The following is a 129,061-nucleotide window of genomic DNA, read 5'->3' on the forward strand; positions in this document are numbered from 1 at the left end:
GAGCCAATGATGGAGCCTGCAACTGAGGTACGTGCCCTTTGACCGGAATCGAACCCACAATCCTTCAGTCTGTGGGCCAATGCTCTAACTGCTGGCTAGTGTCAATATTTGAAGTTTAAGGGTATGGTTTGTTATCTGGTAAGATTAGCCCCAATTGCCCCATACTGCATTTTCTGCCCAAGTATACGTACTGTCTATTCTTACCTTTTTTCCCCACTTAAACTTTAGAAAAATCCCTATTTAGAAAAATATATTTTAAATGGGATCATGTTAAATTCACAAACTATTTAAAATGATATGTTTGTGTTACAGACTTTTATTCAAGGAACATACATAATAAAGAGGGAATATGCAAATTGACCATCACTACACAACAAAGATGGTGGCGCCCACAGCGGAGGCAGGGGTTTCCGTAACACAAGATGGCTGCACCCATAGCAGAGGCCGAGTTCCCATAATGAGGCTTAACAAGCAATCAGCATGAACTTGAGGCTGGGCCCTCCCGCCCCTGTGGGGCTTGATAGGGAACCTCAGGCCACGCCGCCCGCTCTGGCACCAGGCCAGGGGATCTCAGGCCATGCCCCCAACCCTAGCGCCAGGCCAGGGGACCTGAGGCCACATCCCCTTCCCAGCAGGGCTTGACGGGGGACCTCAAGGTGCACCCCACACCCTGGTGCTGGGCCGGGGGACCTCAGGCCACACACCCCTGCCCCGGTGCCAGGCCGAGGGACCTGAGGCAATGCCCCCTGCCTGGTGGGGCTTGACAGGGAACCTCAGGCCACAACCCCTGCCCAGCGGGGCTTGACGGGGAACCTGAGGCTGCAGCCCCCTCCCACTGGGACCTGACGGGGGACCTGAGGATGCGCCCCACATCCAGCAGGGCTTGACGGGGGACCTCAAGGCATGCCCCCTGCCTGGTGGGGCTTGACGGGGGACTCAGGCCCCATCCCCCACCTGGCGGGGCTTGACGAGGGACCTCAAGGCACGCCCCCCGCCCCAGCCCAGGCTGGGGGACCTGAGACTGCACCCCCCTGCCCAGCAGGACTTGACAAGGGTGGGACAGCTGGGTCTGGATCTATCCCAATGGGGGAGGGGGGGACGCCTGGCCGGGTCTAGGTCTCGTGCAATTTTGAGGCACATGTGGGTGGGTAGGGTCTTGACTCTGGGTCCTATGGTGCGCCCCAGACTCTGACAGGAGGAAGATTTTCATATACATTTTACTAATTTTCTTTCATCTCTGACACTATTATTATAGAGAAAGGGCAAATGCTCTAACTGCTGGCTAGTGTCAATATTTGAAGTTTAAGGTTTGTAGCAACCCTGTGTTGAACAAGTCTATTGCTGTCATTTTTCCAATAGGCTCAGATGATGATTAGCATTTTTAGCAATATTAAGTATTTTAAAATTATGGTATATACATTTTTTAGATATAACTTAATAGACTATAGTGCAAATATAATGTTTATATGCCCCGGGAAACCAAAAAATTCTTGTGACTCACTTTATTGTGATATTTGCTTTATTGTGGTGTTCTGTAAAAGAACCCACAGCATCTCTGAGGTATGCCTGTACTTACACAAACCTAGATGATACAGCTTACTGAAAACACCTATGCTATGTAATATACCCTATTGCTCCTAGGCTACAAACCTGTACAGCATACTGTAGGCAATTGTAACACAATGGTATTTGTTTATCTAAACACTAGAGGCCTGGTGCACGACTTTCATGCACTGGGCCACTAGTATAGTATAATTTCTTTCATTGACTGAGGTTTTTTCTGTGCCTTTCAGTTGTGTATTAAACTTATTTTTTCATTTATTGCCGATTATTCTTAAGCATTTAACCGTACTGCAAGGTTTTATTTGTATATATGAAGTTTATTTACACAAATTTTATACCCATTATCTTACTTTCTCCCTTTATTTAAAACCAATGTACGAAAATTTGTGCAAGAGTAGGCCTTCCTTCCCCTGGCCACCAGTACTGGCTTCCATCTGGCACCCGGGATCCAGGCTTCCCTCCTCTGGCCATCGGCAGGCACCCGGGACCCGGGCTGGCTTCCCTCTGGCCCCAGCTTCGTCAGGAAAATGTCTGGTCTAATTAGCATATTACCCTCTTATTATTACAGAAGATTATGTTAGCCCTGGCCCAGTTTCTTAGAGGGTTCTCTGGTTGGCCCAGTTTATGGGTTCATCCCTCTTTAGGGCACATAAAAGAATCAACCAATGAGGCCTGGCCAGGATAGCTCAGTTGGTTAGAGAGTCCTCTCCATATGCCAAAATTGCCCATTCAATCTTCCGGTCAGGGCACATACAAGAATCAACCAATGAGTACATAAGTAAGTAGAACAACAAACCAACGTTTCTCTTTCTCCCTCTCTCTAAAATCAATTTAAAGAATAGGTTAAAAGTAACTTCAATAAAATATTTGGAGACAGCATCTTTGCAGTTAGAAAAGTAATTTTTATACCTAACAAAATTTATCTGGCCTGGAGGTAATTGGAAGGGTCTCCTTGAGGGACTCAAACTTACATTCCTTGATCTCTGTAGGCCATGTTTTTTTTCTTCTAAGAATGGGAATAACACTGCCTAATTTACTTCTTTTCTATGCAGTGGTTGACACTATCCTTCAAACTTTAAAGTTGTTTCTTAGTCCAGGACTTCACAAATTTGTTTGTCCCCTTAGACCCTAGACTTACATCACTTAAACTTACCCCTTCAACAGGACTCGAAAAGAACCCATAAAATTGAAAGGCTATGTCTCCAGTCTGAAGTCTAAGCAAGAGCAAGCACCCCATTTAAAAAACAAGTTCCTTGGGATTGGCTTTCTGTTTTATTATTTTACTAGAGGCCCGGTGCATGAAATTTGTATACGGGGGTGGGGTGGGGGGGTGTTTCTCAGCCCAGCCTGCACCCTCTCAAATCTGGGACCCCTCGAGTGATGTCTGACTGCCCGTTTAGGCTCGATCCAGATAGGATTGGGCCTAAATGGGCAGTCGGACATCCCTCTCACAATCCAGGACTGCTGGCTCCCAACTGCTCACCTGTCTGCCTTCCTGATTGCCCCTAACCGCTTCTGCCTGCCAACCTGATCACCCCTAAACACTCCCCTGCAGCCTGTTTGCCCCTAACTGCCTTCCCCTGCAGGCCTGGTTACCCCTAACTGCCCACCCCTGCAGGCCTGGTCACCCCTAACTGCCCTTCCCTGCAGGCCCGGTCGCTTCCAACTTCCCTCCTCTGCTGGTCTGGTCACCCCCTAACTGCCCTCCCCTGCAGGCTTAATCGCCCCCAACTGTCCTCCCTTGCAGGCCTGGTCCCTCCCAATTGCCCTCCCCTGCTGGCCTGATCGCCCACAACAGCCCTCCTTTGCAGACCTGGTCCCTCCCAACTGCCCTCCCCTGCTGACCATCTTGTGGTGACCATCTTGTGTCCACATGGGGGCAGCCATCTTGTTTGTTGGAGTGACAGTCAATTTGCATATTATCCTTTTATTATATAGGATTAGATAGGATAGAGGCCTGGTGCATGGGTGGGGGCTGGCTGATTTGCCCTGAAGGGTGTCCCGGATCAGGGTGGAGGTTCCCTTGGGATGTGGAGGGGCCTGGGCAAGGGGTCTGTGGTGGTTTGCAGGCTGGCCATGCCCCCCGGTGACCCAAGCAGAGGCCCTGGTGTCTGGGATTTACTTATCTTCTATAATTGAAACTTTGTAGCCTTGAGCGGATGCCTGGGCCCCCCAGGGCAGGAGGAAAGCTTGGCTTCCTCCATTGACAGGGGTAACCCAAGCCTCCTGCTCTCTCTGTGGCTGTAGCCATCTTGGTTGGATTAATTTGCATACTGGTTCCTGACTGGCTGGTGGGTGTGGCTTGTGGGTGTAGCAGAGGTAGTCAATTTGCATATTACTCTTTCATTAGATAGGATTTGTCTTTTTGTTTTTTTAATGTATTTTATTGCTTTTTTACAGAGAGGAAGGGAGAGGGATAGAGTTAGAAACATCGATGAGAAACATCGATCAGCTGCCTCCTGCACACCTCCTACTGGGGATGTGCCCGCAACCAAGGTACATGCCTTTGACTGAAATTGAACCTGGGACCTTTCAGTCCACAAGCTAACACTCTATCCACTGAGCCAAACCGGTTAGGGCAGGATTTGTCTTTATTTTTATTGTTGACTGCACATGTTCCCATTTTCCTCTCCTTTGCCTCCTCCACCCAGCCTCTGGCTTTCTTTTTAAAGAAAACAACAGTTTTTATTTCTATTCTATACAGATGCTTCAGGTTTTACACGCTTTAAATCATTTATTCGCACCTCCTCCCTCTGTTCTCAGTGGTTGAGCACAGACCTATGAACCAGGAGGTCATGGCTGGATTCCTCTCAGGGCACAAGACCAGGTGGTGCCTGGATCTGCAGTAGGGGGCGTGCAGGAGGCAGCCAATCAATGAATCTGTCTGGATGTTTCTATCTAAAATCTATAAAAATATATTAAATAATTTATTAGCTCAATTATATAACCTTTCTCCCATCAAATTAAAAAATAAAATCACTGTGATATATACAGTGATACTTATTTAAACTTTCAATTACACACACCCACACAAAATTCTGAATCCAGTTTCTCCCTCTCTACGACGCCCAACCAACTAACTCTCTCTCTCACTTTTTTCTAGCAAAGCCTGCCTCACCCCTGGCTATTCTCCTCAGGCCAAGACATTTCATACAAGTCAGCTCAGAATGCCAGCCTCTTTCGCAATTTCGGAAACTCCTCCTCTTTGGCCTTCCCCATCCCGTTTCTCGTTTAGCAATCCCTCCTTACCAGCCTCCCCAATCCTTTTGCAGGTTCCTAGTCTGCCTCTCCTTCATCTCCCGGGTCGGGCTCTGGGACTCAGAAACCTAGGTCCCACAGCTCCTCTGCAGGGAAGAACCCCAAGCCAAAGTGACTTCGGAACAACGGCCAAAACAGCGGCTCGGGAAACCTGGGCACTCCTGGGGCGCAGCGGCACGCCCAGAAAAGTCCGGGGCGCAGCTGGAGCAGGCTGAGAAGAATCGGGGTGAATTTCAAACGGCGCAGCCACCGCGTTTCCAGCCCCAGCTCCATTTCCCAGAAGGGCCGCGGCGCGCGGTCTAATCTTTCCTTGGAAACTAGTTTCTCTTCCCGAGCCTTCCCCGCCGCTGGCTGGTCCGGCGGAGGAGGGAACGAAGCCCGTGGAACGCGTCGGAGTGGCCTTCTTCAGGAGCCACGGCCGTTAGGACACCGGGCTCCCCGGAGGAAGCCTCCGGTGCGCCGTGGGATGAGGGGCGCAGTCCTTTCGGCTGGGACGCAGTTAGGCTCGGACAGAAACCCTCACGTTCAGGAGCCATCTTGCCCGCCCCAGGTGGGTCTCTGACTGCATTGCCCAGAGGACTCCTCAGCGTAACGGGATTCTCGCGTTAATTCAGCCTCTAAGTCACGCGCCGGCGGGACCCCGGGGTCTACTCCAGCCGCCGCTGCCGTTGTGTGGAGGGGCTCTGCTGCTTCCCGAGCTCCGAAGGCCTGAGGTGAGGACACCGGAGAGGGCGGGCCGGAGCCCAGGCTTTGCACCCGGGGGGGTCAGATTTAAAGGGTGTGATTTCGTCAATCTCTGTGGAGACTGACCGTGTGGGTGTGACTTGCTGTAACCGGGGGCAGCGCAGTCCGGGGAGCCTGCGACTGCTGGTGTGACGGGACGGTACCCCGTGCGTGCGTGCGTGCGTGTGTGTGTGCGTGCGTGTGTGTGTGTGCGTGCATGTGTGTGTGTGCGTGGTTGGAGCCACGTGCAGCTTTGTATGTGCAGGTGTGGAGAGCTTTTGGCTCGGGGGATGTGATAGCGTTTGTCCCCGTCGGGGTGTGTGACTGTGTGACCCCGTGCTGTGGAGAGTGCACGTGAGGGTCCCTGTGAACACTTCGTGGTTTTATCTGTGTTTAGTGTGACTGTGACTCTGCGACCAAGTACAGGTACACGGTGCTTGTGACCGCCTGAAGCCCTGGGTGTGCGGCCCTGTTGCTTTGATTGTGGGTTACTTCTAGCTTTATGTTCCCATAGTGGTTATGTGATTTGCGAGACTGGATAAATGTATGAGGTTTTTTTTTTTTTTGGTGTTTTTTTTTTCATTTATTTATACCTCTCTAAGCATTATACTGTAATTTTCCCTGGTTTTTAAATTTTATGTGAATGCTCTCCTTTATCTTTTATTTTTGCTTATTTGCACAACTATGTTTTTTGAGAATTTTCCATATTAGATATAATAGTGGTTCCTTTTAAAAAAAATACGTATTTATTGATTTTAGAGAGGAAGGGATAGAGATAGAGATAGAAACATCGATGAGAGAGAAAAAACATTGATTGGCTGCCTCCTTCCTCCCTTTCCGCCCCCCCCACCCCCCCACCCCCCCACCCCCCCATTGAGCCTGAAACCCCAGCATGTGCGTGACAAGGAACCTGTGATCTCTAGGTTCATAGGTTGATGCTCAACTACTGAGCCACACCAGCTGGGCTATTTCTCATCCTTTCTAGTATTGATGGATTTGAGTTATTTCTAGTCTGTTTTACTTTATAAGCAATGCTGTGCAAACATTCTTTTATATAAGGTATGTAAAAGTGCATGAGTTTATCTACCAATGGAATTACTGGGCTGTATGATATCTTCCACTTTACTAAATAATGCTAAATATTTACCAAAGTGGGTGCACAAATTTATATTTGCACAGCAATGTTTGAAGCATTTCATTGTTCTGTATCCCTACCAAAATGTGGTTCTGATAGTTTTTTTTTACATAGTCCTATTTTCTTTTTTAAAATATTATTGTTGAAAGATTTATATATTTTCTCCTTTTTCCCCATTGACCCCTTCAACTCCACCCCCCACCCCCGTTCTGATAGTTTTTAAAACATTTTTATGAGATATGGGGTATATTATAGTAAATGCACAAAGTTAAGTATACAGCTATATAACAACTTCTTGCCCAGAAGGTTCCTTCAAGCCCCTTCCCAGTTATTTTTCTCCCAGAATCACTAATCAGAAACCTATCCCCATTAGTTAATTTTACCGATTCTTGAACTTTATATTTAAATAGAATTATATAGCATGTACTTTTTTATGCCTGGCTTCTTTTGTTCCGCATTATGCCTGAGATTCATCCATGGTATTGAATATAATTGTACTTAGTGCTCATTACATTTGGGGATATAGCATTGCAGTTTAGTAATTAATTATATTGTTGATGGACATTTGGTAGTTTCCAGGTTTGGGCTATTACAAATTAGTTGGTGGTGGGTACCTGGTTTTTCCTATTAAAATTACTATTTTCCCTTTTTAATTAATACCTTGTGGGAAGATGCTTTGAGACTATGCAAAAATAATATTTCTCATCATACTTTCACCCAATAAATTTAACATTCATTGGTAATTCTTGTCTGTAATGATTATTACTGTGATGTTTTCCTACTGGCGATTTTCTCTATCCATCAGCTCTTCTACATTCATTAATTTAAATTCTATAAGGCCTGGCCGGCCGGCATGGCTCAGTAGTTGAGCGTCAACCTCTGAACTAGATCACGGTTCAATTCCTGGTCAGGGCACATGCCCGGGTTGTGGGCTCAATCCCCAGTGGGGGGCATGCAGGAGGCAACCAGTCAATGATTCTCTCTCATCTCATTGATGTTTCTATCTCTCTCCCTCTCCTTTCCTCTCTGAAATAAATAAAAATATATTAAAAATAAATTCTATTGTAAAGAAGAACTGTTCTTTATTCCTCGTGTGTTTATTTGATTATTTATTTATGGACTCATGGTTATTTTATTCTTTGAGTATTAATTCAATATTATTATATATTTTATTGCTAAATTGTTCCAGATTTGGCCATTAAAAACTCCACATTGACTTCTGTGTCCTTTCAACATGCCATTTTTTTTAGTGCTTTCTTACTTTCTGGCACCAAGATGTTCCAGGCTTATCTTGTATTTTTCCCTCCTCCAGCCCTGGCATCAGCAATTTTCCAAGGAGCCCTGGTATATTTTATTGCAGAATGAATTTATAAACCAAGCTCTGGGCACTAGGTTTGCTCATTGCTACCTTGGTGTAATTGATCTAGTTTTTGTCAGTGGACAAAACTAGAATATACACATCTATATCTCTCTACCTACCTATTAATTTGTATACATTAAAAAAGCCACTAATTTATACTTTCAGTGCCAACCCAGTACCACAGGATTCTGTCAAGAACTGCGAAGTGTCTGAGATTTTACCCTACCTGTATGTTAACAAGTTAGCTTGCCCCAGCTTCACAGTTGCTGGTAGAAGATGTGAGACTTTAAGGTCAGAAATGAAAGACAGTTTATTGCTTATAGCAAAAGGCAAAGTATCAACATTGCCTTGCATTGGTTCGCTTGCACCCATTGGGTGATGTAAATACACAGATATTTGTGTGCTCCCATGAATTTAGGGACCCTGAATCTTATGTAATAGGCAATAAGCATGCCTTCCCTTTGCTCTGAAGAGTGAATATCTCTGTCTTTCAAGGCTATTCACTACATAAACATCTTGGAGAAATAGTACAGCATAGTAGCTCTAGTACTTCTAATGGCAAGATGTGCAGAAACATGTAACACCCAAGGAGAATTGTTTCTCATCAAGTTTGGCCATTTCCTTATTTGTAACTCCTTTCTCCAACAATGAGAAACCTGATTCTAGTGTCATTTTTTCCTTTTTACTCATACTCTAGAATATGTGTAAAGTAGTTTCAGAATTGCTAACTCATATTAGAAAAACCACAAAATTACCCCGGCCTTGTGGCTATGTGGTTGACATCGACCTATGAACTAGGAAGTCATGGTTCTATTCCGGGTCAGAGCAGGATTGGTTGTAGGATTAACCCCAAGTAGGGAGCATGTAGGAAGCAGGCGATCAATAATTCTCTTTCATCATTGATGTTTCTATCTTCCCCTCCCTTCTTCTGTGAAATCAATAAAAAAATACATTTTTTAAAAAACAACAAATTTACTAACTACAATAAAGTATTTCTGTGCAATTTTTCTTTAACCTTACAGTATATGATCAAAAACTGTTTCCAATTTTATTCTTTTCTTTGCCTTCCTCTTCAGTGTAGTTTTTTTAACTCATTTTTTATATGTTTAGCTTTTTGTGTGTACACTTTGGGTTCGCCCACATCCTGGTTGATTGTTGCATGTCACAGTATTTTGAGTATGAAAAAATGTGGTTCCTGTCTACTCCCTATAAATAATCAATCTCATTAGTTTCTGCTTTGTCCTTATGCTTTTTATTTTGCACAAATGAATAGGAACATGTATTCTTTCAAATGACCTCTTTTTTGCAATTGACCTGAAGATTATTATGATAAGTAAAATAAGCCACTCAGAGAAAGACAAATACCATATGATCTCACTTATATGTGGAATCTAATGAACAAAATAAACTGAGGAACAAAATAGAAACAGAGGTATGGATACCTCTGGAATAGACTGATAGCTGTCAGAGGGGAGAGGGAGGGATGAAAGAAGGTGAAGGGATTAGCCAAAGAACATATAGTACATGCGTAACCCATAGACACAGACCACAGTGATGGCCAGAGGAAAGGAGGAGCAGGGGCTGGGGGTGGGGGGGGGGGGGAGAGAAGAGGGAATGGGGATATTTGTAATAGTCTCAACAATAAAAATAAAATAGAAAAAATAGCATACTGTTTTGAACACTGCTTATTTCACTTAATGATATACTGTATACTGGATATTACTCCATCACAATTCAAAGAGATATTCATAGCTTTTGTTTATATAGTTGCATAATAAATATTTCAGTATATAGATTTATCATAGTTTATTCAACCACTCTCTTTTTTTTGTAAAATTAATTTTTTTTCACTTTTTTAAAAAATAAGTCTTTATAGTTCAGATTATTACAGTTGTTCCTTTTTTTCCCCCCATAGCTCGCCTACACCCAGTTTCCACACCCCCAATGCCCTTCCCCTCCTTCCCCCATTGTCCTCATCCATAGGTGTACGATTTTTGTCCAGTCTCTCCCCACACCCCCACACCCCCTTCCCCCACAATAATTATCAGTCCACTCCCTTTCTATGCCCCTGATTCTATTATATTCACCAATTTATTCTCTTTGTCAGATATTTTTTCACTTGATTTTTAGATTCACTTGATTGTTGATAAGTATTTATTTGTTGTCACTTTGATTGTTGATAGGTATGTATTTGTTGTCACTTTGTTGTTCATAATTTTTATCTTGACCTTTTTCTTCTTCTTCCTCTTCTTAAAGAATACCTTTCAGCATTTCATATAATACTGGTTTGGCAGTGATGAACTCCTTTAGCTTTTTCTTGTCTGTGAAGCTCTTTATCAGACCTTCAATTCTAAATGATAGCTTTGCTGGGTAGAGTAATCTTGTTGTAGGTTCTTGCTATTCATCACTTTGAATATTTCTTGCCACTCCCATCTGGCCTGCATAGTTTCTGTTGAGAAATTAGCTGACAGTCGTATGGGTACTTTCTTGTAGGTAACTAACTGTTTTTCTCTTGATGCTTTTAATATTCTTTCTTTGTGTTTTTTATTTTTCAATGTCTCCCCATTCACAATAGGGTAATATTAAAAGGAGCGCTTTCACATTTTAAGGAAGAGATGTATGGATCATTTTGGTTTTAATTTCTTGGAATATATATGCACCTGGGGGAATATAGTGAGTAGCCATTAAATAATTGATAACATGTTGCTACTTCCTGGGTATTTAGTTTTACTTGAAATTGTTGATGAATTATTTAATGATCAAGGAGCTTTGTGCAGAAAGGAATGCTCTCTGCCCTTTATCCCATAGAGGGAATATGCAAATTGACCATCACACCGCCACAAAGATGGCAGCGCCCACAGTGGAGGCGGGGGTTTCCATAACACAAGATGGCTGAGCCCACAGCAGAGGCTGAGTTCCCATAACGAGCCTTAATCGAGCAATCAGCAGGGACCTGAGGCTGCACCCCTCCCGCCCCTGTGGGGTTTGACAGGGGACCTCAGACCATGCCCCCCACCCTGGCGCCAGGCTGGGGACCTCAGGCTACACCCCATACCCAGCAGGGCTTCACGGGGACCTCAAGGTGGCCCCCCTGCCCCAGGGCTGGGCCAGGGAACCTCAGGCCATGCCCCCCGCCCAGCAGGGCTTGACGGGGTACCTGAGGCTGTGTCCCCCCTCCCATTGGGGCTTGACAGGGTACCTGAGGCTGAAACCCGTGCCCAGTGGGGCTTGACGGGGAACCACAAGGTGTGCCATCGGCCCGGCAGGGCTTGGTGGGGGACCTCAGGCCGCGCTCCCCACTCGGCAGGGCTTGACAGGGAATCTCAGGCCACGTCCCCCACCTGGCGGGGCTTGACGGGGGACCTCAAGGCACACCCCCCGCCCTGGCCTGGGCTGGGGGACCTCAGGCCATGCCACCCGCCCCAGCACTGGACCAGGGGACCTGATGCTGTGCCCCCCTCCCCTGCCTGGCAGGGCTTGACAAGGGTGAGACCGGCCGGGTCTGGATCTAGCCTAATGGGGGCGGGGGGCCGGCCAGGTCTGGGTCTCGTGTGATTTTGAGGCGCACGTGGGTGGATGGGGACTTGACTCTGGGTCCCATGGTACACACCAGACTCTTGACAGGAGGAAGATTTTCATACACATTTTACTAATTTTCTTTCATCTCTGACATTTCTATTATAGAGAAAGGACAAATAGCAATATTAAAATATTTCCTCTAATTAATCCTCGTTTAATGTGCACAAATTGTGTGCACCGGGCCACTAGTACCTTTATAATGCTCAGTTTATTTTCCTATATCTAATAAGCAAAAAAGTTTTTTTCTTAAAAGTTTAAACACAAAGAAGTTACTCTTCCTAAATAATTTAGCCTTCTATTTGTAAAACTATTCTTTTCTAACAATATATTTGATTGATTTCAGAGTGGGAGAGAGGGGGATAGAAACATAAATGATGAGAGAGAATCATTGACTGGTTGCCTCCTGCACTGGGGATCGAGCCTGCAACCCCAGCAGGTGCCCTGACTGGGAATGGAACTGTAACCTCCTGGTTTATATGTCGACACTCAACCAACGTGCCACACTGATCTGGCTAGTATAACTATTCTTTTAGACATTTTAAACATGTTAAGTACATAAAATGTATGTGATTTTAAAAATTATTACTTCATGTAATGTCAAAAGCTATTCTAAAGCATCAGTTATATAGTCAATTTCTACATAATTTCTATACTTGTAATTCTTTCTTATTGCTATGCTAATTTTAACATCTTGCTAAAGTTTCAATAATATTGCTTTGTTTGCTTTTCTGGTTTTTAGTTATCTTAAGGCAAGACTTAAGGCAGAATTAGAGGATCTGATTTATCAATCAATTGTTTCTTGCTCAAGATTTGGGACCTGATTGTATAATCCAGGATCATTGAAACCTGGTTTGACCAATGTATATCCAAACCAAAATAATTGTAATCAACTTTTATGAATTAATCATTCAAAATTATATGTTGGTAAAATTATATGTACAATGAATGATATGTACAACATTGTTATAATGAAAGACTGGAAATAACCCAAATTATCAGCAGCAGCAGATTGGTTAAGAAAAATATATCCATTTAATGATGTATAATTTAGCTAAGAGAATTATGCAACTCTGTATGTAATAGTTGGGATCCAATCCAAAATACACTAAATTAAATAGCAAATATGTATAACAGTATGTGCAATATGCTACAATTTATGTAAAAAAAAATTACATCTTTGGGTGTAGATATACATATATTCTCCAAGCCATATCAGATTGTTCAAATCTATCCTGGTCTAGTCAAAAGCCTGAGGTTTCAGGAGTTGGGGATAATGAAATACTTTCCTGTTCTTCTCATTAATACAAGTGTTTGTGTGGAGTGAACAGAGGGGCAATGATCATTTTTGGAGCTATAAGGCAAGTAAGATCTTATGTAGCTTCTTTTGCTTCCCCCAGCTGTGTCTTTTTCCAAAAGAGGAGGAGTTCAGAGGACAACTGGTCCTTTTCTGCAAATATCAAAGCCATGGCTCAGGTGAGATGCTATGTGGGTTTTTTGTTTGTTTGTTTGTTTGTGTGGGGTTTTTTGTTTTGTTTTGTTTGCTCAAATGGAGCCATTTTTATCCCTAGTATATGTAAACATTTGCTTTCCTCATCATGATGTTTTCTGATGGTTTAAAAACAAAACCAAAGAACTTCCATACAGTTTAGTTATAAGCAATTACAAATTCTCTTACCTTTGCTTTGAAGAAAAAGGTCTCTAATAAGCCAATTCAAATATTTTTTCTGTTTGTGGAGATAGTTATAGAAAAAAGAAGTGTTTCAATAATCATTTTTGGAAAAAAGAAAAGAATTTCTGGTTAAAGATCTTTCTTTACACTCTTAGCTTGCAGATAACTGTTAGAGGGTCAAGTGGTTGGATAACAAGTTTCTCTGAAAAGGTGTCAATCAGGCTAAAACTTACCAGGAATTCATTAAGAAGCATTATTTGTTTGCACAAAGAGATTGTGAATTACAAAATGAAAAATGGTCTGACTGAGACCAAGTTTGGAAAATAAAATTTTGCACTGGTTAACATAGTCCCTCTTCAGGAAACTGACGCCAATTTTCTCCTAAACAGCCCAGTGGCCCTACCTACACACAACCAGTTCTTCCTTATTTTTTTAATTTTTATTTTTTAAAATACATTTTTATTGATTTCAGAGAGGAAGGGAGAGGGAAAGATAGAAAGAAACATCATTGATGATAGAGAATTATTGATTGGCTGCCTCTTGCACGCCCCCCACTGGGGCTCAAGCCTGCAACCCAGGCACATGCCCTTGTCTAGAATCGAACCCAGGGGTTCTATAGTCTGTAGGCCAACACTCTATTCATTGAGCCAAACCAGCTAGGGCCATCCTTGTTTTAAACAATGTTTACAGATTCATTTTGTAAGTACTTCAGTATCTTCTATCTTAGACATATACCAGAAATCTAGATTAGTTTGTTAATGAATCTAATTTTCATAGTGATTTGATAGGATGAAATAATTAAGGACACCTCAAAGGGGAAAGTCCCGAACATTTCCGCAGACCTAGGTTTTCCAATGAGAAAATATGTGGAATAAGCGTTTCTTTGATTTCAGTCTTAATAATGGAATGTTCTCCTCCATCTGTTTTGTGTAGCTCAGGAATAAAGGGAATTTCCAGTTGAACAATGGGTGTGGTTATAAGTAAGATTGGTCTAATGTTGGGAAGATCTCTAAAGATCACCTGTAGCCTCAATATCTGAAAGCAAAAGAAAAGTTATCATTTATATCCATACTAGAGGCCTGTAAATTCGTGCACGGGGGTGGGGGGGGGAGGAAGTGTCCCTCAGCCCAGCATGCACCCTCTCCAATCTGGGGCCCCTCCAGGGATGTCCAGCTTCCCATTTAGGCCTGATCTTGGTAGGATCGGGCCTAAACGGGCACTCTGACATTCCTCTCACAATCCAGGACTGCTGGCTCCCAACAGCTCACCTGTCTGCCTTGCTGATTGTCCCTAACTACTCCCCTGCCAGCCTGATTGATGCCTAACTGCTCCCCTGCCAGCCTGATTGCCCCTAACTGCCTTCCCCTCCCCTGCAGGCCTGGTCACCCCCAACTGCTCTCCCCTGCAGTCCTGGGTTCCCCCAATTGCCTTTCCCTGCAGGCCTGGTCGCCCCCACCTTCCCTCCTCTGCCAGTCTGGTCACCCCTAACTGCCTTCCCCTGCAGGCTTGATCGCCCCCAACTGCCCTCCCTTGCAGGCCTGGTCCCTCCCAATTGTCCTCCCCTGCTGGCCTGATCGCCCACAACTGCCCTTCCTTGCAGACCTGGTCCCTCCCTCCTGGCCATCTTGTGGTGGCCATCTTGTGTCCACCTGGGGGCAGCCATCTTGTATGTTGGAGTAATGGTCAATTTGCATATAATTCTTTTATTAGATAGGATAATAGAATATTATTCAGTGAAAAACATGCTTATGAAGAGAATTTTTTGTAACAAGGAATAGCTCTTATTATATAACTATAGGCCTGGTGCATGAAATTCATGCATGGGGGGTGTGTCCCTCAGCCCAGCCTGCACCCTCTCCAATCTGGGACCCCTCGAAGGATGTTCTATTGCTGGTTTGCAGGGATCGGGCCTAAACTGGCAGTCAGACATCTCTCTTGCAATCCAGGACTGCTGGCTCCTAACTGCTCACCTGCCTGCCTGATTGCCCCTAACCACTCTGCCTGCTGGCCTGCTTGCTCCCAACTGACCCCTGCCGCCAGCCTGCTCGCCCCCAACTGCCCCCCCTGCTGGCCTGCTCACCCCCACCTCCCCTCCCCACTGGCCTGTTTGCCCCCAACTGTCCCCTGCTGGCCTGCTCACTCCAAACTGCCCCCCCACTGTCCTGATCACCTCCAACTGACCCCCACTGAGGGCCTGCTTGCCCCCAACTGGCCCCCCTGATGGTCTGCTTAACCCCAACAGCCCCACCGCCCACCAGCCTCATCACCCACAACTGCCATCCCATCCTGGCCTGATCACCCACAACTGCCCTCCCCTCTTGGCCTCTAACCGCCTCTACCTCGGCCCCACCACCATGGCTTTGTCCAGAAGAATGTCTGGAAGGTCTCCCAGTCTAATTAGCATATTACCCTCTTATTATTATAGATAGAGGCCTGGTGCACGGGTAGTGGCTGGCTGGTTTGCCCTGAAGGGTGTCCTGGATCAGGATGGGGGTCCCGCTGGGGTGCCTGCCAGCCTGGACGAGGGGCTGAGGGACGTTTTCAGGCTGGCCACAGCCCCTTCAGGTTGGGGGGGGGGGTCCCTCTGGGGTGCCTGGCCAGCCTGGGTGAGGGGCTGATGGCCGTTTTCAGGCTGGCCATGCCCCCAGGCAACCCAAGCTCCCAGCCCCTCCTTTTTTTTTTCTTTCAGCGCCTCCTTGAGCGGAGGCCAGGGCCTGCTAGAAGCAGGTATCTGAGATTTATTTATCTTTTATAATTGAATCTTTGTAGCCTTGAGTGGGGGCCGGGGCGGGCGGCAAGTTTGGCTTCCTCCTTCACCAGGGTTAACCCAAGCCTCCTGCTTGCTCGAGCTCCGTGGCCGTCACCATGTTTGTTGGGTTAATTTGCATACTCACTCCTGATTGGCTGGTGGGTGTAGTGGAGTGATGGTTAATTTGCATGTTTCTCTTTTATTAGTGTAGATTACTAGAGGCCCAGTGCATGAAATTCGTGCACTGGAGTGGGTGTCCCTCAGCCCAACTGGCACCCTCTCCAATCTGGGACCTCTTGGGGGGTGTCCGACTGCCAGTTAAGGCCTGATCCCTCTCACAGTTCGGGACTGCTGGCTCCCAACCACTCTCCTGCCTGCCTGCCTGTTTGCCCCTAACTGCTTCTGCCTGCCAGCCAGCCTGATCACCCCCTAACCACTCCCCTTTCAGCCTGATCGACGCCTAACTGCTCCCCTTTCAGCCTGATCGCCCTCAACTGCCCTCCCCTGCTGGCCCGATTGCCCCCAACTGCCCTCCCCTGCAGGCCTGGTCCCCCCCCCAACTGCCTTCACCTGCAGGCCGGCCCCCCCCCCCCTCACTACCCTCCCATGGCGGCCATCTTGTGACCACCTGGGGGCAGCCATGTTGTGTGAGTGATGGTTAGTTTGCGTATTACCTTTTTATTATATAGGATTGACTATATTATCTATACTGTATTTTACATCACCATGGCTTTTGTAATTGCCAATTTGTACTTCTTAATCCCTTCATCTTTTTCACTTAGTCCCCCAACTTCCTTTCCCCTTCAACTCTTGAATATGGTTGAATTGCTATTTTTTTATGAATCCATTTTACTCATTATCTCTTAACTTACTGCAGAGTGGAAGGGACATTGTATTCCCATATTGCTCCCTTAATTTCCTCTGATTTTGTAATTAATTATATTACAATTTTTCATTACATCAATAGTGTATGGGATATTAGTCTGTAAATATCACTCACTGCTGAGCTAGCTCAGCTTTATTCTATTACAACTTTTTATTTTTCCTGAGGTTAATTTTTTTCTCACATTTGCTTAATTATCCATGTATTTAAATTTTTATTTTTTTATTTTTGTTGATTTTAGAGAGGAAAGGAGAAAAGAGAAACATCAATGATGAAAGAGAACCATTGATTGGCTGCCCCCTGCACATCCCCCACTGGAGATTGAGCCCACAACCTGGGCATGTGCCCTTGGCCAGAATTGAACCATGGACACTTCAGTCTGCAGGCCAACATTCTATCCACTGAGCCAAAACAGCTAGGACTATAAATGTATTTTTATCCACTGTCTCCAAAATCACTGTCACATGCTAATTAATATGTTTTTCATTTGATCAAACACATCATTCCTTTTGAATGTGGAGACTTTCATCTCCATTTCCTTTTTAATCCTGCTCCTATCTAGTCTGGTTACTCTCTAGGCCTGCTGCAGTTTCCTCAAGACTTCCCTTTTTTCTTCTGTTTCCTGGGATTTCCTTCAATGTTTTCCTGTGCTAATTTACCTATTTTCTTGAATCTTATGTCTTCCTCTTTTTTGGTTTACTTCCCCATTTTGGTGGAGTACATCATCTGATAGTTTCCTAAGAAATTGTGCTTGTGTCCTTTTATGTCTAGGAATGTTGTTTTTTTCAGCCCTTACACTAGAATAGTTCTATTATAGAATTATTGGTCAGAATTCCTTTTTTCCATAAGAATATTGAAGACTTTTTATTTTATTTTTAACAGAGGCCCGGTGCATGAAATTCGTGCATGGGTAAGGTCCCTAGGCCTGGCCAGTGATCAGGGCTGATTGGGACCTTCCTTCCGGCTGCTGGCTAGGACCTTCCTTCATTCTGTTCTGCCCCCTTGTGGTCAGCGCATGTCATTGCAAGGGATCAAACTCCCAGTCTCCTGGTCGAACTCCCAAGAGGACACTTTGCATATTCGGTTTTTAAATATATATAGATAGTGTTGTAAAGAACCCATTGCCTCTCTGATTCTTGATGTCTTTTATATGATCTATTCTTCTCTGGATGCTTTTAATGTCTTCTCTTTCTCCCTTCTTCTGAAATTTTACTTTTAGCATTTGGAAAAAGAGGAGAGAAAAAGAAGCACATTTGTATTGTATGACGAGTATTGTGTTAGGCATTTGTACATACCAATTCATTTAATCAGGAAACTTCTCTTAGTTGACCGTACCTTCTCAGACTTATGTAGAGAGTGGAAGTATCCCAGTATACTCAGGCAGTTTTGTCTGGAGGAAACATAATGACATGGAAACTCATTGGTTAAGTCATGCTTATTTGTTTACAATCCTCTACTTGCATCCTAGACATTCACCCCTTCTCTATATGCTTGCTATTTTTCACTTCTACCTTTATTTATTTTCTTCTCTTGCCTTCACAAAAACATTTTTTAAGTTAATCAAGTCATATGCATGATTGTTGTTCTAGGAGTCAGTGATGTTCAGTGATGTGTCCATAAACTTCTCTCAGGAAGAGTGGGAATGCCTGAATGATGATCAGAGAGATTTATACAGAGATGTGATGTTGGAGAATTACAACAACCTGATTTCAGTGGGTAAGGACTTCTGTCCATATTAACTCAGATTCTGCCCTCAGAAAGTCTGCTTCCTCCAGGGTGAAATATTTACCTACCTTTCAAGTAACCAGTTAGATTTCTAATCCAGTTCCTAGAGGAATGTTTTTATTTTTATTTTAAATATGTTTTCATTGCTTTCAGAGAGGAAGAGAGAGAGAAACATCAATGATGAGAAAGAATCATTAACTGTCTGCCTCCCACATGCCCCACACTGGGGACCGAGCCCACAACCCGGGCATATGCCTGGACTGGGAATTGAACCATGACCTCCTGGTTCAAAGGTCAATGCTCAACCACTGAGCCACTCTGGCCAGGGTCTTTAACTCTTTCTTAATGAAGGAACTGGATTTGAATTCTGGGACATTCTTATAAACATGTCTCATTACTTCTTTTATAAGCAGGACATTCTATTTCTAAACCAGATGTGATCTCCTTCTTGGAGCAGGGGAAGGAACCCTGGTTGGTTGACAGAGAAATAACAGGAAGCCAATATCCAGGTAAGTGAGGCATGAAAGTAATGACCCAGTTATTCAATAGAGAGGCTACACCTTTGAGATGCTCTCTGGGAAGTTTCCCATAAAAGCTTTAAGCCTGTTATGCAGAAGTAAGCCTTTTCAGCATGACTTTTAAGTGACCTTACCTTTTCCCTTTCTTAACACATTGCCTGTTCTTTTCCTCTTATACTTCTCTCCTAATTTTAACCAGCTGTTGACCTCTTCTACCTTCTCTAATGATATTCCTTCCTATCCATATTTGGATCTAGTTTCTTATCATCTCCTCATTCTCTTTTTCTTAGCCTTAAAAAAAGCATCCCTGTTTCCTGAAATATATTCCTTTCTACATTGCCAAAGACTTATTTTCTGTAGAATTTTTTAGATATAGTAGTTCCTATACTCTTTGATTCAGTCATACTTTTAATGAACATTTATTGATTTTCTAATTTACTCTTGTAGGTGCTGAAGATAATTAAAAAAGGAATAAGAAGTTATAAAATGTATAACTTAGTAAGGGTACTAAAACATGTTTACATGTGACTTCTACAAAGTAGAACCACCATAAGAGCGGTTAAAAAGGGAGCTCAGCAGAAAGTGAGGATTAAAAATGTAGAAGAGTTGATACACATACAAGTCATAGAAGGATGTATTTTTTTTAAGTTTTTCCATATTTTTTGTAATGTTTTTATTGATTTTTTTCTCTTTTTTTTTTTTAGAGAGAGAGGAAGGGAGTGGGATTGAGACATGGAAACATTGATGAGAGAGAAACATCATCCATCAGCTGCCTGCCTCCTGCACGCCCCCTACTAGGGATCAAGCCTGCAACCTAGGCATGTGCCCTGACTGGGAAATGAACCCATGACCTCTTGGTCAATATTCAACCACTGAGCCACACTGGCTGGGCCATAGAAGGAGATTTAAGCATACATGTCATTGACTTTAAATAGAATATTGCAAATAAAGGGTTTGTGCCTCCATTGAGAACTTGGAGCTGGCAAAGATAAAGAGTTTTGATATGAAGGAGGAAAACAGGACAGCACATCATCAGTATATGTTTATCGAGAACTATTCTTAACTCTGATGTTAACAGTAGTGAATAGAACATGAAAAAACTTTATTCTCAGAGCTTACCCTCCAATGAAGGGATAGATACACAATAAATAAATATATATCAGGTACTAAAAAGAAAAGTGGAGAAAGGGGGTAGAGGGTGCTATTTTATGTGACATGATAAAATAAACATTTTCCATTAAGGTGACATTTATGTGGAGACCTGAAAAAGTACAGCAGTACTTCTGGTGTATTTTGAATCTAAGGACTCATCTTTTTTTGGTGATGGGAAGTCCTTGGCAGTCATCTCTTCAAATATTACCTTGCTATCGTTTCCTCTTTTCTCTCTAAAGCTCCTGTTAAATGGACATTAGAACATCTGGATCATCTGTAATGTTTTTAACTCTTCATCTATTTTTATATTTATACTGTTTTAACATAGAATTTAATGGCTTGATTTGTGTTGATTCACTAGTATAATTGTTAGCTATGAGCTTTTGGCTCTTCAACCTTCCCCATTAAGTTTTTTACTTAAAAAAATAGTATAATTATTTGTAAAATGTACTTATATATACAATGGGGTATAATAACACAATTAACATAAAATTATAAGATAACATGTAAATCTCTAGATATAATTTCTGGCTCTTGACATACATACTTATTCAGCTTTACTAGGTAAAACCAAGCTATTTTTCAAGTGTTTGTATCACTTTCTCTCCCTATAATTGATATTATAAGATTTTTTTTCATTTTCTTAGCAATTTGATGAGTATAAAATCTTATTTAACTATGTTAAATGATTTGTAGGAATTTCTTATATATTTTGTAGATACTAATTTTTGGTCAGTAATATGTTTTATAGATATATTTTCCAGTTGTAGCTTCTTTATTTACTTTCTTTATTATATCTTTTGATTAATAGTAATTCCCTGTGTTAGTATGCTTAAATTACATATTTAGTAGTTTAATTATATATAGTTTATTTAAAAATTCTACTTTTTGCCAAAACCGGTTTGGCTCAGTGGATAGAGCGTCGGCCTGTGGACTGAAAGGTCCCAGGTTCGATTCCGGTCAAAGGCATGTACCTTGGTTGCGGGTACATCCCCGGTAGGGGGTGTGCAGGAGGCAGCTGGTCGATGTTTCTCTCTCATCGATGTTTCTAGCTTTCTATCCCTCTCCCTTCCTCTCTGTAAAAAATCAATAAAATATATTTAAAAAATAAATAAATAAATAAAAATTCTTTTTTCTTGTATGCATCACATCTTCGGGGGTCATAAGAAACCTTTCCTGCCCAGCCAGCATGGTTCAGTGGTTGAGTGTTAAACTTAAAAAAAAATAAAAGAAAAGAAAGAAAGAAAAAGAAACCTTTCCCTAGCCCAATTTTGCCGTTTTTTGTTTTGGCTTGGGTATTAAAGTCCGGTTAATGTAACTAGAATTGATTTTTATGAAAGGTATGAAATAGAGATCAGTTGTAATTGTTTCCCATATAGAAAGCAAATTATTCCTCAATCAATAAAAGTCTGTTTTCCACTGATCCACAATGTTTCTTCTATCATATATTAAAAGTTTGTTTACATAGTTCTCTCTTATTCTATTGGCTTTTTATCTATTTCCGTCCTAATTATTTTTGCTTTTAATTTTTTAAATATGTTTTTATTTATTTCAGAGAGAAAGGGAGAGGGAAAGGGAGATAGAAACATTAATGATGAGAGAGAATCATTAATTGGCTGCCTCCTGCACTCCCCACACTGGGGATCGAGCCTGCAAGTCAGGCATGTGCCCTGACCGGGAATCGAACCATGGCCTCCTGGTCCCCTGGCCCACAGATTGATGCCCAACCACTGAACCACGTTGGCCAGGCTACTCTTGCTTTTATAAAACATTCTGATCTCTGTAGCATAGATCCCTCTACCTTTTTCTTCAGAAGTATGTATTATACTTTTCTTTCTGGTCTTCTATATATACTTTAAAATTACATATTACATTAAAGTTTCATTTAAAGTGTTGAAATTTTAAAACATCCACTCATGATAAAATTTCTCTAAAAAGGGGGGGTACAGGGAATATACCTCAACATAATAAAAGCCATATATGGCAAGCCAACAGCTAACATTATACTCAATAGCAAAAGCTGAAAGCTTTTTCTCTAAGATTAAGAACAAGACAAATATTCTGCCAGTTTTATTTAACATAGTACTGGAAGTCTTAGCCAGAGCAATTAGGCAAGAAAAAGAAATGAAAGACATTCACTTTGAAAAGAAAGAAGTAAAACTGTTTCTATTGGCTGATGGCATGATATTGTATATAGAAAACCCTAAAGATCCCTGCCAAAAGCACACCAAATTGTGAAAAGTAATAAATGAGTTCAACAAAATAGCAAGATACAAAATCAATATTCAAAAATCAGTTGTGTTTCTATACAATTACAATGAACACTCAGAGAAATTTCAAAACAATTTCATTTTCAATTGCACCAAAAATAATAAAAAATCTAGGAATAAATATAACTACTGAAAACTATAAGACACTGATGAAATGAAGAAGAAGACACAAAGAAATGGAAAGATCCCATGCTCATGGATTGGAAGAATCAGTATTGTTAAAATGTCCATACTACCCAAAGCAATCTACAGATTCAGTGCAATCCCTATCAGAATTCCAATGGCAACTTTGATAGAAATAGGAACAATCCTGCCCTCACTGGTTTGCTCAGTGGTTAGAGTATCAGCCCATGGACTGAAGGGTTGCAGGTTTGATTCTAATCAAGGGCACATACCTTATTTGCAGGCTTGATCCCCAGCTCTGGTGGGGGCATGTGCGGGAGGCAATCCATGTATCACATCATTGCTTCTCTTTCTGTCTCTCCCCCTCCCTTCTACTCTCTAAAAATCCATGGAAAAATATTCTTGAGTAAGGATTAACAACAACAACAAAAATAATAGAAACAATCCTAAAATTTATATGGAACCTCAAAAGACCCTGAATAGCCAAAGCAGTTTTGAGAAAGAAGGAGGCATCTGGGGGTATCTTACTTCCTGATTTTAAGTTAGAGTGGACTTTTGACAATGGGTTTGTACTGTGTGGGTCCACTTAAACATTTAAGTGCACCCATGCAGTTCAAACCCACATTGTTCAAGGTTCAACAGTATTTCTGAACCATGGTTGGGAATTCACGTAGATAAAGGTTGACTTAAATACGTTGCAGATTTTTAACTTTTTTGGTGGTCAGCATCCCTAACCCCTGTGTTGTTCAGGAGTCATCTGTATATTACAAAACTATAGTAATGGCATAAGAACACACACAGATTAAAAGGAGCCAAGAATATAAAATGGGGAAAGGACAGTTTCCTTAATAAGTGGTATTGGGAAAACTTGACTAACATGCAAAATAATGAAACTGGACTACTATCTTCCATCATAGAAAATGGACTCAAAATGGATTAGATGCTTGAACAAAAGACCTGAAACCATAAAACTCCTAAAAGAAAACATAGGTGTGGGCTCTTGACAGCCTTGACAGCCTGGTGCCGGAGCAGACAGGCACCCAGCTCCCCCGCTTTTGATGGTCCGCGGCGGGACATGAGCTCGCTGCCCCAGAGGCCCCTTCTGTGCCACAGCACAGCCATGGCGCAGACGCTGAGCTCGCGCAGCCTCTGGCGATGCAAGCTCAGCATCCCGCTGGCCCAATCGGCTACCCCGGCCACCCCGAGTCCCGCCCCCTGTGCCTCCCGCTGGCCCAATTGTGGGCGTAGCAGAGTGATGGTAATTTACATATTACCATTTTATTAGGTAGGATAACTTTCCTTCCCCAGGACTCTGTCACTCTTTTTTTTTTTTTGGTCACCCTTTCTGAGGATTTTTTAAAAATTGTAGTTTTAGTGGTGATTGACTTTTCATTATGGAATTTGAAGATAATAGCTTACTTAACACCTTTCTTCATCTTTCAAATATAATTTTATCACAGTTTTAAAATTAAATCATTATTTAGTTCACTTAATGACTAGGTAAATGGTTTTCATTGCTCAACTTTGTTAATTTTCATGCTGTTAATCCTTATCTTCATTGAGAAGTCCTTAGCTTTCTCATCTGTTATTAACCTAACTCTTCTGACACATTAGATAACTGGTGTATTTTTAAACTGAGACATCCCTAGAATGCTCTGTTTGTCTGCCCCAGTTAAGAATGTTACATAGCTGTCATTTTAGAATTTCCCTTCATTATCATTCTATGAATTTCCTTAGCATCATCCTATTGATTCCCTTTACCATTCTCCTTTGAATTCCTTTTGACTCTCTTCTGTATTTTTTTAATATATCTTGACTGCTGGATCTCATACCTTCTTTTTTGGTTTATTCCCTCATTATATTAAAGCACATCTTCCAAAAGCAACCAAGGAAAGTATGCAAGAGAAGTAAATAGAAAATGTATTTTGTGAATCGTTCCATGTCTGAAAATGTTTTCATTTCACTCCCATTTTTTATTGATACTTTGACTGGAGATATAAGTTTACATTGAAAAACTTGCCCTTCAAAATTTTGATGGCAAAAAATAATAAAAATAAAAATTTATATGACATTGTTCCATGGATTTCTAAACTTTTCTAGCATCTAGTGTTTTTGAGAAGTCCAAAACCTACTTAAGTTTTTAGTCCTTTTATGTGACTTGTTTAATCTCTTTGAGTAGAAGCTTTGAGAATTTATTCTGTATTTATGATGTTCTAATATTTCATGTTGAGATATCATGCTGTTGATTTCATTTGGCTTGGCACACACGGAAACATTTTATTCTAGAAACTTTAAAAATATATATTTTTCATTGATTTTAGAGAGGAAGGGAGAGGGAAAGAGATAGGAACATCAATGATGAGAGAGAATCATCATTGCCTCCTGCACGTCCCACACTGGGAATCAAGCCTATAACCCAGGCATTTGCCCTGACTAGAAATCAAACCATGACCTCCTGGCCTACAGATTGACGCTCAAGCACTGAACCATGCTGGCCAGGCTCTAGAAACGTTAAATAATTGACATTTTCTTGATCAGTTGTTCCATCCTTTTCTCAGTTCTCTCTGTTTCAAGCTTTGATACTTTTTACACTGAGTGGCCAGATTATTATGCTGGCCACTCAGCGTGTGTGTGTGTGTGTGTGTGTGTGTGTGTGTGTGTGTGTACATATATATATTAGAGACCCGGTGCATAAATTTGTCATGGGTGGAGTCCGGCCAGCCTGGCCAGGGGGAGGGGACATGGGCGGTTGGCTGGCCTGCCTGCTGGTTGAACTCTTGGTTCATATTAGCCTTTTATATAGGATAATAGAGGCCCGGTGCACAAAATTCATGCACGGAGGGGGGGTGTCCCTCAGCCCAGCCTGCACCCCCTCCAATCCAGGACTGCTGGCTCCCAACTGCTCGCCTGCCTGCCTTCCTGATTGCTCCTAACTGCTTCTGCCTGCCAGCCTGATCACCCCCTAACCATTCCGCTGCCAGCCTGATTGATGCCTAACTGCTCCCCTGCCAGCCTATTTGCCCCCAACTTTCCTCCTCTGCCAACCTGGTCACCCCTAACTGCCCTCCCCTGCAGGGTTGATCACCTCCAACTGCCCTCCCTTGCAGGCCTGGTCCCTCCCAACTGCCCTCCCCTGCTGGCCATCTTGTGGTGGCCATCTTGTGTCCACATAGGGGCAGGATCTTTGACCACATGGGGGCAGCCATATTGTGTGTTGGAGTGATGGTCAATCTGCATATTACTCTTTTATTAGATAGGATACACTGAGTGGCCAGATTATTATGCATTCAGAGATCATAATAATCTGGACACTCAGTGTATATCCAGTGCCTGGTACCATTTCTGATACATAGGAAGAGCTCATTAAATTTTTATATGTTTGAACACTGATAATTCAAATCTTAAATTTCTTATCTTAGCCCTGGAATTTTTTTCCATCTCTCTTTTTATGTTGTACTTTCTGTGGGATTTTATTAAGTTCTAATCCTTGAATTTTTATAAAAAACATTTTTCTTCTTTGAATATTTATTTTTTTGACACATTTTTCTTATAGGATTGTTATACTGTATTTTCCCCCCCTAGAAACATTCTTCTTATGAATTAAAAAAAATTCTCTATTGTTTCTCTTTCCTGAGTTCTTTTTTCCTCTTTATTTATTTTAATCTCTCATGTTTAAGATGTTTCTGAAATAGCTAGTAGACTCAAGGCTATCTGCATATAAAACATTGTGGCATTAAGCTGATTAGAGCTTGTTGTTGTCTAAGGTTGTGTAGATTTATTGGAAGTGACCTGCCTAGAGTCATTTATTGGTTTAGACCACTTATCAGGTCTTTTCTCTTGGGCTGGCTTTCTCCAGAATGAAATCCTCTACTTTCTTTCGGGGAATTACAGTAAAACCTCAATATAACAGACTAATTTAAGAGAGGGCATTTCCGTTAAAACCAAAAATCCATTATATAATAAAGTAGGTTTTCTGAATGTGTATGTTAAAAAAAATTGACAAATTAGTTTACCTGTTTTATATAGGCATGTTTGTGTAATTAAAATTAAATATGCATGAAAAGTTTAATTTCACAGAAAAGTTTTCTATGAGTATTACTGTGATTTTAAATTTATACTGAATAGGTCTAGTAAATGAGTACATTCACCAATCACTGAGAATAAACAAACCTACATGGCTAGGGCGTGGCTTAGCACACATTAGAACATCAACCAGCTTGCATTAAAACTGCTACAGATACCCAGCTAGTGTGGCTAATGGATTGAGCATCATCCCATGGACCAAGAGGTCCTGGGTTTGATTCCTGGTCAGGGCACATGCCCGGGTTTTGGGCTCGATCCCCACTAGGGGGTGTGCAGGAGGCAGCTAATCAATGTGTCTCTCTCATTGATGTTTCTGTCTCTCCCTCTCACTTCCTCTCTGAAATCAATAAAAAATATATATATTTTTAAAAACCTGTTACAGAAAGTCACACCACATAACAGAACCAATTAACAATTACTGCTCATGATACAATGTGATTGCATGCTAATCATTCACTGAACATTGTTTATTTATGAGTGGTGACTCTTGGATGTGAATATGTAGCCTAAGTTATAGATATGTAATATTTATTTAAGTTGGCAAAATTGCTACGATTTTTTCCAATGTAATGGCCAACACAGATCTAACCAAGGGCTAGCAAACTTTTTCTTAATGGGTCAGATTGACGAGTAGGTCACAGTTTGATTCCTTTTCAGGACTCATACCTGAGTTGTGGGCTCCATTCCAAAGAGGGGGCATGCAGGAGGCAGCCAGCCAGTGATTCTCTATCATTACTGATGTTTCTCTTTCTCCCTCTCCCTTCCTCTCTCTGAAATCAATAAAACCATATTTTAAAAAATAAAGGTTCAGATTGTAAGTATTCGGGTTGTAGACAAGGTGGTCTCTGTTGCAACTACTCACTTCTGCCATTGTAGCTTAAAAAGTAGCCATATACATTATATAAATAAATAAATAACTCTGGCTATGTTCCAATAAAACTTTACTTATAAAAATTGTTGCAGTGCTGCAGGTTTAGTTCGCCTACCCCTTAGAATTTTTCCTTTGACATGTTAATCTAATCCTGTCAACTGTACTTAAGTATGAATATTTCCCATACTTTATACTTTATGCTGTGTAATACTCTTACACTGTGTGTATACAGAGCATGTGTATTAGTGTGTGTGTGTGTGTGTGTGTGTGTGTGTGTGTGATTAGAGTCATCTTATAACAAAGGAGAGAAGACTAAGTTATGTGTATATTTAGCAAGCTCCCCTTTGTAATTCCTACCTATGGCAATGCTTGCAAACCAATGGCCTACTTTCTGCCTTCATCTTACTATGTGATCTCTTTTCACTCTTCTAGTCCATTTTTTAAAAATATGATTTAATTCTTCCATTTTAATTGAAGTTTTATTTCTCCCAAACAAGAAAACTGTGAGTGATTGCTTTCATATTTTCTTTCAGTCCTGGGATCAAGATGTGAAACCAAGAAATTATTTCTGAAGAAGGAAATTAATGAAATAGAATCAGCCCAGTGGGAGATAATGGGAAGACTTACAAGACATGACCTTCAGTGCTCTACTTTCAGAGATAATTGGGAATGTAATGACCAGTTTGAGAAACAACATGGCTCTCAGGAGGGAAATTTTAATCAACCAATATATACCCATGAAAGCATGCCCACTTTTAATCAGCATCCATCCTTTATATTACAGCAAATCATTCATAATAAAGAGAAATACTGTGCCACTAAAGAATATAGGAAAACCTTTAGACATGACTCACAGCTTACTACACATCATATTATTCATACCATTGAGAAACCCTATGAATGTAAAGAATGTGGAAAGGCCTTCAGACATCCCTCAAGACTCCGCCATCATCAGAAAATTTATACTGGCAAGAAACCCTTTGAATGTCAAGAATGTGGAAAAACCTTTATTTATGGCTCAGACCTTACTCGACATCAGAGAATTCACACTGGTGAGAAGCCCTATGCATGTAAAGAATGTGGGAAGGCCTTTAGTAGTGGCTCAAACTTCACTAGACATCAGAGAATTCACACTGGTGAGAAGCCCTATGAATGTAAAGAATGTGGGAAGGCCTTTAGTAGTGGCTCAAACTTTACTCAACATCAGAGAATTCACACAGGGGAGAAACCCTATGAATGTAAGGAATGTGGCAATGCCTTCAGTCAGAGTTCACAACTTATTAAACATCAGAGAATCCATACAGGTGAGAAACCCTATGAATGTAAGGAATGTGAAAAGGCTTTTCGTTCTGGTTCAGACCTTACTCGACACCAGAGAATTCATACTGGTGAGAAACCCTATGAATGTAAGATATGTGGGAAAGCCTATTCTCAGAGTTCACAACTTATTATTCATCAGAGAATTCATACTGGTGAGAAACCCTATGAATATAGGGAATGTGGAAAGACCTTTAATTATGGCTCACAACTTATTCAACATCAAAATTTGTACTGGTGAAAAACAACAGAATATATGAATTGTGTGAAGGCTTTTAATTATAGCTCAAAACTATTCAACATCAGAGAATTAATCTTGATAATAATCCTTCTAAATAGGGCAATGTATAAACATGTTATTTGTTGACTACAGCTTATTTATCCCAAGAAAAATGAAGGAAAACATCCCTAAGTAGAATATATTTTGGAAGCTCTTTAATAAAATTTGTATTTCTCTTGACATCAGATAATTCAACCTAGCATGTATTGAAAATGACAGAGCTTTTGACACCTTTATAACCTTAAACATCAGAGATTTGTGCTGAAATGTAATCCTGTGATTTTCATATTCCTCCCTAATTTGTCTATAGTTATTATATTCTTGATCTTAATTCATCTTAAATTTATATGACTGTAAAGTCCGTCTGTTTACGTCATGGTTTGTAAAATACCTTTATTTTTAAAATACCTTTAATAGCAGAGAAGTGGCCTCTTTATTTTTGAAGATGACTTACATTTTGCTTTTTACAAAATTTAGGCTTTCTTATTGTAAAAACATCCATGAACAATTTTGCATTTAGTAAATAGAGATCCTTTAATGGCTTCCTGGTGTTTCCTTGTGTTGCTCTAATGCCATTTTATTAAGCCCCTATTGATAGACATTATCATTTCTTCCAGAGTTTTTGCCATCATACACAGTGCCCTGATGGACATTATCCCTTGGTATATATTTTTATCATATCTTTTATTTAATTGCAGAAATAATGCATGAATATATTTTCCTTATAAAGATTTAGTCCTAGCTCATTTGGCCCAGTAGATAGAGCATTGGCCTGTGGACTGAAGAGTCTCAGGTTCAATTCTGGACAAGGGCACATGCCCAAGTTTTGGGCTCGATCCTTGGTTGGGGGCGTGCAAGAGGTAGCCAATCAATGATTCCTTCTCATCATTGATGTTTCTATCTCTCCCTCTCTCTGAAATCAATAAAAAATATTTTAAAAAAGATTTAAACATTACAAATAAGAACCTTCACCACTATCCTTATACCCATTTTTCTTCCCAAAGGATAGTTGTTATCTGTTTAGTATTTATCCTTCCTGAGGACTTTTCTATTTTATACATGTATATCTCCATAGAAATTATAAAATGGGGGTAATTGTAATACCTACCTCATAATTTTGTGTAAGGGTCAAATAAGACAAAGTGTTTAAAAGAATGCATGTCATAAATACTGACGTTAGTCATTGTTATGCTCATTGTTGTCATTAGTATTATTTGTTGAAAGGCAACTATTTCTGAAGACCTTACTCAACATCGGGCAAGATATGTAATTGAAGTTGAGAGTAATGAATTAAGAAAATTTTCTATCATTTACTTCTTAGGGAACATAAAATAATCTTGGGATTTGGTGGGGAAAGTAGTGTGTGTAATGTGCAGGGAGGACCTTATTCAGACAGGTATCCTTTTAACTACTTACAATATCTAATATTAAAATAGTGTTGTAATGTACCCATGAATCACACAAGGACGCCTCAAGAAGTCGAATCAAGGAACCACAATTCATAAGCCGGCGACTATGAGGGGGCAAATGCTCTCCAAATCTCGTAGTGCTCCCTTGGCCAAAACATCAGACTTATATAGGCAAGTATCACAAAGTTATTGATTACATCTCAAGGTTTGGAATGAGGAACCTGGTTTGCAAAAAGCAGTTACATAAGCTAAATTGAGCAAGTTATCTACAAAGATTAATTTTAGTTTTGGGTCTTGGAACCACTCAGTCAACAGAAATTCATTATCTGGAGCCACTGAGGCAATTCAGACTAATTGTGTTGTCCTGGACTCCAGATGCAGAGGAATGTGTTTTGAAAGACCAGTAAGATCACAATCAATGGGATATTCAAACCACAATCAATGGAGTATTCAATTGAATGGGATAACATATAAGTTCAGAAAATCAAAATAACTTTTGTATTATTTTAGCAAGCAAATAATTACAGAAGCCAAATCAGCAGGGTTAAAATATTAAACAGCAATTTTTACCCAAGCATGGTTGCTACCATGCTTCAATAGGATATAGACAAAACACTTCTGAAGAAAAAGTATGAAAAAACAAACAGCATTAAGTTTGAAAAAAAGGACTAACTATATATGCATATAGGTAGAGACACATTAGAGTTACTGATTTAAAATGCTGTACTGAATACTATGCTGCTTTCTAATACATTTGAAAAACCTAAACAAAATTATTTTGTAGGAAAATAAAAATTACCAGTGTTGACTCAGAAAATCAGAACTCTTGGAAGATTCTCTTACAAACACAGGAAAATGGAAATTTTATCTGAATACAGTAGCTATTAATTGACAAAGCACCAAACCCAATTTTTTTTTTCCAGGCAAAACGTTACCAAGTGGTCAAGGAATTGTTATATAGAAGTAGACATGTCATAAAAACGTTAACAATCTTGATATTAGAAGTGCATTAGAAGGATACAAAAAGGAAGCCTCATTTTCCAGTATCACCCATGAAGTTGTTGCATGCAATCTAAAGAAATTAGCAAACTGTGTATCAAAAGAATAACAAATGAACCTGATTGGGACAATAGTTAAGAAGGATGCCCAATGACCAGTTCCAGCTAATAAATGCTGTGAGGAAAATCAGGCCCCATTGGCCAGCTCTTCTGACTTCAAGAGCACCCAGATCTACATATTTTTAAGTGTGTGCTGGCTCTTGATTTTTAAATGGCAGCTCAGATTTAAAATAAACCATGGAACCAACAAAGATATACCAGTATAAACTCTGCAAGTGGTCCATGGGTTACTTTTCTGGGCACTAGAGCAGTGAGTGTGCTAAAGGCTTGAAAGAGGAGCTTTTAAATGCCTTGCCACCAAGGAAATATAAGGGGGGAGTACAACTAAGATAATTTACCTGGAATTTCTTAGATGTGAACAGTGGTTAAAAATACTGTTCAGATAAAGTAGCTAACCTCTGAGTGTAAATTCTTTTTAAAAAACTGCATCAGCCTCAATATTTTCCACATTTTAAAAATTTATTCTATGTCAGTTACATAGAATATACACTCATGTGCCACTTAACTGACAGGGATGTGTTCTTAGAAATATATTGTTAGATAATTTTATTGTTATGCAAATATAAGTTCTACTTACACAAACCTGAATGGTATTCCATACCCCACATCTGGCTACATGGCATACCACTGTTGTATATATACAGTCAGTTGTTGACTGAAACATCATTATTTTATGTTTTATATACCTTTTCTAAGTTATATATGTATACACACACAACTGAAAAAACAACAACAAAGAGATAAACTCTCAAGAGAAAAAATAGCCAGACCATCACAATTTTGCACTAGCAACAAATGTGTCACTGGAATTATGTATTGTGTTGTAGACCAAGGATCAGCAAACTTTCCATAAAGGGCCAGATAGTATACATTTTAGCTGTTGTGGACCATTGAAATGAGAAATATCCCATATGTTAGTTTTGTTTAGATTTAACCTAGTGTTTTGAGTTGGACCTATCTTTCCTGTGCCTCAATTTTCATGCTCATCAAGCAGTTTCCTACATTGTATGGATATCATTCTGTGAAAGGAAAACCACATACCCAAAGTTATAAGTCTGTCCTTTCATTCCCTGCTACCTCTTTCCTTAGATACCATATTAAAGGGTTTATCTGTTTTAATATTGAGTTACTTTATTTGCAGACATTTCTTAAAATCAATTTGAGAAAAGTGGAGAAAAATATCTGCAAATGGGAGAATTATTAGACACTACTTTGTTCTAAAGTTTTACATTACTACCAAAATGAGAATTTTGACATGAAATTTCATATTCTTTGTTAGTATATTTTAAGTCATTTATTAAGTTCCTCATCTAAAATTACAGAGGTAATGCTTTTGCACCCAAACCAATGAAATAATGACAATAAAATTTAAAAAATAAATATCTCCATCCTCTCCATTCTTCACCCTCTTTCCCTCTGTGCATTTCCTTTGAATAATGTCTAAACCTTGTGTATATCCCCCATATATTTCTTTGAACTTAAACATTAACAAGCAAATTACTTTAATATATTTTTGCAAAAATTGATATGTTATACATTTATCTATAATTTACTTTTTTAACATTCACCTATATATTTTGGATTTTCCTTCAAGGCAATTGATGATTTGATGATTACAGTATATTTCACAGTATGCTTGTACCTATTCTATTCCCCAATTATGATATTTCAGTTTGCTTCCTGTTTGTAATTTAAAAGTAGTGCTGCAATAAACGTTCTTATATTTTTGTCTTTTTTATTTTTATAAAATAAGTCTCCCAAACCATTTCTAGAGTTTTCTGTTTCATAGGAAGGCCTTGCTTATAGAAAATTTTAGAGGGCAAGTGGATAAAGGAAAAGTGTAGTTTTTCATGTGTGCTTATGTGGGTGTGTATACACACATATAGACTTAACATTTTAATCCATCTGGAATTAATTATTCTATATGGTCTGACACAGGACCATATACAGCTTTATATTCATAAATAAAGTCAATTATCTCAGAACCAATTATTAAACTATTCATCTTCTGAATTAAAATATTATTTATCATATATTAAATGCTCATCTTCAGACCTAGTTCTGTGCTCTTTTTTCCAGCAATCTTTGAATTACAATATTCAGTAACATTATTTGGAAATAAAGAGCTATGTTATTAATATACAGATTTGTAAATAAAAACAAATGTGTCTTCATTAGAATTTTAAAATTATTTTACCCACTTCCAATAAAAGACTCCTTGGGATTATATTTTGACTATTACTCATTTTATTTTATTTTTGTTTGTTTTTTTGTCCTTTTAAAAAAATCTTTATTATTCAGATTATTACAGTTGTTCCTCTTTTTTCCCCCATAGCTCCCCTCCACCCAGTTCCCACCCCACTCCACCCCATGCCCTTACCCCACCCCCCACTGTCCTCATCCATAGGTGTATGATTTTTGTCCAGTCTCTTCCCGCACCCCTCACTCCCCTTTCCCCCCGTAGGATTATAGGTCCACGCCCTTTCTATGCCCCTGACTCTATTATATTCACCAGTTTATTCTGTTTCTCAGATTTTTAATTCACTTGATTTTTAGGTTCACTTGTTGATAGATATGTATTTGTTGTTCATAATTTTTTTCTTTACCTTTTTCTTCTTCTTCCTCTACTTAAAGAATACCTTTCAGCATTTCATATAATACTGGTTTGGCGGTGATGAACTCCTTTAGCTTTTTCTTATCTGAGAAGCTCTTTATCTGACCTTCCATTCTGAATGATAGCTTTGCTGGGTAGAGTAATCTTGGTTGTAGGTTACTGCTATTCATCACTTTGAATATTTCCTGCCACTCCCGTCTGGCCTGCATAGTTTCTGTTGAAAAATCAGCTAAAGTTGTATGGGTGCTCCCTTGTAGGTAACTAACTGTTTTTCTCTTGCTGCTTTTAATATTCTCTTTGTCTTTTGCTCTTGGCATTTTAATTATGATGTGTCTTGGTGTGGTCCTCTTTGGATTCCTCTTGTTTGGAGTTCTCTGCACTTCCTGGAATTGTAAGTCTATTTTTTTCACCAGGTGGGGGAAGTTTTCAGTCATTATTTCTTCAAATAGGTTTTCAGCATCTTGCTCTCTCTCTTCTTCTGACATCCCCATAATTCAGATGTGGTACACTTGAAGCGGTCCCAGAGGCTCCTTACACTATCTTCATATTTTTGGATATCTTCATATCGTTTTTCCTTTTGCTTTTCCGGTTGGGTGTTTTTTGCTTCTTTGTATTTCAAATCTTTGACTTGATTCTTGCAGTCCTCTAGTCTGCTGTTGGAGCTCTGTATATTATTTTTTATTTCAGTCAGTGTATGTTTAATTTCTAGTTGGTCCTTTTTCATATCCTTGAGGGTCTCACTAAATTTATTGGCCTTTTCTAGAAAATTCTTGAAAAACCTTATAAAGGTTTTGAACTCTATATCCAGTCATTTGCTTTCCTCCATTTCTTTCATTTGTGACCTCTTTGTTTGTCTCTGCATTTTGGCCGCTTCCCTGAGTTAATAGAGAAGCTTTGTGTGCTAGGTGTCCTATAGGGCCCAGTGGCTCAGCCTCCCCAGTTACCTAAGGTGGACACTCGGTGCACCCTTTGTGGGCTGTGTGTACACTCTTGTTGTAGTTAAGCCTTGATTATTGTTGGTATCACTGGGAGGAATTGACCTCCAGGCCAGTTGGCTGTGAGGATCAGCTGTGTCTACAATGGGAGAACTTCTGTGCTGGAGACACCCTTATGAGACAAGACTTGCTTCAGTGGGGCTTTGGTGCTCACTGAGTCTGCCCCCTGAGTGTGTCCCTTATGGATCTGAGGAGTTGTAATCTGGATGGTCCTATTCTGACCCCTGGGTACACTGGCTCTTGGAACTCCAAGGAGGTGCTAATTTAGTCTCTGCCTGAGGCCACCTAGCAGGAGCTACAGAGAGATCTGCAGATTCCTCTTCTTTGTTTGGGTTTTGGAGGTGCACAGATGAGGCCCAGCTGTGAAGCAATGCAAGTTGCTGTGGGGCCTTGAGCCTTCTTTTGGATGTTCTGCGTCTCAATGATTCAGCTGCAGTTTGTTAGGTAAGTTTAGAATTCAAAGGACCAGGCCATTCATATACAAAAGCCTCTGTGCTCAGCTTGGATGGGGCAGAGTCTCAGGGCGGAGCAAACAACAATGGCTTTGTGGGGCAGGATCTCAGGGCAGAGCAAACAGCAATGGCTTCCCGTCAGCCCTGCCCTAAGAGGCCCCTGAGTCTCAGTGTCCCATGGTGACCACTGCAAGCACCTCTGAGAGAAAGCCGTCCTCGAGTTTTGCCTGCTGCCAGACAGTCCAGTTTCTCCCTGTATGAGTCTGGGTCCCCAGAGTCTTGCCTGGAACTGGAATTCAGAGCATTTGGGAGCTTTTGTCTCCCTCCCGATTGAGAAAGCCAGCTGCGTAATCTGTTGCCAGCCCTCTCCACATGCACGGCTCCGTATCTCTGCACTTCTGCAGCTCCTGTGAGTCTCAGTGTGCTTTTCTCTTTCCTTCTAGTTGTAGAATTTACACTCAGCCAGCCTTCCTGTGGTTCTGGATGATGTCTGTTTTGTCTTTTAGTTGTAGTTTTGAAATTGTTGTGCAAGGCAGCAGTTCAGGTGTTTACCTATGCTGCCATCTTGGCTTCTCCTTGCTTTCTCACTATTTCAATTGCTTTATAACAATACTAGAGGCCTCGTGCACAAAATTCATGCATGGGGGGACAGGTCCCCCTGCCCAGCCTGGACCCTCTCCAATCCAGGGCCCCTCAGGAGATATCCGACTACCAGTTTAGGCCCGATCCCCAGGATGGGTCCTAAACTGGCAGTTCGACATCCCTCTCACAATCCGGGACAACAGGCTCCTAACTGCTCACCTGCCTGCCTGCCTGATAACCCCTAACTGCCCCCCCCCCCCCCCGCTGTCCCATTCACTCCCAATTACCCCCCCCCCCCAGCCTGGTCACCTCTAACTGTCCCCACACTGGCATGGTCGCCCCTTACTGCCCCCTCTGCCAGCCTGGTTGTCCCCCACTGACCTGGTCACCCCTCACTGCCCCGCCCCCCGGCCTGGTCACCACCATCTGCCCCCCCTGCTGGCCTGATCGCCCCACACAGCCTGTTTGGTCATCCATATGGTTGTTTTGGTTGCGACGATCACTTAGGCTTTTATATATATAGATACCACTGAGCCTCAATCTATGTTTTGGTTTGCAAACTGTCTTTTAGGTATGTACACAATAAACTTTTACTAATTAATACTTCAGTGACTTCTGTTATTTTTGAACATTTGACATATGCCTACCCTGGTATTATTCATCTTCTAAAAATTTCTCTGCCTAATTTAAAAGGATTTATTTTAACTGACACCTTTGAGATATTTCTTCTTCTTTAAGTTGGTATGTTTATTAGCAATACATGTTTCTTTTATTAACTGCCTATTCATATCCTTTTAACATTGCTATGTTCAACTGGTTTGTATTGCTTTCTTTCATTGCATTAAATAATATATGAATACATTGTGTAAAGATACAAATAAATATAGTTGCACTTTCAAATAGTCTATGAAGTAACTAAGAGAATGCCTTGACCTGGCAGTCCTAAAGAGCACTTCACACTCAGAAGCCTACTCATGGCAGTAATAATGATGGAGAGTGTGACATTGTGATTTATAATAAAAACTAGAGGTCCGATGCACGAAATTCGTGCATGGTGCTCAGCCCTCGCAGCCTTGGGTGGCCCTCACAACCCGGCTTCATCCAGAAGGTCGTCCGGATGGTCATTCTGCTGTTCTATCTTATTAGCATATTAGCTCTTTATTATATAGGACTAGAGGCCTGGTGCATGAAATTCGTGCACAGAGGGGGGTGTCCCTCAGCCCAGCCTGTACCCTATCCAATCTGGGACCCCTCAAGGGATGTCCAGTGGGATCGGGCCTAAAAGGGCAGTCAGACATCCCTCTCACAATCCAGGACTGCTGGTCCCAACTGCTCGCCTGCCTGCCTTCCTGATTGCCCCTAACCGCTTCTGCCTGCCAGCCTGATCACCCCCTAACCACTCCACTGCCAGCCTGATTGATGCCTAACTGCTCCCCTGCCTGCCTGTTTGCCCCCAACTTCCCTCCTCTGCCGTCCTGGTCACCCCTAACTGCCCTCCCCTGCAGGGTTGATCGCCTCCAACTGCCCTCCCTTGCAGGCCTGGTGCCTCCCAACCGCCCTTCCCTGCTGGCCATCTTTTGGTGGCCATCTTGTGTCCACATGGGGGCAGGATCTTTGACCACATGGGGCAGCCATATTGTGTGTTGGAGTGGTGGTCAGGATAGAGGCCTGGTGCAGGGGTGGGGGCCAGCTGGTTTGCCCTTAAGGGTGTCCCGGATCAGGATGGGGGTTCCCTTGGAGCGTGGGGCAGCCTGAGCAAGGGGCCTGTGGTGGTTTGCAGGCCAGCCACACCCCCTGGCGACCCAAGTGGAGGCCCTGGTATCTGGGGTTTATTTACCTTCTACAATTGAAACTTTGTAGCCTGGAGCGGAGCCAAGCCTTCTGCTTGCTGCATGGCAGCAGCCATTTCCGTTGGGGTTAATTCACCTTCTATAATTGAAACTTTGTAGCCTGGAGTGGAGGCCTAGGCCAGCCAGGGCAGGTGGAAAGCTTGGCTTCCTCCGTTGCCGGGGGCAACCCTGGCCTGCTCTCTCCAGCTCCTTGGCTGCCACCATTTCTGTTTGGATTTGTTTACCTTCTATAATTGAAACTTTGTAGCTTGAGTGGAAGCTTAGGCCTGCAAGGGCAGGCGGAAAGCTTGGCTTCTTCCATTGCCTAGGAAACCTTGCTCTCTGTGGCTGTAGCCATCTTGGTTGGGGTTATTTGCATATCTGCTCCTGATTGGATGGTGGGTGTGGCTTGTGGGCATGGCTTGTGGTGTAGCGGAATTAAGGTCAATTTGCATATTACTCTTTTATTAGGTAGGATTATATTTGGTCTTCCCTACTATTTCTGACACAGAGTTTCTAAAACCCTTGGAATTTCCTATGATGAGAGTGATCATGGTTTCTCATGCTATCTTAATGAGATGACTACTGGAACACTTAAGGATGGGGGCTGGTTGCCAGGAAAATCAACCATGTGATTAGAAGGTTGGCACTTTCAGTCCCAACTGACTGACCTTCAGAGAGGAGAGAAGAGCAGAAGGTTGGTTCAATTGCTAATGACCAATGATTTGGCCAATCATGCCTAAGAAATGAAACCTTCATAAAAACCCAAAAGGATAAGGCTCCGAGAGCTTCTGGGTTGGTGAATATGTGGAGATTCAGAGAGAGTGGCATATTGGAGAGGGCATGGAGCTTTCCCCATGCCTTTCCCTATGCATTTCTTCCATGTGGCTCTTTCTAAGTTATATGCTATATAATAAAAGCCTAATATGCAAATTGGCCATCACTCCAACACACAAGATTGCTGCCCCCATGTGGTCAAAGATGGCCACCTCCATGTGGACACAAGTTGGCCTCCACAAGATGGCCAGCAGGGGAGGGCAGTTGTGGGTGATCAGGCCAGCAGGGGAGGGCAGTTGGGAAGGACCAGGCCTGCAAGGGAGGGCAGTTGGGGGCGATCAGGCCTGCAGGGGAGGGCAATTAGGGGTGACCGGGACGGCAGAGGAGGGCAGTTGGGGGGGACCAGGCCTACAGGGAAGAGCAGTTGGGGGGACCAGGCCTGCAGGGGAAGGCAGTTAGGGGTGACCAGGCCAGCAGGGGAGGGCAGTTTGGGGCAATTGGGCTGGCAGGGGAGCAGTTAGGCATCAATCAGGCTGGCAGGGGAGTGGTTAGGGGTGATCAGGCTGTCAGGCAGAAGCGGTTAGGGGCAATCAGGCAGGCAGGCAGAGTGGTTAGGGGCAAAATCAGGTAGGCAGACGGCCCCTTGCAGGGCTGGCCCCGCCCCCCATCAAAGAAAGAGGGAGGCCCAGGACAGCCCAGCCATTGCACCCCACGGAAGGCCACAGGTGGCAGGGGAGGGGGAGCAGCGCTGCACAGATGGCAAGCAGTAGCAGTGGCGGGGGTGGGCCCAGTTGCCTGCAGCCCACGGAAGGAAAGTCCCAATAGGCCCTGATCTCAGGCTAGGCCTAGGGACCTTATCTGAGGGGTCCTGGATTGTGAGAGTGTGCAGGCCGGGCTGAGGGACCCCCCGAGTGCACAAATTTTCATGCACCGGGCCTCTATAATAATAAAAGTGTAATATGCAAATTGACTAAATGACTAAACAATAGAATGACCGTCCAGACGACCTTTCAGATGACCACATTATGATACCCACTGGTGCCAGGCCAGCCAAGGAGGGTGTGATGTGATTGGTCGAAGGCCTGGCCATCGCCCCATCATCACCCTGCAAAGGGAGGCCCAGGACACTGGCCAGTGGGGCGATTGATCAATTGGGGGGCTCCATGATGGCCCTAAAGAGGGAAGCCCAGGCCACCGACCAGTGGGCTGCGGTGGTGGGCGGGGCCTCCCTCTGTTGGGCGCAATCAATCGCATGATTGCCCTGCAGAGGGAGGCCTAGACCACTGGCCAGTGGGGTGATCAATTGGGGGGGCTCCACAATTGCCCCAAAGAGGGAGACCCAGGCTACCCCGCGGTGGTGCTGTGGTGGGTGGGTGGGACCTACCCCTTTGGGGCAATTGATTGCAGGGCTCCCAGACTGTGAGAGGGCACAGGCCAGACTGGGGAACACCCCCACCCCCAAAGTGGGCCTCTAGTGTGTAAATAAGAAGTCAGGGCTCCTAGGGTTCTGGGGTTCCACAGAACATGGCTAACTGTTCTCTCATTCTCCAGCCACTGTAATTTTAATTTAGAACACGGAGCCTGCAATTTGGATATGCGCCCTGACCAGGAATAAAAACCATAGACCTTTTTTTTAGATCCTCACCAGAGGATATTTTCCCATTGATTTATTTTTTATTTTTTATTTTTTAGAGAGAGAAAATGTAAAGGAGGGAATGGGGGGTGGGGGAGAGAGAGAGAGAGAGAGAGAGAGAGAGAGAGAGAGAGAGAGAGAGAGAGAGAGAGAAACATTGATGTTGCCTCCCAAACACACCCTGATCTGGGCTGGGGATGGAGCCTGCAACCAAGGTACGTGCTCTTTACCAGGAATGGTACAGGGATCCTTGGGTCCACAGGCTGATACTCTAACCACTGAGAAAATCGGTGAGGGCCAAAATTGTCAACCTTTTGATGCATGGGATGAGGCTCGACCAACTAAGCCAAGGTCCTGTTGTTTCTTTTTGTTGTTGCTGTTAATCTTCACATGAGGATACTTTTTCCATTGGTTTTTAGAGAGAGTGGGAGGGAAGATGGGAGGAGGGGAGAGGGAGCAAGGGAGAGAGAAACATCAATTCATTGATTGTTTGCCTCCCATACACGCCTCGACCGGACCAGAGATCAAATCTACAACCAGGTACATGCCTTTGGCCAGGCATCAAACTGCTGACGGTCTGGTGCATGGTCTAATGCTCTAATACTTTCTTTTCTTTTCTTTTTTCCTTCCTTCCTTCCTTCCTTCCTTCCTTCCTTCCTTCCTTCCTTCCTTCCTTCCTTCCTTCCTTCCTTCCTTCCTCACTCTTGCTTCTCTAAAGCCCACAAGCCACCTTTTTAAAAACATTTTATTTTATTTCCCTAACTGGTTTGGCTCAGTGGATAGAGCCCCAGCCTGCAGACTGAAGGGTCCCAGGTTTGATTCTGGTCAGGGGTACATGCCCGGGTTGCAGGCTGGAGCCCCAGTAGGGGGCATGCAAGAAGCAGCCTATCAATGATTCTCTCTCATCATTGATGTTTCTATCTCTCCCTCTCCCTTCCTCTCTGAAGTCAATAAAAAATATTATTTTATTGATGTTAGAGGGCGAGGAAGGGAGAGGGACAGAGAAGAAGCATCAATTGGTTGCCTCCTGTACACGCCCAGGTATCAAACCCACAACCTGCATATGTGCCCTGACCGGGAATTGAACCACAACCCTTCAGTGTGTGGGATGACACTCCAACCCATGGAGTCCCACTGGCCAGGGCTGTTGTTTCTTTTTAACAAATGTTTCTGTGAATTGTGTGACCTGCTCTAGCAAATCAATCAAAACCAGAGAGGGATTTGTTGGAACCTCCAATCTACAGCTGGTTTGTCAAAAGCACAGCAACTGGCATGTAACGGTGAAGTGTGTGTGTTGGGTGGGGGCCCTCTTATAGGACTGATTCCTTAACCTGTGGGATTGGACACTATCTCCAGGTAGATAGTGTTAGAATTGAATTGAATTGTATGATAACAAGTTAGTGTCTGAGAATTGCTTGTTGGTGTGTAGAAACCCTGCTCCCCAAAGAATATGGGAATTGTGTGCAGAACCCTTTAATAAGTAAATAGAGGTTTAGTTCAGGCAATCTGTATCTAAGGAATGACCGATGCAGCAGCACCCTCCCTCCCTGAACAGGGAATCAGCAACCACATAGACTTAAGCCAGCACTCCAGGAGTAATGCACTTGAGGATGCACACAAGCTACCAGCACTGCTTCCATAATTAGAATTCATTTGCCCAGCTATTTACCAGGTTTGGAAAAGCTATTTCCCAGGCACATTGTTTCCACCAATGAGAGTGGCACTGTGAGTGTCAAGAATTTAGAAAGAAGCAGAAGACCTGGTCATTAGCAGGCAAGTCAAACATGAAACACTGGAAGAAATTAGATGGAGACTGACTTCAAAGAAAACTCAGTATTGCCTTATAAATTGTGTTATTTTATTGCACCCTGGCTAGCCTTCATGCCATGAAGATATAGCCATTCAAACAATGTCACTCTTACTGAACTCCAGGTGATAGCTGGCATGAGAGGAGATAATAGAAATGACGTTGAACTTAAAGGAAAACACCATACTGTACAAAATCCTCATCAAAATAAAATATAATACTAAGTGCGCCAAAACCGGTTTGGCTCTGTGGATAGAGCATCGGTCTGTGGACTGAAAGGTCCCAGGTTTGATTCCGGTCAAGGGCATGTACCTTGGTTGCGGGCACATCCCCGGTAGGGGGCGTGCAGGAGGCAGCTGGTCGATGTCTCTCTCTCATCGATGTTTCTAGCTTTCTATCCTTCTCCCTTCCTCTCTGTAAAAAATCAATAAAATATATTTTTAAAAAAAAAAATATATATATATATATAATATTAAGTGTATTTGAAGCAGAGTTCACAAAGCTGTATAAAATCAAACTAAATAGCTGGCATTCCATAAAAAAAGAGCTTTCCTTTTTTATTCCCTTTTCTCTTATTTATGGATTTTTATTTATTTAATGGGTTTTAATCAATTTCATAAATTACTGATGACAGAGGGAAAATAATTACTTCAAGTAGTTTTTAAACACTCTAATTGTATAATTAGAAGGGATCTACTCTAAAATAGGGACTGGCAAACTTTTTCTGTGAAGGACCAGATAATAAATATAGTCAAACCTCATAATTTGTGGATTTCCATATTTATAGACTTACCCACTTGCTAACATTTATTTGTAATCTCAAAGTCAATACTCACAGCACTTTTGTGGTCATTCATGGAGTGATGAAAAATGAGTCCCCTGACCCACATTTCTCAGCTGAACTCAAACAAGCAACCCTCTGCCTTATTTAGGCTCTTATAGTATAAACAAGTGTCTTTTTTCAGTGTATTTAGTACCACATTTTCTCACTTCTGTGCCTTTTATTGGTGATTCTGCTGTTTATTTTTTATTTTTAAATATATTTTATTGATTTTTTTACAGAGAGGAAGGGAGAGGGAGGGATAGAGAGTTAGAAACATCGATGAGAGAGAAACATCAATCAGCTGCCTCCTGCACACCCTCTACTGGGGATGTGCCTGCAAGCAAGATACATGCCCTTGACCAGAATCGAACCTGGGACCCTTCAGTCCACAGGCCGATGCTCTATCCACTGAGTCAAACTGGTTAGGGCACGTCTTCTGTTTAAAATGCCCCAAGCATAGAGGTAAATTGCTCCTAAGCACAAGAAGGCTGTGATGTGCCTTACAGAGAAAATATGTTAGGTAAGCTTCATTCAGGCATGAATTATAGTGCTGTTGGTCATGAGTTCAATGTTAAAGAAATAAAAAAATCTATGAGAAGAGTGTGTAAAAGAAACACACAAAACAGGTTATGTATTGATTGATGAAAATGTTGTGACCAGATGCTTGCAGGAAACTAACTCTGTGTTTCCCTAAGAGCAATGGCTCACTACTTCAGTGTTTACAACAACTTTATAAAATACTAGAGGCCTAGAGCACGGATTCGTGCACTGGTGGGGTCCCTTGGCCTGGCCTATGGGGATCGGGCCGAAACTGGCTCTGCGACATTCCCTGAGGGTCCCGGATTGCGAGAGGGCACAGGCCAGGCCAAGGGACCCCACTGGGGGCTGGGGAGTGTGAGAATGAACCAGCAAGCTTTTCTGTCAAAGAAAGGAGTTCACTGCCATCTTAGGTCCCTCCATTTTGATATGACCTTCAGGCTCTCAGGGCGCTGCCATCTTAGGCTCTGCCTTACCTTCCCCTTCCTCTGAATTAGCCAATCACACAATAATGTGAATCTGAGCTCTGAACCCTGACCAATCAGGTCAGAGTTCAGAGTGAGGGGCAGGGCAGACCCCACGTCAGGAAATACAATCCAAATGGACTTCCCATTCAGTATGCTTTTGCCCATGATTTGCAGCTGGCAGGAGCACCCTTCTGCGCAGAAGTAAATTTGCCTTGACGATCCATTTTTGAGTGTTTGTCTCATTCCTGCGACATCATTGAGAGCATTTCTAACAGGAGGAACCCAGGGAGGGTTCCAGGGCATGTCTGGCCATCCTCATCCAGTCCTGATCTGCCCGACCCTACCGGTTGGAGTGTCTGCCCCTAGTGGTCAGTGCATGTCATAGCAACTGGTCGAAAGGTAGAATGGTGGGAGGGATAATTAGCATATTAGGCATATATATATATATATATATATATATATATATATACACACATATACATACACACACACACACACACACACACACACACACACATACACTGAGTGGCCAGATTATTATGATCTCTGAATGCATAATAATCTGGCCACTCAGTGTGTATATGTGTGTGTGTGTGTGTGTGTGTGTGTGTGTGTGTGTGTGTCCTATCTAATAAAAGGGTAATATGCAAATTGACCGTCACTCCAACACAATATGGCTGCCCCGTGTGGTCAAAGATGGCTGCCCCATGTGGACACAAGATGGCCACCACAAGATGGCCAGCAGGGGAGGGCAGTTGTGGGTGATCAGGCCAGCAGGGGAGGGCAGTTGGAAGGGACCAGGCCTACAGGGGAGGGCAGTTGGGGGGAACCAGGCCTGCAAGGGAGGGCAGTTGTGGGGGGGGACCAGGCCTACAGGGTAGAGCAGTTAGGGGCAATCAGGCCTGCAGGGGAGGGCAGTTGGGGAGGACCAGGCCAGCAGGGGAGGGCAGTTAAGGGTGACCGGGCCAGCAGGGGAGGGCAGTTAGGGGCAACCAGGCCTGCAGGGGAGGGCAGTTGGGGGGAACCAGGCCTGCAGGGAGGGCAGTTGGGGGTGACCAGGCCAGCAGGGGAGGGCAGTTAGGGGCAACCAGGTTGACAAGGGAGGGCAGTTAGGGGCAATCGGGCCAACAGGGGAGCAGTTAGGCATCGATCAGGCTGGCAGGGGAGTGGTTGGGGGTGATCAGGCTGGCAGGCTGAAGCAGTTAGGGGCAATCAGGCAGGCAAGTGGTTGGGAGCCAGCAGTCCTGGATTGTAAGAGGGATGTCCGACTGCCCGGTGGGATCGGGCCTAAATGGGCAGTTGGGCATCCCTTGAGGGGTCCCAGATTGGAGACAGTGCAGGCTGGGCTGAGGGACACACACACACCCCCGTGCACAAATTTCGTGCACCGGGCCTCTAATATGTATATATTGGAGGCCGGGTGCATGAATTCGTGCATGGGTAGGGTCCGGCCAGCCTGGCCAGGGGGAGGGGACATGGGCGGTTGGCTGGCCTGCCTGCTGGTCAAACTACTGGTCGAGGGGACAATTTGCATATTAGCCTTTTATTATATAGGATATACACTGAGTGGCCAGATTATTATGCGTTCAGAGATCATAATAATCTGGCCCTCAGTGTGTGTGTGTGTGTGTGTGTGTGTGTGTGTATTAAAAAAAAAAAACACAACAACTTAGTTTAGGGCTTCTTAAATCTTCCCAACAAAATCCCCTTAATACTAAGAAAGAGGGAACACTCACTCATGGGAATCTGGGGCAGAAAAAAATCAAATCAAGTACTGCATAGCAGGAATTCCCTTTGAAAACTTATTTTTAAAGTTATGCTTATTCACATTCTTCCCCATGATGAACCTATGATTAAATGTAAAACAAATACATAATTATCCAGAAATATCAGCCTCTTCCCCCCCGCCCCCCCCCCCCCCACACACACACACACACACTAAATCCATCAGTGAAGTTTATGCTTCTAGATGCAACATTCTTTTCTCTATTTGTGGAGAGTGAGGCTCTGGGTCACATCCACCATCCAGATAGCCATCCTGCCACAGTTCTGCAAGATTACATCAAAAGCGCACATACTCGCCACACAATCAGGTGGGCTGTGTCTCAGACACACACACACACACACACACACACACACACACACACACACACACACACACACACACACACACACACCTTGGTCTGCGGAGGAAAACAAATCTACCAAAACGGCGCCACATAAATGTTCAGAGTCAGTCACACGTTCACCAAAACACAATCCCCTGTGCTCAATCCCATTATCTCAGGGGCCCTCCGGCCCCCACCCCAGCATTCGGTTCTACACCGGCCCCCACACAATTTCAGTCATGAAATCTTCACAAACCGCATTCCGATCCCGCTGTCGCAACCTCTCAAACACATACCAGCTACATCTGTGGGAAAAAAATCGTACCCAGAACCACCGCAAAGACACACACAGCGCCGGCCTGATCACTCACAGAACTAACTCCTCCGCCGGCCCCACCACGCGCTCTCCCCCCTGGAAGGAGCCTGCGGCAACTTGGGAAAGAGCCAGGACCCCCGCCCCCGCCCGGGCGCGCAGGGATCTCCGCTCACGTAACCCACCCCCTGGGGCTGGTCACGCCTGCGCATTTGGTGCTGAGCACAAGTTCCCAGCAACCCCTGCGTGCGGCCTCCGGTGCCTCGGGGCTGTCCCTCCCTCGCGTCTAGAGGGCATCCCAGGGAAAACGGTTCGGAGCCCAGGTGAGCCGTCCCGGCGGGAGCGTCCGCTCTGGCCCTCCGTGGGGAAGGCGCTGCCGCCCGCGGAGGAGGGTCGGAAAGGCGTGACCTCACCGCAGAGCGTTGGGAGCTCCGCACGCTCGGCCGAGTGTGCGTGAGAACCGCGGCGACGTAACTGTGTGTGTGTGTGTGGGGGGGGGGGGGGCGCGGGGCCAGGTGCGGCACCAGGACGGTGTGCGGTAGTGAGTCCGCAACTAGTGGGCGATGGTGTTTGTGTGGCTGAATTGGGTGAAGTTTCTGGTGTGACGGACGGAGATGGCCGTGGACGGTGTGACTGCAGATCCTTAAAGTCAAATCTGAATCCCTGCCCTCGAGCTGCACAAGACCAGGTGCAGAGACATTGCCCCAGTCAGATCCCTGAGCGCCGTGGAAAGATTTCCAGCTGAAAGACCCGATCTTGGGGTCGGGATGTTGGACGTGAACGTGTCCCTCAGGCTGACCCTGGGCGTGATCCCACTGCACTTCATCCCCAGGAGCGCGCGTGCGCGTGCACACACTCCCACACTTACAGCTCTGAGCGTCCACCTGCAGGTTTGAGAACCACGGAGTTCCCTCCAGGAAACTGCTGTGAAGTTTCCATCCCTGGCCTGGCCTTTCTCTGAAGTGTCAACAGTACCCGCCCGCTGGCTTCCCTCTGAATTTGTGTGGACGGTGGGGGCCGGTGTGGTGGTGACTTGCCCTGACTTAGCCAGACTGGGCTGGGATCCAAGAAGATTAAGATTACCTACTTCCCCAGTCCTATCAATTCTAAGAAAAGGGCATCTGAGGAGATAGAGGAGGAATGAATGTCTATTGCCCATTTAAAATTCAAGGCAAGGCTATTGGGTATTTCCTCTTGTTCTGTAAAATGTGTTTTTGTTAGGACATGGGGATATTTACTTCCTTCTTAAATGTCCATTGAATTGATACCTATGCTCCCTCCCTAGTGCCTATAATATGCACATATTCATTTGGCAGATAATTGCCATTAATTTTCTTTTTATAACTCTTTGTAAAACTCTTAGAACAGTGCCTGATATTTCATAAGTACACAAAAAACATTTGCCATTTGTTGTTATGTGATCATTTGGGGCAGTTCCCTATCCACTCCAATAGATCAGGAAAAATGAAAATACCAAGCTAAATTTGTTGGACATTTTCTAGTTTTTTAAAAAATGAGATGCTCAAATGGTCTAGAACAGGAATTTTTAACCAGAGATAATTTGATATGTGTGTGTGTGTGTGTGTCCTGCCATACAGGATCACACTACCTACAAGTGTTGTTACCAGCATTCTTCACTCTGCAATAAGTAGTAAACATTTTCATCTTTCCAATTAAAGACCTACACCATCATTTTTAAGTGGCAAGTTTTTTCACCTAATGGATGCTTTATGAATAATGTTTGTCAACAGTTTTGCATGTTTGTGTACATGTACAGGGTGTCCCCCAAAAATGTATACACACTTTAACAGCTGATAGCTCAATTTTGAAAATAAAGTGTATTGTAATGAACACTGCCTTTATAATTACTCAAAGTGTATATACATTTTTGGGGGACACCCTATATAATTATTTTCTTCAATCCCCAAAATAGAGTTTCTGAGTCAGAGAGTTTGCATGGTTTAAATATTTCTTGTACATGCTTTTAAATTTACATCCTTGTAGGTTAGAATGTTAATTTCACCACAAACTTGCTGATATGAGTATCAATTCTCTTAAAGTGATATTTAATATCTTTTGGTGATTTGATGTATTCCTACTTTTTAGGGAGTCATACATGCTCATCTTTCTCTAATTGGAACTAGCAATTCTGAGGCAAGAGCTACCATTGAATGAGAACTGATTTTGTGCTTAGAAAAATAAACTTTGCTAACTGAATTTCTACAAGTGATTTTACTTCTTCTAGTGTGAATTTTCTGATCCACTGCATAGATAGGATAATTATTATATTGCATAGTAATCCTGAGGATAGCTAATGTATATAAAAAAAAACAATCACACGAAAGTCTTGATAAATAGATAGCTATTATCTACCTGCTGGGAGCATGAATCCATAACTTTTTTACCTTTGTTGTAAGAAAGAGTTGAAGTCATTCAGGAAAGCAATGTGGATGCTTCTGATTGAAAATATTGAGGAGTCTAGAAGATTCTGGAAGTTCTGGCAGCAGGCAGTCAAGGCTGCCAGTACAGCAGTTTGATAGTGGTAATGACTGCCAGGGTTGGTCCTTATGAATGTCTCTGTACCAAATGAATCCAAGCAGTCCTGTAAGGCTTTGAAAGAGATTCTGCTTTAGAGGAAGTGGCCCTTTATCAGCCCTGGAATTTATGACTAGGGATTAGATTAGTCCAGACTCCCTCAAATCTCCCTGTGTGTACAGTATGTGTGTTTGTGTTGGGGAGGTTAAAGGGGGATTTCTGAGACTTATCTGATCTCATGGCCGCCTTTTCCTCCTCCTAGCTCTGGTTTCTATGAACTCTGGTTCTCCAGGCAAGTAAACCCGAAGGAATACTGTCCAGTTCTTGAATTTCTAAACTATGGCTCATGTAAGTTACTTTTTCTTTCTCTTTCTGGAAATACTGTCATATTAAGATCCTATGAACATATATTTATCCAGAAACTGCCTACTTAAGAACCTTCTTTCATTTCCTCTAAAATCAGTGAGGGATGAGGCTAAATAGTGTAATGCCTATCCCATGAGTCCTCTTTTTTCCAGTTATTGTTTATGTATTCATTGAACAAATCATTCAGCATCACCTATATGTGCTCAGTCTCCTGCTAAGAGATGCTATGGAGCAGAAATGAAATCCTTTGAGGGAGATGTTTGACCATCTCTAGTGAGATGACAAGAGAGGATAGGCACATTTGACTACTGTTGGGAAAACTGACCTTTTCCATACTTCAGTTTTCCAAGTATATGAGATTTGCTATTGGTTGGCCTCAGCCTCAGTATATCATGAGATCTCATACTTTGTGAGGCTTTTAGGACTGGCTAGTAATGTGGTTGGGTCTTGCATGCAGAGATAACTAATCTTCTCTTTCTAGACAAGCACGTCTTTGTGAATCTGGATCACCAGTATCCAGATTCTACATCAGTAACTGGTATCTTCTAACTCAGGAACAAAGAATGCATACAGTGAGGGATGGAAAAATGATAGCAGCTAAGAAGATCGTGTTAAGGAGGACCTTGACTATTTTGTGTAGATATTTAAGTATGGAAGAAGATTAAGTCTCATATATCCATTGCATAAACTATTGCACAATCAATTTTATTTTAAGTTTATTAAAGAATCGTCATTAATAGCAAAACACTTATGATTGGGTTAAACAATGAACTTGGAAGAAATTCTTTAATTGTATTTAGATCTTTTCTAACAGATATTATAGAGGAACATTTTTTTAAAAGTCTTCTCTTAAGGAGAAAAGGTAGACGGACTCACATTTCTTGAGAATTCATGAATGGGACATATAGCAGGCAGAAGGCTTATATACAATATTTCATTTAATTGGAAAACTGATTTTTTCTTTCCCAGATATGTTTGAATAATTAAGATATGCACATAGCAGGTGTAGGCTTATATACAATCTTTCATTTAATTGGAAAACTGATTGTTTGTTTTTTCTTTCCCAGAAATGTCTCAATAATTAAGGTATGCCAGAGTATATAAGAAGTTATAGCTGTAGCAACAGAATCCTTCAAGAACACAGCCATGCTGCTTCAGGCACAATCATTTTCTGACTCATTATCTCACAGGCTTCCAGCTTCAAGCCTATTTGCTTGCTTGGTCCATTTCCTGCAGTATATCTTCCATCTTTTCTCCTTCCATCTTTAAATAAAATTTCTTTAATTTTAATTATTTTACATGGTTTGTCATTTCAGGGATCAGTGATATTCAGTGATGTGTCCATAGTCTTCTCTCAGGAGGAGTGGGAATACCTGGACTTGCAACAGAGGGACTTGTACAGAGATGTGATGTTGGAGAACTACAGCAATTTAGTCTCATTGGGTAAGGCTATCTGCCTCCAGTGATACAGACTCTGTTCTCTGTAATGCCATCTTTCTTTTTTGGAAATTTAAGCAATATCTTTCAATAAATTATCTCAATTTCTGTTCCCCGTTCTCAAGGGAATGGTTTGACCTTTTACTTCAAGCATGTCAAACTCGTGGCCTGCAGGCCGCATGTGGCCCATAATAAATATTTTTGTGGCCCAGCCAACATAATGGTATGTAAGAAATGTTTTAATAACCATTTCATAACTTAATTTTTACAGTATCCTGTTATACATAATTATTAATAATGAACAACAATGTTCGCTAATGACTGATTACTATAATCATGTTGCATTCATTTCCCTTATGCACCTTACACGTAGGTGCACCATTTCTCTCCACTAATAGTAGCAGTGAATATTTTAGCAGCTGATGGCCATGTCATTTAGTCTTGTACTGAATTGTTTGTTGTGCGCAACAGGAAATATTTTGCTTTCAGAGAACAAGAAAAATAGGTTTATTTGCATTACACTTATTAATTTGTGCAGCTATTCAGTGTCTGATAAGTTAATGTTCAAGAAAAAATATTAATTTTTATTAAAATGTTCTATTATTTAATGTTAATGATTACTCATTTATTTCAGCCCTTTGTATTCAGCATGTCTCTATCGAAATAGACCTAAAATTTTTGTTGTTTTGTGGCCCACATAAACTTAAACCTTGTTAATTTGGCCCGTCTTAGCCTTTGAGTTTGACATGCTTGTTTTATTTGTTTGGAAGGTAGCACCTTCATTAAGTATATTCATCTTTCCCATACTTAAGTGGCCCTCAGGTCTTCCTTAATGATGAGGGGACTAGATTTGAAATCTGGGTGTCTTAGAGCTTTATCAGTGTAAAAGAAATCAGGTTTCACTTTGTATTTGAACTTAGAATTGCTATATGTATTTTGTTATTTGTTGATATACTTATCAGGAAAATAGCTACACTTTGATTCTTGTTTTTTTTTCCTCTGGCTATCAAAAGAATACATAATTTTTGTAGTGGTAAGTTGGATCAATTTACAATTATTTACAATTCAGAAGAATGCATTCCTTTTGTTATTAAACAAACATATTCATTTTTACCTATTTTTATGACTGAAAGTTAAATATCCAAGAACTTTGCACTTAATATTGTATGAATATCCTAATAACAATAAATGTCTCAGGAAGCTTCTTGTTTTTCTATCAACAAAATAGCAATAACAATAAATAGTAGCTAATGAAATATATATAGTGCTTAGTACATATATTGTAGGCAAAGTTTATTTATAAATATAAATTAATAACCTTCACAACAATTTTGTAAGACAGACACTGTTATTATCCTTATTTTATAGATGAAAAAAGCAGGGTACTTGTCCAAGACCACACAAATGGGATGTGGCAAAGGCGGAATATGAATCCAGGCATTCTATTCTCTCAAGTACTATAGACTCTCAAGAAGAAGTACTTGTATGAAATATAAATTAAAATAAGGCCTTTCAGTCAGTTTATTTTGTAATTTAATATGAATGTTTTTATTTACTTATTTATTTTTATTGTTGACAGTATTATAGATGTTTCCCATTTCCCTCCACATTGCTCCCCTCCATCCAGCCCCTGCCCCACCCCAGGTCTTCACACATTATTGTCTGTGTTCATGGGTTATGCATGTATGTTCATTGGTAGATTTCTTCCTGTTCCTGCCACTCCCCTCCCCTTTGCCATCTGTCAGTCTGTTCCATGCATCCATGCCTCTGGAACTATCATCAGTTTATTTCATTCATTAGATTCCACATATAAGTGAGATCATATGATATTTGCCTTTCTCTATCTGGGTTTTTTCACTTAGCATAATAATCTTTAGGTTCATCCATGCTGTTGCAGAGAGTAAGAGATCCTTCCTTTTTGCATCCACATAGTATTCCATTATATAAATGTACTACACATCTTTTTTTTTAAAATATATATTTTTTGTTGATTTCAGAGAGAAAGGGAGAGGGGGAGAGAGATAGAAACATCAATGAAGAGAGAGAATCATTGACTGGCTGCCTCCTGCATACCCCCTACTGGGGATCGAGCCCACAACCTGGGCATGTGCCCTTGACTGGAATCAAACCTGGGATCCTTTAGTCCACAGGCTGACATTCTATCCACTGAGCCAATCCAGTGAGGGCTACCACATCTTTTTTATTCATTCATGTACTGATGGGCAATTGGGCTGTTTCCAGATCTTTACTATTGTAAATAAGGCTGGTATGAACATAGGGGTGCATATATTCTTTCTGATTGGTGTTTGGGGACTCTTAGGATACATTCCAGAGTGGGATTGCTGAGTCAAACAGCTGTTCTATTTTTAATTTTTTGAGGAACTCCATAATGTTTACCACAGTGGCTACACCAGTCTACATCCCCACCAGCAGTGTATGAGGAATCCCTTTTCTTCACTTCCTATCCAGCACTTGTTTGTGGATGTATTGCTGGTAGCCATTCTGGCAGGTGTGTAGTGATACCTCATTGTAATTTTAATTTGCATCTCTCTGATAATTAGTGACTTTGAGCAATTTTTTTTTATGTCTGTGGCCATCTCTATGTCCCCATTGGAGAAGTGTCTATTCAGGTCCTTTGCCCTTTTTTAAAAATTTATATTCTTTATTGTTGAAAGTGTTACATACTGTATGTTTCCTTTTTCCCCCATTGACCTCTCCCTGACCACTTCTGCCCCCCAACACATGCCTTTACCCATTTTTTAAAAATTGGATTATGTGTCTTCCTGGTGTTGAGTTATATAAGTTCTTTATATGTTTTGGATATTAACACCTTATCAGATGTATTATTGGCGAATATGTTCTCCTCATACAGTGAGTTCCTTTTTTTTTTTTTTTTTTGGTAATGGTGTCTTTCACTGTGCAGTAGCTTTTTAATTCGATGTAATCTAATTTTTTATTCCCCCCCCCCCCTGTGTTTTCCTTGCCCTAACAGATGTTTAGGCAAAAATATTGCTTCTAAAGATGTCTGAGATATTACTGCCTATGTTTTCTTCTAGGATTTTATGGTTTCTCGACTTACATTTAAATCTTTTATCCATTTAGAGCTTTTTCTTGATTTTGGTGTAAGTTTGTGGTCTAGTTTAAAGACAGTTGTCTTTATATGGTGTTTTTATACTTTTCTAAGTCATTACCTCATTTGATGTTCAGGGCAACTTAAAGACAAGATAATTATTCCCTCAACTATTCAAAGAAAGGGAATCTTGGTGTCTGACTCCAATGATTCAATCGTCAAGCCCTTATTGTAAAGCAGGGTTAGTGAAATTTTCTGTGAAGGGTCATATCTATACTAATAAAAGCCTTGGGGGCAATAGGGCCAGCAGGGGAAGGCAGTTGGGAGTGATCAGGCTGGCAGGGGAGCAGTTAGACATCAATCAGACCGGCATGGGAGCAGTTAGAGGGCGATCAGGCTGGCAGGCAGAAGTGGTTAGGGGAAATCAGGCAGGCAGGCAGGCCAGCAGTTAGGAGCCAGTGGTCCCAGATTTTGAGAGGGATGTCCGACTGTCAGACATCCCCCGAGGGGTCCAAGATTGGAGAGGGTACAGGCCGGGCTGAGGGACACCGCCCCCCCCCCCCCCCCCCCCCCGTGCATGAACTTCATGCACCGGGCAACTAGTACTAGTATAAAGCCAATATAATCAAAACAGCTGGTACAAGAACAGGCATATAGACCAATGGAACAGAAAAGAGACCCCAGAAATCAACCCACACCATTATGGTCAATTAATATTAGATAAAGGAGATAAGAGCATACAATGGAGTAAAGACAATCTCTTCAATAAATGGTGCTGGGAAAATTGAACAGGTACCTGCAAAAAATATAAATTAGATAGGATGGTTTGATATCCTGTGTTGTGATACCTCCTACTTTTCTTTGTCAAGACTGCTGAGGTTGTTTGTGGTCTTTTTGTATTCTGTATAAATTTTTGGATTATTTGTTCTACTTCTGTGAAATATACCATTGGTATTTCAATAGGAATTGTGTTGAATCTATTGATTGTTTTGATTTGTTTGAACATTTTAATGATGTTAATTCTTCTAATCTATGAACACAGTATATGCTTCCACTTGTTTGTAACTTCTACTTATTTTTTCAATGTCCTATAGTTTTCCTAGTACAGGTGTTTTACCTCCTTGGTTTATTTCTAGGTACTTTATTTTTTTATTTATTTAGTGAAAAACATATTAAACTTTTATTTATTTATTTACTTTACAGTTTTTTTCTTTATTGATTAAGGTATTACATATGTGTCCTTATTGCCCCATTGCCCCCCCCCCATTCCCTCACCCCCCTGTTGTCTGTGTCCTTTGGTTAGGCTTATATGCATGCATACAAGCCTTTGGTTGGTCTCTCCCCTTATCCCCACCTTCCCTCTGAGGTTTGACAGTCTGACTGATGCTTCTCTGTCTCTGGATCCTTTTTTGTTCATCAGTTTATGTTGTTCATTATATTCCCTAAATGAGTGAGATCATGTGATATTTATCTTTCTTTGGCAGGATTATTTTGCTTAGCATAATGCTCTCCAGTTCCATCCATGCTGTTGCAAATGGTAAAAATTCCTTCTTTTTTACCGCAGCATAGTATTCCATTGTGTAGATTACGTACTTTATTTTTGTTGTTGTTGCAATGGTAAACAGGATTATTTATTTATTTATTTATTTATTTAGTTTCTCTTTCTCAGAGTTCATTATTGGTGTTTAAAATACCATCAATTTCTGGATATTAATTTTGTACCTTGCTACTTTGCCTAATTAATTTCTTAAATCTAGTAGTTCTTTTTTTAAATTGATTTCAGAGAGGAAGGGAGAAGGAGAGAGAGATAGAAACATCAGTGATGAGAGAGAATCATTGATTAGTTGCCACCTGCACAACCCCTACTGGGGATCGAGCCCACAACCCAGGCACTGGCTTATTTCACTTAACATAATGCTCTCCAGGTCCATCCATGCTGTTGCAAATGATAAAAGCTCCTTCTTTTTTATAGCAGCGTAGCATTCCATTGTGCAGATCTACCACAGTTTTTCAATCCACTCATCTGCTGATGGGCATTTAGGTTGTTTATAAATCTTAGCTTTTGTAAATTGTGCTGCAATGAACATAGGGGTTCATATATCCTTTCTGATTGGTGTTTCTGATTTCTTGGGATATATTCCTAGAAGTGGGATTACTGGGTCAAATGGGAATTCCATTTTTAACTTTTTTTGAGGAAACTCCATATTGTTTTGCACAGTGGTTGCACCAGTCTGCATTCCCACCAGCAGTGCAGGAGGGTTCCTTTTTCTCCACATCCTCGCCAGCACTTGTTGTTTGTTGATGATAGTCATTCTGACAGGTGTGAGATGGTACCTCATTGTTATTTTGATTTGCATCTTTCAAATAATTAGTGACTTTGAGCATGTTTTCATGTCTCTCGGCCTTCTGTATGTTCTCTTTTGAAAAGTATTTAGGTCCATTGCCCATTTTTTTTTTATTGGATTGTTTATCGTCCTTTTGTTAAGTTGTATGAGTTCTCTGTAAATTTTGGAGATTAAACCCTTATATGAAATAGCATTGGCAAATAAGTTCTCCCATGCAGTGGGCTTTCTTGTTGTTTTGCTGATGGTTTCTTTTGCTGTGCAGAAGCTTTTTATTTTGATGTAGTCCCATTTGTTTATTTCCTCCTTAGTCTCCATTGCCCTAGGAGCTATGTCGGTAAAGATATTGCTGCAACATATGTCTGCTATTTGCTGGCTATGGAGTCTTGTAGGAATTTTATGGTTTCCCGTCTTACATTCAAGTCCATTAGCCATTTGAGTTTTTGTGTATGGTGTAAGTTGGTGATCTAGTTTCATTTTTTTGCATGTATCTGACCAAATTTCCCAGTACTACTTATTGAAGAGACTGTCTTGACTCCATTGTATGCTCTTGCCTCCTTTGTCAAATAGTAATTGAGTATATCTGTTGGAATACAATTGTTTATAGTATTTTTTCATAATCCTTTGTATTTCTGTGGGATTGGTTGTTACTTCGCCTCTTTCATTTCTGATTTTGTTTATTTGGTCCTCTTTGTGTCTTGATGAGTCTGGCTAAAGGTTCAAATTAATCTTGTTTATTTAATTTATTTTTTTTCAACAAAACAGCTCTTGGTTCCATTGATCTTTCATATTGATTTTTTGGTATCTATGTCATTTATTTTATCTGTTATTTTTATTTATTTTTAATTTAATAAATCTTTATTGTTCAGATTATTACAATTGTTCCTCTTTTTTTCCCTGTAGCTCCCCTCCACCCAGTTCCCACCACATCCTCTGCCCTTACCCCCCCACACTGTCCTCATCCATAGGTGTATGATTTTTGTCCAGTCTCTTCCCACACCACACACCCCTTTCCCCCCAAGAATTGTCAGTCCACTCCCTTTCTATGCCTCTGATTCTATTATACTCACTGATTTATTCTGTTCATCAGATTTTTTTATTCACTTGATTTTTAGATTCACTTGTTGATAGATATGTATTTGTTGTTCATAATTTTTATCTTTACCTTTTTCTTCTTCTTCCTCTTCTTAAAGAATACCTTTCAGCTTTTCATATAATACTGGTTTGGTGGTGATGAACTCCTTTAGTTTTTCTTATCTGTGAAGCTCTTTATCTGACCTTCAATTCTGAATGATAGCTTTGCTGGGTAGAATAATCTTGGTTGTAGGTTCTTGCTATTCATCACTTTGAATATTTCTTGCCACTCCTGTCAGGCCTGCATCGTTTCTGTTGAGAAATCAGCTGACAGTCCTATGGGTGTTCCCTTGTAGGTAATCAACTGTTTTTCTCTTGCTGCTTTTAATATTATCTCTTTGTCTTTTGCTCTTGGCATTTTAATTATGATGTGTCTTGGTGTGGTCCTCTTTGGATTCTTTTTGTTTGGGATTCTGTGCGCTTCCTGGACTTGTAAGTCTATTTCTTTCACCAGGTGGGGGAAGTTTTCGGTCATTATTTCTTCAAATAGGTTTTCAATATCTTGCTCTCTCTCTTCTTCTGGCACCCCCAAAATTCGGATGTTGGTATACTTGAGGTTGTCCCAGAGGCTCCTTACACTATCTTCAACTTTTTGGATTCTTTTTGCTTTTTGCTTTTCCAGTTTGAGTGTTTTTGCTTCTTTGTATTTCAAATCTTTGACTTGATTCTTGCGTTCCTCTAGTCTGCTGTTAGGTCTTTGTATAATATTTTTTATTTCAGTTAGTGTATGCTTAATTTCTAGTTGGTCCTTTTTCATATCCTCGAGGGTCTCACTAAATTTATCAGACTTTTCTAGGAAATTCTTGAAAAACCTTATAACCGTGGTTTTGAACTATATCCAGTTGTTTGCTTTCCTCCATTTCTTTCATTTGTGATCTGTTTCTTTGTCTCCACGTTTTCGCTGCTTCCCTGAGTTGGTAGAGTAGCTTTGTGTGCTAGGTGTCCTATAGGGCCCAGTGGGTCAGCCTCACCAGTTACCTGAGGTGGACACTCTTGGTGCACCCCTTTGTGGACTGTGTTCAAAGCCTTGTTGTAGTTAAGTCTTGATTCTTGTTGGTATCGCTGGGAGGAATTGACCTCCAGGCCAATTGGCTGTGAGAATCAGCTGTGTCTACGTGGGAGAACTTCTGTTCTGGAGACACCTTTATGAGACAAGACTTGCAAAATTGCAAAAGCCTCTGTGCTCAGCTTGGATGGGGCGGAGTCTCAGGGCGTAGCAGACAGCCTTGGCTTCCTGTCAGCCCTGCCCTTTGAGGCCTCTGGGTCTCAATGTCCATTGGTAATCACTGCAAGCACCTCTGAGAGAAAGCCACCTTCAAGTTTTGCCTGCTGCCAAATAGTCCAGTTTCTCCCCGAATGAGTCTGGGTTCTCAGAGTCCCGCCCGGAACTGGAGTTAGTTCAGTTGGGAGCTTCCATCTCCCTCCCTCTTGAGAAAGCCAGCCGCGCACTCTGCAGTCAGTCCTCTCTGCGCGTGCATGCCTTCGGACCTCTGCCTTCCACAGCTCCCCTGAGTCTCAGTGTGCTTTTCTCTTTTCCTGACAGTCCAGATTCCCCCCCGAATGAGTCTGGGTTCCCAGAGTCTCCCCGGATCTGGAGTTCAGCACAGTCGGGAGCTTCCGTCTCCCTCCCGCTTGAGAAAGCCAGCCACGCACTCAGCTGCCTGTCCTCTCCGTGCGCCCACGTCTCCATACCTCAGCCTTTTGCAGCTCCTCTGAGTCTCAATGTGCTTTTCTCTTTCCTTCTAGTTGTAGAATTTACACTCAGCCAGCTTTCCTGTGGTTCTGGATGGTGTTCGTTTGTCTTTTAGTTGTACTTTTGAAATTGTTGTGTGAGGCAGCAGTTTAGGTGTCTACCTATGCCACCATCTTGGTTTTTCCTTTTCTGTTATCTTTATTATTTATTTCCTTCTACTTACTTAAGGCTTTTCTTGTTCTTTTTCTAGTTTTTGTTTCTTGTAGAATTCATTTGTTTATTTGAGATTTTTCTTTTTTCTACAGATAGGTCTGTAGTGCAATGAACTTTCCTCTCTGGACTGCTTTTGCTTTTGGGTTGCTATGTGTTCATTTTCATTTGTTTTCAGACAGTTTTCCACTTATTCCTTGATCTTTTTGGTAACCCATTCACTATTTAATAACATGCTTTTTAGTTCCCATATATTTGAATGTTGAGGGTTTTTTTTTAATTGTAGGTGATTTCTAGTTTCATGCTATTGTGACATGAGAAGATGTTTGATATGATTTCAGTCTTCTTTAACTTCTTAAGACTTCCTTTGTGTCCTAACATGTGGTCTTTGTTTGAGAATGTTCCATATGCTCTTGAGAATAATATATATTCTGAAGCATTGGCATGAAATGTTCTTTAAATATCAATTAAGTCCATCTGATCTAGTGTGTCGTTTAAGGTCACTGTTTCCTTGTTCTATCCAGTGATGTCAATGGGGTGTTAAAGTCCCCTACTATTATTGTATTGCTGTCGATCTCTCCCTTAAAGTCCTCCAAGATTTTTTTTTACATATTTAAGTACTCCTATATTAAGTGTATATATGTTTACATCTGCTTGTTGCATTGATCCCTTTAGTATTATGTCTCTTGCTATGATCTTTGTTTTGGAGTCTATTTATTCAGATATACTAGTATTACTATTTTTTGTTTGTTTGTTTCCATTTGCATGGAATATTTTTCTCTCTCCCTTCACTTTCATCCTGAGTCTTTTCTTTTTAATAAGAGAACATTTATTTGATTAATCACAGATTAATTATTATAAAAAACTAGAGGCCCGATGCATGAAATTCTTGCACAGGAGGGGGGCGGTTGTATGTGTCCCTCAGCCCAGCCTGCACCCTCTCCAATCTGGAACATCCCTCTCATAATCCAGGACTGCTGGCTCCCAACCACTTGCCTGCCTGCCTGTTTGCCCCTAACTGCTTCTGCCTGCCAGGCTGATCACCCCCTAACTGCTCCCCTGCTGGCCCAATTGCCCCTAATTGCCCTCTCCTGCTGGCCTGGTCATCCCTAACTGCTCTCCCCTGCCAGCCTGGTCACACCTAACTGCCCTCCCTTGCCAGTCTGGTTGCCCCTAATTGCCCTCCCCTGCAGGCAGGATACCCCCCAACTGCCCTCCCCTGCTGGCCTGATCACCCACAACTGCCCTCCCTTGCAGGCCTGGTCACCCCTAACTGCTCTCCTCTGCTGGCCTGATCGCTCACAACTGCCCTCCCCTGCAGGTGGTTGCCCCTAATTGCCCTCTCCTGCTGGCCTGATCGCCCACAACTGCTCTCCCCTGCAGGCCATCTTGTGTCCACATGGGAGTAGCCATCTTTGATCACATGGGGTGGCCATCTTGTGTTGGAGTGATGGTCAATTTGCATATTACCCTTTATTAGGATAATTCCTAGAAAAAATGGGTTTAGGAAACAAGTTATAGATGTTTAGGGGCCCTAGGAGTATGGGAGTGAGGAAGCTAATGGTAACCTACCTGGGGCAGGGAGAGGGAAAGGAGAAGGGGAAAGGGAAAGGCATGGGTGTGCTTCCAGCAGGAAGAGCACACTGGCTTTTCCATCCTAAGGGTTTAAGGGTGGAGATTATAGAGAAGGTCCCAGGAGAATATCTCAGTAGAACATTCAGCAGTTTTCCAGGTGTGTTCTTTCAGAGTTGTGGTCTCCACTGATTGATTGGCTGCCACCAGGGCAAGGGGTCATTATGCAATATAGCTAGTCCTGAGGTCAGCCATGGGGTCACGGGTGTGGTTTCGCTGCTTTTCTGGACCTGGAGCTTGTCATCCTAACTGGCAAAGTCAGGGTTGAGGGGTGCAGCTGATTGCTAGAGACAGCTGCCATTCATCCTCTGTCAGCGGTTGGCTTAGGACATGCTACAGCATCTCAAGGTCTCGGGCCTACTAGTCAGAGTCCCCACTCGCCAAGCTCCCAGTTTTGAGGTACAGTCACTGCTTGGCCTGGGATGATCTGACTACAGTGACTTGAGTCTGGCCTATGGCTGTAAACCACCTCTCCCAACTGAATGACAAGGTGTGGCTGTGCACTTCTATGCAATGAAGGTCTGCATCGAGATATCCCAGAATGTGCTCTTCCTGCTCCTCTTTCATGTCAAATACCAGTGGAAGGTAGTAATTTTCAGGCACAGTCCACCATGGCTCCTCACTGCAAGCCCTTGTTTTCATGTTCTGAACTGCTCCTTCCTGATTCAGAATCCATCCTGTGAGTCTTTTGTTCTGAGCTGGGTCTCTTACAGATAGCATATATATATATGGGTCCTGTTTTATTATTCACTTGCCTACCCTATCTCTTTTGATTGGAGTATTTAATCCATTTATATTTAAGGTTATTACTGATAGGTACTTACTTATTGCCTTTTTTAATGCCTTTGTTCCTCTCTCTTTTTTTTCTTACAGGCAGTCCCTTTGACATTTCATAACAATAGTGGTTTGGTGGTAATAAACTCCTTTAGCCTTTTTTTTTTTTTTGCCTGTAAAGCTGTTTACTTCACCTTCAATTTTCAATGATAGCCTTGCTAGATAGAGTAGTCTTGGTTTCAGATCCTTGCTTTTCATTACTTTGTATAAATTGTACCATTTCCTTCTTGCCTGTAGTGTTTCTATTGAGAAATCAACTGATAGCCTTATAGGAACTCCCTTGTATGTAACTGACTGCCTTTCTCTTGAGGCTTTTAAGTTTCTCTCTTTGTTTTTAACATTTGCCATTTTAATTGTGATGTGTCTTTGTGGGGGTCTTTAGGTTCATCTTTATTGGGACTCTCTGTGCTTCCTAAATTGGCATTATTTTATTCTTCACCAGGTTAGAAAAGTTTTCTATCATTATTTCTTCAAACTGGTTCTCTATCCCTTGCTCACATTCTTCTCCCTCTATTACCCCTATGATGTAGATGTTATTATGTTTCATGTTGTCCTGAGTTCCCTTAAACTATCCTTATGATTTTTATTTTTTGTTTGTTTTGTTTTTGGTGCTCTGATGGAGTGATTATTTTCTACCTGTCTTCTAATTTGCTGACTTAATCCTTTGCTTACTCTGATGTACTATTTATTCCTTCCAATGTATTTTTTTATTTCAAATTTCATCCTTCTTTTCCAACTGGTTGTTTTTTCATGTTTTTTTATGTTGTTTTTCATGATGTTGAATATTCTTAAAATTATTACTTTATACTCTGTTTTTGATAACTTGCTTGCCTCCATTTCATTTAGCTCTTTTTGTGGCAATTCCTCCTGTCTTTTATTTGGGATCTGTTCCTTTATCTTCTCATTTGGCTGTTTCTTTGTGTTTCTGTGTATTGGATAGGGCTGCTATCACTCCCAGTCAGTGTTGGTGGAGTGGGCTTCTGTAGTGGGTGTCTTGTGGTACCCAATGGTGTACTCTCCTTTATCTTCAGAGCTAAATGCTCTAGGAATGTGCCTTGTGCAGGTTATGTGGGATCACATGTTTTAATTGAGTCTTGATTGCTGTTGTCCCTTTCACGGGTGGGCTCAGCCCTCAGGCTGGCTGAATTTGAGGCTCAATGCTGAGCACTTCATGCCAACTGTTTCACAGATGCTGATAGAACAAAATAAGATAAAACAAGAGCAAACTGAAAACAACATGGGAAAAAACAAAGCAACCAAAACAACAAAATAATAAAATAAGAAAAAATAATACTAAAATACAAGAGACCAGAAAACTAGAGAAGAGGCCCTGGCCAGACTTCTCAGTTTTTTGGAGCATCATCATGTGCACCAAAAGATAGAGGGTTTGATTCCCAGTAAGGAAACATACCTACGTTGCAGGTTTGATTCCAACTTGGGATGTGAATGGGAGGCAACTGATCCATGTTTCTCACATTGATGTTTTTCTCCCTTCTTTCTCTCTCAGATCAATTTAAAAACATAAAAAGATTAGAGAAGGAAGAAATAAATAAAATAAGAGTATATGAAAGAAAAAAGGAAGAGAAAAGAAAATGAATAAGAATAAATAAGAAATGAACAAATAATAAATGAAATAATAAAATTTAAAAAGATAATAATGAATAAAAATATTGAATAGAAAAGAAAAATGGAAAAAAAATAAGGAGAGAAATCTATACTAATAAAAGCCTAGGTGGTCCTTGCACCCACATGTGAAGCCCTCACGTCATCACAAGATGGCTACCCTCATGTAGTCACGAGATGGCCACCACAAGATGGCTGCCACAAGATGGCCGGCAGGGGAGGGCAGTTAGGGGCAATCGGGATGGCAGGGGAGGGGGGTTGGGGGTGATCGGCCAGCACGGGAGGGCAGTTGGGGGTGATCGGGCTGGCAGGGGAGGGAAGTTGGGGGCAATTGGGCCTACAGGAGAGGGCAGTTGTGGGTGATCAGGTCAGCAGGGGAGCAGTTAGTCGTCAATCTGGCCAACGGGAGGTTAAGGGACGATCAGGCAGGCAGGCAGGGGAGCAGTTAGGAGCCAGCAGTCCCAGATTGTGAGAGGGATGTTCGACTGCCAGTTTAGGCCTGATCCCACAGGGATCCCAGATTGGAGAGGGTGCAGGCCAGGCTGAGGGAGATTCTCCCCCCCCCCCCCCCATGCACGAATTTTGTGCACTGGGCCTCTAGTAAGAGATATGAAAAAAAGAAGAAAGGAAAAAGAATTATAAATGAAATATAACAAAAAAAATGTAGAAAATGTTAAAGAAAAATAATGGCGTTTGCCTCCTTAGATTTTTGTGCCTGCTGCAATCACCCTTTAGATCTGCTATTTGGGGAGCTCACTGGATTTTGCTCCAATGTTGTCCAAATTTGGCCACTTGTTGTGCTGGTCCTGGTCTCCCGGGAGGTTTTCTGGTGCTGCCAATGTCACTGTTGTTGCCTGGCCCTTGGCAATGTGACTGAAACTCAATAGGGTGGAGCCCCAAGAAGTTTGGTGTGCAGGGCCTCTGTCTTGGTTTTGTACCTTGAATGTTCCTGCTCTGAGCCGCTCTCCCTCCCCCTCGGAATTGCAGTGAGTGGGTTTATTCAGGACCTGGCTGGGTTGGTTTAACAGACTTGTGTTAGGGGTAGTGCCTGTGACTTGTGCGGGGTGAAGGGAGAAGGGGAGAGTTCGACCTCTCCTTCCCAAGGTTGATCTGGCTGACCTCAATGGGGAGTTTGGTTCTGGTTCTCTGTAATGCAGCCGAAGGGCCCAGCATAAGTCCGCTTATCTCTTGAACAGAAGCCCACCCCAGAGACCCGATATTAATGCCTCAGTTCTGCCTGATTCCCTGGCTCCACCTTGCTGCCCCACCAAGTAGGAGGGGGTAAAATATAAATTTTAAAAAGCAGCCTTTCTTGGCATTCCAATCTCTCTGCATGGCTAGCCTCCACGGGATGAGGCCTCCACCCAGATTCCAAATGGACCAAATGTTTGAATCCTCCGCATGGTCAGACTGAGCATTACAGGTGCAGACTTCTAGCCTAGCGCTGCTCCCCTTTGTTTTAGATCACATCAGGACAGGGCAGACTCAGCAGTTCTGTAGGTGTGGGGAAGGGGCAATGCCTGTGCACTCAAGGTGGGCAAGACCAATCCTCTTTCCCAAGCCACACTGTTCAGCCCCCATCTGGCTCTCTGCCCGAAGTTCTTCCATTTAATAGAGGATCCCTCAGAGTTATTTCTGGGTGTACTGATCAGACCCCTCCGCTGGCCCTGGGCTTCTGTGTGGCCCTCCTGCAGATAAAGATCAGAGTGAACTTCCCAGGCTGGTGTTGTACCAAATAAATTGTTCTTTCTCTGGGATGGTAGGGGCTGAGTCTCCCCATTGGACTAATCCTAACTGATTCCCACCGCCTGATGCTCTGGATTGGGGATCTCTGAGTGGGGCTGAGATCCCAGGCTCCCAGGGAAAGGGGCTCTGCTGCTGCAAAATTCCTCCTGAGCTGTGGGAGTTGGATCACCCTCTCGGTGTCTCCTCGCACACCCTGCTCTCAATATTTCAGGTCAGCTACACTTTAACTGGTTGTTCAAGCCAATTGCTCTGCAGTTTAGCTGTAAGTCCCATTTGATGTTACAAACAAGCAGACAGCCTCTAGCTACTGAGCAGCCATCTTGGAATTCCCCCAATATAAATGTTTTTAAACCATCTTGCCATTCTTTGTCTTATAGTCTTCATTACTTGCCATTTGACTTGTAGATAAATTTAATCGAGGGTAAATCAAAGTAATTTTGAATTTGTTTTTTTATATCACTTTACATATTTTTTCTTCTAACCAGGAAGCATCATTTCTAAACCAGATGTGATTTCCTTATTGGAGCAAGGAAAAGAGCCCTGGAAAGTTGTGAGAAAAGGAAGAATATTACATTCAGGTGAGTAAGAACCAATTGGGTAGGAGAACCCATTACTAGAGAAAACTGCTCAACTACTTAGGGAAGAGGCACACCCTTCTGATGTTTAGAAAGTCCTCTTTAAAAGTTCATGGCCCGAAGAAAAAAGATCTGAGACCTTATTAAGGTCTTAGCTGGGGATACTAATAGAACTACTTCTTTATCTCACTTACTATTCTTTTTTCCCCTCCAGTTTTCCTCCCCTTTGAAAAGGGGGTGAGGGATAGAGAGGTGCTCTCTTTGTTTTCTGTTGACAGCCATTCTATCTACCTTCATATAAGGAAGAAACATGAATTTGATAGACTATAGGGAGAATGGTTCTATGGTATAGCTTCTACCTCTATTTTCATCTCCTTTGAACCTCTTGTTTAAAAAATATTCTTAAATTCCTTTAAATAAAGACATACATATGTTATCATTTTGTATTTTGCCCTTCATATATTCAGGTCTCTAGCTGAGGAGACTCATTTTAGGCTAAAAGTTAATATTTTATAACAATAGGGCCATTTAAGTGCCTATTTATAATAATATATCTTATGGTTTACTTTCTACCAAAGGAAAGAAAAATATGTTTTGTTTTGTTTTTTCCCCCCAATTTCAACTTGTTTTCTTATTCATATTTAGGTAATTAAATGACACAACTATTAATACTAACAAAAAAACAATAAAATACAGAGGTTCCAAGTGAATAAGATAATATCAGTTTAGTTAGGAAACATTTAGACAAAATAACAATTGCTGACTCATTGTTAGACATCTTAAACAAGATCATTTTTTCTCTTCTTTTGTTTCTTTCTTCCTTTAAGTAAGTTTTATTGAAATATGAAATGCATACAGAAAGGTGGACAAATGGGGAAAGGCTTTTTTGAGGAGGTAATATATAAAGATAGACATGAAGTAAGACTGAAGCCATGTGACTCTCTAAGAGAACATTCAAAGCAGATAGAGAAGGCCTAAGGAAGAAATTAGCTTTACATGTTTGAGTACTAACAAGAAAGCTATTCTGGCTAAAACAGGTGGAAAAGGAAAGGAAAGTAATAAGAGATGAGATCAGAGTTAGGCAAGGGCCATATAACATAATCATTTAAGATAAATTGGAAGCTATAGTGTGCTTTATATTCTAAAATGATCCCTTTGGATACAAAATTAATGCCAAGAAATCTATGGCATTTCTATACACCAATAGTGAACTTACAGAAAGAGAGACTAAAAAAGCAATCCCATTTACCATTGCACCAAAAAAATTAAGATACCTAGGAATAAACTTAACTAAGGAGGTAAAAGACCTATACGCAGAAAACTACAGAACACTGAAAAAAGATAGAGGAAGACGTAAACAGATGGAAGAACATACCATGTTCATGGATTGGTAGAATCAACATCATTAAAATGTCCATACTACCCAAAGCAATTTATAGATTCAATGCACTCCCCATTAAAATACCAATGGCATATTTCACAGACGTAGAAAGAACTCTCCAAAAATTCATCTAGAATAAAAAAAAGACCCCAAATAGCCACAGCAATCCTGAGAAAGAAGAATAAAGTAGGAGGGATCTCAATACCAGATTTCAAGCTGTATTACAAAGCCATTGTTCTCAAAACAGCCTGGTACTGGCACAAGAACAGACATATAGACCAATGGAATAGAATTGAGAATCCAGATATCGACCCAAACCACTATGCTCAATTAACATTTGACAAAGGAGGTATGAACATACAATGGAGTCAAGACAGTCTCTTCAATAAATGGTGTTGGGAAAATTGGACAGATACATGCAAAAAATGAAACTAGATCACCAACTTACACCATGCACAAAAATAAACTCAAAATGGATACAGGACTTAAACATAAGACGGGAAACCATAAAAATACTAGAGGAATCCACAGGCAGCAAAATCTCAGACATATGCCGAAAGAACTTCTTCACTGACGCTGCCCCCAGGGCAATGGAAGCTAAAGAGAAAATAAACAAATGTGACTACATAAAAATAAAAGCTTTCTCACAGCAAAAGAAACCATCAACAAAACAACAAGAAAGCCCACTGTATGGGAGAACATATTTGCAAATGTTATCACTGATAAAGGTTTAAACTCCAACATCTACAGGCAACTTACACAACTTAATAAGAGGAAGATAAATGATCCAATAAAAAATGGTCAATGGACCTAAATAGAATATTTTCGAAAGAAGACAGAAGGAAGGCTAAGAGACACATGAAAACCTGCTCAAAGTCCCTAATAATCGGAGAGATGCAAATCAAAATGACAATGCGGTACCATCTCACACCTGTCAGAATGGCTATTAACAAATCAACAAATGACAAGTGTTGGCGAGGATGCGGAGAAAAAGGAACCCTCATGCACTGCTGGTGGGAATGCAGACTGGTGCAGCCACTGTGGAGAACAGTATGAAGTTTCCTCAAAAACTAAAAATGGAACTCCCATTTGACCCAGTAATCCCACTCCTAGGAATATATCCTAAGAAACTAGAAACACCAATCAGAAAGGATATATACACCCCTATGTTCATAGCAGCACAATTTACAATAGCTAAGATTTGGAAACAGCCTAGGTGCCCGTCAGCAGATGTCTGGATCAGAAAACTATGGCACATCTACACAATGGAATACTATGCTGCCATAAAAAAGAAGGAATTCTTACCATTTGCAGCAACCTGGATGGAACTGTAAAGCATGCTAAGTGAAATAAGCCAGTCAATGAAAGAAAATACCACATGATCTCACTCATTTATGGATAATAAAGAACACTATATACTGTTGAACAAAAAGATAGATACAGAGGCAGTAAAGCATCAAACAGACTGTCAAATTACAGCGGGAAGGTTAGGGAGAGGTGGGGGAGATAAGAGATCAACGGAAGGACTTGTGTGCATGCATATAAGCATAACCAATGGACGAAAAACACGGGGGGGTGAGGGCATGTATGGGAGTGTGGTGGGGGGGCAAAGGTAAGATATGTACACTTATAATACCTTAATAAAAAATAAAAAATAAAATAAAATGATCCCTTTGGTTGAGTACAAAAGCTGGAAGGACCATTGTAGAGGCAAATTTACCTGTTTAGACTAGAAGTAATGGTAGGAAAAGAAAGGCAATGATAGGAAGTAGTAAGAAGCTATTAGAAATGGTGATGAAAGGAGACTTGACTTGGGGTGTTAAACACACAATACAATATGCAGATGACATAAAAAAAAAGTTGTTAGTCTAATATACATATGAAGGTGGCACCAAAAAAGAACTTAGTAACGGGATTATAAATGGAGTGATATCAAAGGAGCAACTAAGGGTGTTAACTTAAATAACTATGTGGGGAAGATAGGAAAAGCAAATTGAAAGATAGACATTAAGAGTTTCTGTTTGGATATTTTAAGTTTGAAATGTCTACTATTCTTCCAGTTTGAGATGTTGAGTAGGCAACTGAATATGTATACCTGGAGCTCGGGGAGAGTTGAACTGGGTGTTTTTACTTTATTATTGGATTTTAAATTCATGGGTCTGAATGTGATAACCTAAGGAATGCATGCTGATAGAAGAAATCAGATAAGAAGTGGCCTGAGGATTGATTCATGGAGCACTCCAACATTTAGATTTTTGAAAGAGGGGCAGCAAAGGAGATGAAAAAGGAACAGCCCCTGATATAAAATAAAAACAAAAGAAAATGTTTCAAAATTTGAAGAATAGAAAATGAGGACTGAGAATTGACCCAGGTTCTGGCAAGATGGAGAATGCTGGTGACCTTATCAAGAGTGATTTTAGTGGAGTCAGGGTGACAAATGTGATTGGAATGACTAATGTAAGAAGTGTAACTGAGGAAGTGATAAGAATGAATATAAGACAACTCTCTGGAGGAATTATTTATGAAGGGAAGCTGGGAAATATGGATTATAAGTTGTGTAATTTATGGTAGGAAATTTAGAATATGTTTGTGTGCTTGTGGGAATGATTCTATAGGTGGGGGAAATTCATGCAGTAGAGAAAGCATAATTGTGAAAGCAGAGTAATGATGGTAAGCCTCAGGGTCTTCAAAAACTTACATTTGTTGCTTCCCCAAAGTTCTAGGATTTGAATGCCACAATACAAAATGACTCATGTTTTTGTCCATTGATGGTCTTTGTATTTTTATTAAATGAAGTCCATGTGAGAGTCCATGGATATCAGTGTTCTGCAAAACTGTCGGGGATCCAAGGTTCCAGGTGGACAAGAGAAGCTCCTCCCTCCCCATCACTACACCCTCCACACCCCCAGTACTTGGCTTTTAGACTCTATTTTATTTTATTTGTACACTAGAGGCCTGGTGCATGAATTCGTGCACCAGTGGGGTCCATCGGCCTGGCCTGTGGAATCGGGTTGAAACCAGCTCTCCAACATCCCCTGAGGGGTCCTGGATTGCAAGAGGGTGCAGGCCAGGCTGAGGAACCCCACTGGTGCACGATCAGGACTGGGGAGGGACACGGGAGGTTGGCCAGCTGGGGCGGGACAGTGGGAGGGCTTTAGGGCATGTCTAGCCCGTCTTGCTCAGTCCTGATCGCCTGGACCCCAGCAGCAAGCTAACCTACCCGTCAGAGCGTCTGCCCCCTGGTGGTCAGTGCACATCATAATGACTGGCTGGCCAGTTGACTGCTCCCTGGTGGTCAGTGCATGTCATAGCAAGCGATTGAGCAGTCTTAGTATATCATTAGCATACTAGAGGCCCGGTGCATGAAATTCGTGCACGGGGGGGGGCGAGGAGTGTGTGTCCCTTAGCCTAGCCTGCACCATCTCCAATCTGGGACCCCTTGAGGGATGCCTGACTGCCAGTTTAGGCCCGATTCCACAGTCGGGAATCCCTCTCACAATCCAGGACTGCTGGCTCCCAACCACTTGCTTGCCTGCCTGCCTGATTGACCCTAACCGCTTCTGTCTGACAGCCTGATCACCCCCTAACCACTCCCCTGCCAGCCTGATTGATGCCTAACTGCTCCCCTGCCAGCCCGATTGCTAACTGTCCTCCCCTGCAGGCCTGGTTCCCCCTAACAGCTCTCCCCTGTTGGCATGGTCACCCCTAACTGCCCTCCCTTGCCAACCTGGTCACCCCTAACTGCTCTCCCCTGCTGGCCTGGTTGCCCCCAACAGCCCTCCCCTGCAAGCCATCTTGTGTCCACATGGAAGCAGCCATCTTGTGTGTTGGGGTGATGGTCAATTTGCATATTACCATTTTATTAGATAGGATGGGTTGCAGGTTTGTTACCTTGGCTTTGATTGGTTGAACGGATGACTGGACAACCCGACACTTAGCATATTAGCCTTTTTTTAATATAGGATTCTCATTGATATTTTTTCCATTGATTTTTAGAGAGAGTGGAAAGGAGGGAGGAGAGAGAGAAAAAAAAACCTTGATTGGCCTCTCCCCTGTGCACCCATGCTGGGGCCAGTGATAAAACTGAGGTATATGTCCTTGATCAGGAATCAAACCCATGACCCATTTTTTGGCCATTTTGTTAATTTTGCTATGATCTTTATTATTCCCTGTCTTCTACTCATTTTGGGCTTTGTTGTTCTTTTTATAGTTTCTTTAAGTGTAAAGTTAGATGTCTGTTTGTTTTTGAGATTTTTCTTGTTTCTTAAGGTAGACCTGTAATGCTATGAATTTCCCTCTTAGGACTGCTTATACTATATTATATGGATTTGGGGTTGTGTTCTCATTTTTATTTCTTTCAAGGTATCTTTTGGTTTCTTCCTTGAACTTGTTAACGATTCATTGTTTAGTAACATTCTATTTAGCCTTTATTTCTTTGTGTGGTTTTCAGTTTTTTCTTGTGATTGATTTTTTGTTTCATATCATTATGGTCAGAGAAGATGCTTGATATAATTTCAATCTTCTTAAAATTTATTGAGACTTCTTTGTGTACTAATATGTGGTCTATCCTAGAAAATATTCCATGTGCAAGGTCAAAAAATGTGTATTATGTTTTGGGGTGAAATGCTCTGAAGATACCATATAAATTGCCTTTGATGGTGTTGCTAAGTGGTTAGAGCATCAGCCCACTAACAGGTTCAATTCCCAGTCAAGAGTATGTACCTGGGTTGTAGGTTTGTTCCCTTGGCCAGTTGGGGTATGTGAGGGAAGCAACCAATCAATGTGTCTTTTTCACATTGATGTTTCTCTCTCTCTCTTTCTCTCTCTCTCATTCACTTACTCCGTTTCCCTTCCTTCTACTCTCTCTAAAAATTAATGGAAAAATATATCCTTAGGTGAGGATTAACAACAATAAAATAGTTACCACTTAAAGTCATCTGTTGTAGTGTATCATTTAAGGCTGCTGTTTCCTTGTTGGTTTTCTGTCTGAAAGAGCTATTCATTGATGTAAATTGGGTGTTAAAATTCCCTATTATCACTGTATTACTGTTGATCTCTCAAGATTTGCTTTACATATATTTAGGTGCTTCTTTGTTGAGTTGCATAGATGTTAACAAGGGTTAAATCTTTTTTTGGATTGCTCCCTTTATCATTATGGATTGTTCTTCTTTTTCTCTTATTATAGCCTTTCTTTTAAAGTCTATTTTGTCAGATATTTATATTGCTACCTCAGGTAGATCTGCTTTATCTTTCATTCTTGATAGGGTGGCGTTTTGTAGTAGATGTTTTATGGGATCCAATGGCACAGTCTCCTTGATCATACGAGCTGGATGCTCCAGGAATGTTCCTTGTGTGGAGTGTGTGCATCCTCCTATTGTAATTGAGTCTTTATTTATTTGTTTGTTTATTTTATAGGTACTTTATTGTTAAAACAGGCCACAAAACTAAGCTTTGGCTTGTTCTGCCAATGTACAAGCTAAAAATGCTTGGTTAGCAGTTGAGGAGCACTCTGTAGTAGCACATTTGAAAATTCAATAAAAATCCATATAAAGCAGATATTCAAATAGTTTCCATAGGAACACAGATTAGTGTGACCCCATTGCCTAGGCCTTCCACATTGTTCCATCTGTGCCAACGCTCCTTACAAAGACATTTAAAAACTGGCAATAATTAAGTTAAATGGTCCCCCCAAATTCCTTAAGGCAAGCTATACTCACATAACAGCTACAGTAATGGCATCTACATATTAATACAAGCTGAAGCGCAGGCTGCTGGTTGGCGTTTCATCCCACTCTCCCAGGCACAAAAAATAGGCAGAGTGTTGATGTCCTGCTCCTCCACCTCAGGTGGAAGTCGTGGTTCTGGACTTGCTGCAATAGTTGCCATGTTGGTCCTGACATCACAGAGTAATCAGCCAGCCTCTAGAATCCATTGAAAGTAGAAATAGAAGCAACAATGTAAGCACCCAATTTTTAAAGAGCATCCAGTTTTCCACATGCATCTCAGGCAAGCCAAAGCGCTCCACAATGTGATCAAGGCCGTCACATGTTGATTCCCATATGCTGGATGATAATACTTCTCATCTGGTTTGGGCCTCTTCTGCAGAAGGGGCTTCACGTGTGCATGATCATCATAGAGGATGCAACTAAATATCCATATACTCCATCATTTCACATAATACATAAGGAGTTTTTCTCATCATCGTTATCAGAGCCTGTTTGTTCCTTTAATACCAGTTTTCTTGGCAATATTAACTGCAAGTGTGAAAGCTGATGCAACATAGTATCTTCCCACCTCAGCTATGAGTGTTACTCCTGAGTCTGAATTGTCAAGGGCTGGATTGAATACACTGGCAATCTCTTCAAATTTAAGCTTTGCATCCTCAGATCCAGGAAAGTCGCCACCAATAATGCAGATGCATGTTGAAACCAACCTCACCTCCCATGTCAAAGACACAGTGGGCATCAGAGATGGCCTGCATGAAGTTCTCAGAATTGGTACAGCCACTTCCCATGTGGAAACTGACACCAATGACATCTTTTGCCCATCCCAAAAGAAACCTGTTGGTTTTCAATGTGGCACCAAATTTAACACTGAGACAACAGACAGCTTTGGAACCGTCAATGGCAATCTGCAAGACCAACTTTGCCTGTAGATGTTCCCTGGCAACTTTCATCAACTTGACTTCACTATTGAAAGTCATCATCTGGACTCCACAATTAACAGCATATTTAATCTGAGATACTTTTTTAAGAACTATGTTTTATTGATTTCAGAGAGAGGAAAGGAGAGAGATAGAAATATCAATGATGAGAATCATCTATTGGCTGCCTTCTGCACGCCCCCTACTGGGGATCGAGCCCACAACCTGGGCATGTGTCCTTGACTGGAATTGAACCTGGGACCTTTTAGTCCGCAGGTGTTGACACTCAATCCACTGGGCCAAACCAGCCAGGGCAAATCTGAGATACTTTTTTTTAAATAAGGATTTGCATAGATCATTCTCTCTGGAGGCATCCCAAGTGTCTGCACCAATTGTGTTTCAGTCTTGCTAGCACAGTCAAATCCCTTCCAGATGTCTTTCAGATGTCATTCTAGACATTATTCCGGATGTCCTTCCCAGGTACCTGCAGCCAGCCAGAGGGAGGGAAGCCTGGGCCCCAGTTGCCTGTGGCTGGTCGGAGGAGGGAAGCCTGGATTCCAGATGCGTGGGCTGAAGCAGAGGCAGTTAGGGGTGATCAGGCAGGCAGGTGAGTGGTTAGGAGTGATCAGGCAGGCAGGAAGAGTGGTTAGGGGCCATCAGGCAGGCCGGCAGGTGAGCAGTTAGGAGCTAGTGGTCCCAGATTGAGAAAGGAAAGTCCGACTGCTGATGCAGGATCAGACCTAAACCAGCAGTTAGACATCCCGTGAGGTGTCCCGGATTGTGAGAGGTGCAGACCAGGCTGAGGGACCCCCGTCCTGTGCACGAATTTTGTGCACCAGGGCTCTAGTATTATCATAATTGAAAAAGTCATCCTTTTTCTCTCATAACCAACTCATTCAGTACTTAAATTTTCCTATGTTTTTTTTCTCCTCTTGGCTAGGCATATACTGGTCTGTATTTAATGTGACCTTTGTTAGCAAGTATTTTGCACTCCAGAAACTGCAAGACCCTTTGTCCCTATTAGTGAGTTCCCAACATCTATTCTTTTTTTTTCTTTTGCTAAGGATTTCATGAGAACTTCAGTAAGGTATAAATATTTACCTCTGTCTGAAAAATCATTGGTACACATTTCTAGGAAATACATGAATGGCCTTTCCTCTGAGGGAATGGGAGGCAGAAGACCTGAGCAAGGGGATAAAGGAACAGAACCAGTTGAGCATTTGTAAAATGGATGAGTAATAGAATAGGCTTAAGGGAAGATTAAATAAGTAGAACTCCTCAGAATCTTTTTAATATGTGGAGACAAAGAAAAAGTAACCCATAGCTTGGGGATAAAATAATAAAACGAGTTGAGCCTTTGTAAAATGCATGATTAATAGAATAGGCCTAAAGGAAGATTAAGTAAGTATAAATCATCAGTACCGTTTTTGTATGTGGAGACAAAGAAAAAGTAATTCATAGTTATGTGAAGGAAGGAATGAGCATTATAGAGAATACTGCATAGTTAAGGGTATATATGCAGTGATAGTATGCATAAGAGTATACAATCACCATTTTCCATTTATATATTTAACTGGATTAGTTTGAATGAATAAAAGAAATACTTAATCATTATGGTAAGATATCCTATGTAATAAAAGGCTAATATGTAAATTGACTGAACTGTGGAACAACCAGTCCCTATGACGTGCACTGACCACCAGGGGTAGACGCTCAATGCAGGAGCTGCCCCCTGCTGGTCATTGTGCTCCCACAGAGGGAGTGCTGCTCAGCAGAAGCTGGGCTCATGGCTGGTGAGTGCTAAGGATGTCTGACTGACAGTTCCTGAAGGCTCTTGGACTGCAAGCAAGCGCAGGCTGGGCTCGGGGACCCCCCCCCCCAGTGCACTAATTTCATGCACTGGGCCTCTAGTATAGTAAATATACTAAAGCCAGATTAGAGACAGAGAACTATATGGGAATTAAATGAGTGAAACCTATTATGTGCTATGAATTTATTTTTATTTTATCTTTTTAATCCTCACCCAAGGATATTTTTTCCATTGATTTTTAGAGAGAGTGGAAGGGAGAGGGAGAGACAGAGAAAAACACTGATGTGAGAGAGACACATCGATTGGTTGCCTCCTCCACGAGCTCTGACCAGGGCCAGGGCCAGGGAGGAGCCTGCCACTGAGGTAAGTGCCCTTGACCAGAATTGAACTCAGGACCCTTCAGTCCATAGGCTGACGCTCTATCCACTGAGCCAAATTGCTAGGGCTGAATTTATTTTTAATGAAGAGTAAAGTAGAGATTGTGTTTTTTGCCCTTAAAGAGGTTTAAGGGTAAGAAAATAAGCAGAATAACAATTGGAAAAATTAATAACTATATCATTTCAATATAGAGATTTAAAATATATATATACATATATAATAAGACAGATATGTAACAAAAAAAAACCCAACCCACCCAAAACATCAATTTAACTACTGTCAGTAGAGCTAGGCTTAAAGTAAGTGACTTTTAATCTAAGAGCTCAAGATGAGAAGGAGCTATCATACAAAAAGCCCAAATCAGAAGAATTGTGGGAGATATAGCAAACTGAAAAGTCCTAAAAGATGAAAAGTAAGTTGGGACATGCTCTAAGATCTCAATAGGTCACTACAAGTAGCAGTGAAGAGGACAGTGCTGAGATAATGTGTTATAAGCAAAGGCATTTTAATCACAGTGGGTTTGATTTTAGTCTAAGAATAAGGAAAAATTGTTGAAAAAAAAAGTTCAGTATGAATTTTTCTTTTATCTTCACCCGAATCGTATGGAGAATATTGAAATATTCTGTAGAATCCTATGCAAGAGATTTAGGTTGTATCTAAACCTGAACATTTGTAATAAGTACCCTACTGATTGTAATCTATATCTCAATTTGAGAACCACTGACTTAAAATGTTTACAGGCATGTCTCAGAGATATTGTGGATTTGGTTTCAGACCACTGCAATAAAGCAAATATTCACCTTAAAGAAATTCACACAATTTTTTTGTTGTTTTCTAGAGACTATTCAGTTATGTGTACACCATACTGCAGTCTATTAAGTGTGCAATTGCTGGGGTGTTTCTCAGCATCTAGAAGGGTTCAAGGAATCTGGAAAAGGGGCTGCGCATAAATGAATAAAGACATGAAATATAAATTTAGAAGGCATATTGGAGGGCCAGATGGAAACTTGGTTTTAGTACCTAAGTTCTCTGAATCTCTGGACCCCTAGTTTTTATTAACACAAATTGCCCTAAAGCAAAGCAGATATACATATCAAAGGTAAGGCCTGGTAAACAATAAAGGATCATCAGATTGGGGAAACTGCCCTCAGCTGTCTGGCAGTAGGCAATAATAATGCAAGTCTTCAGCTCTGCTGAAACTGTCCATCAACCTTTTGATGGACTTCCTGTATTTATTATGCTAACTACTGTTCCTAGTCTCTAGCATGCAATAGCATTATGTCTAAAAGAACAATATACATAAATTAATTAAAAATTATTTATTGCTAAAACATGTAAACCATTATCTGAACATTGAGTATATCATAATCCTTTTGCTGGTGGAGAATAACATCAAAGATCGCTGATCATAGATCATCATAACAAATGTAATAATAACAAAAAAAGTTTGAAATATTGCAAGAATTAATAACCAGAATAGAACACAGAGACATGAAGTGAACAAATGCTTTTGGGAAAATGGTGCTGATAGACTTGGTTAATGTAGGGTTGCCACAAGCCTCCAATTTGTAAAGAACATAGTATCTGTGAAGCACAATAATGTGATGTACAATAAAATGAGGCATGCCTATAACTAATACCCAATCTTACATGAATTCTTATTTTTTTCTGGTGTTCCCTTATGTTTTTTCCTCCTCAAATTTTATAATAGTTTTAGAATTTCATTGGGCATTACTTTATCTTTTTTTTCTGTAAAAATTTTACTACTTTCAGAAAAAGGAACTACATGTTTGTTCTCTTGTTTTCTTTCAGATTTGGAGACCAGATATGAAACCAAGAGGCTACTTTCAGAAAATGACATTAATGAAATAAACTTAGTCCAGTGGAAGATAATGGAAAGAATTAACACACATGGCTTTAAGAACCTAATTTTAAAATATAATTGTGAGTCAAAAAAAAATTTTAAAGGACAAGAGGGATATTTTGGAGAAGTGAAAATAACATCTCAAAAAGTGTCCTCTTACCAGAAACATACATCTCTTACTCCATATCAGAGAATTCATTTTGTTGAGAAACCCTATGAATGTAAAGAATGTGGGAAGGCCTTTAGAGTACGCCAACAACTTACTTTTCATCACAGAATTCACACTGGTGAAAAGCCCTATGAATGTAAGGAATGTGGGATGGCCTTTAGACAGACTGCCCACCTTAATCGACATCAGAGACTTCATACTGTTGAAAAACTCTATGAATGTAAGGAATGTGGAGAATCTTTCATGTCTGGCCCAGACCTTAGAGTACATCAGAAAATTCATACTGGTCAGAAGCCATATGATTGTAAGGAATGTGGGAAGGCTTTCAGAGTGCGTGGACAGCTTACTCTTCATCAGAGGATTCATACTGGTGAGAAACCCTATGTATGTACAGAATGTGGAAAGGCCTTTAGACAGTATGCCCACCTTACTCGACATCAGAAGCTTAATACTGCTGACAAACTCTATGAATGTAAAGAATGTGGGAAGGCCTTTTTGTGTGGCTCTGGCCTTAGAATACATCACAAACTTCATACTGGTGAGAAACCTTATGAATGTAAGGAATGTGGGAAGGCTTTTAGAGTGCGACAACAACTAACACTCCACCAGAGAATTCATACTGGTGAGAAACCCTATGAATGTAAGGAATGTGGAAAGACCTTTAGTCGTGGTTATCATCTTATTCTTCATCACAGAATTCATACGGGGGAGAAACCTTATGAATGTAAAGAATGTTGGAAGGCGTTTAGTCGTTATTCACAACTTATTTCACATCAGAGCATTCATATTGGTGTTAAGCCCTATGACTGTAAGGAATGTGGGAAGACCTTTAGACTACTCTCACAACTTACACAACATCAGAGTATTCATATTGATGAGAAACCCTATAAGTGTAAGGAGTGCGGGAAGTCCTTTAGATTGCGCCAAAAACTCACTTTACATCAGAGCATTCATACTGGGGAGAAACCCTTTGAATGTAAGGAATGTAGGAAGGCCTTTAGACTTAATTCATCACTTATTCAACATCTGAGAATTCATTCTGGGGAGAAACCCTATGAGTGCAAGGAATGTAAGAAGGCCTTTAGACAGCATTCACACCTAACCCATCATCTGAAAATTCATAATGTAAAACTATAAGGAAGTCTCAGTCCTGTGTTGTAGAAACCTTATGAATGTAGTAATTCCTTTTGCTTCATACATGCAATCATCTTGGCATATGCAGTTTTATAGAATTTTTAAAATATGGTAATTTAGAAAAAAAATCTCTGAAAACAGATGTATGTGTCCTGAGCCTTGTCCCGGAGCAGATAGAACGAGTAACTAAATCAAATAACATCCACCCCAAATTGGCGAAGTAGACACAGCTGGTGAGACAGTTCACAGCCGTGAAGGGCAGAGGACACCTGGAGAATGGTAAAATCAGAAACCTGGGCTGGGGAGAACTGCAAGACCTCTCTCTCTCTCTCTCTCTCTCTCTCTCTCTCTCTCTCTCTCTCTGTGTGTGTGTGTGTGTGTGTGTGTGTGTGTGTATTCCTTTTTAATCTTTTTCTTCTTTTTCTTGTCCCTCATACCATTTTTTCTCCAATATCATTTGTGCTCTCTTTTTTCTCCCCGAATTCTCTTTTCTCTGGTGGTCACTTATATTGGGGTTATTGGTGTTGTGTGTACATTCATGTTTTGTTCCTTTTATGTCGTGTCTTGTCAAGGTTAATTTTATCCTGTTTGGCCAATGTGCTAGAGAGCAAGCCACATAACCAGACACATGGAGAGGAGACCCCATCCACAAACAGGTCAATAATACTCCAGACCCAACTACAGAGACAGTAAGAAGGCGGCAGTGAGGGAGAGAGTGTTAGTGAGTGAGGGAGCAAAAGAGGAGTGGGGTGTGTGTGTGTGTGTGTGTGACTGAGGCACAGTTAGAGCCTGCAGGACCTTCAGGGGCAGGCTAACTGGGCTTGCCTAACCAGGCAGCCTCTGCTACCATTGCAAACAGTCCTGGAGCAGCGGGCTTTTCCTCCTCACCTTTTTGAAGGGGAGAGCTGCTGTGACTGGGAGTCCAGCCTCACCTCCACCCAGGGTGCCCTCAGATAACACCCGGGACACTACAGCCACCTGCACCAAGGACCTGCTACCTTGGCTGTGGTCCCACTGTTACCGAGACTACAGCCACCCTGGGCACAGGCTCCTGTGAGTTCTGAAGCACGCTCCCCTCTGACTGGCCCAATGCTTTAGTCCAGGACACTGCAACCACATGAGCAGCAGCCCCACAAGCAGCCCGCTCCAGGCCGAGGAGCGTCAGCCTCATGCAGCCTGCCCCATCTGAGGAGCAGCAGCCATGCAAGTAGCCCATCCCCATTTGAGGAGCAGTAGCTGCTCAAACAGCCTGCCCCTGTCCAAGGAGCAGCAGCTGCATGAGTAGCCCACCCCAGTCCAAGGCAAAGCAGCCATGTGAGCAGCCCATCCCCGTCCAGTGAGCAGCAGCGGCACAAGCAGCCCACACACATTCAAGGAACGGCACCCCCATGCAGCCCACCTCTGTCTGGAGAGAAACAGCTACACACAGCCTTCACCCATCTGAGGACTGGCCGTGCCCGCAACCAGCCCACCCCCATCCGAGGAGCAGCAGCTTGTGAGAAGCCTGCCCCTGTCCAGAAGCAGCAGCTGCATGAGCAGCCCGCCTCCATCTGAGAAGCAGTTACATGCAGCCCGCCCCTGTCCAAAGAGCTCCGGCCCCATGAGCAGCCTTCCCCCATCCAAAAAGCAGTGGCCATGCAGCCCACGAGCAGCCCACCCCCATCTGAGGAGCAGAAGCTGCTCACAGCCTGCCCCAGTCTGAGGAGCAGCAGCTTCGTGAGCAGCCCACCCCTGTCGGAGGAGCAGCACCTTCACAAGCAGCCTCCCCACCACGAACCAGAGGAAATACCACTGCTGCGAACAGTGCCCACCAGAGGAGCCACTGCCAACTGAGGAGTAGCTGCTGCTGTGACTGCCTGAGGAGCAGCTGCTGCCCAAGGAGCAGCTGCCACCCAAGGAGCAGCCCCTGCACAACTTGACACCTAGATGCTTCAGTGAGAACAAAAACAAGTAGACAAACCCCCAAAGGAAAAAAAAAGGAGGAATCTCTAAAAAAGAAGCTAAGTGAAATGGAGGCATGCAATAAAAAACAGTGGAGGACTGAATTAGCGAATTAGAAAACAGGGAGACAAAACACACCCAAACTGAACTACAATGAAAGAAAAAAAAAGACAGGAGGAGAACCTAAGGGAGCTTTGGGACAACATGAAATGAAGCAACATATGAATAATAGGGGTACCTGAACAACAGAAAGAGGAACATGGGTTAGAAAATCTATTTGAATAAATAATATCAGAAAAGTTCCCTGATGTGGGGAAGAAAAAAGTCACACAAGCACAGAGAGTAAAAAAGAAGGAATTCTTACCATTTGCAACAGCATGGATGGAATTGGAGAGCATTATACTAAGTGAAATAAGCCTGTCAGAGAAAGATAAATATCACATGATCTCACTCATTTATGGAATATAATGAACAACATAAACTGATGAACAAAAACGGATCCAGAAACAGAAGCATCAATCAGTCTGTCAAACCTCAGAGGGAAGGTAGGGGAGGGTGGGGGTAAGGTGGAGAGGTCAACCAAAGGACTTGTATGCAAGCATATAGTTCTAACCAATGGACACAGACAATAGGGGAGTGAGGGCATGAGTGTGTGTGGGGGGCGCCAATGGGGCAATAGGACACATATGTAATACCTTAATCAATAATGAAAAACATTATTAAAAATGTCATTTAATGTTTTCTACCATTACTCAAATCTGATAAACTTCACATTCATTCTTAAAACTGATCTTAATATAAAAAATGTGGGAAAGACACTTACCTCTATCCCATCACTTACCTACTTGTATTATATTGAACAATATGCTGTTAACTGCTCTGTGTTACAATTTAGATTTGTAAAATCTATAACAATAAAAGAATAATACGCTAATTAGACTGGATGTTCTTCCAGACGATCTCCCCAATTAAGCTGAGGCTGCGAGGGAAGCCCGGGTCCCAGGTGCCTGCCAGGTTCTGGGTGCCAGAGGGAAGCTGGTGCCGGCAGCCAGGGGAAGGATGGCCTACTCTTGCATGAATTTTGTGCATTGGGACTCTATGGTAATATAATACTGTGGCTGAGTAATATTACTGTAAATTCATTGATATTCCTCCCTTCAAGAGGTGGAATTTACAACCTTTCCTCTTTAATCTTATCAGACCTTGACTTTGACCAGAAGAATATAGTGGAAGTGCCAGTTTCTGGACCCAGACTTACTGGTACATTTTATTTTATTTACTAATATTGGCATACTCTCTCAAGTTCAGACCCTGAACTGTTAAAAAGTTTGGCTATTTCTGTTGAGACCCCATGGAAAATGAGAATACATTGAGAAAGAGAAGTACCCACCAGGATACCAGACAGTTGAGTGAAATAGTTTTTGATCCTTCAGATCAGCCACCAGCAGAATGCCATTGAGTGACCTCAGTTATTGCTATATAGAACAGAAAAATTGATCAACTGAGCCCCTGCAGAAATTCCTGACCCACAAAGTCATGAGATATAATAAAATGGTTGTTGGCTTAAGCCTAAATAATCAAAGTTGACTTAAGATACTATAAAAAAAACTTGTACAGATCTATCAAAAAAGGAAAACATTTAATTTAATTATGATCTTGTTTTTTTTAAACCGGAATCGATAGTTTTGCAGTCAACAAGAAATAATAGATAACTTTAACAAAGTTTTGCCAGATCATTCTATAATGCACTATTTTAATGTAAATGCACTAAAATGTAAAATCTATATCAGTATCAAGATATCTGTAAGCATTTCAAATAGATTTTAGTAAATTGAACTTAGTAGTTTATTAAAATGATTATAAAACATAAAATGATCTACCAGGAATATCCAGGGACTTGATCTGTTTTGATTTAATTAGGTATCCAGATTTAGGTTTTCTAACCTGAGCAATGTAACAATATTGGAAAAAGTGACATGACTCAGCTCTGCTATCATAAATTGTTTCTCATTCTTGTTTATCTTCATTAGTTTTAAAAAAGGGATAAACAATGCTTGGTTGGCATGACTCAATGGTTGAGCATCGACCTATGAACTAGGAGGTCAGGGTTTGATTCCTGGTCAGGGCACATGCCCAGGTTGTGTGCTAGGGTTCCCTTTCTCCACATACTTGCTAGCACTTGCTATTTATTGATTGTAGCCATGCTGACAGGTGTGAGGTAATATCTCATTGTGGTTTTAATTTGCATCCCTCTAATGGTTAGTGACATTGAGTAGTTTTTCATATGTCTATTGGCCATCTGTGTGTCCCTATTGGAGAAGTGTCTATTCAGGTCCTTTGCCCATTTTTAAAATGGATTGTTTGTCTTCCTGGTGTTGAGTTGTATACATTCTTTATATAATGTGGAGATTAACTAACGTCTTGCCACATATATCATTGGAAAATATGTTTTCTCATACAATGGGTTCTCTTTTCATTCTGTTGATTGTTTCTTTTGCTATGTATAAGCTTTTTAGTTTGATGTAGTCCCATTTATTTATTTTTTTCCTATATTTCCTTTGTCTGAGGAGACATGTCGACCAAGATATTGCTCTGAGAGATTTATGAGATTTTACTGCCTATGTTTTTTTTCTAGGATTTTTATGGTTTTGTGACTTAAATTTAAGTCTTTTATCATTTTGAGTTTATTCTTATTTCATTTTTTTGCATGTACCTGTCCAATTTTTCCAACACCGTTGATGAGACTGTCTTTATCCCAGTGTATATTCTTACCTCCTTTGTCAAATGTTAATTGATCATGTAGGCATGGGTTGATTTCTGGGATCTCTGTTCTATTCCATTGATCTATCTGCCTGCTCTTATGCTAGTACCAGGTTGTTTTGATCATGATGCCATTGTAATAAAGTTTGATTTCTGGTATTATGATACCTCCAACTTTTTTTTCTCAAGATAGCTGAGCCTACTTGGGGTGTCTTTTTGTTCCATATAAATTTTTGAAATATTTGTTCTAGGTCTGTGAAATATGCCATTGGTATTTTAATGGAAATTGCATTGAATTTATAGATTTTTTTGGGTGGTATGGACATTTTAATTATGCTAATTCTTCCAATCCATGAACATGGTATATGCTTCCACTTATTTGTATCTTCCTCTTTTTCTTCAGTGTCCTCTAATTTTTCCAAATACAGGTCATTTATCATCTTGGTTAAATTTATTCCTAGGTACTTAATTTTTTTGTTGTTTAATAACCAATGGTATTTTTTTCTTTGTTTCTATTTCTGATAACTCATTTTTGGTGTATGGAAATGTCACCAATATCTGGATATTAATTTTGTATCCTGCTACTTTGCTGAATTCATTGATTAGCTCTAACATTTTTTGGTGAAATATTTAGGGTTTTTTATATACAATATCATGTCATCTGTGAATGACAGTTTTACTTCCTTCTTTACAGTTTGGATGTATTTTATTTCTTCTTGTCTGATGGCTGTGGCTCTGATTTAGAGTATTATTTTGAATAAAAGTGGTGAAAGTGGACATCCCTGTCTTGTTCCTGATCTTAAGGGAAACATTTTTAGTTTTTGTCCATTGAGTATGATGTTGGCTGTGGGTTTGTCATATATGGCCTTCATTATGAATGAGGTATGTTCCCTCTATTCTCAAATTCCTGAGAGTTTTTATCATAAATGGGTGCTAGATTATGTCAAATACATGTTTGAATCTATTGATATGATCATGTGGTTTTTATCCTTTATTTTGCTTATGTCATATATAATATTTATTGATTTGTGGATGTTGTACCAACCTTACATTCCCAGAATAAATCCTACTTGATCATGGTGTGTCATCTTTTTTAAAATATATTTTTTTTATTGATTTCAGAGAGGAAGGGAGAGGGAGAGAGAGAGAAAAAAAACATCAATGATGGAAACATCTTGGGAATGTGCCCTGACCAAGAATCAATCCATACCTCCTGGTTCATAGCTCAATGCTCAACTACTGAGCAACATCAGCTGGGTGGTGTATCATTAGTGTATTGCTGGATCTGGTTTATTAAATGTTTTGTTGAAGATTTTAGCATCTATGTTCATCAGGAATATTGGCCTATATATGTATTTTTTTAAATATATTTTATTGATTTTTCACAGAGAGGAAGGGAGAGGGACAGAGAGCTAGAAACATCAATGAGAGAGAGACATCGACCAGCTGCCTCCTGCACACCCCGCACCGGGGGATGTGCCCGCAACCAATGTACATGCCCTTGACCGGAATCGAACCCGGGACCTTCCAGTCCGCAGACCGACGCTCTATTCACTGAGCCAAACCGGTTTCGACCTATATATATTTTTTTTCTTTGTAGTATCTTTATCTGGATTTGGAATTGGATAATGTTGGCTTTGTAAAATGAGCTTGGAGTTTTCCCTCTTGAATTTTTTGGAATAGTTTGAGAAGGATGGGTGTTAGTTATTTTTTGAATGTTTGATAAAATTCACTTGTGATGCCATCCAGTTAAGGACTTTTATTTGTCGGGAGGCCTTTTTATTTAAGTACTTCAATTTTACTAGTTGTATTTGTCTGTTCCTATTTTCTGATTTTTCCTGATTCACTTTTAGAAGATTGTATGTTTCTAAGAATTTATCCATTTCTTCAAGATCGTGCAATTTTTTTGCATATAGTTATTGATAGTATTTTCTTATAATTCTTTGTATTTATTCAGTGTCAGTTGTTATTTCTTTCATTTCTGATTTTATTTATTTGGGTCTTCTTTCTTTTTCACTTGATGAGTGTGGTTTAAGGTTTATCCTCTCAAAGAACCTGCTCTTGCTTTTATTGATTGATGGTATTTCTTTTACTCTATTTTATTTATTTCTACTTTGATCTTTATTATTTCCTTCTATTCATTTTGGGGCTTTTTTTCCTTACCATTTATTTTAAGTATAAACTTTGATTGCTTATTTGAGTTTTTTCTTCTTTCTTGAGGGAGGACTTTAATGCTATGAATTTCCCTCTTAGAACTGCTTTGCTATTTCCTACAGATTTTTTGTTGTTTTGGTCTCATTTTCATTTGTTTCAAGGTAACATGTTATTCAGCCTCCACGACTTTGTGTATTTTGCTAGGTTCATACCATTATGGTCAGAGAAAATGCTTGATGTCATTTCAATCTTCTTAAATTTATTAAGAATCTTTTTGTTTCCTAACATGTGGTCTATCCATGTTCCATGTGCACTTGAAAATAATGTATATTCTGCTAATTTGGGGTGAAATATTCTGAAGAAATCAAATCCATCTAATCTAGTTTTTTATATAATGCTACCATTTCCTTGTTGATTTTGTGATCTACCCATTGGTGTCAATGGGGTATTAAAATCCCCTACTATCACTGTGTTTCTGTTTATCTTTCCTTTAATGTCCATCAAGATTTGCTTTACATATTTAGGTGCTCCTATGTTGGGTGTAAAAATGTTTAACAGATTTATATACTCTTGTTAGACTGCTCCTTTTATCATTATGTAGTGTCCTCCTTTGGTTCTTTAGCCTTTGTTTTAAAGTGTATTTTGTCCTTTATAAGCTTTGCTATTCAGCTTTACTTTTCCTTTCCATCTGCATGAAATATCTTTTTCTATCCCTTTACTTTTAGTGTGTGTATCTTTTGTTCTGAGGTGGGTCTCTGGTAAGACAGGATATACATGGGTCTTGCTTTCTTATCCATTCAGCTACCCTATGTCTTTTGATCAGATCATTTAATCCATTTACATTTAAAGTGATCATTGGCGAGTACATGTTATTGCCATTTTATTCTTTTAACTGTTCTTTTTTTGTCCCTCCTCCTCCTCTTCATCCTCCTCCTCCTCCTCCTCTTATTTAAGCAGGCCATTTAACATTTCTTGCAATACTGGTTTGGTGATAGCCAAATCATTTAGCTTTTTCTTGTCTGGGAAGTTCTTTATTTCTCCCTCAATTTTATATGATAGCCTTGCTGGGTAAAGTAGTCTTGGTTGTAGTAGTTGCTTTTCATCACTTTGAATATTTTATGTTAGTCCCCTCTGGCCTGAAATGTTTCTGTTGAGAAATCAGCTAACAGTGTTATGGAAGTTCTTTTATAGGTAATTAACTGCTTTCTTTTGCTGCTTTAAATATTGTCACTTTGTCATTACCATTTCAATGATGATCTGCCTTGATGTGGGCCTCTTTGGGTTCTTCTTATTTGGGACTCTCTGCACTTCTAGACTTATATGTCTTTCCTTCAGTAGGTTAGGAAAGTTTCAATAAGTATTCCTTAAAATAGGTTCTCAATATTTTGCTCACTTTCTTTTCTTTCTGGTAGTTCTATGAAGCAGATGTTGTTGCACTTCATATTATCACAAAGTTCCCTTAGACTGTATACATTACATTTAATTATTTCAATTATTTTTTGTGCTGCTCTGATTCGATCCTCTGCTACATCCAACCTACTTTTTATTCTTTCCAGTGTATTGTTGATGTTAGAGATGGTATTCTTAATTTCTGACTGTTTATTTTACATGGTTTTTATGTTCTTTTTCATGCTGTTGTAGTTTATACTAAGTTCCTTGAAAATCCTTATAGCCATTACTTTAAACTCTTTATCTGATAAATTGCTTGCCTTCATTTCATTTAGCTTTTTCTGGAGATTACTCCCATTTTCTCATTTGGGTCATTTCTTTATTTCCCCATTTTGGCTGTATCTTTGTTTTTGTTTCTATGTATTAGATTGATCTATGAATCACAGTCTTTGTGGGGTGGCATTATATAGTAGATGTCCTGTGGGACCCAGTGGTCAATCTCTTTTATCTCCTGAGCTGGATGTTCTAGGAATGTCCCTTGTGTGTGTTATGTGGGCTTTCCTGTTGTAATTGGGGCTTCGTTGCTATTGGCTCCTTTGTGCATGGGATGAACCCTTAGGCTGGCTGACTGTGGGGCTAAACCCTGACCATACCATGAAAGCTGTTGTACAGGTGCTGACAGAAAAAAAAAAGGAGGAGGAAAAAAATAAGAAACAAAAAAAGAATAAGAAAATGGAAAAATGAAATAAATGGAAAAAAGAATGAGATGAGAAAAGGGGAAGAAAAAATAAAAATAAATAAAAAAATAAAGAAAAGAAGAAAAGAAATAAGAAAAAAACAAATAGAAAATAAATAAATTAATTAATTAAAAATAACAAAATAATTGAATTTGCCTTACCAAAATATAGTTGCTGCTGCAATCTCCCTTTGTATATGCTGTTTTTGAAGTTTGTTGGATCCTGCTTTGGTGTTATTTGAAGGTGGCCACTTTGTGTGTTTGGTTCTGAGCCTTTGGGAAGGACTCTAGTGCAGACCAATGTGAGGTGCTGGCTGTGCCTGCCCCTCTGCAACTTGCTTGAAGCTACATGTAACCCACAGTTTATGTCTTCCTCTGCTAGGTTTAGCTGTGCATGGGAAAAGCCAATCTGTACTCCAAGACTGCCTTTTACCAGTACTGGGCATGGGGGTGGGTCAGTAAATGTGCCACAGCACCCTGGGATCCTCCTCCACTTCCTGCTTGTCTGTTAGACTCAATCACTGACAAGAGCCTCTGGGAAAAATGGGAGGGAGGGGCTAGTGGATCTCTTGTGAGCCTTCAGGGAAAATGGTGGGTGTTTTTCCCCATCCCAGAGCCCCATGACTGTCTATCCTGGATTTTAGTCTGACCTCGGTAGAGTGGAGCCTCTAGTAAGGTGGGTTGGGCCGCTGGAGCCCAGAGGGTGGGTCTGCTGGAAGCCAGGAGGGTGGTTCTATTGGGTCTTCCATGAAGGGGAATTGCCATTCAAGTTCACAGGAAAGTGGAGCAAATGGTCCCACCCCAAAGCCAGTCACTAACACCCCCTGAGTCTGTCTAGACTTCTACACCCTGGCCTATGCCTCTGACTCCTCAAAAGAGCTTAAAATATGCAGGGTAGCATGAGAAGGATTATAGAAATGGGGGTAATTTCATTCCCTGTGGCTGATGCCTCTCAGGGGGGATTGCCTTGTCCAAGAAGGATGGTGACTGCAGTATTGGAAAATGACTCAATACAGAGATCCTGGTAGCTGTTCCCCAGCCTTCTCCTCAGTGCCTCAGACCCCAGACTCTCCTCAGAAGACAAGTCTACGCTGCTCTCCCTATGCCAGAGCCCAGGGTAAGTGGATGTGAACAAAATTTTCAGTTTTCACCCTTTGTCTCCAGCAGATTCCATCTCCTTGGAAGACAGAAACCCTTCTGCTTTTTGTAGCTGGATGTTATGTGGGCACCTCTTCCCAGCTCTGGTGTTCTGAGCTATGGGGTCCAACTGAGGTTGAGGCTCCACACTTCTCAAGGTGAACCTCCCACAGCTGAGATATCCCTTTGGAACCCCAGTCACTGACCTTGGGAGCAGGACCAGCCCTTTTCATGTCTCTGCCCTCCTTACCAGTCTTGATGTGGCTTCTGTAAATCCTTGGTTATAAGACTCCTCTTCAGCCAGTGTTTAATGCAGAAACCTTTTGCAGTGAGGATTCAGGATCTGGAGGAGGGGCTGTGCATAAATGAATACACTAGACAAGAAATATGAATTTAGAAGGCATGGGGGGAGCCAGGCAGAGACTTCACTCTAGTGGCGAAGCTCTCTGAATTTTCCATCCCCTTTGCTTTTATTTACTAGAATACACATTTTCCCTTTAGCAAAGCAAATGAGCATATCAAAAGTAAAGTTTGGTAAACAGTAAAAGATTATCAGATTAGGGGATTGCCTTGAGCCACTATTGTCTTGACAGAACAACTGGTCCATAGCTTTTAGCCATTGCTAAAGCCCAAGGTCCATCAGCCTTCTGTGTTCCCTTCTGCACTTTCATGATAGTGTAGACAATGGGTAGTTTCCAGCAGTTTAGTTAGTTATTTAGGGTGATTTTTTTTTTTATTGAGTTGTATTTCCAAGTTGGTCCTGGGAGAAGGTGAATATAAGATCCACCTACTCTGCCACCATTTTGAAAGTTCTTAAATAACCACTTAAAAAAGATATTCAAGTGGCCAATAAATATGTCAAAAGATGCACAATTCAGTAATTATAAAAAATAGAAAAATTAAATCCACAATGTGATATGACTAAACACCCATCAGAATAATTAATGAAAAAAATGTACACAAAGGGCTGGTGCTTAATGCATAGCTACAGTGTGCCACAGAGAGCTCTAGCCTTCAAAAATATGCTACTGAACATTAAAGATCCCAATCTCCAGGAACATCTGTATATCAGACAACCAGTGGGTACCTAACTATGAAAACTTCAGATACTGATAAGAGCCATGGGGAGAAAAGATGTCAGGAAGGGAACAATTTAGCTGTTTCATTAATAGTGTTAAGAGTACAGGTTTTTGTGGGTTTAAATCCTCATCTGAGGATATTTTTCCATTAATTTTTTTTTCAGACAGTGTAATGGAGGAAGGAGAGGAAGAGAGAGAGACCAACATGAGAGAGACACATCAATTGGTTGCCTCCCATATACACCCTGACTGGAACCAGGAATCAAACCTGCAACTGAGGTATGTGCCCTTGACCAGGAATTGAACCCACAACCCTTTGGTCCACAAGCTGACATTCTAAACACTGAGCCAAACTGGAAGGGCAACAGTATATGTTTTACACAGGAATAGCCAGGCTAACACTAAAAAAGAAAAGGCACATAGGGATACTAGACCTACCAGATATTTTAAAATACTAGAAGATCTGTTCATCAAAATGATGTGGCACTCGTGCATGAAGAGACTAGGGGAAGAGAACAGAAAGTCCAAATATACAGGAAATTTTAGTACTAGGAATAAAAGAAGTGACACTTTTCTGATTATACCTTTTTGTTTACTTTTTACTTTGGGGATCATGTTAATATAATACATATTTAAAAAGTCAACAAATAAGGGAGAGGCCTTAAACTGGAGAATAAGCAAAAGCAAAAATTTTTTCCACACCAAAGGAGAAAAAAAAAGAACTAACAGAGGTAACTTGTGAAGACAATGTGACCATATTCCTTCAGGCTAAGGTAGAAAAAAATCCCTGTAAATAATTTAACTTCAGACAGAGGAAACCAAGATGGTGGCAAAGGTAAACAACTAAACTGCCGCCTCGCACAACAATTTCAAAACTACAACTAAAAGACAAAACGTCTATCACCCAGAACCATGGGAAAGCTGGCTGAGTGGAAGTTTTACAACTAGAAGAAAAGAGAAAGGAGCACAAACACTGAAAAGCTGAGGTATGGAGCACGCAAATTGTGCTGGTGGCGGGCGACTGGGTGCATGGCTTTTTTTCAACCTGAAGGGAAACAAGCTCCTGATCACGCTGAAATCCAGTTTCTGGGGACATGCAGGGGACCCAGACACCTACGGGGAGAAGCTGGACTCTTGGCCATTGGGTCGGAAAGTGAGAGTGACTTTTTTGCAGAGGTGTGCCCACCAATCATTTTTTACTGCACTGGAGCGCGGGACGCGGGGACTTGGAAATGTGGAAAGACAGAGAAGTCTGGCTGGCAGCCCTCCCTGTTTGCCACGCCCTAGCCTAGTGACACCCTGAGACCCCGCTCCGCCCTGAGACCCCACCCCGTACATTCTACAAACCCGCCTAGGCTCCACACAGAGGCTTTTGCATATAAATGGCCTGCCCTGTGGCAGCTTAACCAAATAAACTGCAGCTCCAGTCAGAATGCTCCAAAACCACCAAATCCCAAGCAAAGAGGAGAAAACTGTAGTTCTTGCTGTAGCTACTGCTGGGTGGCCTTAGACAGTAGCTGACCTGCACCCCATTGGAGATCCAGTAACTAGTGTATCTAGTGGTATCTGTGAGACGACACCAGATTTCAACTACTCTCATAAGGGACACATTCAAGAGGCAGACTCAGTGAGCACCAAAGCCCTACTGGAACAAGTCCTGCCCCATAAACTTGTCTCCAGCACAGCAATTCTTCCATTATAGACACAGTGGGTCCTCACAGCCAATTGGCCTGGAGGTCAATTCCTCTCAGTGACACCAACAACAATCAAGACTTAACTACAACAAGGCTGTACACACAGTCCACAAAGGGGTACACCAAGAGTGTCCACCTCAGGTAACTGGGAGGCTGACCCATTGAACCATATAGGACACCCAGCACACAAAGCTAACCTACCAACTCAGGGAAGCAGCGAAAATGAAGAGACAAGGAAACAGATCACACGAAAGAAATGGAGAAGAACAAACAACTGGACATAGAGTTCAAAACCACGGTTACAAGGTTTTTCAAAAATTTCCTAGAAAAGGCCGATAAAATTAACGAGACCCTCGAGGATATGAAAAAGGACCAACTAGAAATTAAACATACACTGAGTGAAATAAAAAATATTATACAGAGACCTAACAGCAGACTAGAGGAACGCAAGAATCAAGTCAAAGATTTGGAATACAAAGAGGCAAAGGACACTCCTCCAGAGAAGCAAGAAGAGAAGAGAATCCAGAAAGTTGAAGATAGTGTAAGAAACCTCTGGGACAATTTCAAGCGTACCATCAGAATTATGGGGGTGCCAGAAGAAGAGAGCAAGATGCTGAAAACCTATTTGAAGAAATAATGACAGAAAACTTCCCCCACCTGGTGAAAGAAATAGACTCACAAGTCCAGGAAGTGCACAGAACCCCAAACAAAAGGAATCCAAAGAGGACCACACCAAGACACATCATAACTAAAATGCCAAGGGCAAAAGACAAAGAGAGAATCTTACAAGCAGCAAGAGAAAAACAGTTAGTTACCTACAAGGGAACACCCATACGATTATCCGCTTATTTCTCAGCAGAAACTATTCAGGCCAGACTGGAGTGGCAAGAAATATTCAAAGTGATGAATAGCAAGAACCTACAACCAAGATTACTCTACCCAGCAAAGTTATCATTCAGAATTGAAGGTCAGATAAAGAGCTTCACAGATAAGAAAAAGCTAAAGGAGTTCATCACCACCAAACCAGTATTATATGAAATGCTGAAAGGTATTCTTTAAAAAGAGGAAAAAGAAGAAAAAAGTAAAGATAAAAATTATGAACAACAAATACATATCTATCAACAAGTGAATCTAAAAGTCAAGTGAATTAAAAATATGAGGAACAGAATAAACTGGTGAATATAATAGAATTAGGGGCATAGAATGGGAGTGGACTGATAATTCTCAGGGGGAAGAGACTGGACTAAAATCGTACACCTATGGATGAGGACAGTGCAGGGGGAGGTAAGGGCATAGGGTGGGGTGGTAACCTGGTGGAGGGAGCTATGGGGGGGGGGGAGAAACAATTGTAATAATCTGAACAATAAAGATTTATTAAATTAAAAAAAAGGAAAGTGACGTGAAAAGCAGAACCAGAAATATTAATGTCTGTCTATTAGGAATTCTAGGAGGAGAAACCAATAATAAGGAAGAGGAGGGAATTTGAAGAAAAAAATAAAAGAAAATAACATTTCTTAGAGTTGAAAAAAAGGCACAAATTTTCAAGTAAAATGTATAGTGCTCTTTCTGTTTGCCAGAATTAGTTTAAGAATGTTACATGTATTAATTATTCCTCATAACATGGTTGTAATTGGATTCTCATGTGACAGACACAGAAGCACAAAGAGGTACTGTAACTTATCCAACATCACAGAGCACTTTATTGGAGGAGGCAGAATACAAACTTGTTCTTTGTTAATATAACTTTTTATTTTGAAATAATAACAAACTTATAGAAAAGTTGCAACAATTGAACAAAGAAATCCTGCACACTCTTCTAGTAGATTCTGCAATTGATAACATTTAATCCATTTTCTTTATGAGTCTTCTTTTTTTTCTGAACAGTTGGAATTTCACTCAGAAAAGTCAGTTGGATATATAAGGCTCCTTTACTAAGAACAAAAACATTTCTTCCATAATCACAGTACAATAATAAAAATTAGTAAATTGACACTGATACTTTTTTCTACCATTCTTTTTTTTATTATCTAAAGTTTTACCTATGTCTCGTTTTTCCCCAATTGACCGCCCCCCCCCCCCAGCCTTTCCCACCCCAGGCAAGCCCCCACCGTCCCATTGTCTGTGTCCATTGGTTATGCTGATATGCATGCATACAAGTCATTTGGTTGTTCTCTACCCACTCCCTCCCCTTACCATTTGTCTCTGGATATATTCTTGTTCATCAAATTATGTTGATCATTATATCGCACATATGAGTGAGATCATATGGTATTTATCTTTCTCCGACTGGCTTATTTCGCTTAGCATAATGCTCTCCAGTTCCATCCATGCTGTTGCAAATGGTAAAAGTTCCTTCTTTTTATAGTAGCACTAGCTACTATAAAATTCTTTTGTACAGAGTTTTGGGAGATACTCTAAGCTTGATTTTTCCATTCTTTAGGAAATTGGAGCTACTCTTCCACTGTCTCCTTTCTACTATTCAACCAAACTATTGAATTATTTAATTCAGGTGTTTAATATCCAAGAAAGCAGATTGTGTTTTTTTTTAGTTCAGTTTGGTTTTATGAAAACTTTTTCTTTTCTTATATTTCAGGGACTAGGATTGAAGTAGGGTGGGAGATGTAGAGGCCTAATTGGGTTTTAAGGGCTTTGTTCCAAATTCTTGAGGTCCAGTCACTTTTCTGCTGTTGGGATCCTCGAAGCACTCTTGTAAATCTCACATTTCACTTGTTACTTTTTTTTTTTTAAGAATATATTTTTATTGATTTCAGAGAGGAAGAGAAAGAGAGAGAGAGAGAGAGAGAGAGAGAGAGAGAGAGAGAGAGAGAGAGAGGAGAGAGAGAGAGAGAGAGAGAGAGAATGATGAGAGAGAATAATCATGAGAGAGAATAATCAATTGGCTGCCTCCTGCACGCCTTCTCCTGGGGATGAGCTTGCAACCCAAACATGTGCCCTGACCAGGAATTGAACCTCAACCTTCTGGTTCATGGGTCGATGCTCAACCACTGGCTGGCCTCACTTGGTAGTTCTTAATTTAAATGGTCTCATGCCAGTTTCTTGTACCCAGTATTTTGTTCTATAACATCAAAGTTTGTTTTGAATAAACTTTTTGTTCAGAATAGTTTAAATTTACAAAAATGTTACTAAAGTAGTTCAGAGTTCCTAAATAATGAGCACAGCTTCCCGTTCGTTAACATCTTGCATTACTGTGGTACATTTGTCATAACTAATGAACCAATACTAATACATTGTTATTAAATAAAGTCCTTATTCCTTAGTTTGTATTTAGCGTCCTTATCACATTCAGGATACCATATTACATTTAGTCATCCTGTGTCTTTATACTCCTCAGGACTGTGATAGTTTCCTTATTTTTTTTATGTCCCTGACAGTTTGGGGGAATACTGGTCAGTTGTTTTATAGAATGTCCTAAAGTTGGGATTGTTTAATGTTTTTTTTCCTAGCTAGACTGGGATTTGTATTTTTTTGCAGGGGAGGAAGACCACACTAAGTGCCACTCTTAAAATATCATATTAAAGGTACATGCTATCAACATAACATCACTGATTCTAACCTTGAACACCTAGCGGAGGGAGTGTTTCCAGGTCTCTCACTGCAGTCACTTTAACCCCTGGGAAGAAAACTAGCAAAGCGATACTAAGGACGGGGAATGTTTCACCTCCTGGAGAGGGGAGCCATCAGATGATTTAGAATCCTTCCATCTGGGAGAGCTTTTGATTCTCCCCCACTTATTTGTTTATTAAACCATTTATTTATTATTTTCAACCATTTATTTTTATAAGGATGGACGCATGGATATATATTTTATACCTGGTTTATAATTCAATGCATAATACTATGCATTAAGATTCACTATTTGTGCTGTGATGTTCTATGTATTTGGGCAAATGCATAGTGTCATGTATCCACTACTATAGTAACATACAGAATAGTTTCATCAATCTAAAATATTCCCCTATGCTTCACCATTTTCAACTCTCCAAATTCCTTAAACCTCTGGCAATCAGTAAACTATTTTATTTCTCTATTGTTTGCCTTTTACAGAATTTTATATAATGGATCATATAGACTTTCCAAATTATATTCTTTCACTTAGCAATATTCATTTGTGCATATTACTTCTTTAAGACTTGCTATTTAATTGCTGGATCATATGGTACAACTATGCTTAGCTCTATAAGAAATTACTAAAACTATCTTTCAAAGAAGCTGTACTTATTTTGCATTCCCTTTAGAAATAAATGAGATTCATTCCCGATGCTTTGTATCCTTACTAGCAATTAATATTTATATATATTTTTATTTTAGTAATTCTATTAGGTGATTTGTTATGAACTGAATGTTTATTTTCCCACAAAATTCATATGTTGAAAGCCAATGTAATGCTATTAGGAGGAGGGGACTTTGGGAAGTAATTAGGTCATGAGGGTTACTTCAGTCTTTGAAAGTGGTGACAGCTGAAACTGGTTTGGCTCAGTGGATAGAGCGTCAGGCTGCGTACTGAAAGGTCTCAGGTTCGATTCCGGTCAAGGGTGTGTACCTTGGTTGCAGGCACATCCCTGGTGGGGGGTGTGCAGGAGGCGGCTGATCGATGTTTTTAACTCTCTATCCCTCTCCCTTCCTCTCTGTAAAAAATCAATAAAATATTTTTTTTTTAAAAAAAGGAAACTGGTGACAGTCTTTTAGATCTCCTAATTCAGTGACTATAAAAAGGTGTTTTTGTTTTTGTTTTTTGGTTGCTTTAACACACAACACCTTAATTAGTAGCTGCCATGAATGGAATCATTGCCCTTATAAGAAGAAACAGGAGAGAATGCTTCAGCTCCCTCTGCCCTCTGCTCTTACCAATGAAGGTGAAACAAGAAGATGATCACCTGAAAACCAGGAAGGAAACCCTTCACCAGACACTGAATCTGCCAATTGTCTTGATCTTGATTTGTTGACAAGCCTCCAGAACTGTGAGAAATAAATGTTTACATTATGCAGTTTATGATAATTTGTTATAGCAGCCCAAACTAAGACAGTTAGTGATATATCAATGTCATTTTAATTTGCAATTCCCTAATGACAAGTTATTTTGAGCATATTTTCATACACTTATTTGCCATCTGTATATTTTCTTTGGTGAGGTGTGTGCTCAAAGCTTTAGCCCATTTTTCAAGCGGATTATTTTCTTACTGTTGAATTTTAAGAGTTCTTTATATATTCTGGATTCAAATCATTATATAGATACGTATTTGCAAATATTTTCTTCTAGTCTATGGCTTGTCTTTTCATTCCTCTTAGCAGTGTCTTTTACACAGCAAAAGTTTAGTTTTAATAAAATTTAACTCCCCCCCTCCCCCCAAATCATACTTTCGGTGTTGTATCTAAAAACTCATTCACAGCCCTGGATGGATGGCTCAGTTGGTTGGAGTGACCACCATACACCAAAAAGTTTCAGTTCATTTCCGGTCAAGGCACATACCTAAATTGCAGCTTCCATCCTCTTTTGGGGAAGCACATCTCTCTCTCTCTCTTTCTCTCTCTCTTTCTCTCTCAAATCAATAAAAACATATCCTCAGGTGAGGATTAAAAATAATAATAATAAAATAAAAACTTATTCACAAACCTAAGGTCACACAGATTTTCTCCAGAAGTTTTATAATTTTGTGTTATATATTTAGGGCTATGATCCATTTTGATTTAATATTGGTTTAAGTTTCAGGTGTGTGTGCCTAGCACAAATCATCTATCAGCTGCCTGCTGAAGCCAACACTTCTTTCTAAACCCTGGTAGAGCTTCCTCTGCAACGCACACCATCCTGACCTTGCTGAGTGAGGGTGGGCACCTAGCTCAGTCCGGGGCAGCCTTGAAACCCCTCCCCAACCAGCCCTTTCTCAAGCCCAGCGCTCCGCCCCGCCTTTGCGCACTCCCGGCAACCCTTCGGGGCGGACACCAGGCCTTCCTGCCGCAGACTACATTTCCCACAGGCCTCTGCGCGTAGTTTTGTCAGGGCTTCCTGGCTGGTGTCGCCTCCAGAGGTGAGTAGGTTGCAGACATTGAGGAAACGGGCGCGGGGGCGGCGCGGGGGCGGCGCGGGCCTAAGTGTGAACTCAGTTGCTGTGACTGTGGAGTTGGGGACGGTAATTGGGCTCTGGGTGCCCTGATGTGCCCTCTGCCCTTCCGCTCCAGGGCCGCACGGATCCGGCGGCCCAGAATGGCTCTGAGTTCGATGTATGAACCCCAGAGTGAAGGCCGTCAACCAAAAGAGGCAGCCCTGAGAAAAACTCCGGATCACAAAACCACAGCTGAACCTTTGCACCCTCCGGAGGACAGTGACGGGAACTGGGAGACACATTCCAGCCCCGGTCGTTCTACGCCGGCCTTTCGGTGTGATAGCGGGAAGGGGTGCGCGTTTACCCCAGGCTCCCAGATTTCCCTCTCGTGTGTGTGTGTGCTGTGTGGGCACGAGGCTGTGAGCTGAGTTAGCCAGCTCAGTGTCCCAAGATTCCTGTCTCCTCCTCCAAACCTGCTGATCTTTAGGAAAGGAGGGAGAAAGGAAGATATATATAAATGTATATGTAATGTAATCTATCCATATGCAGGGAGTCCCCAAAAAATGTATACAATTGTAACAGCTGATAAATTCGATTTTTAAAATGAAATATAATTTAATAAACACTGCTTTTATAATTACTCAAAGTGTGAGTATACATTTTTGGAGAACACCCTATACTAGTGTAGGTTAATAGATAATAAGATGCGTTTCTGTTTCCCCTTTGTTCCATGAAATGTTATTTTTATTTTTTCCAGACATGGGAATATTTGCTTCTGTAAAAGAGGGAAAATCAGCTCGGACTTAAAAGAGAAAAAAAAAAACAGTGCTGTTATTAATCAGGCTGGGAGAGAAGAGGCAGATCAAGCCAGCTGCAAAATTAGAAAACATTATTTCCCCTTGTTGGGAGAAAGAACAGCACCAGATGTTAGACCCGTGGAGTCAGACCTGACCTGGGTTCAGCAACCTCAGTACCTGAGTTCTGGCTAAGAAAAAATTCAGAGCTACGACTCAAAAACTATAAGAGAAAGTTTATTTAGGAAGTCCCAGAGGTAGAAGTGGTGAACTGTAGAAGAAACGGGCTCAGGAAGCAAGTTTACAGAGGCATCAGAGGGCCCTCGGAGCTTAAGAGAGAGAGGCAGGGAAGGTGCTGCTGGGGGAAGGGGTGGGGAAAGGCCAGTGTGTGCTCAGTAGAGAAAGCCACACTGGGTCCTCCGGCGTGAGGGCATTTATCTGGAGGTCTGAGGGGAAAGTCCCAATAGAACATTTATCCGTTTTACAGGTGTGTCTTTCCAGGGTCATGGTCTCTAGGATTGGTTGTTGCCAGGACAGGGGTTATTTGTCAATGCAGCTGGTCCTGAGGTCAGCCATGGCATTGCTCGTCTGGTTTTGTTGCTTTTCTGGGCCTGGAGCTGAAACACAACGGAAGCCTAGATGTATCTGATGTGGGTCAGAGCCTCATTCTTCTGGGTGCTTCATGCTTAAGGGCCATCCTTTGGCCCCCTGGTGAGTTTTCCCTCTAAGGCAGCGGTAGCCAACCTTTCGGACCTTGCGGGCCACCGGTTGGTGACTGCTGCCCTAAGGGGTTCTAATCTACATGACTAGCAACATGCCAGGGGAGGAAAGGTCAGCGGGTCTAAACGGCATGACCCAGCTACATGCTAGAGGAGGAAAGGTTACCCTGGGGGTGAGTGAGGTTCTTGTTTTCCCAGTTTTGCCTGTTGCTAGGCACCTGGGGCCTTCTGCCTTGCTAACCTTCTGCACCTGGCCCGTTGTTTTTCTCTGCTCGTGTGTCTAACTGCCTACCACATACTCGGGTCATGCAGCAATTGTAAAAGGCCATAACGATGTTCTCTTTGAGAGATTACAGCTTCCTTACCAAGAAAGTGCTCCAGACCCACTTTGCTATTTTTATTTTATTACTGGGGATACCCAATTGCTAAACTACTCTCACTGTATAGTAGTGCTCAACCTGTAATTAACCCCTGCCTCCTGTTCTCACCTCAGAAACAGCAAACATTCCAGAATTGTTCTCCCCTTCCTCTGCATCTTTTAGTTGGTACTCAAACCTTCGCACAAGAGCTTCTCTCTCTCTCTGTTTCTCTCTCTCTCTCTCACACCCATTACATTCCAACCGTTCCTGTGGGACTTGCTCCCTGTCTTGAGTAAATAAATCTGACTATGTAGGTTTGTTTCATGTAGTCTTTAGCTAGTAAGGCTTTAATACCTAAACTACCTATTGATGTGGATCTTTGTTCTTCCTTCTCAGTGAATGATAGAGATGATGTAGCCAGTGGTCGGCAAACTCATTAGTCAACAGAGCCAAATATCAACAGTACAACGATTGAAATTTCTTCTGAGAGCCGAAAACTGACTTCTGCGCACGGGCCACGAAGTTTCCATCGCACTGTACGGTGCGTGCCCGCACGTGGTATTTTGTGGAAGAGCCACACTCAAGGGGCCAAAGAGGCGCATGTGGCTCTCGAGCCGCAGTGTGCCGACCACTGATGTAGGTAGGCATCCTGCCCCTCCTTACTGGGTATTACATGAACATTTGGCAATCATTTAATTTCTCCTATGAGCTGCTGCTTTCTAAATCCTTGCATGGTTTGCAAGGAAGGCTAGCAGGAGAGCTTTATTTTAGGCTGTGATTTGTTGAGACTAGTTTAGTTGGACTCATACTAGATGCCTTTGATTTTCTCCACTGCCCTAAGGTCAAAGCAGAGAAAGATAGGTTGTCTGCTTTTGAGGCTTTTAAGGAGTGGTAATTTGGGAGGGCTTTTAAATGGAGATCTGTGTTAACAAGAGAAGGGATTCTTAGTAGAAGAGAAGCAAAGACATTAGTAGAAATTTGAGAAGAGGTTTGAAGCTTTGGTCAGCATGCGTTTGTTTCAGGCAAAATATTTATGTGGTTTTAAGGGAGGCAGTTTAGTATAGTGGCAACGTATGGGCTTTGGAACTAAATTACCAGGGTTCTAATCCTAAACCTGTCACTTAGAATTGGGTGAACTTGGGACAATTTATTTCATCTCTTTTTGCCACAGTTCCTTCATTTGTAAAGGGAGGCTATGATAAAACCTACTATATAGGATTGTTATCAATAGATGAAAAAATATATGTAAAGTTCTTAGATAATGCTTTGGACACATAAGTGCTTAGTAGATTTAGTTGTTACTATTATGTTGTAATTCCATGTTTTTTCCTATTACCCAAATCCAACAATTGTGAAGATTTTGCTATTTTTACTTCATCCATTCACATAGCCCGCCCACCCTTTTGTAAATTGTTGATAATCAGGAGGAATTGCTTGTCAACACGAAGGTTTGAAACAAGCAGTTGGACATCCCCCAAGGGGTCCCAGATTGGAGAGGGTGCAGGTTGGGCTGAGACACACACACACACACACACACACACACACACCCGTGCACGAATTTCGTGCACCGGTCCTCTAGTAGTATTATAAGAAAGAGCAGGGCTGAGAAGCTCATTTTTATGGAAAAAAGGGAATTTTCTTTTTTTTTTTCTTTCTTTATTGATTAAGGTATTGCATATGTGTCATTATCCCTCCATTTGCCCCCTTCTTCTCCCCACTCATTCCCTCACCCCCCTGGTGTCTGTGTCCATTAGCTATGCTTACATGCATGCATCCAAGTCCTTTGTTTGACCTCTCCCCCCTTACCCTCACCCTCCCCTACTTTCCCTCTGAGGTTTGAGCATCTGATGGATGCTTCTCTGTCTTTGGATCTGTTTTTGTTCATCAATTTATGTTGTTTATTATAATCCACAAATGAGTGAGGTCATGTGATATTTATCTTTCAAGGAGAATTTTCTTTAATAATTATGGGAAGAAGAACATATAGGATTTTTCATCTATAGTTGTGTTTCATTAAATTTCTATTTGCTATTTTAAGTGCTTTATATGTAGTATCTTCTTTAATCCTCATAATAACCCTTTGATTGAGAACTGGAATTATCAGCATTTTACATAGGAAGAAACTAAGGCTGAAAAATTAAGTAACATGTCCAAGATCATATGGGTAATAACTATCAGAGCTGAAATTTATATCCTAGAAAACCGACAGCAAAGCCTATATTAGTAATTACAGAAGTATACAAAGTCTCATCATTATACTTAAAAATTCTTCCTGCCTTAGTAATCCATCATAAAGGAGGGAGGTGATATTAATATGATGTCAGCAAGCAATGTCCAGGTTTTCCTGAGGCTCTGTGAAGGGAAATGTATTTCCTACAGTAAGATCTGTGCCTAACAATTTTCATTTTAGTAATATTCTATGCAAAATGAGATTCAAAAAACAAAGTCCAGCATCTGTTATAGGGCTTCAAAGGGTTGGTTCAGAAGCAAAATAAACTCATTTGTCAGCAAGATGTGAAGGAGGCAGCGTGAGACTTCAATCAGTGCTTCGAAGACATCAGTCAGGGACTTTGTACCATTCTTTTCTAGATAGTGCTCCAACATACATGAGCAAATTAAATCATAGAGTTGGTTCACGAATTAGAAACTGAAATTTAAAAGTCACTCAGGAAAAATAACAGGGTTTTTATTTGTTTGTTTGTTTGTGTTTTTAGTGTTCTAAGCTCTTAATTTAACAGAAGATATGAAGAAAATGTTGAACTTCTTTGGAGTATTTGTATCCTTTAGTTCACACTGTATTTAATATGGTGATGAGTATCACTGGCTGTCACTGTAAATGTTTTAACTGGTCCTTCTAGGCATGCATGTAATTTTTTTTTCTGTCAAAATAGTTTAATACCACACACGTTTTGTTTGTTTTTTAACACAGCAGCTTAACCCATTACATCAAAACTGGCAACATTATCACTTTTTAGTATTTGCATGGTTTTCAAATATATAACCATTTTTCCAATTAGATTATTTTCAGCTTGTATTCATTATAAGCCTTATCTGTCAGCATAACTCCACAAATATCTTTTTAAAAATATTTTTATTGTTGAAAGTATTACATATGTCACCTTTTCCCCCCCACCCCCACTGACTCCTTCTAGCTCACCCACAACCCCCGCCCAAGGCCTTCACCACCCTATTGACTGTGTCCATGGGTCATGCATATATGCAAACAAGTTCTTTGGTTGATCTCTTCCCACCCATGCTTTCCCTCTGAAATTCTGAAGTCTTTTCCTTGCTTCTATGTCTCTGGATTCATTTTGTTCATCCGTTTATTTTGTTCATTAAATTTCACATATGAGTGAGATCATGTGATGCTTATCTTTCTCTGACTGACTTATTTTGCTTAGCATAATACTCTCTAGGACCCTTCTGTCTCAAAGGGTAAGAGATCCTTCTATTTATTTATTTATTTATTTATTTATTTATTTATTTATTTTACTGCTGCATAGTATTCCATGGTATAAATGTACCTGAGATTTTTTATTCACTCATCTATTGATGGGCATTTGGGCTGCTTCCAGATCTTAGTTATTGTAAATTGTGCTGCTATGAACATATAAGAGTGCATACATTCTTTCTGACCAGTATTTCAGGTTTCTTAGGATGTATTCCTAGAAGTGGGATCACTAGGTCAAATGGCAGTTCCATATTTAATTGTTTTAGGAAACTCCATATTGTTTTCCACAATGGCTGCACCAGTCTGAATCCTCCTTCTCCCCCACCCCCACCCCCCAGTAGTGTACTAGGGTTTCCTTTTCTCCACATCCTCGCCAGCTCTTGTTGTTTATGGATTTGTTGATGATAGCCATTCTGACAGGTGTGAGGTGATACCTCATTATCATTTTAATTTGCATCTCTGATGATCAGTGACTTTGAGCATTTTTTATATATCTCTTGGACATCTGTATGTCCACTTTGGAGAAGTGTCTATTTAGGTCCTTTGCCCATTTTTTAACTGGATTGTTTGCTTTCCTTTTGTTAAGTGGTATGAGTTCCTTATATATGTTGGATATTAAGTCTTTATCAGATATATCATTGCCAAATATGTTTTCCCATATAGTGGGCTCCCTTTTCGTTTTGTTGATGGTTTCTTTTGCTGTGAAGAAGTGTTTTATTTTTATGTAGTTGCATTTGTTTATTTTTTCCTTAGTTTTCTTTGCCTTAGGAGACATATCAGTAAACATATTGCTATGAGAGATGTCTGAGATTTTGATGCCTATGGTTTCTTCTATGATTTTTATGGTTTCCAGATTTGCATTTAAGTCTTTTATCCATTTTGAATTTATTCTTGTGTAAGGTATAGGTTGGTGGTCTAGTTTCACTTTTTTTAATCTATCTGTCCAATTTTCCCAACACCGTTTATTGAAGAGACTGTCTCTACTCCAATGTATGCTCTTGTCTCCTTTATCAAATATTAATTGAGCATAATGGCTTGGGGTCTCTGTTCTGTTCCATTGATCTATATGCCTGTTCTTGTGCCAGTACCAGTCTGTTTTGATTACGGTGGCTTTGTAGTATAATTTGATATCTGGTATTATGATTCCTCCACTTTGTTCTTCTTTCTCAAGATTGCTGCAGCTATTTGTGGTCTTTTTTTGGTAACATATACATTTTTGGAGTATTTGTGCTGGATGAAACATGCTATTGGTATTTTAATAGGGATTGCATTGAATCTGTAGATTGCCTTGAGTAGTATGGACATTTTAATGATGTTAATTCTACTAATCCATGAACATGGTATATTCCTCCACTTTTTTTATATCTTCCTCTATTTTTTCAACAAGGACAAGACTTTTACCTCCTTGGTTAAATTTATTCCTAAGTATCTTAATTTTTTTTTTTTGTTGCAATGGTAAATGGGATTGTTTTTTTAGTGTCTCATTCTGAGATTCATTATTGATGTATAAAAAAGCCATAGATTTTTGTGTTGATTTTATATCCTGCTATGTTGCCAAATTCATTTATTAAATATAGTATTTTTTATGGAGTCTTCAAGGGTTTTCTATGTACAATATCATGTCATCTGCAAATAATGAGAGTTTTACTTTTTCCTTTCTAATTTGGATGCCTTTTATTTCTTCTTGTCTGATTGCTGTGGCTAGGACTTTAAGTATTATTTGAATAAGAATGGTGAACGTGGACATCCCTGTCTTATTCCTGTTCTTTGGGGAAATGGTTTTAGTTTTTGCCCGTTGAGTATGATGTTCACTGTAGGTTTGTCATATATGGCCTTTATCATGTTGAGATATGCTTCCTCTATTCCCACTTTGCTGAGAGTTTTTATCAAAAATGGATGCTGGATTTTGTTGAATGCTTTTTCTCCATCTATTGATATGATCATGTGATTTTTGTCTTTCAATTTGTGTTTTTGATGTATCATGCTTATTGATTTACGAATATTGTGCCAGCCTTGCATCCCTGGAATAATCTATTGGTCATGGTGTATGATCTTTTTAACATATTGGTGGATCCAATTTGCTAATATTTTGTTGAGGATTTTAGCATCTATGCTCATCAGAGATATTGGCCTGTAATTCCTTTTCTTTGTATTGTCTTTATCTGTTCTTGGAATTAGGATAATGTTGGCCTCAGAAAAAGAGCTTGGAAGTGTTTCTTCCTCTTTTTTTTTTTTTTTTTTTAGGAATAGTTTGAGGAGTATAGGTGTTAGTTCTTCTTTGAATGTTTTGTAAAACTCCCTTGTGAAACTGTCTGGACCCGTGCTTTTGTGTGCTGGGAGTTTTGTGATTACTGCTTCTATTTCATCAATTGTTATTGGCCTATTCAGGTTGATTCTTCCTGATTCAGTTTTGGGAGATTGTTTTTTTTCAAGGAATTTGTCCATTTCATCCACATTGTCCAGCTTGTTGGCAAATAGTTGTTCATAGTATTTTCTTACAGTCCTTTGTATTTCTGTGGTGCCAGTTGTTACTTCTCCACTTTCGTTTCTGATTTTATTTAGTTGGGGGTCCTCTCTCTCTTTGTTTCTTGATGAATCTGGCTAAAGATTCATCAATCATATTTATCTTTTCAAAGAACCAGCTCTTGGTTTCATTGATGTTTTGTATTCTTTTGTTTTAGTCTCTATGTCATTTATTTCTGCTCTAATCCTATTATTTCCTTCCTTCTCCTTTCGCTGGGGTTTTCTGTCTAATTCTTTGAGTTGTAGGTTTAAATAGGGTTGTGTGTTTTTTTTTTTTTTGTTTGTTTGTTTGTTTGAGGTAGGCCTGAAGTGCTCTGGACTTCACTCTGAAGACTGCTTTTGCTGTGTTTCAGAGATTTTGGGTTGTTGTGTATTCATTTTCATTTTTTCCAGGAAGTTTTTTATTTCTTTCTTGATCTCATTGGTAACCCATTCATTTACACTAATAAAAGAGAAACATGCAAATTAACCATCACTCCGCTATGCCAAGCCACGTCCACCAGCCATTCAAGAGCGAGTATGCAAATTAACCTAACCAAGATGGCGGCCAGCCACGGAGCTGGAGCAAGCAGGAGGCTTGGGTTGCCCCTGCAATGGAGGAAGCCAAACTTCTTGGCCGGCCCTGGCCTCCGCTCAAGGCTACAAAGTTTCAATTATAGAAGATAAATAAATCCCAACAAAAATGGCAGCAGCCACAGAGCTGGAGAGAGCAGGAGGCTTGGGTTGCCCCCGGTGATGGAAGAAGCCAAGCTTCCTGCCCGCTGGCTGCCCTGGCCTCTGCTCAAGGCTACAAAGTTTCAATTATAGAAGATAAATAAATCCTAGATACTTGCTTCTAGCAAGAGATCAACAACAATACAAACTTAGTAGGAGACTTTAACACCCCACTGACTTCTGTGAATGCATCTTTCAGACAAAATATTAACAAGGAAACAGTGGCTCTAAAGGACACACTGGATCAGATGGATTTAATTGACATTTATAAAACACTAGTAGCCCTGCACACGAATCTGTACACCTTCGTTGGTGTGGTCCTTTCTTGGCCCTGAAAAGTTGTCCTAGAAGCAGGAGGAATTGCTCAGGACATGTTTGAATAATCTAATGTCAGGACCACATTGTCAGATGGTGAGCTAGTCAGAATTCCTGCAGAAATATCTGTTCTTCTACACCAAGTCCAGTATTGTTCATTGGGTTTCTTCAGAGCTTGGATTTCTTCAGACTCCCTAAAATCTCCTCCAGTTTGTGGGGGTATGGGATCAGTGTGGGTATAGTGGTGCAAAATAGATAGGAAACAGGAGGGGAAGAAAAAAAAAAAAGCTCATATTAACATAAGTAATTTTGGGAGCTCTGAGGCACATCTGATTTCCTGGCTTCTTTTTCTTCTTCCAGATCTGGTTTATATGGATTTTGCAGTTTTCCAGCAGAAATCTTGAGAAGCACTGACCAGTTCAAAACCATGGCCCTTGTAAGTTGATGTTTTTAGATATTGTCCATTTCTAGGTCATGCATACATACTCATTTCTTATCCTGAAATTTTCCTGTTTAACAGAATCCCATTCACGAACCTGCTGTAGTTTTTCTCATTCCCATGAGAACTGGGAACAAATAGTCCAGGATCCTCTTAATGTACTCTTTCTTTCCCCCTTCTCCCCTCACTAATGTGGACTATCTCCTATCTACAAAATCTGTCAAGAGCTATGAGGGTATAAAACCTTGATAATAAAGCAGGTATTCTCTGCAGAATATTCCACCTATTCACTTTTTCCAACAGAACAAGCTTTTGATTTTAATACTAAACTTCAGAGAGACTCTAGTTCTCTGAGTACAATGAGTTTTAGTCTAGTTTTATGAAGGAAAAATTTATATCCCCAACACACAATTTGACACTTTAAAAAAGTTTTTGAACTATTTATTTATTTGTTTGTTTTTATTTATTTTTATTTTTTAATCCTCACTCGAGGGTATTTTCCATTGATTTTTTTAGAGAGAGGGGAAGACAGAAACATCGATGTGAGAGTAACATCGATTGGTTGCCTCCTGCACACACCCCAACCAGGGCCCAGGTTGGGGAGGGGCTTGCAACCGAGGTACAAGCCCTTGACTGGAATCAAACCCGGGAACCTTCGGTCCACAGGCCGACTCTGTCCACCGAGCCAAACCAGCTAGGGTGCTTTTTGAACTTCTTAATTGACATATAGTGTATATAAGAGAAAAGTGCACAAGTCCTAAGTATACAGCTAAATGAATTTTTATAAATTGAATGCATGTATGCCGCCAGTCCGCAGGTCAAGAAAGAATATTACTAGCACTTCAGATGTCCCCTCTTAGCCACTCCCTACCCACCCAGTCCAAATGTAACCTCTATTCTGATGCCATAGGGGCTTAATCACAAAGAACAACAACAGCCTGTAATTATTGGAATCGAGAGTCTAGGTCAGTGGTCGGCAAACTCATTAGTCAACAGAGCGGCAAACCGTGGCTTGCGAGCCACAGTTTGCTGACCACTGCCATATACCATAAATTAATTTTGCCTATTTTTAGAACTTGGTAAGTGAAATCGTATAGTTCAATGCAACATTTTTAAACAAAAAACAATGTGCAGCAAGAGTCTTATTTTATTCCAAATGCAAGTGATAGACCATCAGAACCATCTGTAGATGTTTTGAAATACATGCAATTATTCTTAAAGGGGATATGTATATCTGGTGCTGCTGATTTATAAAGGAGACATTAGACCATCATACTGAATGTGAGCCATTCCTGCCATTATGTTTTTGTTAGAAATGCATTTTCATAGTATACTTCATATGTAGCCTTTGTTTGTGCCTCGTATAAAATGAGTTCCTAAAAAGTTGGAAAAAGTTGGAAGAAACTGTGGAGAAAGAAACAATTCAAGTGAGAAATAAGAGTTCAGGCCGAAACCGGTTTGGCTCAGTGGATAGAGCGTCGGCCTGCAGACTGAAAGGTCCCAGGTTCGATTCCGGTCAAGGGCATGTACCTTGGTTGCGGGCACATCCCCAGTAGGGGTTGTGCAAGAGGCAGCTGATCGATGTTTCTCTATCATTGATGTTTCTAACTCTCTATCCCTCTCTCTTCCTCTCTGTAAAAAAATCAATAAAATATATTTTAAAAAAAAAAGAGTTCAGTAAAAAACAAAACAAAACAAAACAAAACAAAAACACACACACACAATGAAAATACATCTGCCAAAGTACATCTGCACTAACCCCTGTGTACTATAATTCTATACGGGGGAGAAATATGCAACTGTTGAGGGGTTGAAATTGATATATAATGCAATATAAATCTTTGATTTAAAATGTTGGGAAAATAGGTAAATTAGTCAATAATGTAGTGATAGAATGCCTGACTTAGGGGAATGGATTATTGATAATAAGTGGGAGACCCCAGTTTTGAACTTTCCTTGAAGATCTATGGTTTGATGAGAGAGAAAATCTTATCCTATTTGACTGCTATAGGGAAAATTCCAAACTTCTCCACATGAGATTATTATTGGCTGGTCTCCGTCTCTGTATGTGTTGAGGTCTTATTATATGTAAGGTTTTACAATTGGGTGGATTAGGTAGGGATGTGATTAGGGCCTTATGTTACAAGGCCTAAAAGCAGTACATAAAATTTTAGGCTTAACCATTTCTCCTGCTCTCATCAGATATGCTTGTCATCCAGCAGGGAAGACTCCCTATGTGGTTAGTTCCCCTATCAGCCAGAGCAGCAGCCCTTCGGATTCTTAATGTATTGCTTTTACTCCCCTGCCAGCCTGCAGAAGTACTCAAGCCCCGTCACATCCTCCTGTGGGAACCAGGGAACACCTCACCCTCTTGTTACTACCCAGCCTGCCTCTCACAGACCCTGCTTATTCACTCTATTCCTGAGTGCAACCCCTGTGTGGCCCTGCACGACGTTTGGTGTCCTCCTTAGCTGGGCTGTGAGTGTATATGACTAACAAACTACTGGCAATCTCAACTATATGGTGTCAGGTATTCAGCCTCTCATGCTATGTAGGGTGAGGGAATCCTCCATCTAATGAATGAATAGGAAGTGATCAGAACAAGACTGCAAATAGAAATATTAACAGCCATCTGGGAAATCCTGAGAGAATGCCAGGAACAATCCATTGTGTAGTTTTATGGGATGTGCTGGTCTAGAGCAGGGTTTCTCAACCTTGGAACTATTCATATTTTGAGCCACAAAATCTTTTATTGTGGGGGATTGTCCTCTGCATTTAGGATGTCTAAAGGTATCCCTGACTTCTACCAATTAGATGCCTGTAACACACCTCCTCCTCCAACTTGTGATAATCAAAATTGTCTCTAGACAGTTGTCTTCTGAGGAGTAAAGTCACTCCTAATTGAAAATCACTGGTTCAGAATGATATCTTCCCAATTCAGTATCCTCTGACTTGGGAATGAGGAAAGGTGATGGGTAATGGATAATAAAGAGTAAGAAGGTCATCCAGATGCATAAATAAGTATTAGATAATACAGACTGTGAGATTTGAGGAAGACTTTTGAATTAAAACATCTAACTAGAGAAAAAAGATTTAATATCACATATTTAAAATGTAGACTACCATGTAGCAAAGTTTTGAAAATTTATTAAAAAATTGGTAATAACAGGGGAAATGTTTATAATAAAACTAGGGGCCCAGTGCACGAATTCGTGCACCTAGAAAGGAACTGTGGGCCGCGAGGCTGCGGTGGGCACAGGGGTGGATCTCGGCCCATCCTCCGTGCCCCTGCCCAGCCCCTCCCTCCATGGCCCCCGGTCCCCTGTCTGCCGGCAGCCCTGCTCCCACCTCTGCTGCGCCCATGGGCTGATGGTGCTGGCCCCACTCGCACCCGCTGATGGCGCAGAGCAATTGGGACAGGTGCTGGGCACTGGCAGCAGTTGCGAGTAGCGGCTTCAGCGCTGGCTGCGGGTGCATGCGGGGCCGTTGCCAGCAGCAGGTAGGAAAGGTGGCTGCTGTCCCCGTTGCCCCTCAGGAGCAAGGGGAGGTGAAGAAGCCCTGAAGGGCGATCGGGGCGGCCGCCACTTCTTGCACCTGCCTGCTTGCACCTGCTGACGCCGCTGAGTGATCGGGGCCGGCGCCAGGGGCTGGCAGCGGGTACGAGCACCAGACGAGACTGCGGTGTGCGGAAGCAAAGAATTTTCAATAACCACCAGAGTTTCGTCCTGATTACAGCGACTGATGCCCTGCCTTGTTCTGGCACCCCCACTCACCTGCTCCATTATCCCACCATGGCCAATGCCCACCATGTTCCGTGCTCTGCCACCTTCTGCCAATGCCCACCATGTCCTGCGCACACCCCCTGGTGGTCAGCACACGTCATAGCGACCGGTTGTTCGGTTGTACTGCTGTTTGGTCTATTTGCATATTAGCCTTTTATTATATAGGATCTGACTTTATGGTGAACTTGAGTCTGTTTTCTTAGAGACTTTATAGTATATTAAAGAGAAATTGTTATCAATATGTTTTTATGAGCATTCAAAGAAAAAGAAGGTCGAGAACCTTATATTTCTTAAGAATGTGTGGTGGAGATACAGCTAACAGAAGGCTGTGTGCACTATTTCACTTTATTGGGACTTTTTGGGGTTATTTTATTCATTTCAAGATATGTGTGGGTAAAATTTACTCTTATCTGCAGCCACAGGACTATTCAAGAGGTGCGGCACTCTGCTTCAGGATTACTAACTTTCTTACTGTCCCTTAAGCATGCCACATGTTTCCAGCCCCACGCTGTCTGCTGCTATGTGGCTCATTCTCTGCAGTGCAGTCTTTGACCTTTTTTCCATTTTAAAAATATTTCATTTACTGGTTTGTTTTTCAGAGTTCAGTGACATTCAGGGATGTGGCCATAGACTTTTCTCCGGAAGAATGGCAATTCCTGGACTCGGCTCAGAGGGACTTATATAGGGATGTGATGTGGGAGAATTATAGAAACTTCATCTCTCTGGGTAAGGCTACTTATTCCAAATTATATTGGCTTTCTCTACTGTCAATTTCATGACTCTGTTTTGAGAAACTAGATAAATGTTGCCTCTCTATTCCAAAGGAATTGGTCACGTGTTGTTAGTTTGCAAGTAGGCCCCTCCATCTCACACGTTGTCACTCCCATCCTGTGAGGTCCTTCAGACTTTCTTCAGGCTCTGTACCTCCCTTAATATCCAAGGGGCAGTATTTGAATTCTGGGTTGCTTACAACAGAAGCATTGTCCAAGAAACCAGATTTCACGTTGTATTTGAGCTCAGAATTAATGTAGATGCTTAACATTCATTTCTAATCCAGCTGGAAGGAGAATACCTAGCTACAGGGGTTCTGAGTCTCTCTAAAAATCAGAGCCTATAGAACTTGTATAAAAAGGGATGGATCCATACAGTTTATTTAAAACTCAGTTAAATGGCCCTAGCCAGTTTGACTCAGTGGATAGAGCATCGGCCTCGGACGGAAGGGTCCCAGCTTTGATCCCAGCAATGGTGTGTACCTCAGTTGCAGGCTCAATTCCCAGTCCTTGTCCAGGCAAGTGCGGAAGGCAACCAATTGATGTGTCCCTCTCACATCAATGTTTCTCTCTCTGTGTCTCTCCCCCTTCCTTCTATTCTCTCAAAAAATCAATGGAAAAATGTCCTCAGGTGAGGAATAACAACAATAAAAAAAAAAAAGTTAAAACTCAGTTAAATGTTTAAATGTATTCTGTTTCCTATAACACATAATTAATTCTACCTACTTTGTAGTTGAAATTTAAAATTCTAAGGACTTTTTCTTGTTACATTGAATGAATATTCTAGAAAGGATAGGAGAATGTCACAGGAAGCAAATTTATAATAAAAGTTAACACTAGTATACATATATTATGTGTATATGTACATATATAACTATTCTTTTTTAAAATAAATTATTGATTTCATAGAGGAAGGGAGAGGAAGAGAGAGATTGAAACATCAGTGATGAGAGAGAATCATTGATTTCCTGCCTCCTGCATGCCCCCAACCCAGACATGTGCCCTACTGGGAATCAAACCATGTCTTCCTGATTCATAGGTCGACGCTCAACCACTGAGCCACACTGGTCAGGCCATATATAACTAGTATATAACTAGTCTAAATATTGCACATTACTAGTTAATCCTCACAACAACTCTATGAGAAATATATTATTTTTCTCCTCATTTCAAATGAGAAAACTTTGGCACAAGAGGTAACACAGCAACAAAGGCAGTATTTGAATGCAGGCAGTCTGGATCCAGATTTTATTTTCTTAACCACTACGCAAGACTGCCTCTCAACAGACCTTGTGTGAGTTTAAATTATGCTAAGGCCAATTCTTAACTATCTGGTGTCTATTCCTGTGATCCTGAGGTTACCATAATATGAGTGTTCTTCAACTCCTTGCATTTCTTTGCTCTTAGACTTTATAAAATAACATTTTGGTCTAGAGTTCATTATAAATTTGAACAAATCTGAATCTAAGGACTTTTGGGCTTATTATTTCATGTCACATTTTTCTATTAAGCAGGACCTTCCATTTCTAAACCAGATGTGATGACATTATTGGATGAAGGAAAGGAGCCCTGGATGCTTATGAGGGAAAGGATAAGAAGACACTACCCTGGTGAGTGAGGCTTAGCAGGCATGGGAAAGTCATTACTGCAGGCAATAGCTAAGCTGGTTAGGGTAAATGCACAAACTTTAGGTTTTGTTGAGGCTTGTGGAGTGTGGAGGAAAGGCCTGAGACCCGGGAAGCAAATTAAAATATTTTAAGCCTAGACTAACAAAGGAACTTTCTATTGACCTTGTTACACCTCTCATATTTCTCTAGCATTTCAAAGAGAGGATCTGTTCTCAGAAGAAAATAAAAGGATATATATAAAAGGTGAAATTAACAAAATAGGAAAAATCTAGAGAAAATTAATAGAGCCAAAAGTTAATTTCTTGGAAAAATCAACAAAGTTGGTAAACAGTAAACTTGACTAATGAAGAGGAAAAGACAACATAAATTACTGTCAGGATTGGAAGGGAGGTTTTCAGTTCACATTTTATGGCCATTAAAAGAATAATAAGAGAATGTCATGAATAACTTTATGCTAGACAATTTGACAATTTAAATGTATTTGGAAAATTCCTTGAATAATATAACTTACCAGAACTGACAGAAGATAAAAAGAAAATATGAATAATCTTATATCTGTTAAAGTAATTGAATTATCAGAAATATTTCCACACAAAAAATGTCAGGCCCAGATGGTTTCACTGGTTAATTCTATGAAATATTTAAGAAATTAAAGCAGAATTACACACATTTCTGTAGAAAATGTTCCAATTCATTTTATGAGACCATATAACTCTTTTACTATGACCTGACAAAGATATTACACACAAAAAAAGCAAAGCAAATTCAGCAGATATAAAGATGATGATCAGCTGAAACCCGTTTGGCTCAGTGGATAGAGCGTCGGCCTGCGGACTCAAGGGTCCCAGGTTCGATTCCGGTCAAGGGCATGTGCCTTGGTTTCGGGCACATCCCCAGTAGGGGGTGTGCAAGAGGCAGCTGATCGATGTTTCTGTATCATCGATGTTTCTAACTCTCTATCCCTCTCTCTTCCTCTCTGTAAAAAATCAATAAAATATATATTTAAAAAAAAAAAAGATGACGATCAAGTAGGGTGTTTTCTAGGAATACAAGCTTGGTTTAACATTAAAAAATTAATCAGTGTAATTCTCTCTTCCTCTTATTAAGGCCAACAATCCTATCTGAGTAGGACTTTATTCTTATAACTTTATTTAATCTTAACTGCAATCTCTTTGATTGTCCTGCTGAGATGTCCTCCAGACCTTCTGTATTATGGAGGCAACTGGTGTTACCCTAATAAATAGGGATTGGGAAGTCTCATGAGAGCTGACCTAGATTTAGAGTATCAGCTACTAAATCTTATCAATGGTAGCTGTATATATTTGTGTCGGGAAAACCTGAAAGAAAAATATCTTCCTAAACTTTTAAAACACATACTTAAAAAGCCAACTATTCAAATGTACTTAAAATATGGTGTTTAACCCTGCCAGTGTTGCTCAGTGGTTAAGCATCGGCCTATGAACCAGGAGGTCACAGTTCAATTCCCAGTAGGGCACATTCCCAGGTTGCAGGCTCAATCCATAATGGGGGACATGCAGAAGGCAGCCCTCAGCACCCCAATGTGTGTGTCCATGGGTTTGCATACAAGTTCTTTGGTTGATCTCTTCCCACCAACCCTCCCCTGCCTTCCCTCTGAGATTCCAATAGTCTCTTGTTTATGCTTCTATGTCTCTGGGTCTATTTTTAAAAAATATATTTTTATTGATTCCAGAGAGGTAGAGAGAGATAGAAACATCAATAATGAGAGAGAATCATTGATCGGCTGCTTGCTTCATGCTCCACATTGGGGATCGAGCCCACAACCAGGCATGTTGCCTTGATTGGAATCAAACCTGGGACCCTGCAGGCCGATGCTCTATCCATTGAGCCAAACCAGATATGGTTGGGTCTATTTTTCATCAATTTATTTGGTTCATTAGATTTCACATATGAGTTAGATCATGTGATACTTATCTTTCTCTGACTGACTTATTTCACTTAGCATTAATACTCTCCAGCTCCATCCATGCTGTTGCAAATGGTTCTTTCTTTTTTATGGCAACATAGTATTCCATTGTATAAATGTGCTACCATTTTTTTATCCACTCATCTGCTGATGGGCAATTGGGCAGTTTCCAGATCTTAGCTATTGTAAGTTGTGCTGCTATGAGCACAGAGGTGCATATATTCTTTCTGATTAATGTTTCAAGTTTCTTAAGATATATTCCTAGAAGTGGGGCTTTCAGGTGTCTAGAGGGTTTTTTTTTTTGTTAACATTCAATGCAAAAGTAGTAGATGATTGAATTTTAAGGGATTTCCCATATGTATACTATCATTTTATCTGAAGTAATAAGTATACTATTATCTTTAAAGTGCCTGAATCAGAAAATAAATAAATACCCTGTATAATTTTAACAAATCAGGTGATTCTTATCCACACTTAAATCAGGTCTTTAATCATGGGGTTCCCTTCCTTTCCTGGACTTTCCTTGTTCTTTTTGCTTTGCCCCCTTTTTAATGTTTGAGAATACAGTCTGTTTCATAATATAACTAATACTCCATAATACAAATTAGCTTAATAGTGCTATGAAATAGGGAATGATATCAGTATAATGTTGAAGTTAGTTGGTTCACAGGCAATATTCTTAGTTGAATGGAGCCAGAATATTAGTATATTTATAACATTCAGAAGGAAAGGCAAAAGACTTCAGTTTGATGTGTTGATATGAGCCCTTCCACCCCTATATTAAGAAAATTAATAATAAATGCTTACATCCAGGGCTCCCTCCTCAGAGACATATACAATCACTTGCATAGCTTCTAGCTAAATACCTTGCACTTCTCCTGATTCCCACCTTAATGTTAGCCTCACTGGCCCAGGGCTTTATTTTATGTGCAACATTTTAGCACCTGAAGTCTAGCATTTCCACTTAATTTTTATGCATTTTTAATTTTTTATTGATTTCAGAGGGGAAGGGAGAGGGAGATAGAAACATCAACGATGAGAGAAAATCATTAATCGGCTGCTTCCTGCATGCTCCCTACTGGGGATTGAGCCCACAACCAGGGATGTGCCCTGACTGGGAAGCGAACTATGACCTCCTGGTTCATAGGTCAATGCTCAACCACTGAGCCATGCTAGTGGGGCAATTTTTATGCACTTTAATACCCACAAAATGGCCTTCAGCCATACTGAGCTGCTTTTGGGGTTCCCTTGAGGTCCCTATTATATTACTAGTAGTTAGTGCTCTGCTAATACAGTTGCATAGACTTGAGTGTTCTTCTCCAGCCCTACTTTCTTCATAAACTCTAGTTTTTGGTGTGCAATTTTGCAGGAGTTAGTTTTTATAGATATACATGTAGTATTGTAGCACAAATGCCTATGTTCTAGAGATGTCTAATTCATTCACTTGTAATCGGCATTATTTTAGGTTCCCTTTATTTCTCTGTCAAAGTTTTCTTCCTACTGGAACAGAAAAACAGCATGTGTTTGCTTTCTTCTTTTCTTTCAGATTTGGAGTCCAGATACAGGACTAATACTTTATCTTCAGAAAAGGATATTTGTGAAATATATTCATTCCAATTGGAAGTAATGGAAAAAATTAAAAGCTATTGCCTTCAGAACTCTATTTTTAGAAATGATTGGGAATGCAAAAGTAAGATTGAGGGGCAAATGGAACCACAAGAAGGATGTTTGGGGCAAGTGAAAATTACTTCTGAAAAAATGACCACTTACAAAAAGCATAATTTTCTTGCTGAATATCAGAGAGTTCATAATAGGGAAAAGTTATATGAATGCAAGGAATGTAGGAAGACCTTTATTCGTCGCTCAACACTTAGTCAACACCTGAGAATTCATACAGGTGAGAAACCTTATAAATGTAAGGAATGTGGGCAAGCTTTTAGACAGCGTGCACACCTTATTCGACATCACAAACTTCATACTGGTGAGAAACCCTATCAATGTAAGGAATGTGGGAAGGCCTTTACAGTGCTCCAAGAACTTACTCAACATCAGAGACTCCATACTGGTGAAAAGCCCTATGAATGTAAAGAATGTGGAAAGGCCTTCAGAGTACATCAGCAACTTGCTCGACATCAGAGAATTCACACTGGTGAGAAACCCTACGAATGTAAGGTGTGTGGGAAGACCTTTAGACAGTGTACACACCTTACTCGACATCAGAGACTTCATATTGCTGAGAAGCTCTATGAATGTAAGCAATGTGGGAAAGCCTTCGTGTGTAGTCCAGACCTTCGAGTACATCAGAAAATTCATTTTGGTGAGAAGCCCTATGAATGTAAGGAATGTGGAAAGACTTTTAGAATATGCCAACAACTTACTGTCCATCAGAGTATTCATACTGGTGAGAAACCCTATGAATGTAAGGAATGTGGGAAGACTTTTAGATTAAGACAACAACTTGTTCGTCACCAGAGAATTCATACTCATGAGAAACCCTATGAATGTATGGAATGTTGGAAGACCTTTAGTAGTTACTCACAACTTATTTCACATCAGAGCATTCATATTGGTGAGAAACCTTATGAATGTGAAGAATGTGGGAAGGCCTTTAGACTGCTTTCTCAACTTACTCAACATCAGAGTATTCATACTGGTGAGAAACCCTATGAATGTAAGGAATGTAGAAAACCCTTTAGACTACTCTCGCAACTTACTCAACATCAGAGTATTCATACTGGTGAAAAACCTTATGAATGTAAGGAGTGTGGTAAGGCTTTTAGACTTTATTCATTTCTTACTCAACATCAGAGAATTCATACAGGTGAGAAACCCTACAAATGTAAGGAATGTAAGAAGGCCTTTAGACAGCATTCACACCTTACTCAACATCAGAAAATTCATAATGGAATTTAGTACAAGAAAGCCTTGATATGTACATTATGTTACAGAATATCACAAAATTCATTTTTGAGAATTGTTTTCATGCTACAGAAAAAAAATTGCTTTAAAAGCCTTCCTTCACCATTCAAATATTGCCTCTGGCAAATGTATGTCAGAGAATAATACAATTAATATAAGAAAAGCTTTAGCTTTCTTTATCATTGTCTCCATTTCACTACTTTATTACAACTTTGTTACTGGACAAGGTACTTAAACGTCTGTGCCTCATCTTGTTCACTTGTAAAATGGTGATAATATGTATATTATTTATTGCTGTGTAATAAATTACCACAACTTAATTAATAGCTTAAAATAATACATATATATTATTTTACAATTTCTATGGATTGGGAGTCTGGGTGTAACTTAGTTGGGTCTTCTGCTTCAGAATTTCCCATGAGGCTAAAATCAAGATTTTAGCTAAGGCTGGGTCTGATCTGAAGGCTTAACTGGGAAAGGGATCTACTTCCAACCTCATATGGTTGTTGGCTGAATTTATTTTCTTGAGGGCTACTGCACTGAGGTCCTAAGTTTCTGACTGTTGGCAAAAGGCTGACCTCAGTTCTTTGCCACATAGGCCTCTTCAACATGGCTGCTTCATCAACAAATAGTCTGCTAGAATCATAAAATTTATAATCTTGTGTAGTCGAATCACTGAAGGAATATTTCATCACTTTGTGTCTTCTACTGGCTAGAAGCAAGTTTCTAGGTTGCCTACACTCAAGGGAAGAGGATTCCATACGAGTGTGAAGACCAGGAGGTAGGACCACTGGGGCCAGTTTAGAGAAAGCCTGTGTACACTGTAATAGAATTATAAGGATTAAGTAGTTGATACTTGGAAAAATAGCAGCCACATAGCATGTTTACTGCATATATTATCTGTAATTGTTATCATTAGTATTAGTAAATTCATGTGAAAGGAATTTCCTATGGGAGTGAAAAATTGAGAAATGCCTCCTATTTCTGCTCAGGATGTATTTAATTTATTCTGGATAAAACCTAGAATGTTATATTGAATGTGAAAAGTTCATCATTTAAGCTGCATCAGAAATTTCATGCTGAAAAGAAAGCCTTAAGAATTTCATCAATATGATGTTGTTAAGAGTACAACTATTGAAAACTCAAAGAGAAAGATGAAATTATTTTCCCATAATAAATTCCTGAAAGTGAAGATTTATTATCTCTATTGTCTGAGTACCATTCAAAATTAATTAGAAACTATCAAAAAGATGGCAAAAAGGAAATAAATCATTTGGAAATTTAATATTGTATGTGCATATGCATGCGTGTGTGTTTGTGTGCATAAAACACTTGCATAAAAGAAAACATTTTTTTTTTTACAGTCAGTATAACTTTTGGTGCTCAAATTGTCCCATCTTCAGCCAGTGGAAGTTGGGTCTTTTGAAATGACCCCCTTAATAGTTAGTTTACCTGGTTATGGCTTTACAATTCGTCAGCTATGGATGGTGCCTAGGCACCGACTCATCCTGAAAATTGGCAAGGGTTAAATAATTTATTTTGTTTTTCCCTTTTGAAAAAGTTTCATAACCAATGACAGCTCATCAAATTAAAATAATTTTTAAATCTAGAAAATACAGTGATTCGTAAGATTAGAAAAAAATCACTACTCTCTAGTTTCCTAATGGAATAATGGGTCCAGAAGATAATCAGTAAATATTACAACTATTAAGTGAAAGATTTTATAGTGAGAATGCTAGAATAGATTTGGCAAGCTGACCACCTCTGAATCTGTTCATCAATTTTAGCCTCTATAAAAGTGAGACTATCAGACTATTCACCTCCTGAAAGAATGCAATAGGAAGTATGCACCACTACTTATAAAACCTTATTTCCAACATCATGAACTGAAGGAATTAAATCTTCACATCAAATTATTTTAAACCAAGAATTAGTGGAATAGATGAATAAAATAAATGGCAACACAATGAAGCAGCCAAACAGATCCAGAATGTGTAAAATTCTACAAAATAACCTACTTTCTTCAAATAATGAGTGGCATGAAAAAAAAAAAGGAAGGGTAACTGTTAAGATTAAAAGACACAAACATATCAACTAAATTTAATGTGTGGGCATTACTTGGACTTATTTTGACCAAAATGTAAAAAAGATTTTGGAGACTGGGGGAAATGTGGACATGCACCGAGTTAATTAGATGATATTTAGAAATAATTTTGTTAAGGATGATCATGTCAATGTGGTTATTAAGAAATATAAGTGCTCCTGTGTGTTAGAGATACATGCTTATATGTTTATGAAATGACTAGAGGCCCGGTGCATGAAAATTCATGCACTGGAGGGGGGAGTCACTCAGCCCGGCCTGCCCCCTCTCAGTCCAGGAGCCCTCAGGGACAGGAGGTGACCCGGCTATCAGAGGAAGATGATGCCCCATCACACCTCTGCTGCTGCCACTGCCGGCAGCGCAAGTCTTGGCTGGCCCTGGTTACCTGAGCCTCAGGTGGCCCTGGATGGCTGGGCACCCGCCATCTGAGGCTTGCCTGTGCCTTGGGCTGGCCCTGGGCAGCTGAGGGGCTGAGGGGACTGGGCACCACCATCTTGTGGCTGTGGGCACCACCATCTTTGAGGGCATGACAGTCAATTAGCATATTCCCTCCTTATTGGCTGTGGGTGCCGCCACCTTTGTGACAGTGTGAGGGTCAATTAGCATATTCCCTCTTTATTAGATAGGATAAGATATCCAGATTTACAATAAAATACTCCAGCAATAGAAAAAGAATGAAAGAGAACTGGAAAGTAGATTGACAAAATGTTGATAATTAATGAAGTGGAGTGGTTCATATATGGGGGTTCATAATAATATTTCTACTGTTTGTTTTTTAAGGTTTTAATAAAATATTTAATATCAAAACTAAAATTATAGACTACTTAGAAATTATTGTTAATGAAATGCCTGTATATGTAAACTTGTCAGATATCACCAAAGTTCTATTCAGGAAGAAATGAATATCCTACCTAATAAAAGCATAATATGCAAATTGACCACACCTTTGCTACGCCCAAGCCATGCCCAGTAGCCAATCAGGGAGAGTATGCAAATTAACCCAACCAAGATGGCAGTTAATTTGCATACATAGGTGCCCTGAGCGGACCTCCGGTGGAGGTTTTCGGCCTGGTGCCGGAGCAGACCACCTGCAATCAATCGCAGAGAGCTGGGGGTTGCTTTGGACTGGTGCTTTAGGCGTGGTAAGGGGCCAAGCCTATGATCAGAGGTGCCGGGGGAATCCCCTTCCCAAGCCTAAAGCCAGGGGTGGAGGCTTTAGGCTTGGGGAGGGGCCGAGCCTGCGATTGGAGGTTCTGGGTGGGGGTGGGGGGACGACCCCTTCCTAAGCCTAAAGCCTGGGGCGGAGGCTTTAGGCTTAAGAAGGGGCCAAGCCCACAATCAGAGGTGCCGGGGGAAACCCCTTCCCAAGCCTAAAGCCTGGGGCGGAGGCTTTAAGCTTGGGGAGGTGCCGAGCCTGTGATCAGAGGTTCTGGGGGCGGGGGGGGGGGGACCCCTTCCCAAGCCTAGACCTGGGGTGGAGGCTTTAGGCTTGGGATGGGGCCAAGCCTGCGATCGGAGGTTCCGGGTGGTGGTGGTGGGGGGGAACAACCCCGTCCCAAACCTAGACCTGGGCGGAGGCTTTAGGCTTAAGAAGGGGCCAAGCCTACGATCAGAGGTGCCAGGGGAAACCCCTTCCCAAGCCTAAAGCCTGGGGCGGATCTCCAGGCCAGTTGGCTGTGAGGACAAGCTGTGACTAAAATGAAAAAGCTGATGTGCAGGAAACACCTCTATAGCGTAGGACGTGCTTCAGGGGGGCTTTGGTGCTCACTGTGTCTGCTCCTTGAGGGCGTCACTTATGGATGTGTAGAGTTGTATTCTGGTGTGATCTGAAGCTGTCCACCAGGTGCACTGGCTCTAAGGCCTTCAGGGAGGGTCAGTCAGCCACTGCCTTGGGCCACTTAGCAGGATGAGATCTGCAAATGATGCTATTTGTATTGTGCTTGGAAGTGCCCAGGTGAGGCCCAGCTGTGAAGCAAAGCAGACTGGTGCTAGTGCCAGGTCTTGGCCTTTTATTAATAGGTTTGGAGCATGCTGATAATATCTGCAGCTTTTTGAGAGATTTTAGCGAAGTCTGAAGCTTGAACTAGGACAGGACATTCATATTGAAAAACAGCTGCAAACAGCGTGGGTGGGGCTGCAAATTGGATGGGATCTCAGGAAATCATCAGGGCAAACAGTTTAAGCCAGGCTGATGGGAGACACAGATATGGACCCCGCCACTCAGCTCTGCAACAGGGGAAGTCCCAGCACAGGAACAATGACCCCTGCAAGCACCCGCATCTGGGATTAAGCTGGCCCTAAGTTCCTGCCCTGATGCCAGACAATCCAGTTCCAATATGTGTCTGGGTCCCCTAAAGCTGCCAATACTGGAGGTCAGAGGGATTGAGTCTGAGTAAGTTTGTGCACTGGCCCTTTAAAAGGAACACCTGAGTCTCTAGCAACCTCTATATCATGCAGCTCCAATCCCCACTGGTCTTTATAGCCTGTAATTATGGGACTTCTCTTCCCAGCTCTGGAACCCTGGGCTGGGACCCCTTGCTCCTGACGGGCAGCCTCCTCAGCAACGATCTCCCTCCCAGTTAAAAAAAAAAGGGCACACATGGTTGTTGGACCAGCCCATTCCATGCCTGTGCCCCTTCTGCACAGACTCAATGTGCTTACTTCTTTACTTCTCTAGTTGTAGAACTAGAGAAGTAAAGACGCTTTCAGCTAGCTTTCAGGTGGTTCTAAGTAATGGTTGTTCTATATTTTAGTTGACATTTTGATGTGGTTATAGGAGTGGTGTGTACTGACACCTATACCACTATCTTGGTTCTCTTTACACATTACATTTTCAAACTGGACAGGTCAGGTCACTTTATTCTGGATTTAAAAAATCCTATTACTTTTCTATTAGACTGCTAGATTTGACTTGGTATTCTAATTAGAATATTCATATACGATGAATACAATGTATTATTTTTTATAGCTGATTTGGATACTTTCCTTACTCAAATTTGGTCAACGGGTTATGCTAGCCTTATAACTATGGCTTTGTATATTGAACACTTAGAAGACTTTATGTGTAAGATTCTCTGGTAATAGAGGAATAACACGGTGTAGTTCTTTAGTTTTTTCTTGATTCTTACTTTATTCAGGAAAATAGTACTTTTCTAGGATTTCAGACAACTGTAAAAAGCTGAATATAGATAGGCACACTGCAAAATACTCTAAACACACATTTCCTATGAATTACCAAATCACAATTGAATGTGTATAGCACAATTTACAATAGCTAAGATTTGGAAACAGCCTAGGTGCCTGTCAGCAGATGACTGGATCAGAAAACTATGGTACATCTACACAATGGAATACTATGCTGCCATAAAAAAGAAGGAATTCTTACCATTCACAGCAACCTGGATGGAATTGTAGAACATTATGCTAAGTGAAATAAGCCAGTCAATGAAAGAAAAATACCACATGATCTCACTCATTTATGGATAATAAAGAACACTATAAACTGATGAACAAAAAGATAGATACAGAGACAGTAAAACATCAAACAGACTGTCAAATTACAGCGGGAAGGTTAGGGAGAGGTGGGGGAGATAAGAGATCAACCGAAGGACTTGTATGCATACATATAAGCATAACCAATAGACACAAAACTCCGGGGGGTGAGGGCATGTTTGGGAGTGGGGGGGGGGGGGCGGTGGGCAATGGTAAGATATGTACACATATAATACCTTAATAAAAAAAATGAAAAGGAAAAAAACAAACAATTGAATGTGCATATACACATATAGGCATATTGTGGTTTGCTTTACTGCATGTCACAGATGTTGCCTTTTTTTTTTTTTTTTTTTTTACAAATTGAAGGCAAGACTCTCCAAAAGCAAAAGGATCATGACTCACTTTAATTCCATATTCAATATATTGTAGTGCTCTGAAACCATACCTGAAATATGTCCAAGGTATTAATGTTTAAGAAAGTAATGCTTTTCCACAATTGGTTATACTATAAAAAGATTAATATAAATAATGTCCCATCTTACTAAAGTTGAATAAATGTGTGTGTATATATATTTATAAAAATATTTTTTCCTGAGACTCAGATATATTATAAAAAGTTGAGTATAAACTTATAACAGATATGATGGAGTTTCTTTTTCACACAAATCTAGGAATAGGGCAGCTCTGAATTGTTTCATCAGCTCAACAATGTTAAGGACAAAGGTAATTCCCACCTATCCCATGCCAATCTGTCTCTTACCTCTCTGGTTGCAAAATGGCCACAATTCCAGATATCACACAGACATATAGACATGCATTCTGTATAAAAGAAGACCATTTCCTCCTATTTTGTTAGGAAAGAAAACTTAACTGAAGCTCACTTGCAGACTTTTGCTCAATTCTCCTATGGCCAGGACTGGTATACATATGCCAAGATGTTAGCAAGCATCTCGCATTTAGACTTAAGTGGGTGGCAGGTCACCCTGGCAAAGGGAGAATAGTTAATACCAATGAATAGGCAATCAACAGTATCAGCCACAATAATATTGTCTTATTCCTTTAAATATCCTCCACTTTTGTAATTATATACCCTCTCTTATTCATGAATTGTTTTTTTCTTTATAGGATACAGTGTTTTTTATTTAAAAAAAAATGTTTTCAAGTTTTTTTTTTGGCTCTATATTTATTTTGTTAGAACTTTTCAACATATGAGGGTCAAATGCTTATTCATTCATTCTCTTATTCCTTTGATCAACAATGTTTACTGGGAACCTACCAGGAATAGGGAATGGGCAATGCACCAAGTATAGGTAAGTGGGAAAGAATCCTGGCCTTAATTTTTCCTGTTTCCTATACATATTGAAAGAAGTAAATTTTCCTCAAGTATTGCATTGCTGTATCCTGCAAATTTCAACATGTAGTCTTCTCTTTGTCATTCATTACTAATGATAATTTGCCTTTTAATATAAAAATATTTATAGTTATATTTTAAATTTCCATATAGAAAAAAATGCATTTAGACTAAGGCTTTGTTATTTTCTAATTATCCAGAACAGAAGCCATATGGTGTGCCCTATGTAATTTTTTTTAATGTCTTAATATATCATCCAGGTCTTCACCCTGACCTCAGAGCTACCCACTTTTATTCTACTGGGGTTCTTTACATTATGAATCTTCTGATGGGACAAAAATGTAAGCTATGACAAAAGTTTGTTTTTAAATTTTTCTCCAGAAGGAATTACTTACCATTCTTCAATAAAGGCATGGATTAAGATGTTCATATAGTCACTGAACCCCAGAGGCTTTCCTCTTGTATAATCTCCAGTAATACACACTTATGAAAATAAAAATGCTTATTAATAATAAAGGCAACTCTTATCTAGCAGACTTTCAATACAATACAGACACTGTTCTATGGGATATAATGTAATTATTTAATCTTCACAATGCTACTAAAAATATGGTGTTAATATTACCAACTTATGAGAAAACTTAGACATAGTTAAATAATTTGCCCTATAAAATATAAGTTATAGTGGTGAAGGCAAATAAAGACTAAATATTGGTTAAATCCTTTCCCACTCTGATTCAGTTCAAGTTAATTTTAGAAAATGAGTTTGCAAATCTGAACAAGATTTGGGCAGGGTAAACTAATTTTCTACAATTTTAATATTAATATAGCCTTCATTAAGTGTGACTATCAGATAAATAACTTGTTAGCTAAAGCAAATTGGTGTCCCATATATATGCCATTTAAATTATAAATCTTTTATTTCCCTAAAGGTTAATGACCCTGATATTGAGAAAGATTTAAATGATTAATGTCTCTAACATATTTGCTGCCTTCACACTTTCCTTACATTCATGAAGGTTTTTGCTCATGCACCAATTGAACTCTGATATCAAATGAATTTTAAAACACAAATAAACGCTTCCAATTCCTAACACTTAGAAGGTTTCTCATCAGTAACAAATGCTCGATAAATTGTGGCCCTTAAATAAAGACTTTATATCCACAGTACAAACTCTGTTATTAAATTATTATCCTCAACTGCTTTCCCACATTCCTTATAATCACAGGGGGTTTTGTTTGTTTCTATTTTACTAGTATGAACTTCAGATTACAATTAAATTCTGAACCTTCCCTCATGTCTTCATTCCTCTATGCTGCATGAATTTTTTGATGTTGACTAAGGTGTGAGCCACGAATAAAGGCTTTTCCACATTGCTTACATTCATAAGGTTTCTCACCAGTGTGAATTTTCTGGTGTCGATTAAGTTCTGAGCTGCGACCAAAGGCCTTCCCACATTCCTTACACTCATATGGTTTTTCACCAGTATGACTTCTCTGGTGATGAATAAGTTCTGACCTTCTAATAAAAGCCTTCTCACATTCCTTACATTTATGGGGTCTCTCACCAGTGTGAATTTTTTTATGTCGAATAAGTTCTGTGCTACAAGTAAAAGCCATTCCACATTCCTTACATTTATAGGGTTTCTCACCACTGTGAGCTCTCTGATGTCGAGTAAGTTCTGAGCCACGGCGAAAGGACTTCCCACATTCCTTACATTTATATGGTTTCTCACCAGTATGAACACTCTGATGTCGAATAAGATGTGAATCAGAGATAAAAGCTTTCCCACACTCCTTACATTTATGGGGTTTCTCACCAGTGTGAATTCTTTGATGCAGATTCAGTTGTGAGGCACAACTATATGCCTTTCCACATTCTTTACATTCATAGCGTCTTTCACCAGTATGAATTATTTGATGAAGACTAAGCTGTGTATCATAACGAAAAGCTTTACCACATTCCTTACATTTATGGGGTTTCTCACCTGTATGGATTCTCTGATGTCGAAAAAGGTGTGAGGGACGAGTGAAGGCTTTTCCACATTCCTTACATTCATAGTATTTCTCATCTGTATGAATTCTCTGATGTAAATTAAGTTGTGAGGTAGATGGAAATGCCTTCTCACACTCCTTACATTTATAGGGTTTCTCACCAATATGAATCCTTTGATGTTTTGTAAGTTGTGAGCTAGAATGAAAGGCTTTCCCACATTCTTTACATTTATGAGCTTTCTCACCAATATTAATGCTCTGAGGTTTAGTACTTTCAGAGTCATGAATAAAGGCACATTTCTCATGTTCATTACTTTTCTTTCTTTCATGAATTCTTTGATGTTTAATCAAGTCTGATCTACTATTAAAGGCTTTACCATAGTCTCCACATTTAGAGCTTTTTTCCTTATTATGACTGCTTTCATGTTGGAGGGGGTATGCTTGGTAACTGAAAGCTTCCTTACATTTCTTGCATTCACATTTCACTCCAGTATGAATTATCTGAGGAAGTCTATTGACTGTACACTGAATAGAAGGAGACCTTTCTTCAGAGGTCATTACCACTGGTCTGAAATGTCCATCCTGTTGTTTCTCCAAGTAGCATTTGATTTCACTATTATCTTTGACCCTGGTGCACACAAGGTTAGAACTTATAGGTCTTTTTGTTATCTTTGGTTGCAATGATTTAATTTCATAACTGCCCTCCTTTGGAGACAAATTCTTGGTTTCTCTTCTGGACTCCCAATCTGTAAGATAACAAGAAAATAGGAGGTATTTTTTATTGCAGGAAAAAAGGAAAGCTTTTCTAAGGTAGAAATTACAAACTAAAAATAGCAAATAAATAGCTCTTAAGATTGCTTTGCAATTAAAAAAAACCACAGGGGGCAGGGGAAAATGAGAACAGAGAAAATGAGGTGGACTTACAGAAGTAGTAGTTCTTTGGAGAAGTGTCTATTTAGGTCCTTCACCCATTTTTTAAATTGAATTACCTGTCTTCCTTTTGTTAAGTTGTATGAGTTCTTTATATATTTTGGAAATTAACCTCTTGTCAGATGTATCACTGATATATATGCTCACCCATATCGTGGGATCCCTTTTCATTTTGTTATTGGTTTCTTTTACTGTGCAGAAGCTTTTTATTTTGATGTAGTCCCATTTGTTTACATTTTCCTTTGTTTCCCTTGCCCTAGAAAATGTATTGGCAAACATCTATAATAATAACATCTATGCTAATTAGACTGGACAGCCGAATGACCTTTTGGATGAAGCCAGGGCTGTGGGCTGAGGGCAGCTGCCATGGCTGCGAGAGCCGAGCCCCTTGCACGAATTTCGTGCATTGGGCCTCTAGTATTGCTATAAGAGATGTCTGAAATTTTGCTACCTATGGTTTTCTCTAGGATTTTTATGGTTTCAGACTTACATTTAAGTCTTTTATCTATTTTTAGTTTATTTTTGTGTATGGTGTAAGTTGGTGGTCTAGTTTCATTTTTTTTTTTTTTTGCATGTACCTGTAA

At 40.8% G+C, this 129,061-nt stretch overlaps 2 protein-coding genes, 2 long non-coding RNA genes and 1 pseudogene across 11 annotated transcripts in view; 3 read left to right on the forward strand and 2 right to left on the reverse strand.

Annotated features, from left to right (window-relative positions):
* Positions 1-4,676: 4,676 nt before the first annotated feature.
* Positions 4,677-33,967, forward strand: LOC307116239 (uncharacterized protein). Of its 4 annotated transcripts, none has more exons than XM_079800003.1 (5): positions 4,677-5,534; positions 13,016-13,091; positions 18,509-18,635; positions 19,055-19,153; positions 28,195-33,967. In XM_079800003.1, the coding sequence occupies exons 2-5, from the start codon at positions 13,083-13,085 to the stop codon at positions 29,217-29,219; spliced, it is 1,260 nt and encodes a 419-aa protein (XP_079656129.1). In that variant the 5' UTR covers positions 4,677-5,534; positions 13,016-13,082; the 3' UTR covers positions 29,220-33,967. The 4 variants fall into 4 exon arrangements, with proteins under 4 accessions (XP_079656129.1, XP_079656130.1, XP_079656131.1 ...); XM_079800004.1 differs by having other exon boundaries at positions 19,058-19,153; XM_079800005.1 differs by having other exon boundaries at positions 19,079-19,153.
* Positions 33,968-46,955: 12,988 nt separating this feature from the next.
* LOC307116010 (zinc finger protein 82 homolog) lies at positions 46,956-79,743 on the forward strand. 4 transcript variants are annotated; one of them, XM_079799623.1, is made up of 6 exons: positions 46,956-47,045; positions 49,520-49,605; positions 50,940-51,066; positions 65,830-65,922; positions 77,944-78,534; positions 79,440-79,743. In XM_079799623.1, exons 2-6 carry the CDS (start codon positions 49,597-49,599, stop codon positions 79,520-79,522), a joined length of 903 nt encoding a protein of 300 aa, XP_079655749.1. In that variant the 5' UTR covers positions 46,956-47,045; positions 49,520-49,596; the 3' UTR covers positions 79,523-79,743. The 4 variants fall into 4 exon arrangements, with proteins under 4 accessions (XP_079655749.1, XP_079655746.1, XP_079655748.1 ...); XM_079799620.1 differs by having other exon boundaries at positions 77,944-79,743; XM_079799622.1 differs by lacking the exon at positions 49,520-49,605 and having other exon boundaries at positions 46,965-47,045; positions 77,944-79,743.
* On the reverse strand, positions 73,040-75,062 carry LOC307092416 (ornithine decarboxylase-like; annotated as a pseudogene). The gene is made up of 3 exons: positions 75,045-75,062; positions 74,272-74,368; positions 73,040-74,056 (listed from the first exon to the last, which is right to left on the reverse strand). The product of its transcript is annotated as an ornithine decarboxylase-like (transcript).
* Positions 79,744-100,519: 20,776 nt separating the features above from the next.
* LOC307092665 lies at positions 100,520-119,768 on the forward strand. The gene is made up of 5 exons (XR_013812871.1): positions 100,520-100,759; positions 107,483-107,558; positions 111,943-112,069; positions 113,625-113,723; positions 117,233-119,768. It is a non-coding gene; the product is annotated as an uncharacterized lncRNA (long non-coding RNA).
* A 6,393-nt stretch (positions 119,769-126,161) lies between these two features.
* Positions 126,162-129,061, reverse strand: part of LOC307115965 — a 9,505-nt gene continuing 6,605 nt past the window's right edge. Inside the window, exon 3 of the long non-coding RNA XR_013815164.1 lies at positions 126,162-128,293. This is a non-coding gene — a long non-coding RNA (uncharacterized lncRNA). The remainder of the gene's footprint in view (positions 128,294-129,061) is intronic.

This window comes from Cnephaeus nilssonii (assembly GCF_951640355.1).
Source record: "Cnephaeus nilssonii genome assembly, chromosome: 20".
Classification (NCBI taxonomy): Eukaryota; Metazoa; Chordata; class Mammalia; order Chiroptera; family Vespertilionidae; genus Cnephaeus; species Cnephaeus nilssonii.

What these genes read in the sequence shown, in the direction of transcription:
- LOC307116239 (XM_079800003.1), top strand. An exon ending in CAACAACCTGATTTCAGTGG is followed by an intron (nt 18,636 to 19,054) that starts GTAAGGACTTCT and finishes TTCTTTTATAAG; the next exon opens with CAGGACATTCTATTTCTAAA. An exon ending in AACAGGAAGCCAATATCCAG is followed by an intron (nt 19,154 to 28,194) that starts GTAAGTGAGGCA and finishes ATTTTCTTTCAG; the next exon opens with TCCTGGGATCAAGATGTGAA.
- LOC307116010 (XM_079799620.1), top strand. An exon ending in CAGCAATTTAGTCTCATTGG is followed by an intron (nt 51,067 to 65,829) that starts GTAAGGCTATCT and finishes TCTTCTAACCAG; the next exon opens with GAAGCATCATTTCTAAACCA. An exon ending in AGGAAGAATATTACATTCAG is followed by an intron (nt 65,923 to 77,943) that starts GTGAGTAAGAAC and finishes GTTTTCTTTCAG; the next exon opens with ATTTGGAGACCAGATATGAA.